We start from the raw sequence: 121,896 nt of genomic DNA on the forward strand, positions 1-121,896 counted from the left end.
GAAAAGAACACTTTGTTTTTCTTCACTCTTATGAAGAGTTTCTTGTAGCAGCACTACTAAAGCTAGTTGTTACGCTGGAAAGGAATCTAAAATGAATTCTACTATGAATCAAAAGCAACCCCCCATAAGAGTTTCTCTAAGAGTCAAACTAATCCCGCCCCCTCTGCCTGCATCAGGTTTAAGACACCCCCTTTTCTCGCAGACTCTCTGGGATCCCGTGCATGGCACAGGGATGGCGCTGGTGACATTCCTTCGAGGTCTTTGAACAGACATGGGAGACCACCAAGGCTGGAGCTGCCAGATCCAGGTTCAAGGCCGGGCTCCACCCTTCCGCGTGGTACACCCTGGGCAGGGCCTCCAAGTTGGCTAGCTTCCGCCTCCGCACAGGGACTGACTGCCCCCCTCAGGGCTCATTACGAGACTAAATGCGACAAGCAATGAGCAGTTACTCACACAGTGTTTGGCACAGAGGAAACAGGTGCATCATTTAATGGTTCCTCAGAAAGAGGCGGCCACTCGTTGCTGACAATTTAAAAGGTAAAACAAAACCGTATCTCAATAAAGGCCTGATTACTGGAAGTTTCACGAGAAACTTGGAGATTCTGGGCCACCAATGCATTTTCGTGCCTTGGACACATACTGCTTTCTTAGAGCATCAGCTTCCTCACTCACTTCCCCATCTGGAAGTGCAGGAGCTGTCCCTGGGTGGCTCCAGAGCTCATACAGGGCTTGGCCTGGGGCCTGGCAGCATTCAGAACGTGCTGGCTATTATCACTGAGCCCACACAGTGCGTGAATGCAGGGGTCTGCAATTAGGGGGTCTGCCTCTCAAAGGCAAGTGGATGTCGGGCTGGGGGGTGGGGGAGGCTGTCAGGAAGACCCCTCGGCACAGGTCTTCTGAAAAGCGGGCCCTACGGGAGGGCCTCTCCTCTGGAAACACTCACTGAGCCTGACAGGAGGAACTGGCCGGAAGCCAGCTCTCTTGAACTTTTGGCAGTTGCAAGGAAGATGCGAGTGACCTCTGTTAGTTTGGGTCACTCTGGGGCACCCCGATGCCAAAAGCTTTTCAAAGGTTTCTATTGCCTTGAAGGCCACGTTGCCTCGTTAGTCCTTTACTAACCTGACTGCGATTTTACTGAGTCAGTCTGCGGAGGCTAGAAGCGAGAGTCCTAAGGTATAAAAGCAGAGCACGAACGACTGCTACCCCACCCAGGCCCGGCGCTCCGTGCCCCAACCCCCGACAGAGCGGAAGCTCCTGGCAGAAGCTGGGCTTCCATCAGAGCCATGCACAGCAAGTCAGTTACGCCCATGTGCGAGGGGCCCCTGGGCTCCCACCGGTAGATGAGGGTTGCTCATCTCTGCTCCTCTAAGATGAGGACAGTTTTGAAATAAATGCAGTAAAACTAGCCAAAAAAGTCAGGATAGAGAGGAAAGAGAAAGACAAATGGAATGGCATCACTAACGACGTCGTTATTGCCCAGAAAGGGAAGAGAGGCATGCCACGTTGTCCGTCTCCGGAGGTGTCTCTGAGAAGGGTTCTTTGGCTAAAGAAAGGAACAGTTTCACCTTCCTTTCCGATTTGGTAAGGACATCTCTGGCCCGCTCACTTTGGAGGCTTCCCCATCTGAAGTCCGAGACACATCAGAAAGACAAGACACGCACAGGAAGAGAAGCGTGCAAAGGTCCTGGGGCAGCAAAATGGTTCCCGCTGGTGTCGGGATGGCCCAGGCGAGGCCCACGGGAGGAAGGAGCCCTCCCCGACTCTGTCCAGTCCTCCTGCTACTCGAGGGCACCTGTTTGTTTTCTTCTCGCGGTTTTCTGTCCTGGCGGCTACAGGCCAGGCCAGCAAGGGGCCCACAACCTACCCTGCTCTCAGCACCAGAGAACCCGGGGTGGAAGTAGTGGGGAGTCTGTGGATGCACCCCGGTTCACCAGCCATGGCCAGTCAGTACCGGTTCCTTAAGCCTCCTCATCTCCTGCCTCCAGTTTCCAAGAAAGTCTGCTCCGCTCACTCACACACACTCACACGACCCAAATCCTGCACCACAAGCTTGTTCAGGAACGAGTGTTTGCAATTCCACAGATCTGGCCAAGGGAAATCAGCCTGCTGGCGGCGGCGCACGTCCCACCTGCCCGTCCTCACACCCAGCCGTCTGGGGTTTGGCTGGTGAGTCTCTCGGGGTGAAGAGGGCACAGCCTGCGGGCCCCTCGGCCGCCAGGGAGGCCAGAGCACAGCCAGGAAGTGATGCCGGCTCACTCCGACCCTTCTTTTCCCTCTGAGTTCCATCAACCACATGCTCCACTTCACAGTAGTAATTGGCGTCCAGCCTCAGACTCTCCCACCCATTGGCCTGCTCACCCCTTCCCTTGGAAACAGCCAACACATCACAAAGAGGCAGTAAGCGCAGAGACAAGGGTGCAAACACCCAGATGGGCCAGCAGGAGCCCACCGAACAGAAGCAAACGGACCTGGGCATCCTGAGGCGCCAATTCCCCAGCTCGCCTTGCCTGCCCCTCAGCGCTGCCCCTCAGCTCTTCCCCTCAGCGCTCGAGGGTGCTTCTTCAGCGACGGATGGAGCCAGAACAGAGACGCGCTGGGGTAGCTGCCGTCTAAACCGGGGCTAGGTTGGCATCGGTCTACTTGAGGGCTTGGCCCTAGAGACGGGCAGCCTTTCCACATCGTCCTGGCCGGGTGCCTCGGAGCTGGAGGGGACGGCGTTTTCGGGCAAGAGCGGGTCAGCGCACGCGGGGCCTGGCCTCTCCCACCGGGGACTTTCTTGCAGGGCTTCTGCTCCCAGCTCTGGGACTGGAAGAGGAAGGCAGTGGGGGTGAAGGGAGGGTGGGCGTTGGCTGGGCGTCTGAGGGGCTGGATGCCGCCCGGCATCTCCCCGCTCCTCCCTGAAGCCCGCCATCTCCACCTTCCCTTCATGGGGCGGGGGGTGGGGTGGGTTCTGGTTTGGGGGGCAGCCTGTGGGCGCCTCAAGCTGATCTAAAAATCCTATTGCATGGGGCGCAGGGCACGGAGGGGGTGGTCAGAGCCTGGGGGGTAGCTTGGGGCCCTGCTCTGCCCTGAGGTGGCCAATGTGTTCAGGGGGACCTTGGCCTCGGCCCACAATGCCCGAGGAGCCGCGAGACTCCGTCAGGCTTTCTCTGGCCTCCTTCCTACCTTCTCTCCCCCTCGTGCGGCTCACTCGTTTGTGCCTGGAAGTTCTCGCCGGGACCTGGCTCGCTGTGATCTACCGGCGCCAAAGCGGGGGACGTTGAAGACGTGAACAATGTGGGTTGTAAGTGGGAGGAGGGTGGTGAGACTGACATTTCCTGGGGGAAGGAACCTCCCCCGGCACCCCGACATCTGCTCAGTCCCACCGGCATCAAGGAGACGACCGTCTCTGCACTGAAGGGTACAGCTGCGCTCCTGGGGCGCAGATGGGAGAGGGGAGGTCATGTGGGGGGCAGCGGCGGGGGCAGCGCTGGGTAGAGGACGCCAGGTAGGGATGAGGTGCCGGGCGGGCCGACCTTCAGCCCACGTGACGCCCCTTCCCACCTCTCCCCAGGCCACTGAGAATCTAGAAAAATACCACACGGAGGGTGACCATGGGGCTGAGAGCCCCGTCTGGCCCGAGGAGAGAGAAGAGCCTGGAGTCTTCTTCAAACTTCTGTTCTCTGGCGGCGCTTTCCTGACAGCTCTTGGCGGAACAGGGGTGACAGAAACAACTTGCCTAATTCCTCAGTCTTTCCTTTTGCCTTGTTGTTTGACAACACTGGACATCTGTGTGCCCCTCCCGTCCACTCAGATACTCACAGCTATAATAAAATAAGTTTAAATATTAAAGAGAAAAACACAAAGATACTTGGAATAAATGTGCACTTAAAACCCCAACTAAAATATCAACACGCTGATAGGATAATAATTACAATGGTAATAATCAAAATAATTAGTACAGTAATATTAACTTTATGAGCAGCATGGAACTTTCATTCCTGATGTGGAAGAAAAGGAAAGACAATATCAGGTCACAGAGTAAGAGACCTCTGACTTAGCAGACGAAAGAATTTTCTTTAAAAGTGGAAGGCTCGGTTGTCTTTTCCCCTACAATGTCAGTTCTAGAAAGGGCTGGAAGCGGACTCCGCAAGGGTGCTGCCCAGTAAGGCAAACGGAGGCTCACCTGCAGCCACGACGTCCGCTGCCCTCTGGCTTCCACAGTCCCTGCTGGGGGGCTGGCGGGCTTTGGGGGCTCCGGCGCGGACATCTTCCAAAAGCTTCCGTCTCCCCACCCCTCTGGGTTGGCTGTTTCCTGCCATCTCGGAATGGGAAGGACGACTCCAGTGGCCTGCTGCCAACTCCTCACCTGCTGCCAATGCCTCACCTGCCAGCTGCGGGGGCCCTGGGGGTTGCTGAGGGTGCCCGGCCTTGAGCAGGCCACGGTGTCCTTCCTTCCTGTCCAAGGCCTGGACTAAGCTGGTCTAGTTTGGGGACCTAGTTCTTTGCAAGATTAGCATCATTGATACTTGGGGAGGGGAAGTTTCCAGAGTGATTTCACATTTCACAGCTAAGAGCTAAGGTAACGGCTCCATTACTCAATTAGGTCGGATGTCAGTTAAAACACCTTTCACAGTAGATGGCTGAGGGAGACCGCAGAATAGGGGGGTGGGGTGGGGGACGGGCTGCCAGGACAGGGAGCCATCGCTGCACTTGGACGCCTGGCTCTGGAGTCAGTGGACTCGGTGTTGAGAATCAAACAGTCAGGACCACCCTTCAGAACCCTAACTTGACCCACAGGGTCTCCCCACATTCACGCATTTAGGAGTAATTTGCATGAATGAAGAGACCCCCCCCCCCCACCATCCACAGCAGTGATCAAAGCCTGAGGAAGCGTCCAGAACCACATCAAAGGTGCAAAGAGGGCAAAGGGCACATTTCTTTGGAAACATAACTGTCTGTGGGAGTGTTTTCCAAAGTGCTGTGTGAGACCTGCTGGCCACCCTCAGCGGCCCTCCCTCCACCTTCTGCCCAGCAGACCTCTCGAAAACCGAAACCAAAGTCCCGTCTGGGGAGGTCAGGTAATGTGAGGGAAGGACCAGCAGCAAACAAAGGTTGGTGGTTGTCTACAGAGGAGGGACTGGGCAAAATCTCGAGAACCTAACACAGCTGGACACCAGAGGAGAGAGGCCGCTTGGGAGTGCCAGGCTGGGGAAGGCCCAGCACGGCTGGGGTGCCTCTGTGATAGGCGCCCGGCCCCTCCACTTTGTCCCTTCCGTCGTGGAAAGGGGGCGGCCATCTCTCCCACGGATGGCACAGCCGGGGGCAGTGGGGTGAGGGTGAAGGGGGAGTCTGTCTTGCGCTCTGTCCCCCCAAGCAAAACCATCACCTGCCCGCTGTCCAGCGCCCACATCTCTCCAGACCCACGGCTCCCCAGGCCCTGCCAGCTCCCTGGCACCTCTGCTAGCCAAGGGCCCAAGAAAGACAACAGGTATTAAAATGTAATAAAATAAAACAAAATAAAACTAGAAAGAGCAGAGTAAAATGTTACAACAGCACAGAAGAAGAGCCGAGGCGTGGGCCTGGCCTCGGTCGGCTTCTCGGAGTACCGTGGAAGTGAACCCTCACCCCGCGTCTGTCGCTCGTAAGGCACTAGGAGGGAATGATGTAAAACCAAGACCGCGAGAGCCGGGCGGGGCGGGGCGGGAGGGAGGGTGCACCGGCACGCACGCCCTCGCTCCGCGCACGCCTGGACCACCACATTGGTTACATGCCTGTGTTCTATCGCTTATTTTTTTTTGTGCAATTACATTGAGGAATATTCTATTGGTATCATTGGGGTCCAACAAAAGTAGAAAAGGAGGGTGCAGAGTGCTACATTCTACGGGGGATCGGCGACGACCACTAGCCCTACCTACGTGACGAGGGGTTGATTCAAAGAGAAAAGAAATCTTCAGGAGAGGAAAAAAACCCAAGTTTGCCACACACACCATTAATGACATTTGAGGAATAACATTGCTTAGGGATTTATCCAGAGCGCTCCCAAAGAGACCAAGTGCCCCCTCCTGGGGCGGGGTGAGGGGTTTCCTCTCCTGGGGGGTGGGGGGGTCTTCCTTCAGCCTGGCCATCCCCCGTCAGTCCTGACACATGAGCCAGAACTGGGCTTTGCCAACCCCAGACCAAGCCGCCAACGTCAGCCTCCCAGAGGGCTGCTGACCTCTTAGAGTTCTGGAGAAATCCCTAATTCTTATGTTCGATAATTAAAAATCTATTGGATTTCCATTTCAGCTATCCCTGACAGCAAATTCTTAAGTGTTACTTGCTGCCATATGAAAATAATCTTTGTAAAGTTCATAGATAAAGTTCTTCGAAAACTGGGGCCCCCACTTCTGGAATCTTCCTGCTGCTCTCCGCGTCTCCTTTCCAGTTTGGTGCAGAATGGGTTCGTGAGCTGTGGTGGTTTTTTTTGTTTTTTTTTTTTTGTTTTTTTTTTTTTGTTACTGACATTTTCTTTTTTTTTCTTTTTCAAAATAAAAAGCATAGATTCCCCTCCTTCTTAATCCCTTCCTTTGGGAAATGTCCTCTTCTCTGCTCTAAGTCCTCTCACTTCCTAGTTCAAGTTTCACTGGTGTCCCGACCCCCCCGGCCCCCTCCCCTGCCCCTGCCCCGTTTGCATTGTTTGTGTGCGGTGTCTTCAGTATAAAAAGCCCAGCTCCCACCTCGTCCCTCCTCCCTCCTGCCCGCGGCCTCCCCCCTCCCCCTCCAGTGTTTATATGTAAGGGTACTGGTTGACCTTGGCGGGGCTCAGTGGGTATCCAGTGTAGACGGTGGAGGCTGGAGAGGCGCTGATGTAGGTCTGGTGGGCAAACTGGGCCGGATACTGACTCGGGTGGATGGTGGGCGAGGGCAGGACGCGGGGCCCCATGCTCACGGGCACCTGGTGGACGATGCTGGCCGGGTAGGCAGTGTGCTGCATGGTGTGGCGCGCTGAGCCTTGGGAGGCCACCAGGTGGGCCACGGTGCCAGTGGAGCCCAGGGCCGCGGGCGCCGTGTAGGTATACAGGTGGGGCTGGGTGGGGAGGTGGGCGGCGGCGGCTGCGGCGGCCAGATGGGGGTGCACGGTGCCGTGGCTGGGGCTGTTGTGCGGGAAGGAGTACGGAGCCTGAGCCATTGTGGGGGTGATGTAGGCCTGCTGCCGGCGGTGGCTCCCGGCGCGGTCGGTGGTGATGTGCTGCTGGGCCTGGAGGAGGCAGAGGACAGGAGGGAGGAGTGAGGAGTGGGGAGGAGGGAGGAGTGGGGAGTGAGGAGGAATAGGGAGGGAGGAGGAGGGAGGGGGAGAAGGGAAGAGTGGGAGAAGGAAGGAGGGAGGAATAGGGAGGAGGGAGCAGTGGGGAAGGAGGAGGAGGGAAGGAGGGAGAAGTGGGGAGGACAGAGGAATGAGGAGGGGAGGAGTGGGGAGGAGTGGGCAAGGAGGAGGGAGGAGTGGGGAGTAGGGAGGAGTGGGGAGGAGTGGGGAATAGGGAGGAGGGAGGAGTGGGGAGGAGTGGGGAATAGGGAGGAGGGAGGAGTGGGGAGGAGTGGGGAATAGGGAGGAGGGAGGAGTGGGGAGGAGTGGGGAGGAGTGGGGAGGAGGGAGGAGTAGGAGGAGGGAGGAGTAGGAGGAGGGAGGAGCGGGGGGGAGGGAGGAGCGGGGGGGAGGGAGGGGTGGGGAGAAGGAAGGAGCGGGGAGGAGGGAGGGGTGGGGAGGAGGGAGGAGTGGGGAGGAGGGAGGAGTGGGGAGGAGGGAGGAGTGGGGGGAGGAGCGGGGAGGAGGGAGGGGTGGGGAGGAGGGAAGGGCGGGGAGGAGGGAGGAGTGGGGAGGAGGGAGGGGTGGGGAAGAGGGAGGAGTGGGGAGGAGGGAGGGGTGGGGAGGAGGGAGGGGTGGGGAGGAGGGAAGAGTGGGGGGAGGGAAGAGTGGGGAGAGGGAAGAGTGGGGAGGAGGGAGGGGTGGGGAGGAGGGAGGGGTGGGGAGGAGGGAGGAGGGTGGAGGAGTGAGGAGCGGGGGGAGGAGGGAAGAGCGGGGGGGAGGGAGGAGCGGGGGGAGGAGTGGGGAAGAGGGAGGGGTGGGGAGGAGGGAGGGGTGGGGAGGAGGGAGGAGTGGGGAGGAGAGAGGAGTGGGGGGAGGGAGGAGTGGGGGGGAGGGAGGAGTGGGGGGGAGGGAGGAGGAGGGAGGAGTGGGGAGGAGGGAGGAGTGGGGGGGAGGGAGGAGTGGGGGGGAGGGAGGAGTGGGGGGGGAGGGAGGAGTGGGAGGTAGAGAGGAGGGGGGAGGAGGGGGAGGGGGGAGTGGGGGGGACGGAGGAGGGGGGAGGAGGGGGAGGAGGGAGGAGCGGGGGGAGGGAGGAGCGGGGGGGAGGGAGGAGCGGGGGGAGGGAGGAGCGGGGGGGACGGAGGAGCGGGGGGGGAGGGAGGAGCGGGGAGGAGGGAGGAGGGGAGAGGAGGGGGAGGAGGGAAGAGCGGGGGGGGGGGAGGGAGGAGCGGGGGGGGGAGGGAGGGGCGGGGAGGAGGGAGGGGCGGGGGGAGGGAAGAGTGGGGGGAGGGAAGAGTGGGGGGAGGGAAGAGTGGGGGGAGGGAAGAGTGGGGAGGAGGGGGGGTGGGGAGGAGGGAGGGGTGGGGAGGAAGGAGGAGTGGGAGGAGGGAAGAGAGAAGCGAGGATGAGGGATGAGGGAGAGGACATGAGGAGACATGGGCAGGGAGGAGAGAGAAGGGCGGAGGAGGGAGGAGGAAGGAGAAGCGGCCCAGGAGCGGGAGTGACAGGAGACGCCCTCCCGGCAGGCTGAGAAGGTGGCCTGGCCTTGGCCTTGGCCTGGCCGGGAAAGGAGACCCCCCCCCCCCCCCCCCCCCAGTGACAGGAGAGACTTGTCCGTCCTTCAGGGCCCAGCAGCTTTCTCCCTCACAGCAACGCAGCTTTCTCTCTCGCTGCGAAGTCGGTTCTGTAACATCACGGGCGCCGGGCGGGCGCTGCAGCGATGGGTCCCATGACCTCCCCCCCTGGAGAGCCCAGCCGACCCGCGCCTCGGGGCTCCCGGACGGGCCTCCCTTCCTCGCCTCAGGAAGGCAGGCCGCACCCCTCCGGCGCGGGCCTGCCTGGGGGACTGTGCTTCGTACGTGTTCTACCCCACGGCCCCCCGCCTCCAGGGCTGCGCCCGCTTCCCTGGCTTGGGGCCTGGGGCGAGGCCGCCTCGCTGTCCGGGCCAGAACTCTGGGTTAAAATACAAGACGTGGCGCCCATTAGCGCTTCCGAGGTCACCTGCCAGGGGCCGGCCCTCCGCCAGCCCGATACCAACCTGCCCAAGCAGGACCCTGGACGAACACCGCGCAGGTCGCTCGGGGCACTTCCCGCCCCCCCAGGGGGCCCGGGCGCGCGGCGGGGGCTCACCTGGCTGAGATTGAGAGGCTGCTGCTGCTGGAAGTGGGGGCCTGGCCGCTGCTGCCGGTAGGCGATGGCTCCCGACGAGCTCCCTGAAGAGTGACCGCTGGTGGAGGTCACGTTGCTGGAGGACTTGGACTTGTAGGAGGACGAGTGGTGGCCGGTGTTGACTGTGCGGGAGGAGGAACAGGCCCCAGGTCAGTCGCTGGCCCCTGCTGCCCAGAAGATGCTCCCCTCCAGGGGACACCGGTGGGCGCGCTGCAGAGACCGGCCTCGCCCGGCCCTGCTAAGTCCCGTCTGGACTCCGCACAGGCCTCGGGCCGGGCCTGTTCCACGGGTTGGGAGCAAACCCGCTGCACGGTGGAGCTGCTGTCTGGTGACCCGAGCAGCACAGCAGAGTCTGCCGCTCCGCAGCTCGCTCTTCTGGGTCCCCTCCAAGGAGACGGGGCCACCCCCCAGACCCAGCACACAGGGGAAACGCAGCAGGATACGTTTAACTGGGGGCAAAAGGCCCCGTGTGTCCCGGGGGGAGCAAAATGCACACCTGGAATGCCGTGGCTCCCACATGGGTTACGCTGAACAAACCGTGCGGGGTGGGGGGCGGGGGGAGTGACGGGTGACGACCAGCTCCCGGCAGGGCGGGACTCGGGTGGCTGTGGGCCGCGGCGGGGCACCACCGAAGCCTCAGCCATCCAGGCGGTTTTCTCTTTTACTTCAGATAGAAAGGAGCACGGCGGGCTAGGTAGGCCCCGGAAGCCACCACAGCCACAAACGGCACGACAGGCTGATGATGCTGCTGGAGGACGTGACAGGAAAGGGGGGTTCCCCCCCCCCTCGAGGGCCCTGACGCTGTCCTCTCCCTGCTCACCTTCATGGTTTCTGCCAGGCATGGCCGGCCCTGAGCTCCTTCATCCGTCTCAGCTAGGAGGGGGGGCTAGGTGGTCCCAGAGTTTCACTACAACTTTGTCACTTTCCACAGAGAGGCCAACAACGCCACCAGCAGCAAGATTCCCAAGCTGTGGCAATCCAGCCCCCCATGCCTCCTCTACTTGGTTTCAAAAAGTCAAGAGAAATAACATCAGTCACTTTTTTTTTTCTTTGTCAACTCCTGGATGACCCACAGGCCGCCCAATACACAAGAACCTTCATCGGGTATTTTTCAGGAGTCACCAGCATTACAGAGTCCCCCCCAGAGGTCCAGAAGCACGGGGATCCTTGATTTACAAAACTCACTGTCGCTTCTACAAAGCGACCTAGGGGGCCTGCAATCCTGGAGCTGAAATCTCTGGGGTCAGACACTTTTGAAATTCAGAAATTTAGATTTTAGAAAGGTAATTTGCATATTTGATACAGTAGGTCACCCTTGGGCCCCACTGTGTCTAATCAAAGACATGAATATTTTTGCTCCAAAAGGGAGGGATGTTCCATTCAGTTCTGGGGGTGGGGTGAGGGAGGGGGTAGAAGTCTTTCTAACCAAGCAGCATGTGAGGGAGAAACACGCTCAACACAACCTCCCCTCTCAACGGGAGCCCACTTCACCTCACATATACAGCTGGCGCCAAGCAGGATCCCACTCTGGCTATTTGCACGAAATCCTTGGTAAGGATCTGCAATGACCTGGAGCTATTAGCTCTCACAGGACACCATTTTTAGCAGCAGAAAACAGAGAAAGCTGTCTCCAGAGAGCACGCCCCACCCGCCCGGCCTGATTACCTGGCACCAGGCTGTCACATTCCACCAACACTTCGCTGGCCTGGGTTTTCAGGGGCGGCACGATAATAGTCCGGGGGTTCCCGGTGCAGGGATTCTCCAGGCTGGCCTTGGTGTCGAAGGTGCTGGCGCTGTGCCCGGCGCGGTGCTGCACGGAGTAGGGGCTGGTGTTGCTGGAGGAGTCGGAGTAGGGAGAGTCGTGGACCGTGACACAGCTGATGACGTTTTTTCTCTGCTTGGAGACAGTGCTGGAAACCAAAGGGGGCGGTCAGAACCTTGACAGCAGAGTAGGGGTCCAGAACCAGTGGAGGGAAAAGCCCCTCTGTGCCCTGGGGCGGGGAAGGGAGGGGGAGAGGGAGACCCCAGTGTAGGAATGTCACCTGTCCACTTGGAGGCAGGGGACGTGGAAACAAGGGAGAAAGGGGCGGCAGCTGGGCCCACAGGCCGCTTCTGGAAATCGGGGCGTGAGAAGCTTCCCGCAGGACCCGCAGAGCTCAGCACCCCGGGGCAGATACATGAGGTCTGGCCACGCCCTCTGGGCCACAGAAGGGGGCCAGCTGCGCAGACAGAGGACCCTGCAAGGCCCAGCAAGCTCAGGCAGGAGGGGGTGGGCATTCAAGAGAAATCAGGGTACAGGGAGGACAGAAGAAAAGTGAGGTTCGGAGGAGGTGACGCCCCACGACATGGTTCAGACAAGCTAAGAGAAATCGGAGCTGGTTTGACACTTGCTGTCTCTGCTCCGAGGGGGTCAGGGGCTGACTGTTGGTGCAGCCCACTGACCCGAGGGCCCCCTTCTCAGGGGACACAGCCCTCCTGCAGCTTTCACTGTCCGGCCAAGGATCAGGGACCGGACCGCAATGCTCCTCGTTCAGAGGGTCTCCCTCCGGGATGATGCCCAGGAGGGAGTTGCTCTACCAGGTCTTCATCCTGTGGCTGAAATGTACCAGGATGTCAGGGCGGGCTCCCACCAGCACATTTTTGCCTGAGTTATTTATGGCTGTGTGGTTACTTTGGGAACTAACTCTGTCCGTCACCAAGCTCAGGGAGGTGGGTGATGGATATGGAATTTGTTGCTTATTGTGATGGTTTTAAAAATGGATTTTCATCTATTTTTGTATATTGATCATCTATTTTTAAGAAATATCGACTGCCTAAGTAAGATGGTCAGATTCCAACTAATTTGCTAAGAGCTGGTATTTAGAGTAGGCCTGATGGAGCCACAACAGTCCCAAGGTCACATGCCAGTCACAGGACCTGGCCCTTTCCAAGATCGATCTCTCTGTCACCCTGAGGGCAAAAAAGAAGTGGCAAACTCCTGAGAGCCCCCAGCTATTGGGCAGAGGGGAAGTGTAAGGACAGCTAGTTGTAAAATCCCCCACAGGCTGGAGGGTCTATAAGCAGGTCACACCTACCCCCCCACCTCCAGGCCTCTGTGGCCATCCCTCTGTTCTCTGCTTCAGAGAAGGTGCCACCATGTCCGTGGGTACAAACAGAGGACCTGCAGTCAGAGGGCCTGCTTCAGTTCCTGCAGGTGGTATGGCTTTGGGCTGCCGCTATTAACCCCTCGGAGATTCAGTTTCCTGATCAGTGCAATGTGGGTGACGTAGTGCCCAAGTCATAGGGTTGTTTGGAGAAAGAAAATACACTGCACATGCTTCGAGTAGCTCCTGACTCACAGCAGGTATTCTCCAGAAGCCAGCTGCGGTCGTGATCATCGTATGTTACTTCAATAACAGGTTTGTAACAAATTTATCTAGGCAAAGTGAATTCTGTGAGGTAAGGACTTGCTGGAAAAGCGACTCGTCTTGTGAAGAAACCAGAAGGATGATAAGAAAGAAAATTAAAACTCATCAGTTAAATATCTGGAGATCCCTGCTAGGTGCTGCAGGGAATTCCTGTCTGAAGAACTAAAACGCACGTCCCTGCCCTGGGGGAGATTAAAACCTCAGTGGCGGACTGTATAACAACATGACAAGTTAGACAGTAAAAGCTTTAAAAATAAGCAGTTAAAGAGAATAATGGATGTCACAGAGCCTTCTGCGAACTGTCAAATGAGCTGCACAGATGATAATTGTTAAGAGCTCAGAAGGGGAGGAGTGAATCGATTACCTGTATTTATAGCTCTGCATGTTAACGTTGGTAAAATAGATAAATTTTCATTAATAAAGACTGACACTTCCGACTTACAACAGCTTAACCGCCACGTCCACACGCTGGAGTACCACCTGACCCGGTCTCCACTCCCAGGCGGGCAAAGCAACTCAGAGCAGGAACTCAAATACTCCTCGGCCAAAGGTCATGGCGGCGCTACTCACAACAGGCAAAAGGTGGCAGCAACCCAGGTGCCCGTCCCGGAGGAACGGACGCACTACGTACACCCACGCAATGGAATATGACTGGTGGGAAAACCAATGACGTTCTGGTACATGCCATGTGCATGAACCTTGGGAGTCTGCTCAGTGAAATAAGCCGGACACGGAAGGGCAGATGGTGTATGATTCCACTTCCATGAGGCACCTGGAATAGGCACATTCTCAGAGAAAGTGGATCAGAGGCTATCAGGATGGGGGAGAGTGGGGAGCAGGGACTTACTGCTTCCTGGGGATGGTTTCAGGGAAGAGATGGAAGTTTTGGAACTAACATAGTGGCGATGGTCTTCAACCATCCATGGGATGTTACTGAACTATACACTCCAAGATGGTTAAGATGGCAAATGTTTTACATGTATGCATAGAACTGTCCTGTCTGCATGACCCAAGCACGGAGCTGTACACTTTGAATGGGTAACTTGTACGGTAAGCAAAGCCTGTCAGCTCTAAAAAATCTTGTTCAGAAACAAAGCAAGTAGGGTGAGCGGGGGTGGGAAGACACTGAGATCTGGCACTAGAACTAGAGAGTGGACCCCAGGAAAAGGTGTCCAGCCTAGAAAGTCCAAGGAGGGATCTAAGAGCAAGCGGGCCGAGGGAGCAGGAGGCAGAGCTGCCTACGGACCCGGAAACCTGCAGCTGCTTTCTGTGTGGGTGGGGTTGGGTAACGTGGAGTCAGTTGCGTAGCAAGAGGTTACTAAAGGGAACCCCGCCCCGCTGCACACCACTGCAAAGTACTTCCAGCGGCAGGGGAGGAGCTGGGAGGCGGTGACCTTGAGCTCCCAGTTCTGGGGGCAGGCGGCACGCCTCAGCTTGTAGGTCACCCCAGGTGGGGACTAACACGAACATGCAGCAGCATACCTGGCCATTGCACAGGACGCAGACGTGGTCCGTGGCAAGTGCAGGTGTGAGTGCTGGGCCCGCACCAAGGGGGGTTGAGCTCGTGTTCTAGCAGTGAGTCTGCTGTCTACTTACTGGTGTGATCCTGGGGGGGCCCTCCAGGTCCCACCTACTATAGAACCCACCAGGGGTGAAGAAGAATTTCCCTATGGCGTTAAAGCATCCACTGCAAGGCTCTCAGAGACTGTTAAGGGCATTGAAAATAGGATTTGGCAACTCCTAATTTGAAGGAGGTAAATCCCTTTAGTAAGTGGACCTGACGTGTGGACTCAGACTTGGCTACTTTCTGAACCCACATCTTCTTTAGTTTTGTGTAGTTTAGAAAATGAGTAAATTACAAATACACAGCACAGGTTTTGGTCATGCTGCAATAGAACGCTAATTGGGTCTACTAGGAATTCTTCATCTCAGTAGGAGTCAGAATTTTCTGATGACTGGTACTACTGAACATCCAGCAGACCACTTCATGAATCAGCAAGCCTCTGCCACTGAGGATGGATTTCTGGAAAGTTCTAACAGCTGCAACTTGACCTGGAGTACCCATGAGAATTTAGGGCCATCTCCTGCATGGAAACTCACCAGGCAGAGAGCTGACCCGCCAGAAGCTGCAGAATCCCAAGAGAGACCTAGAACCTCCACACGTCCTCACGGGTGCTAGGCTTTTTAGAGCTCCGAGGTCCCTGCGCCTACTGAGCACACCACAGTCTAGTGCTGACTTCCTGCCTTTCTGGGTTTACATGTGACAAGTGTGGAAAAGGTGAACTAATTTGATAGCTGTCTTTAATCTATTGTTAGGAATCTCTGTGCTCCATCTGAATATACTCTGCAGGTTAGAGAAGAAATGTGAAGATGTTGAGAGTCATTTTTAAAAATGATGCATTTGTGATTACTACGATAGATGCTTCTGGCTCTTACGTAACAACACCACTGGGACATGTTCCACTCTAGTGTCTAATTATTATTGATAGCTTATCAATCCCATCATGAGGCAGTTGATGGAAGTGAGATGGTGCTACAAGCAGGAGGAGGAATGTTTGCTTAAATGGCCTCGACTATCACTCTGAATAAAGGATAAAGCCACCAGAGTTCACGACTGCCTTGTGTTGTCATGGCAATAGATGATTTTCATCTTTTTAAAATGATGAAAAGAAATAAGGAGCTAAGAAGTAAACACATCAGCCTCGGGGGAGAAAACATGGCTGGATAATCAGATACAACCTTGTGACCCCTTCCTGTGGGGACGCAGCAGAAGACAGAAAATGTGTTTCTGATTTCTATTTGCCAATCTCAGCCCATTCCAGCCTTCAGGACCAAGGTCAAAACTCATCTCCGCCAAGAAGCGTTCCGTGACTTATCTTGCTCCTGATTCCATCGTGAATGCTGTATGTGAAAAACACTGCTCCTCTGTACCGTGACGTGGGTTACTAAATCCAGGCTCCCCGATCGAATGCACGGCCACCCTTGTTCCAAGCAGACATGGAGAGCGCAGGCCACGCGCCTGCTCAAGCTCACTAGTCAGTTGGGGCACAGGCAGGTCTGAACCCGGAGCCAGATTTTTTTTTTTTGGGGGGGATGACTAAGCATGGCTTTAAGTTTACTAATTTAAAAAATTTTTATTTTATTGCAATAATACTGAACATGAGTGTTTTTTAAAGCACATACATTGCAGTGTAGTGACCAGGTGTACGATGCGGTACAGTGGCTCTCTAGACTGTTCCTCTCTTGCTTCACTGAGAAGAATGCCCATGGATTCAGTGACTCCCCAACTGCCCAACCCACACTTCATGGGGCTCTTGATACAGTTCTTGGATTCTATGAATTTGACTGTTTTGGGTACCTCATATAAGAGGTTTCTGCAGATCAGACTTCCCTTCTCTTAGGTATCTGTCCTGTGCACAGGCCACGCTTTCAGCCCATCACCTGATGGACATGTAGGTTACTCTGGACCATGCCGAACATGGGTGCACAGAGCTCTTCAAGGAACTGAGGTCAGTTCTTTTGGACAAGTAGCTGGAAGTGGAATCACTGCATCCCATGGTAGTTCTAATTTTGTTTTGGGGAACCTCAATATCGCTTTCCAGAGACTGTGGTGTTCTGCATTTCCACCACCGATGCGACAGTGCTCCAATTTCCCCACATACTCGTCTGCTTTTGAGAACAGCCACGCTGCCACCTCGAGGGGATGGCTCCTCGAGTTTTCACTTGCATTTCCCTGATGAGTGATGTGAGCCTTCTTCCGCACAGCTGCTGAATGTTCACCTGCCTTCTTTATGAAAAGTCAGCTCGAGTCCTTAGCCTATTTTTAAATAAGAGTTTTTTTTGGTGGGGTGGGGGGTACTGAGATGTTCAGAGTCCGAAGTCACTCTTCACCACTAGGCTGTACTAGTTCTCTCATCAGACCCCCCTGCCCTCCAGTACTGAAGATGTAAACTAGCTGACGCCGCTGGCTCCCCCAAGAACATGCTGGGTGGGGGACAGGCCTTCTCTGAGCACGGGGCAGGGTGCACACCATGAGTGCTGTCCAGTGGATGGGACAAGACCTGCCGGTACTTCAAGGAGGCACTGCTTCCTGCTCCATCCTGCCATCCAGCCAGAATGCACGTCTGGTTGCCTTTTTTTTTTTTTTTTTTGTGGGACCCTCGCCAGTGGCCGGGGAACGAACCGGCGCTGCAGAGGCTGCGGGCAGCCTAGTGCTCAACCGCTGTACCACCAGGGGAGGCCCACGCGTCTGGTTGCTTTTAACCGCCCTCCCCAGGGCGAGATGGAGAAGCCAATGGCTCCAGGCCAAAGCGCTTGTTCCCACATGTTAAGTAGCTCCCTGTTTAAGTCATTAGGGAGAACACACTAAATCCACTTCAAATTCGGTGTACCTGTTCCCTGCAGATGGTAGCTTGCACATTGGCATCTAGGTGAGTGTCTCTGCGTGGCTGTGCACACACATCCATGCATACACACCACCTAAGTCATTTTGTAAGTGACCACCTTCTAGAGAAGTCTGAATCAAGGGGCCGGTGAATGACCCCACCCTGTGACTTAATCCATCTTTTGCAAACGGGGCCCTGCCCCGCCCCGCCCCGCGGTAGCCAATCTTCTGCCATCCCCTTCTCCCTATCGAGGAAGGCACAGCACATTGGCAGTGGGTTTGTGACATGCAGGGGACAGACGGTGGGGCACAGTGTCTCTTCCAAATGCGGCCCTTCAAAATGCAGCCCCTCAACCAGGCGGCTCAACCCGCTGGCTTGTCGTGAACGGAGCTCTCCGAGGATGGGCTCCGCTGGACAAGCCGTCCTGTCACCCGAGATGTGTCAGAGCTCTGCACTCTCACTCACCTGGGGGCCGCCACAAGTCCCTTCCACCGACCCCGTGCTCCCACCCCGCCTTCCCTCCAGCTGGACCCCCACATCCCACGGCAGGGGCCACGCTGGCCACCAGTCACCCAGGAAGCGACACTGTAGGTGATGTGGAGCCCACAGTGCGTGGGGTAGCTCCTGGCCCACCACATACGTGTGCGCGCATGTGTTTCCCCCCAGTGTTAAGGGATGTTAGTTTTTCAGGGCACCATCTTTTGAGCAGTAATTTGGTGAGCAGTAATTTTATAGTTTCCTTACTATGATTTTTCTAGAATAATTTCTTTAGGTTTTCAATGAGGTCAAAAGCAGAACATGTCGAGGCAATTTTCTTTATATGAACTTTCTTGAGGGCGAGTCATATCTGAAATACTGAGTGATATTTAGGAGCCAATTTTCTTAAAGCCTACATCTTGGCAACATTCCCTGTAATGCTGAGCAATTGCTTACACGTGTGAAGTGATGCTGCAGCTGTACCTGGTGATCTAAGTAACACACGAGGCACCTGCCAGAAACATCCAGATAATCCGAAGAAGGAATCAATGAACAAATAGTGGATAATGGACAAAATGATCTCTGGTTGGTCAGTTGAGATGAGCCACTTGGTCACATGCTTCAAAAATGACCCTGGTAACCCAAGCCTGTGTGAGCGGGCCGCGGGCTCTCCAAAGCACAGTTCCAGCGTGAGGTGGAGTTGGCAGAGGGTCTGAATAAGACTCGCACCTGTAAACTCTGCCCCGGGAGATTCCAGGGAGGAGAGAAGGCTGACTCAGCATGTGGAGGCAGTCAATGCTTCTCCAACCCAGTAACACATATTCAAGAGCTCTGGCGCTGTGACAAACAAAAGCGGGGCTCAGGGAGCGACACCCAGGCTCCCATAGCCTGGGCCTGGTACCCTGCGCACAGTGGGTGCAACCAGGACATGGTGGGGCTCAGAGGAGGGGGCAGGACAATTTATATTTGTTGAATTAATGACTTAAGAGAAATTGTTTTTTTTTTTTTTGGGCCAGTAATTAAGATTGCTATTTTTCCAATGGTCTGGGACCCAAGTCCCAATTCTGCTACTGAGAACTTTATCAATGTGGGTCGAGGCACTTACCTGTCCTGGGCCTCAGTTTCCTCATCTAGTGAATGGGACTAGAACTACTGGCCTGGTAAACCCCATCAGTGATGCACCGGATCGAGCAGGTGAAAACATTTGCTGAGTGTTGTTCTGACCCCTCCCCCACAACCCACTGGCTCCTAGGCTGCTCCCGCCCCCACACCCCCTCCCCACCACACCCTGGAGTCCTTACAAGTGGGAGCTGCAGACCATCCATCTGCTCTGGCAACTAACAAAGCCACACACTGGGGGTCAGGATAACCGCGGTGCCTTGGCCTTCCTCTAAATGGTCATCTGATTCCGGGGACGCAGTGACAGTTGTTTAGACAATCGGGCCTACACAGGTGGGGTAGCCATTTTTAGTATCAGGTTGGCGCAATAAGACACTGGCACGGGAGGTGCCGTCACCTGCCCAGTGGCCTATGACGCTCCAGCTGCTGGGCTGAGGCTGACGCACCCGGGGGAAGGAGTCGGCATTTCAAGCAGGTTCAGGGCCAGACTAGGGGGTGAAGAGCGAAGAGGAGGTGAAGGGGGGACATGGGGATCAGAGTTCAGATGCTCTGGGCCCAGTTGAAAGTGGGTTTGGGAGCAACAAGGCCCAGGGTTGGGGAGGCAGGGCCTCCACTGCTGACACTGGAGCCCTGACGGGCTGGAGAAGCTTCCAGCAGGAGAGCAGCTGAGAGGTTCCCTGACTGCTGCACTTGGGGGTTGCCAGACACCCTTGTTTTCTCAGGAGTGATGCTTTCCCTTGAGCCCCCCTGCATCACCCTCGACACCCCTTTTCCATTCTAAACCCCTTTCTTCCTCACTGCCTGCTTCTCTGGGCCTGCTGCTCACTGCTGTCCTGATCCTCCCTGCCTACCTTTGAGGCCCTGCCCCCCACTTATCCCATGTGAATTTGCGACCTCACCTACTCAGGTCACGCCTGCGAGGCCTCTGACCTCCCTCCCTGCTTTTTCCTCGAACTCTTTCCCTGCGGCATCCCCACAGGACCCGGCTGGTTTTTATGGGACTGATACTGTTTTGTGTCGTGATGATTTCTAGTTCTTACCTTGCTCATTACCCTGCACCCCTCCCGAGGACGAGGACAGAATGTCTACCTTATTTATGTAACCCCTGCATTTCCAAGCGTGCTGTCTCACACCGGTGGGGCCCATAAATATGCACTCTGTGGAACTTTGTGATCACTCTGTCCTAAGAAGCTGTAATTCACCCTCACCCGTTTTTCCCTCACTCCACAATGAAGTCACAATTATGTGATCACATGACCCAGTAGTTTCTCCCTCTATAAAACAGTTTGCTGGTTTCTGCTTGCTCCTACTTGGATTCAAATCCACTTTCCAGTCTCTCGGGCCCTAAACAGTTTTTTTCTGGGCAACAGTCACTTACTCGCACCAGAAAACAATACGACCTCATTCTGTGGGCGCCTGTCCCCACGGCGGGGGGCAGCCTGAGGCCCTTACCAACTCCTCTCTGCTCTCTGGCCTTGACCTGAGCTTCCCCACTTGGGGTAATGGCCCCAGTGCATTTCATTGTCCTCATGGGGGGCAGGCGAGCCCCTACATCTCTCTCTGATGAACTCTGGTGCTCGTGGCTCTTACTGCCTGTGGGTGTCCCTCATATGCACCTGCCTACAGGCCCCAAGCCCCAGGTCGTTGCCACCAAGGTCCTGGCAGGCTGCCAGGCATCTCAGCTCTGCCTCTCAGTCCCCGCCACTGTCTGGGGGGAAGAGGACACAGCTCTGTCACCTTTTCCTCAGACACACTATTCCCTTCCCTCCTGGGCCTAAGGGTTGAGATCCAGTGTCAATTCAAAGCTCGTCCTTCCAGAATGAGACTCCACTCAAGCGCGTGGTCAGTGTTTTAAACTGCTTCTACTTCTGTTCAGTGGTGGCCAAGGGCTGTGTGAGGCTGTTGGGTCCTTCTCTGAACGCTACAAACCACCCACACCCTGCCCCAGGCTGGGCGGCACCTTTCTCCCGGTGAAGGACCTGCAGAACCCACAAAATTCCGGGGCTGGGGGGCAGAAGGCACTGGGGAGGATGTGCTATTGACCCAGTTGGGGCTGGTATGAAAGCGCGGCCCTGCCTAGACAGGGAGCCTGGTCTCCCTGGCCCCAGGCCCCCTGGCCTCCGGCATGATGCTAAGACCACAGGCACCGTGACAGTCTTCTCTGCAACGCACTCAAGATCAGGCTGAGCCATTAACTGGGGAAGGAGCACATCGAATGAGACAGACGCTCGCTGCATCATGGAAACCTAAAACAGAACACCGAGCTTCACCGTAAAGACGGGAGGGGTGCCAGGCGGAAGAGCTACAGCGAGGATATTTTAATCAGTCTATCTGTACAGTCTGTAATGATTTCAAAGTATGGGAATTTATTATCTAATCAAAAGGATTTGTGATGGCTAATTAGTGACATTGTATCCAATCAGGAATTAAAAATTTGGGTCTAATTGTGATTGCTGAACTTCGCATCCAGTTATGGGCTGGGAGACTGGGTCTATGAGCCATGGAGATCAAAGGGGTGCAGGAGGCCATGGGACTGCTCCCGAGGGGCAAGATCCAGGGGTTCACCAGGCAGCCCCAGCACAAACCGAGCTCTGAAGTCTGGCGGGAAAGCGCAGGAGAGGGGGCGCTGGCGCCAGGGTTAACAGTCTTGCAAATATAATAAATAATTCCCCTTCTCCCGGGAAGCACACAGAGTAAAATGAGTTCTGTATACTTTGGAATAAACAGTAAAGCTCTCTGGGTAAAGAGCCAACTGGCAGTTTGAAAGATTGGGTTAATCAGACACGGGAAACTTCTGATTAATTGGACAATTACTTCAAAATCTGAGAGAGCCAAGGCGATGTTAGAGAAATATCCTGACCAACTGGGAATAAATTCAATAGCCTGAGGCGGAGAGTTTTAAGCTTACACGGATTGAAACGGCACTGCTGCGTAATTTTTATGATCCCAAGCCCCCCAGTGTACAGGGTCTATAATGATTTTTTTCAAGACCAAAATGATTCAAAATTATTTTGGCTAGAACAATGATGGCCAATGAGTCTGACATTCCCTTGACATCGCTTTAGGCCTCTCAGACATGGCGGAACCTGAACTGCAGGGGCCAGGAAGGGGGACTGTCAGGTCGGAAGGGAAGTGGCCCAGATCCACAGGAACTGTCTCTGTGGGAGGCAGCAGCACCCCCGCCTGCTCCTCCTGGAAGTCTGCAGTGCACAGCCTCACCTGGTGGGGGCGTGCTTTTGCTCCTCCTCCTCATCTGTGTCGCTGCTGATGGTGATGACGCTGACTGTGGGGCTGGGGGTGTCGGGAATGACAATGGTCTGCCGCTGCCGCTCCCTGGTGGTGCTGGAGGCACCGTCACCCCAGCCGCATGTGACCGAGGAGCTGCAGGCCGGGCTGCTGTGCACCAGGGCGCAGCGGGGAGGCGTGTTCTCCTTGACACGCTTGGACCGCTGAGGGGAGCTGATGGCCTGAGAGGAAGACACCTCACAGGTGGAGACGTTTCTGTAACGACAGAGCCACACACACACTCAGTGGAAGGTCGGGCCCAGTAGCTTCTTCCAAGGGCCTGTCTGGAAACACCAGCTTGGTTGAGTCTCCATTAGAAAGGGGGGTCAGGGCACTCAGACTCTATCCGTAGCTACAAAATGTGGTTGCCGCTAGAGCTCTTTCTTTCTACACAGATGGGGCAGCAGCCTGCCTTCTCTGGGCTTGGGCTCCTGTACCTGCTCCTGGCAGGATAGAGGGGGCAGTTGTGCCTCTCGGGAGAAGGTAGAGGGACTGGGCTGGACATGGGGGTGCAGTAGTACAACCCAGAATTCAGGGGTGTCTGTCCCAACACAGCACCATCTTCAGGATCAAGGTCCTACTTCCTGAGTCCATCTGTCATCTCCCAGACACCCTTATGTTGTCTTGGAGGGAGCTAGAAGAAATGGTTATTTGTCATCTGAAGCTTTGATTTTCTTGCTAACGGCTGGTTTTACCATCTATTAAACTAGCACACTCACTTCCTACAAGTACCTGGAGCTAAAGTATCTAACACTGCTGACCTTCAAGTTTACCTTTCGCTCCTTCCTCTGGCAGAGGGACATGACTATGAAAGTTTTGAGTGGATAATTAAAAAAATACCCCCCTTTCTCCATCAACCCTTGTTGACCTTGGCTGTATCTATACAGTGAGACAAATGCGAACGGATGACACTGAAGACCTTGTATGTCCTTAGGGATTCTAGCACCTTCTGTTAAAGAGATGCAGGAAGATGAAAATCATTCCATAAAGATGGATTTCACTCAATTTCTATCTAGCTGGTGTTAGATATACTGCTTGTTCCTTTTTGAGGGCTGGCAGTAAGTTTTAATAAGATTATTCCACTGTTTGCACTTAACATAAACCTATGTACTTGCTCTTGTTAATATGCTATAATTTCGAGATTACATTTTTCACTACTCCAGCAGTTAAAAGAGCTCCACTTGGCACTGCTAAGCCCTAGCGCCAGCGAGGGCCACTCCCTGCCCCTGGCCAGGGACGGGGCACATGCAGACACTCCCTAATGCTGAGAAGATTTTGAAAGCCTCATCTCCTGGGGTTCTCCCTGCAAGGAGACACCCCGTCTTCCCGACCTACCTGGCAGAGGACTGGTGCTGCTTACTCTTCCGGGAGGAGGTGGTGCTGGTCGGCTGCTGCCGCATCACGTGGGCCACACCCACGTTTAAGGGTTGGGCTGCTGGAAGGGTCACATGACCAGTCAGGAGCGCTGGCTGCTGCATGATGGGATTGTAATGGCTGCCGTGGGCATGCGTGTTCCTGAAAAGGGAGAGGGGAGAGCCAGAACTTTTATTGGTTTTAGGAACACAGGACTCCTTGATAGCATAAAGGTTCCCCCCACCACTTAAAAGACAAATTAAAACCAGCCATTGGTTTGCATTGCCCTGTGGGTGCTGAAGAGAGGGGCCCACCTCTGACAAGTCATCAATAAATTTCCAGATGTTCTGAAGGAGTGGCAGGAACACAATTTATTGGTGGGGGAGAAAGAGGACATTTCACATAGGAAGAATGGCAAATACGGGGAGAGGTCGCTTACTCTGGGGACAGGAGATAAATATGCCAAACAGATAGATATCCCAAAGTGTTTAAAGTTCCTAAACAGGTGACTATTGGGTATTTTATTTCAGAACTTACAAAGTGTCTTCAAAGGTTTATTCCACTCTATGAGGCAGCTGGATATCTTAGCCATACCATTTCATAAGTGAAGAAATTGTAGTTTATGTGCAGAACAAGCCTTGAAGACTGGGAGCCATATGTTTCTGGCTTTAGGAAGTGTTAACATTTTTTTGAATTCTCTCGGTGGCTAGCGCCACGCTCAGGCATGTAGCAGCTGATCAATTAATTACACGCTTGCTGAATGAATAATTAGATTAACTGAAGGTTGACTAGACATGCGTAGAATTTGGTATTAAATCAAAATTAATAGCAGTCAGACACATGTTTATAGAAATACTGGCAGTTATCCTGAAGCTGGGTGATGTTTCAAAAGCTCTTAGGTGGGGATTGTATGGAGCTCAAAAGCTTGTTTTCCAAAAAAATAGTAAACGTGGTGATTAATTCAGAGACTGTCCTACAAAGCCCACTTAAAAACAATGAAGAGCAAAAAGAGAATCATTTGAATTTTGAAAGCATAAAATTTATCTTCCAACTTGGGGAAAAGGTTGACTAGGACAAAAATAAGAAGTAGACACTTCTGTAGAGAATTTGATAGACTTTAAAAAAAAACTTTTTTAAAAAAGATTTATTTATGCATACAAGAGCTGGGGTACAGGCCAGATATGTGGGGGTGGGGGGGTGAGAGGATTCACCAAAGACAGAGTGGGGAACAGAACAGACAGACTGACTGACACACTGCTGAGGGGAGCAGCGGGCAAGACAGGAGAGGTCTGCTGCGCCATGTGGGTTGCTCCCTGGCAAGCCAGGGATTGAACTTGTGCAGCAGAGGCTGCGGATTGCTTCATAGTGCTGTGCTTAACCCCTTGCGCCACCAGGGAGGCCCCTTGATAGACTCTTTTGGACATTTATGTGGACTTCAGAAACTGACATTACGGCTTTTTAATTTTGTTGTTGCTATTTCTACAGACATGGCATTCTTTTTCCATGTCAAGCATCGTACTTCTCTTATTTATTAGCCATGATGAGGGAGGGATAGTCTTTGGAGAAGAGACTGGAAAGAAAATGTGTTGAAAATTCATTGGATGCTGTGGTAACAGGGTAGAAGGTGAGGAGGGAGGGAGGAGCAAGTAAATATGCATGAATGACTGTGTGTTATTGCTGGAAGTGAGTGAGGTAAAAATGCTGAAAGAAGGAAAAAAGGAATTCAACATAGGTGTGATGAAAATGAGGTGAGGAAAAAAAAATGGATCTAATAGCTTTTCCTTTGTGGCTGTAACTCAGGAGTGAGAGGGAAGGCCGTCTGGCTGAGCAGGAGCCCATGGCAATGAGGAAAGGAAGATAACGGATTTATTTATTGCCTGTCCATGTACCAGGTGCTTGTTCGGGCCATGTAAATACAGGCCAAGTGCTTTGTGTTTTATCTTAATTTAAACCTTCCCACAATCCAGAACTGTTATTATTCCCACTTTACTGAAGAAAAAACTAAGGCTCATAAAAGGTAAGTAATTTGCCTCAGATAATGCACACCCAGTTTTACTTGGTTTGAGAGCACCTCCCCTGAATAGGGGTTCACATGCGGTGTTGTCAGGGGGAGGTCAGTAGGGCTGAAGGAGAGATCCTATGCATTCAGCAGCAGGAAGAAGGAAGAAACAGGAAGAGAGGAAGCTGAGGCTTGACTGGGGACATATGTCTCCACCCCTCTCCCTTTTATGAGAGCTCTTAATTCTCAATAGTCTTTTCAAGTCAGAAAAGGAACTTTGGGGGAGGATCCATGGTCAGTATGGAGATGGTCAGAGGGCGAGGGGTGTGACCTGCCCCGATGTTTAGACTGAAGGAGAGACATCCCGGAAGGCCTTGGGAAGTAGGGGACTCCCTGCAGTTGCTATTTGGCTCTGCACTGATAGAGGGAGACATGGTAGTGGTGTAGGGGACTTTGATCTAGGAGATACGACTAAGCTGAAGAGACACACTCCCCGGGCACGCCAGGTCAGCTCCCCAGATCAGCCCTGCTCTGTCAAGCCGTCCTCTGGGAGGTCAGATACGGCTTCCGTGTCTGGGCATCCGTGCCCATGTCTCCAAAGCCTTTGGAGCACTTTCTGGAGTTAGGGGCCTTGGAGGCACTCTTCTCATTCTTTCACTGGTTTTCTAGGAGTGGAATTTAATTCTAAGAACCAACCAAAAATCATGGTATCCACGTCCAGTGAATTACACTGGTGATCAAATCACGAAATTGAATTTTGGGTTGAAAGTGACAACTGACCGTCAATTAACGAGGCTGATTTTCTTGTGTCCTTGTCGATTTATTTAAGCACAACCTCTCATTATATCATAGTCATAGTCCACCTTATATTCTTTTTTTTTTTTTTTAAAGATTTATTTATTCATTCATACAAGCACAGGGTACAGTCAGAAATGTGGGAGGATGAGAGAATTCACCAGAGCCAGAGCAGGAGGGAGCAGAACAGGCAGACTGACGAAATACACTGCTGAGGGGAGCAATGGTCGCGACAGGAGAGGTCTGAGCGTGATGTGGGACCCTCGCCGGTGGGCTGGGGATCGAACCGGCGCTGCAGAGGCTACAGGCAGCTTCGCAGCCCAGCACTCAGCCGCTGTGCCACCGGGGAGGCCCTCCACCTTATATTCTTAATTGAAAGTGTCCTCTGCCAACCAGGGGAATCGGTAGAGTTCAGCCCAGCAGCCATCTGGGTCAGCAGTGGACATGGCTCTCATTCAAACACACCCGCTTGCCCACTCACCTCCAGTCGGCCAGCTGCTGGGTGCCCGCCATGGTCTCAGGAATCACAGTTGCGTGCTGCACCGATGTGTGGGTGGCCACTCCCGTCAGCTGCTGCCACGCTGGGGGGAGCAGGATCTGTTGGGTCCCACTTGGCCAGGCCTGCTGTAGCACAGAGGACATTTGCAGTCACCAAGCTTGCTAATCACATTACCAGTTTGTATGAAACGTGCTTATTCTGTGTCTGGAACTTCTCCTGTGCTAGGTCCTATGTGGGTGTGAAGTGGAAACCTGGCCTTTGGCCTCAAAAACTAAATTGAGGGGAGAGAAAATGAACATGTCAGAACTCAACAGAACTGTATTGAAGAAATTAATTGGTGTTGAAGAGATTTATTTATAAATTTTCTTTAATGAGCAAAGCTTAAAGTTTCTGAAAGTTCATTAATGATTCATTGTGTCACACAACTACATGCAAGAGAGTGAGCTGGGTCAAACAAGTGCAACTCTTTGCCTTCAAGAAGTTTTCCATCTAGTATCTTTTATTTAATATTTTATTTATCAATTAGAATCTGGATGTCCAACTTACATTATCTTCTTAATTTAAGTTAACATAATTGCGATCATCAAATATCTGGCACTTGCCTACATTTGAGAGCAAACAAATGTAAAGTTAAATTTTTCTTTTATTTTTTTCATTTTTAAAAGGACAAATTTATGAGGAGAAAGAGAATGGAAAGGAGCAGCACCTGCACAAACACAGGTGGGCAAAGCTGGCGCCGTAAAGTTAAATTTTAATTGGGATTTGGAACTTAATTGAGGATTACTTTGGCCCTTCAAAACAAAAATGAGAGAGTACAGCCCACAGCTTAATTCTTCATAAATATTAAGATTTTTCTTATGAATCTATAATGAGTTTTTATGATTCCTCCTTGAATAGACATTTTGTGTGTGTGTGTGTGTGTGTGTATGTTGTTGTATTGTAAGCTCTCTGTATCCTCAATCTTTTTGATATCACTTGGCAGGGGGGTCTGGGAATGCCATTAACATTAATTCACACAGAAAAAATTTTGTGAGCATTGCCAAACTCAAAAAATAACCTATCAAATCATATCAAATAGAAACTGTATTTTTGGATAGTGGGGGGGGAATCTATATTCTGCTTGCCTTTGATTATTAAATGATCCAGGTTGAACACTGCTGTCTAAAGTTAGACACTTAGTGGGCCTCCCCTGGTGGCGTAGCGATTGAGCACTGGGTTGCGAGGCTGCCCGCAGCCTCTGCAGCGCCAGTTTGATCCCCAGCCACCGGCGAGGGGCCCACAAAAAAAAAAAAAAAAAAAAAAAAGAGGTTCTTAAAGTTAGACACTTAGGTAAAATACCTCTTGGGCAGGTTAAGGATTTAAAGCTTTGGGATCTTAGTTATTGCTCATATTCCATCAAGCTGGACATGACTCACACTGGGTAATCTGTATAATATAGTGCTCCACCAACTGCATGTGTGTTTAGGTTCAAATGTCTAAACAAGCACTTCTGGAAACAGATTACACATTTGAGTCAAGACTTAATAGTGATGTGTATAAAAAGGACATAACCACATTTTAGATCTGAGTGGACAGTTCACTTGGTCCACCTTTCTCATGTAGTAGATGAGGCCCAATGAGCTCTCATACTTTTCTGATAGTGCCTGTTTGCTTATTGATCTGTTTGATATAGGCAGAAAGTTTGGGGACCACAGATTATGCAACAAGTGCTTAATATACATTTGTTGGAAAATGAAGGAAGCAATTCTACCAAAGCTATTAACTGCAGTTAACTATATTTCAGGTTTGCTGAATTCTAACACAGTAAGTAGAACTGACTGGTAAGTTCAACTCCTTTGAGATGACATTTCATCAGACATTTCTATAATTTAGATGGATCACTACCTTATAATAAATAAGAGTATGGCTAATATTTTGATTCATATTGTATGCCCAGCACAGAGTTAAGACCATATGTAGGTTTTCTGACTTCATCTTAAACACCAATCCTGTGAGGTACAGACTATTATTTCCTCCCATTTTTCAGGTGAATAAATGAAAACAGACAGGCTAAATAGCTTGCCCAGAAATACAGTAAGTTAAACATATGCACTTATTGCTCTCTATCTAAACCCAACTTAAATGATAATGAAGGAATAAAAGAATATCTAGACCCAAAAAGACAAAGACAGTAGGGAGAGACAAGAACAGTGAACAAAATTTTAGAAGCTGGAAAACACAAGAGCGATTCTAAAGTGAGTTAGCAGGCTGGGGAATCTCTGGTCAAGTCTGCATGTTAACACACGAGTTTCCTTCACTTGTCAGTTCCCAGACTCCTGGCAGGTAGGTGCATGCTCTGCCCTTACTCTCAAGTCCCTCACCCTCCAAAAACAGGAGGCTGGAAGATTCTTTCTGGGGAAACCAACTAGTCCAAGAGAAGAAACTGAAGATACATTTGAAGATCAGGGTTTCTGCCAATGAGAATGTTCAGCTCACTGACAGAGAAGCTTATATTTAACAGTCCCGCCTTCCTGCCCCCAAAGTCTCCCAATTCATGTTTTAGTGCTTCAGTCTCAAACATAAATGAACAGTCAAGGATTAACAGGGTATTAAAGGCCATTTCTAACAAGAAAGAGAATAAAAAAATTAAAAGAAACAAAAATGGTTTAGGAATTAGAAGAAAATTTCCAAAAATCTGTAATTAATATCATCATAGAGTTAAAATATATATGTATATAAGTGTGTGTATATAGTATATATGTATAGCTAGATAGATATGGACATAGATATCCATATTCAGAAGATAAGAACTCTTAGAAATGAGGATTATGACAATGGACATGAATACTTCCAGAGAAGACTTAAAAAAGAAATAAGGAGGGCCTCCCTGGTGGCACAAGGGGTTAAGATGCAACCTATGAGGCTATCCGCAGCCTCTACAGCACAAGTTCGATCCCCACATGGCGCAGCAGACCTCTCCTGTCTCCCCGCTGGTCCCTTCAGCAGTGTATTTCAGTCAGTCTGTCTGTTCTGTTCCCCACTCTGTCTCTGGTGAATACTCTTACCCCCCTCCCCCACATGTCTGGCCTGTACCCTAGTGCTTGTTGCATAAATAAATCTTTAAAAAAAAAGAAATGAGGAAAATCTCTCAAAAAAGTAGCATACATAGAATATGTGTGTATATAGAGAAGAGGGGGAGAAATGATAGGAAATCAGAGTATCATTTCAGATCAATCCTATTAATAAGAATTTCACAAAGAAGGAACAGAGAAAATGGAGGGAACAAAATTAACAAGGAAAAATAAAAGAAAAAGTAACAGATTAAAAGGAGGTAAATAAGGTGTCCAAGACAATGTGTGAAAAAGACCCACAAGAAAGCATGTGGACATTTCAGACCATGTGGACATTTCAGACCATGTGGGCCAAAAGGATCCTAAAAGTTTTCAGAAAGACGAAAAAGCAAGCAACCAACCAGATGCCAAATTTTTCAGAATGCTCAAACCTGTCAACACATCACACACAAACCTTTTATAGCTCTAGAGGAGTTCAGGGTGGCATAATAATAGATGCAGAAGGAAACCAACCCAACGAAAATCTGAGGCAACCACTAACTCCAGGAAAAAAGTTGCATAGGATAGGAAATAGAATCAATGGATACAATGAGTCTAAGCTGAGAATAATTGATGATAATTGATAATAATTATATGAATACTGCAAAGAGATCGAATGAAAGAATTGTATGAGAGTAAGAGGAGAAAGCAGAGTGAAAATGTATAATCCCACACATGCTCAAGTATGCTTGTATGTACAGGGATGGGGTGGGCTAGAGAACTAAAGCTTCACCTTCCATCAGTCCCTACTCTGATCAGATTTGGTGGTAACTGCATAAAGGTGGCATGAAAAAAGTCTTCCTTATTAAGGAAGTATAGAAACATATTCATTAATAGTATAGAAACTGGTGGCAAGACAATGGACGGAAAGACTGGTTGTTGGAAATGTTACTAGGGAGGTTTTGAGGGAGAAGCATTGAGATTTAGTATTTTGGACAAATTAAAGAGTTCAGGTCAACAATTTGTCCTTAGGGAGACATTTCAAGGGGCTCGTGTGCTATGATATAGAAAACAAAACCTTCTTTCTGGAAGGGTGGACTCTACAAGAAATCTCCAGATCTTGAGGGACTCAATTTCTATTCCTGCCTTGTTATCAGAGAGGATTTGGATCCTGTCATTTGAAAAGTGAGCTAAAGTCAATGTTTCAGTCAAGAATGGTAATGCCCATCTCTTGATCTTTACCTACTCATACCTCTTCATTCACAATTTGATGATGGTCAAGAGGCCAACCCTGGCTTGGAGTTGGGAGAATGGATGTGACAGTTTCCTTCAGGCTGTACCAAATGATGGGGTGTAATCACACCCTGCCTTTCATGCACATGTCTTTGGGGTGCCCCAGAGACTGTTTCCCTTTGAGGGGACCTGTGGTGCAGATGGGAGGATTGGGAAAAGGACAACACAAATAAAACTAGCATGGGAAGTGGATTCAAAGACATCATTTCTAAATTCTCACATTTAAAACCCCTGAAAAGATTTAAACATTTACATGTGAAAATAAGAACCACGTCAACTTTTGAGATATATTTAAAGAAAATAATAGTATTTGGAGTGTTGCTGCCTGAAACCCACAGAAAAATGAAGGCATCAGTTTAGCTGTTTGAATATAGCTTTTTTACAGCTACCGTACTCATTTTATAAGTTCGTTTATTTTTGTCCTTTGCAAGGGCCACTTACAAATATCCATGAGAATGAAACTAGATGGTGATCAGAATGTAATATTTACAGATGTGGGAAGATAAAGGCTGCACACCTGACAGTTATGCAATGTGATAAACCCAAAAAAAGCTACCTAAAAAAAAAAAAATCGAGGCGAGAGCTCTACCTTAACAGTCTAACATACTGACAAGGATTAAGTGACAAGCAGAGAGAGAGAGAGAATAAAAAAAGCAACTACCAATAAAAAAAGAAAGACAATGTGATATTACATGGGGCAGGGTAGGAAGTTTTTTACTTAATGTGTCTTAGAAATCTTCTCACTTCAAGATCCTCTGGCTACCCAGTCCTTCTTAATGGCTACATGGTATTCTATTTTACGCATGCAGTTTAGTTCACATTTAGTACCTCCCACGGTGAACGTTTGATTTAGTTCTAGTAGTTCCCTGTTGTAAACACCACAACGATTAAATACCTTCAACATATATTTTTTGTTCAATTACAGCTTTAGGTTAAATCCATTTGCAGATTTACAGCACTCTAGGGACTCTTTTTCAAGTAAGCAAAAAGTAAAACTCTTCCCTGCTATGTTTAAAGGACTGAAACAAATTCAGAAATGCTAAGCCTACTGGTTTCCACCAAACTGAGCAATGAAAAATGTCTATTTTAGCTAATAAGAGATGCTAATTATTGTTTCTTTCAAGAGATGGTTCCCAGCTACTAGGGTTAAGTGTGCAAACACAAAGAGGGCTCTGTAATTACCCTTTAAAGCACACATAGTTCTGTAGGTTTTGGCTCACAGAGGAGCACCTGGGGGATCGGCCTAGAATTCTGCTCCTCAGATAAAGGAGGAACAAGTGTTTTTGCCCATGGAGTGAGCTGTAGTTTGTTCTCTTGATCTATCTTGGCCTTTTGTGAACTCCCCACTACCAAACTGTGCAAATAAAAGAAAGCAGGAGACCGGTGAGAGGAGGGAGCAGAAAACCTGCTTTAAATACAGAAGGACTTCTGTTTACACACTGTGCGTGCTGCCCGGAGCCGGTGTGGGCGGTCGCCCGCAGCGTTGATTTGGATATAAGAACAAAGAGACCAAGAATGGTTAATATCAATCTTAAGCTGCTCTAGAAAAGAGAAGAGGTAATAATGTCCGACCTATTCAAGGTGTAACCTTGATATTCAAATCAAGTATTGATTTGATAAGAAAGTACATGCCATTTTTCACTTATGAACGGTGATGCACAAATCCCAACTACATTATGTATGAATGATCCAGCATCAAAACTCATAGTCACAGCAGACATGCACAATCAACTGAAACTTATCTCGGAAAGAAGCAGTAAAGCCTGGTGGCTAAAACATGCTCATGTCCGACTGGGGTCTGTGTCCTGGATCTGTCACGTGATTGCTGTGTGACTTTGTGCCAGGGATGGCAGTTCATTCTCCCTGCTTGTCAAGTGGAGACAAATCTCTCACTGTGTTGTCGTGGGGATTAAATCAGTCGACAGCAGTAAAGTGCTTGGCATAATGATGATGTATTTTAACTAAGGTTCAAGCATCCGTAAGGACAGAATCTATTATCATTGCATCACTGTGGCCTTAACACTTTACACACTGCCAAGTGCTTTCACCTCTGTGATCTCTTCCTACTGTCAGAGAGTGAACAGATAAGGAAGGTTCCAGCTCAAGTCTTCTGTGATTCTGGTTTTAAAACTATAAAATAAGGAGGTAACCTCCAAGTTTTCTTTTTAGCTCTTAAAATAAAATCTATTTACAAGGGAAGTTTCAGGCCAAGGGAAGTTTCAGGCCAAGGGAAGTTTCAGGCCAAGATGTGTTAACCGACTTGCCTTAGGTCACAGCCGCTATTAGTAGATTTAGGATTAAAACCTGGGTCTCCCATATTCATTTGCATGACAAAGATATAATAATACTAATAATTTCCCTAGACTCCCCCATCTACACTTCTCGGGAGTGTAAGGAAGACACACAGGATGGTGAATCACCTACTGTCTTTTTGATTGTTAACCGAGATATTCTAATGACTTGAAGCACCTAAGTTGTCACCAGGTGGGAACAAGCAGAGACAGATCTCTTGTGAGCGTTATTACCGAGACAATGGCAATACTGGTAACAACAGAGAAAGAATTACCTGGGCAAGCAGTCCTGGTTGGATCTGAAGAGGCTGAGCTCCGGGGGCTTGAGTGACGATGGGAACTGCATTTTCCATGCGCACGGAGTAGCCCGCGTGCTTAGAGGGAGAGGCCTGCAGTCCTGTTCCAGAGAGTGGGCAAGGGAAGGAGGGGTGAATGACAGGAACAGTGGGAACAGGAGACTCTTCCTAGCCAGCTGTGTCCAGCTCTCCACTCCGCATCCTGTCCTCACAGGCCCTGTCTGGACTCGGCAAGTCTCCCCAGTCGTTTCTAACTCGAGATTTAAAGTAAAACAAAAAAACCATGTGTTCAAAGGCTTGGAGGTCAGCAAAAGCCACAGGTGGAACGGCTATACGGCTATGCTGATAAATTAGCACAGAGAAGCTACTGCTTGAAGATCTATGGGGGGCGTCAAGGCCAGCACCTCAGGGAGACTGTGCCACGCCCATGCTTGTACCTCGCAGCTTGCAAAAACACATTCTCCAGCTTTCTGTGGAAACTGTAGCCAAGGACACAGTCAACTCCAGCTTCTTAGGGCTTTTGGGAGATGAGGGTTGGGGTGCATGGCCAAAGGCTGCTGGGGTGGGGGATGTCCTGGGAGGTACTTCTCACACAGAACTAGGCCTTGTTGGCTGTCAGAGATGGGCAGTTTCTGGATATTTCATAGGAGGCAGTGCAAGAGCTGACATCGGCATGAAAATATGCTTACTGACAGACAGCCTGCCAGGGACAAAATGACTGGCAGGTGGTGAGAGCAGCAAGGTGTCTTGGGCTGAGCATAAGTCCTATTGTTCTAGGCTGGCCGTGAATGAACTAAGGCCCCTCAGTTCATTTGTGCCAATGCTCTCACCCAAAGAAACAAAGAGGACTTGACTTCAGGGGAGTCAGTGGGACAGAAAACTGCAGGGGTCAGCGCCCAGGGGTTGTCCAGTCAGAAGCAGGCGAGAGGCTGTGCCTGCTTGCCCTTACCTTGGAAGCCGGGTGGACACACGATGAGAGCTTGCTGGAAGGGGTCCGGCCGGGCGCAGATCTGGGCTGTCCCCGTCTGCAGGGGCATGCTCCGCTGGGCCACCGCAGCCATGGACGCCGCTGAGGGCTGGTAGAGTGCAGATTGGTAGTTTAGTATGGAGACTTCGGGGTTGGATAAGGAAATAGTGGCACTGGTGGAGGAGGGAGCCTAAAGGAATGACGGGGATTGAACAAAAATAAACAAAAATAAAAAATGAGGGTAGTGGCATGGGGGAGACACGAATCCAAATCAAGTAAATGAACTTAGAGAAGAACCAACAAACAAAAATCAAGAGCAAAAATGCCAGAACAGAGGCGGTGGAAATACAGCTGAAAAGTCTCAGGGAAAAGCACGAGCTATGGCCACGTGACCGTCGCTGCTCAACTCAGGCCCGTTCCTGGCATTTGCAAGGCTCAACCCAGTGGAAGTTGCGTGCCCGGTGCCTAAATATGGCAGAGCTGAAAATGAGGTTGGAAATGGCCTAAGACCTGCTCTTCCACTTCGGCAAGCACACCTTCCTGACAACCTGGAAGGCCAGGCTTCAGGTAAGATTCTTGGATTCTTTGGACTCTGCACTGGATGCACTAACGGGGGAGCACTGCCTGCCCCCACCTTATCCCACAACTTGAGGGCCTTTGATCCACATATGGACCTGCCAGCCATGTGCCCAAGCTCTGCACGCTCCCCTCCGTGTGGAGCTGGTGGTGGCCCATACTCAGGAGGACGACCTGGGAAGAGGCCCTTGCAGGCCTGGGCCCAGCTTCCTGGAGCTTGGCAGGAGGACAGAGGAGGCCTGGGAAGGGCCCCTGCTCAGGTCTGGGTCAGTGCTGCTTATAGATTCTCTGGGATGGCTGCAGGCTTGTCACTGCAAATCAACATATGCTGGAAGAAGGGAGAGGGACAGGCCGAGGCTGGGGTTTCTGGCTTGAGTTTGGTGTATTCTTAGCTGGAGTTCAGCTATCAAGGCTGGAAGGCAGAGAAAAGCGGGCCAAGACGACTTTCCTGGAGATGGGTGAAGCAAATGAAGTTATGTGCTCTCTCTTTCAGAAAGAGACATCAGCTGAGACTGAACTTCCATGGGAAGCAAGGCCATGGGCGGAAAAGAAATTCTAAACCAGGAATTCTCACAGTTGCACCCCATCTCTGCCTTAGCTTCGAGTTCACGGTGTTTATATGAGGTTTTGCCAATCAAGTTTGCAAGGACTACAGAATAAGGAGGACGAAGCGAGCACACACACGCGAAAGAGACTTTCAAGGAGGGTATGGAGGCCTGTCAAAATTGATGAAGATGTTTGAGTTTCAACGCAAAGCAAAGCCATTTGCAAGTAATCACTAAATCATAGGGCATGAGAGAGAACATTTGGATTGTAAGATTCAGTCACAGTGTCTGTTCCTACAGCATCCCATGGTCACCTCTGGTAGCCTGGCTGGGAACGAGGTGGGCAGCATCTGTTACGGGTGACGTGACTCACGTTCCCCTGTTCTGTCGGCACAGACAACAGTTCCCGTGCTCAGACTCTGCAGCCAAGGTGCACACTCTCCCCAGGTCTTAGCACCTCAGGGCTTTCCTCGGTGTGGCACCCACATCCTCTGGCCCCCCCCCCCCCCAGGTGGCTCGGCTATGTCACCTTCCAGTCAGTCCCTGATCCTGCCGCTTCTTCCTCTGAAAGGGCCCGGAAACCAGGGCTCTTTTTAGTGGTGACTTCCTCCATGGAGGTGCTCCATGCCCGGACAGCGGACAGCCCTGACTGGGACCTCTGGCCTGCACTTCTCCCGTACTCCTCGGGCACAGAGGATGGAACATCCTTCCCAAAGGTGGTGCGCGTTGCCAGCCCTGCTCCAAAATCTCACGTTACTGCCTGACAAACACTGTGCACCCGGGTCTGGCTCACCTCCTGCCCCATAGTGAGGCCGGCCCTCCCTTTCTAAGTCAGTCTCCCCCAGCCCGCCATGTCTTGGCACCAGCCACGCCAGGCTGCTCGCTGTCTTCTGGGCGCAGCCCAGCCATCTCGTCCACGGGGTTCTCTGCAGGCGCCCGCGCTCCCAGGCTTAGCCTGGGCCTCCTGTCCACAGCAAAATCCTCCTGACCCCTGTTTAAAAGCACAGCCCCTTGCTTTGCTCTCACACAGTTTAGGCTTCCGGTCCAGCTCTGACTCTGGCCCACAGTGGTCTCCCCCCTCCTCTTGATTCTGTCACACGCCCTGCTCCTCCTGCCTGTCTTCCCATGCTAGTCTGCACTCTGCACGATCTCACAGCACGGGAACTCTGAGCTCCTTCAGAGCCCGAGTCTTCAGTTCTCTGTAGACTTGAGGACAAATGGAATTGTGTCCTGACATGGGTCCCAGGCCCCAGGGTGGCAATTATGCAGATGGTTTCTCCCCAGTTTTTAATCCTGCCTAAGGAGCAGTTGAAAAAGCACCTGTGTGTGTGGGGGGAATTCTCTGCTCCTCTTAGACCTCCTGTGGTGCACAGGTAGCTAGCCCATCACCCGTCAGAGGAGCAGAGAGAATTGGCGAGAGCCACCACAGCTAACAAGTTTATAAGAAAAAGCATCATGTTTATTGGTAACACGGGCTGGCTAAAAAGTATATAAATAAATAAAAGGAAGCAGCGATCCCTGGAAGCAGTTATAGACATTCAGATGACTTGGCATTCAGAAGGAAGGGGTTCAAGCTTGGCGATAAACCCAAATGAAAATTCTTGGCAGAAGCCTAGGCCTGAATAATAGAATACCACGGGAATGCTAAGAGAAGCAGCCAATCGTAGCGTTAAATATGGAGCACCCAAGAGAGGACTCCCCATGCGATGAGTTACCAGTGGGGTAACCCAGAAGTGTTAGGAAGCGGAGGAAGTGACTGCCCATTAGGGAAAAGGGCGCTTGGCCGGTCAAGCAGGCACACACTGAACGCAGCAAGGAAGCGTTCACGTAGCTTAATAGCTTACTTCCACCCACGTGACTGTGGATGTATTTTATTGCTTCCAAATATCTCAACAGGCAAACAGCTCCAAGCAGCTCAGACGAGGCAAGCATTCTCCCAGGAGCACTTGTGAACAAAGGCGGTCTGGCTGAATTAAAGAGCAGACGCCACTAGGAGAGGCACTGAAGAGCTTCTGTGATTTCTGGTGCTGTGTGAGCACGCGCGGAGATTTTTAGGGTGTCGGGTTCAGAGCCCTGGTGAACTTAGAAAATAGCTTTGGCCAAGAGACTCTCCCTCCATGCCTCGGTTTCCTCCTCTAAGATAGAGGGGATGAAGAAGATGATGATGTGCAGGCTAGGAAGAGGATGATACCTGTGGCTCGGAAGCCAGAAGAGGTCTGCGCATGACACATCGGCCCCTAGTAATAACGCTGCTTAGTACCGACACCACCGGAGGGGGGAAGCAAGCCTCGTTGCTTAAGCCTGGGTGTGTCCTGAGTAGCCCCCTCCTAACCCCACCCCGACTGATGAAAAAGAATCCAGTACAAGAGAATGGAGGTCCTGTTCTGGGGGCCCTTGTTTTTTTTTTTTTTTTTTGGTAGGTCACTTCCCCGTCTCCATTCCCCACGGACTGTATTGTTTCCAGTCATGTCAGTAATACTCCCTGGGCATCACCCATATTTCAAGCAGTGTGGTAGGTGCTGGATTCTGCTAATTTTCTGCAAATGGCTGGACATCTGCGGTAAGAAAGCCTTAGCTCCCCGTCCTTTTTAGTTCTACCTGCTCAGACTCTGGTGCCAGACCAGTGAACTGGCTCCCTGCATGACTTGGAAAGAGGGCAGGTTTCATGTCATGTGGACCCACAAGGTGGGGGGGGGGGGGCTGAACTGTCCGATGTTTGGCGTCCCTTCCAGTTTTAGGGTTCTCTACCAGGCAGATGTCAGACAGAAAAGGACTGTGCTCCTTTGTGTCCTCAGGAGGATGGAGAAAACCACCACGGGAGCCATCTGAGAAACGACTCCTTCTAGTCATTTCTGGGCCCCTCAGAGGGGCAGAGTGCCCGGGTGTCCCCGCCACCTTGGGAGGAGTCGCTTCCCCGCACAGCTGACCGCACAACACAGGATGCTGGAGAGTCTGCTCTCCCGACGGGGCTGGGAGGAAAAGCAAATCCCCGCCGCGCGCCCTCGCCCCGCCTGCCCACCCCGGCCCTCGCTCACCTGGTTGTGGACAGTGTTCAGCTGGTTGTTGAAGGTCATGGTCAGGTTGGTGGACGTGCTGGGGGCCACATGTGTGATGAAGGGGGTTTTGCTCTGGTTCACCGTGTCGTACATGTTCACCCGGCGCTTGCAGATCTCCATGTTCTGGAAACATGATTTGACGCTGTTCAGGAAAAGGCAGAGACCGGTGAGAATGAGACCAGGAAGAGGTAGCGCAGGGCCACAGGGGAGGAGGTGGAGGACGGTGAATGCAGCGAACAAGACACAGGAGAAACTGCCCTTGGGGTCCAGACTTCCCCGGGTTCCCACGCCAAGTTTGCATGTGCCAGGGGTGGCGTTGTTTAATGCATGTCCCCCCTGGCCCTGCTCCTCCCATGCTGGGCGGGGAGCCATTCTTCCTGGCACCTGTCTCTGTCACAGTCCATTGCCAACCTGTCTCCATCGTCACCGCTCATCCTCAGCGTGCCGCGTAGTTCTGGTCCACGAGCAAACACCTGAGTTCTCTGACAGGAAACATTAAGCAGCAGCTGCCTACCTGCCTTCACCTTCTCAAAAGACATCTCGTGGGCACCCTTGCCAGCCACTCCGGAGCACCGGCGCCACCTAGGGGACAGCCAGGGAGCTAGCCAGCCTGGCAAGGTGTGGGATTGCGGCTTTCCCCACTGGACTTGAGCACTAATGAACAGTAATCACACTAATAATTAATAGCAGCGGCCAACTGTGATGGAGAGCTGTGGTGGTTGTTTGCCAGCCTCCTTTCACTCGGTCCCACAGCCACTATGAGGGGGAGACACAATGACTGCCCCAATTTTCTGAATAAAGGTGAAGCTTACAGCTACGGGATAGGGAATCTGCCAAGGCCAGGAGCTAATTACTCACAACCTTCACAGATCCTTTTTCTTTCCTAGTTCTTGTCCAGTTACACGAAATTAAAAATTCTCTCCCTCTTTTTCTCCTTCTGTTGCATTTGTCAATCAAAACAAAACCCCAAATATGAAGGGAAGGTGTAACTGATGCTGACTGATGCAACTGATGCAAGGAAAGGTGGAGCCACGGAGGCCCTGAGCGGAGAGCTCTGGAAGAGGGTGGCAGCGCATCCTCAGAACGTGCGGGCGGTGGCTCGTGCACCTCGCTGTCTAATCCCCAAGCTGACCTTTCCTCACCTGCCAGCATTCACGATAATCAGACCTCCTCCTTTAAACTTCAGTTTTAAATATTTTAATTTTAATGAATGTAACAAGTGAATATAAAAAACAATGGTTTTCCGCTACGGTAAGATATAAAAGCATATGATTTTGCATACTCTAGATGAGCTATATTTGGGGCCAAGCTTGTGGGGTGTCCTCAAACATCCTTCCATAAAAGATGTTCTAAATGGACTTAGACATGCACGGAGAATCCTCTTTCTGAGTTAATGGCTAATCACGCTGCTGCAGGACGCCATGCAGTGAACAAGGAAAGGCCAGAGACCGACAGGTACCCAGAGCGGAAAACTGACAATGCTGGTAACGCCCACCTGCTCCGAGCATCGATGAAGCACCAAGCACGCTGCTAAGTGCTCTCACGTGGAGGCTGAGGGACTACAACAATGAAGACTGAAAATGTTTAGACTTAGAATTTTCTAAGTGAGGTGGTCTGGGGTTTCAGGGGTTTCCTGGGGTTTCAGGAAGAGGCAGTGTAGGGGAAATAAAAGGCATCAGGCTTTTCTGCCCTCCCGCCTTTAGGACTGATGATGGATCCCTGCGGTCCTGAATGCATGCCTGATGGCGGCCACCTGGAGTAGGGTGTGGGCATAGGTAGATGGGATTCACCTGGGTTAAGACTGGGCTTATAGGGGCGGCGTCATGGGGACGCCAGCAGAAGCAAATAGAATGAAAGAACGGAACAGCAGAGAAGCAGAGGCCACAAGAGGCTGGAGAGCCCAGATAGAGTGAGGACTTGCTGGGGGCTGGGAGGCCTGCCAGCCTCCCGGCCCCCTGGCACCCCTGCCTGCTGTGTACCTGGTAAATCCAAGTAAAAGCCTTCAAAACCCACCAAGAACTCCAGGACTCCTCTTTCACCCTGTCTGCTCGAATCATGGAGATCCTGCTCTGTGTTCTCCTGCCATTACAGGCAGGCACCTTCCCTACAGGAGTTCTTATGGAATTTGTGTGCGAGGATCCTGGTGAGGAGCAAGGAGTGGGTCTCTTTCACCTATTCATCTAGCTGCTGGGGCAGCGGGGGGTGGTGGTGGTGGATGGGGTGGGGTGCTGGCAGTTTCCACTTGCCACAGACTCCCCAGTTCTAGGGGCCAGCAGGGATTCGGCCTCCTCTCAGGTGTGTGAAGAGACCTGTCTTTCCTTCTGAGACCCATTTTCTGAGTCTCGGTTGTCAGTGCTTCTCTTGGGCCCCACACCGAATTCTGAATTTGAAGCCGATGCTCCAAGCTCGGCCTTCACCAAGCAGAGTGAAGCATGTCACTGCTACTTCCTTCCAGAAGCTGGAGACGGGCAGCACCCAGAAGTCTTCAGCCAGGCCCAGGCTTGTGTGGCGGCTGTCCCCCAACCCTGCGTAGGTGGCTGACCTTCCTCCACCTCTTACCCAGGGCTGTCTCTCAGTCACTCCACTTCATCCCTGAATATAAAAAGACTGCTCTGACGGGAGCCCTATTCAGCAAATCACCAAGCTTGCTTTCCTTTCAGGGTATAGAGACTGACACCCCTTGGCTCACCCCCACCACGCCCAGAAATGAGACAAATCCTGTAAGAGTTTGCAAGGGATTGACCCAACTTCCTCCTTTGTGCCGGAGCCCGGCTGTCTCAAACATGTACTAAATTAAACTGCAATGCGACTTGACCTGCTTAATAGCAACTGGTAAGGAACAGACCTGCGATAGAGGAAGCAAGGCCCGCAGCGGGTGCCACTCACCCACGTCTTGCATGTGCGTTCAGGCCAAGTCCAGCCTCGAGACTCAGCCCAATCTGAGTCTGGCCACAGCAGGGCCAGCGTGCTCCACAAACGCCCCTTCCAGCCTCTGCTCACACATTCCCTCCCTTCCTGGCCTAGCGAGCATCTTTCCCTGCTCCACCCAGGACGTGGCTGTTTATTCTTTCACATCCCAAGTACCTCAGGGTTGAGAAGCTGAAGAGACACCCCCCCGACCTCCTGTTAGGGGATGATTTATGCCCCCCCACTCATATGTTGAAGTGCTAACCCCCAATCCGAAAATCACTGAGTTTGGAGATGGAATCTTTACAGAGGTACAATGAGGCCACTAGGGTGGGCCCTCATCCAACTCCTTAGGGGGAGGAGGAAACAGGACACAGACTTGTACGGGAGGAAGACATGGGGAGAAGGCACCACCCAGAGCCCAGGAACCAACTCTGCCAAACATCTAGATCTTGGGCTTCTGGAATCCTAAGAAAATGAGTTTCTGCTGTTTAAGCCTGCCCACCTAGGGAGACCGCAGAGGTCCCACTGCTTCCCTGCCAGACACCTGGCTTCTCAGCTCCCCCTCACCCCTAGCGGGCTGCTGTCCACCCCGGCCACTCGGGGCTGTCAAACTGGAAACCATTCTACTTCCCCAAACTGCCCACCGAGCACCCCGTCCCTGGCCGTGTTCTCAGCCATCTGGCTCGTACAACTGTCACTGTAATAGCCAGTCCTGGAGTCGATCAGACGGCTCCGTCTCCTCGCACCCTCCCTACCCGCTCAGCCTCCCGGGAACAGCCAGCCTCTTGGATGACGACGGCTCTAATATCAACATCATACATCTGTCCATCGGTTTGCTCCTCTTAGCAGCCTGGCTAGAGGCCAACCTGGATGCACCCCACGATCTGCTTTCTCCAGTCCTTCCCTCGGGGGCAGCCACAATCCACCCTGTTCACACACCACCTCAGTGCTCAGTCCGCCGTCTTCCTCAGCTCACCCCGCGGCCGCCTCCGCCCTGACTATCTGATCCTTTCTGCCCTTCCAAAGCCACCAACCGCCCTGGTCTCAACAAGAGAAGGATGAAGCTCCCCCAACTTTGCTCTGCTCCCTCCTCCAGCCACCTCCCGGTGACACTGGCCTCTTCCTCCCCTGAACACCTCTTATCCATCTCTCACTTGCTACCACACACTCCCCTCGGCTCTTAGACGTGCTCAGGTCTCCACACTGAGAGATGCCCATCTCCCCAGCTGTGCCTCTATTTCTTCCTCCTGTTTTACAGCCTCCCTCTTGAAAGGGAACCATCCATTTCTGCCCTTCTCCCCCAGTCTTTCCAGTAGCTAAAAGGGTTTCTGCTTCTGCCATCCTCTGGAATAGTGCCCGAAGTTACCTACCACCTCCAAGGCGCTGGGGCCGATGGACATTTCTTTCCAGCTTCACTGGATTTGTTAAAAGGCAACTCTGACTGGCTGTACCCTGCTTAGGGATCCTTTCATAACATCCCCTTGCTCTTGGGATAAGGCCAAGATCTTTACCACGAAGTGCTTTCCCGGCTGATCTGGGGCCTCATCTCCCCCATGCACCCCAGCTCAGTCTGCCCATGTGGGCCGCTCTGCGCAGGCGCTGCCCTGGCTGCCCTCGTGGCCTCCTCACCAGCTGCCCCCATGCACCCTTGGAAGGTCTGGTCCTCAGGGCTGCCCCCACGCCCCAGCATAGCTCCCCACGACATGCCCCCTTGCAACCTGCACCTCCCCTGGCAGCAGCCTGGTTATTGGGTGTTATTTGTTACCGTTCTCTCTCCTATAGACACTAAGCTCCTGTAGGCCAGGGCTCCCCCTGCACCCCAGCACCTGGCCTAGCACACAGCATGCCGAGTCCCAACTAGCCCGAGTCCATGCAGACGGCTCCAGAGCCATCTGGCCCTGAACATGCCGTTGCTCCAAGGCCACTGCCATCTGGGCACCTTGTGGCCTCAGGGCCCGTCACTGTCTGGTGCTCGCCTCGTGCCATGGTTCCCCCCTCTTTGGTGGAAAGCAAACTGAGGCCCAGGTCCCCATTTGTTCTGCTAAATCACGTTTTGGGAAGACAGCCTCATTTGGCTAGAGCTGCTCTTGCCTCTAAGGGCAGACCTGAGCAGCTGTGAGAGACACTGGCCACGAGCCTGAAGGACTGATTCTCTGGGGCTTAAAGGGATGTTTGCCGGCGCCTGGCCTGAGTGCGGAGCAGGACACCTACTGCGTGCTGTGGGGGAAGTCGAGCAGGTGCGCCATGGTGACGAAGGGGTGGTTCAGGGTCTCGATCGGGGTGATTCTCTTATCGGCATCTATTGTCAGCATCTTCTTCAACAGGTCAATGAACTCCCGCCGGTCTGCCTTTTCCACCAACATGTCACTCCCTTCCAGATCTGTCGTCATGTTCACCTAGAAGCAAGCGGGGACAGGTTACAAGACCCCATTGCTCCTCCCTCTCCCTGACTTCCCATATCCTCCGCCCTGCCAGTCCAGCCTCATCTCTCTGTCACCCCATCAACCCCTGGAAGGCTGCGTCTGCCCTGTTGAAGGTGCTGCCACAGCCTGTTGCTGTCCGGAGGCTGCGGTCTCTGCAGGCCGGGCTGGGCCATGCACCGGGAGGGGGCGCTGCTGGTGCCTGCTGAGACACAGATGGCTGCGGAGTCTGCTCCTGCTTTGAGGGGCTCATCGACCCCACTGAAAACAAGAACGACGAAAGACAGTTCTGGAGACTGACCGCCTAAGAGCGTGTGCAGGTGCTTCACACTACTGAGTGGCACGCTTCAAAGCGGTTAGGATGTTCAATTATATGCGGTGCCCCCCCAACCCCCACCACAACCAAGCAGGAGGAAATCAGGAGCACTGGTCTGTTTATTGAACCTTCAGGGGAAATGTGGGGGCCTGAGTTTCTTCTTCTTGCACCCACGGCCTGCACCCTCTCATGGCTGCGAGTTGAGAAGGGCTTTTGCCCTGTGCTCACTGGTCGCCTCTGGCCAAGACCAGGCGTGGGTTTTCTTCTGAAGGCACGTCTGTATCGGGCTTGCCTTTAAAAGGCTTGCCTGGTGATGCTTTCTGTATTTTCCAAGACATGCTCTTGGAAAGCAATTTCAGTTTTCTCAGACAATCTAAGCTTCTAATCAACTGACAAGTATACTTTACTCAGAATCATGATTTTTGGTTACACTCATCTGCAGTAAGAGGTGCGCTAAGTGTTTATTGGACTATAGTGTTACTTCTCATTGCTTTTAAGAAAAACTCACTTTGGGTTGCCCTGATTTTAGACTAGTTTTCACGCTAAAAATAGCCAAAGTTCCAGAATTTTCTCTGGAACGCACAAAGGTGAAAGCAAGCTGAGAGAGACAGAGCATGGGCTGAATTCTGTCCCCCCGAAAGAGCTGCTGAAGTCCTAATGCAGGTACCTATCATGTGACCTTATTTACAAATAGGGCCCTTGCAGATGTTAAGATGAGGCAGCACTGGAGTCAGGGTGCACCCTAAATCCAATGACTGGTGTCTTTATAAGAGAAAGAAGAGGTGACCTGGACAAAGGCTGGAGCAAGCGCAGGGGTGAGACTGAGTGAGCCGCAGGCAGAGGCTGGAGGGAGGGAGCCCCCAGCAGGCAGGAGAGAGGCAGGGCCTCAGGGGAGCCTGGAGCTGCTGAACCCCTGATTTCAGGCTTTTGGCCTCCAGGACTGTTTGAAAACAACGTGTCTGCGGTCTGAAGCCCTAGCTCGTGGTGCCGGGTGAGGGCAGCTCTGGGACTTAAAACACCGACTCACGGGCACTAAACTCAAACGCACGGCCCAGCTTCACGTCTCAGGAAAACCCACGGGACTGGCCCGGACTATTTAGAAATGGAAGCCGGTAACTGGCAGCTGTGTTCAAGGAGCCGGGGTGAGGCTGAAAACGTGTCCCCAAGTCAGCTGGTGCTCGAAGGCTGGCATGTCGAGGCGACAGAACCGGTCAGGCCCGTGGGGGGGGAGGGCAGGGGTGTGACTGCCTACCCCCAGCCGGGCACCTTGGCAGAGCCCGGTCGTGCTGGGTTTCAAAGGGCAGCACCTCCTACTCCCCGGCTTACCTGCGCCATGTCATCTAAACAGTTGAAAATGTACTTCCTCGCTTCTTTCGACTTAATCCCCGTTTCTGCTTCATGGTCATCCGGGGTCTGCTCGAGAGAGACAAGGGCGGGTTGGCATGTGGCTCATCTCCTAGTTGCTCTGACTCAAACCCTGGAGCTTCTCCCGGGGCCAGCGGAGAGTTTGGTTCTTCTTACAGTGACCTGCACATTAATTCCTCTTGCTCTTCACCCTCACACGAACTCCCTTCTCATACCTGCTCTGAGTCTGGCCTGGAAGACTCTAAGATGAGTAAGATATGCTGCCTCCTGACACCCCTACATTCTTCCCTAAGTTTAAGGGATAAGGTAAGAGTCCACAATGTTACCTCTGTTGGAAAAATGAAAAGGTAAGACTCCTCTGTAAGGAAACGGAAGCCCTTTTCCATGCGTTTTTTCATTTTAATTTAATTTGGTTGAATCAACTCTTGTTGATTCACATAGCTTTTACTACGTGCTGGGCATTATTCTAAAGAGAGGAGCTCAGTTAACCCCCTCTGCAGCCGTCTGGGGTAGGACGACAGGCACCCAGTTTCCAGGGGGCGAGATGGGCACAGGTCACAAGGCCCAGAGGTGGCTGCAGGCTCGAGTCTGTGCTCCCGGCCACCCTGTCCGCCGAGGGCTGGGCCACAGGCATGTGGTCCCCACAAAGGCCTCAGCCAGGGAGCCGCTGCTCCCCATCACTGCTGTGGGTTTTGGACACATCTGAGGATAGAAAGTTATTCATCCTTGAACATTTCACTTAAGGGCACACACCTGGTGCTGCTGAGAGCAGCTGGGCTTTGATCCCAGGAACAGCTGGACAGACAGGACTGAGGCTCTTAACTAAGACGTGGGAGTGAAGGTGTTCCTACCTGGCCTCACCCTCCTCCAGCCAGGACTCTCCACTGGACTTGACCTCGGGCCAGTCACCCTCACAGGTGCCATGCGCTGGCCCTCCCCTCACAGCCTGGGTGTCCGCTTATCCCCTGAATCTCCTTCCCAAATCCTTTGTGACTATAGACTACACATGATCTTTAAATCGTATCAGAACTTGGCTGTGGTTTCTGTCAGAGACACACACACACAAAACAAAAAACAAAAAAACAAAAACCCAAAACACCCACCTAGCTCTCTTGCCAAAAAAACCCCCCAAAAAAAACACCTACAATGAACATAAAACATACCCAAGATTCTACTACTTTACCTTCCCAGGAAATGCGTCCATTCTAATCACTTAAGCACAGATCAAAGCAAAAGCAAAGTATGTTTCCACTGAAGTAAAACCACCCAAGAGTTTAAGGTGTGAACAGGACTCTGCCCTGCTGTGGGCTGGCGGGACCGGCTAAGCCTGGGGATGCAGGGCCCTTAGGCCACTTTCCTTGCTGGAAACCCTCATGCTGTAGGCCAGCCCTCGCCCCTCCCTGACCTTGCTGTGGGCTCCTCGTGGCTCCCATCCTGTTCCTCCCAGGGCACTTGTCACGGGGCTAGAGCCTGGTTCGATCTCATGCACGGTAAACTCCTCGAGGGCTGGGGCTGTTTCATTTCTCTATTTAGCACAAACCTAGGACACCCAGGTTTACTAAATAAAATCCAGGAGTTGTAGCAATCACAGCTGAGGGCACTTGAACCTGGTGGGCGGCGGCAGCGGAGGCAAGAGGTGCTTATGCACACTCTGCTCCATGCACACCAGGCCGCGCGAGAGGCCTCCCAGACGCTGGCCCGAGTGAGATCCAGCGACATGCCATTTCCAAAGCACCCCCCCATCCCCTGCACCCTCCTTCCGGGGTGTCGGGCGTCAGCAAGGAGTGGGAGGCTCTGCCTACCTTCAGCCTCCACAAAGGATATGGTGAGTCTGTGTCACGGTTGAAAAACCGAGTTGTCTTTGTCCCCGCGCTTAATAAATATTCAGCCGGCAAGCCTTGTGTTTGTGAAATATACCGAATCTGCAAGAAATGAAGAGAATGAGGTCGGGACTTTACTGTCACCGTACATATGGGATATTAATGGCTCTAGTGCCTCTGAGAAAAAGTGAAAACGACAGTTGTAAAGGGGAAGAAAGGAGTGAAAAAGAACAAGGATAGAGAAAAGCCAGGTTCAGGGGTGTGTGGTCTGGGGACCCTTGGCCAGCACCCCGCTCTCTGCACCCACCTGATCGTATTCTGACGCCCCCGGGTAGAGAGGCCAGCCGAGGAACAGCTCTGCGATGACGCAGCCCAGCGACCACATGTCGATCGCCTCGCAGAAAGGTAAACCGAGGATGATCTCAGGGGCCCTGAAACACAAGGAGGAGAGGTAATGAGTCGCAGGCAACGCGGGGGGCTCTTTTGATATGAATGCCTCGTAGAATCCTATCCTGCAACCCCCTGCAAACCATTACTCACCCCCTCATGCTGTGGGGCACTGATCCCCCCAGTGTTTTGGGGTGATCTTCCCCATTAGTGGGGAACTGGCTCAGGTGGGGCTTGGCTGAAATGCAGGGTAGGTTGTGGCAGTAGAACAGACTTACTGGGAATCACAGTTATGGCCCCCCCATCCCACCATACCCCAACCGGACCGAATCATGACTGTGTTAGAGACGTGTGAGCAGAACCTCGCTCAGTCTCTCAGAGCTGAAAGCCGGGGAGACAACCTTTCGGTAGGAGAGCCTGGTTCTTCCAGAGGAAGGCTGGAGTGCAAGTGTTCTGCCGTCAGTGGGGGACGGGACAAGTTGCCTCCACCCAGGATAATGGATTCCGGCCAGCACCCCTTATGCCCACTATCCCTTTCTGAAAAATGTGCATCAAACGTTGGAAACATTGTCTTTACGATTTCCATTTCTCTCCTGTAATGTCACAATTACAGAAACTTTTCCATGAGAGGCAGGCTGGGGCTACCTGGAACTCCATTACGGTCTGTCCCTTCACCGGCCAGCCAAGTGACAGGCTGGGGCGTCTAAGGAAATCGCCTCAACTCACCGAAAAGACAGGTATTTGGTGGTCAAGACCAAGCAGACCACAGAAAGCAGCTTCTTCCCTAACAATTTGTCGCGATGAAGCAAGGGGTGCATTTGAGAGACCCAGGCTTCAAGTATGAGATATAAATACAGTTAATTTTGTTTTTAAATGTAGCTGTGCTGACAATAAAAGCCTTCGCCTGCAGCTCGATGTTTCCCTAGGTTTCTGGTGACTTGATTAAGCTGGGGAGATGCTCCCTCCTGCTGGACCCCTCAGCAGCCAGGAGGGGGCAGCGCAGGGCCCTGGGGGTGTGGGGGCGTGGGAGGAAGCCTGTGCTCAGGACGCCTCTGCTAGTTTCCGAGCTTCCAGCTGAACCATTCCATCCACTTAAAAACCACTGCCCCACCTTCCTCCTTTACGTTTGCTCTAATTGGGAACTTTTTTTTCCTTTGTAATAATCTGAACAACAAACCCCAAGATGTCTTGTTACAAAGTCTTGGTTTTTCAGATATAAGAATCTGCTGGTGCTTTAGGGCAGCCAGATCCCTGTTTCCTTGGTCAAGACTGGTCTTTCCTGGCTCGGGAGGAGGGGGAGCCGCTGTCTGTCTCCCCGCGTGCTGGGCACCTTCCCTGCTCCTGGCCCTTCACCCCACGGGGTCCTGTCTGCTCCCACCTGGTCGCCGGCCCTCGTGTGAGCACAGGAGGCTGCTCCCGCCCCGGCCCGGATGCACTGGGGGCGCCGTGGCTGTCTGGTGACACCTTGATGCTGCACTGTCTGGGGTCACAGGGCCCCATCCCCACAAGCGGCCTCGTCGCCCAGTCCAGTGCACCCACACACGCCAGGGCGACCAGGGCCAGCTGCCCAGTCAGCGTGCACACGTGATGAGAGCACTGCGCTCAGTCTCATTAAAGATGGTTTGGGTTTACTGAGAAAGACGCATCCCTTAGAAATGTGGGGGGCATCTGAAAAGAACACGGCAGAGAAAACAGCCTGGCTCTAACATATAGGGGGGTCAGAACAGGCTTTTCTCTCTGTTCCCCTGTTCTAGAGCCCCTCACACATGGACTTTCTCGGGAGAGGAGTTCTTGACCTGGTTCAAGAGACACCTCTCTCCCTGGCTGGGTTGTCAAGCGCGTCCATGCGGCCGCCCCCTGTTCCCGTCACCTGGGCCCTGCCTCCTGCAGCCTGGACGCTGCTCTTGACATCAGGTCTTAGGAAAGGCTGGTTTGGTGGCATTTTTGGATGTGACCATGTGCCTGCCCTCCCGCCAGTCAGCTCAGTCACTGCCTCTGCTGCCTCAAGAAGACCAAGGGGAGCCTGCGGACACTTTCCCAGTTTCTGTCTCTTGGTGAAGGGCTAACTCAGCTGACAGGCTCCAGCATCTCCCATCAAAAAAAAAAAACAAAGCAGGGCCTCCCTGGTGCGTAAGGGGTTGAGTGCAGCACTCTGAAGCTGTCCGCAGCCTCTACAGTGCAGGTTCGATCCTGGCTGGCCAGGGAGCTACCCACATGGCGCAGCAGACCTCTTCTGTCTCGCCCGCTGCAGTGTATTTCAGTCAATCTGCCTGTTCTGTTCCCCACTCTGTCTCTGGTGAATCCTCTCACCCCCGCACCTCTGGCCTGTACCCCAGTTTTTATATGTATAAATGGATAAATCTTAAAAAAAAAAAAGTAGAACCCAAGCACCAGACAAGCTAAACCATTCCTCAATCCTTTCATCTCCCTGTAGCCGCTGCCCTATTTTTCTGCTCTCCCTTCAATGTCAACTCTCTCTAAAGAAAACACTAATTCGAAGAGGTCTATGCACCCCATGTTCACTGTAGCACTATTTTACAGCAGCCAAGAGCTGGAAGTAACCTAAGTGCCCACTGACTGACGAATGGATAAAAAAGATGCAGTACAGATACACAAAGGAATACTACGCAGCTGTTAAAAAGATGAGCTCCTGCCATTTGCAACAACATGAACCGACCCGGAGGGAATTATGCTTAGTGAAATAAGCCAGAGAGAGACAAACACTGATTTCACTCATCTGTGGTATATTGAGAAAACAAACAGATGAAAGAGATAAAAGAGAAACAAACTTTTGGACTATATGACCAGCGGTTACCAGGAGGGAAGGGGCAGGAGGTAAACCAGGACGATGGTCTGGTGCAGGGTTGGACTTTGCGCAGTGAACGTCAAGTAGCAGATGGGCCATGAGGCTCACGTCCTGTGGTAACGCAATGCTACTTCAGTTTAAATAAAAGGAGGTGATCTCCCCACCCCCTCTGGCTGGGCTTCCGCCCTCCGCTCCAGCTAACGCTGCCAGAGCCGGTCAGGGTCAGCCGTGACCATGGTGCACACCCACTGGTCAACTCGCAGTTCCAGGGCCGGGGAGCCCCGGTCTCCCCACACCGTCGACCATTCCTCCTTCCCGTCTTGAAACACCTGCTGCCCAGTCCCGCCCGCCCGCGCTTGCCCTGCCTCCCGGGCTGTGGCTGTCTGCTTCCTTGGCTGGCTGCCTTCCTCTTTCCAAGGGCGATGGCCAAGTCTGGCGCCTCTTTCCTTCTCTTTTTTATCCTTGTTATAGGTCATTAAGGGTTGATGTCCCCGCCCCACCCCCACCACCCAGAAAGAGACATGCCGAAGTCCTGCTCTCCACCACCGCATAATGGGAGCTGATTTGGGGGTGTTAGATGGACCCAGTCCCGGTGCGGTCAGGCGGGAGCAGGCGGCCCTTCGTCCAGTGCTGGTGTTCTTAAGGGGGGGAGGTCTGCATGCAGACAGAGGGAAGCTGGCCATGTGGCGATGCAGGAGGGGTGAGGGTGATGGGGGTGGGGGTGATGGGGCAGGGTAGGGGGGCGGGGAGTGATGCTGCCACAGGCAAGGGCCTCAGAAGCTGGAGGCGGCCGGCAGGGTCCTCCGTCGTCGGAGGCTGCAGGAGGAGGGCCCTGCCCCTGCTCACACCTCGGGCCTGCGCTTCTGGCCTCAGGGACATCCTGTGGCACTTGCTTCAGCACCAGCAGTGGCATCCACACCCACAGGTTTAAATTCCATGCGTTTCCGTCTTGGACTTCTCCGGCTCCAGATGGCTGTCCCGGTGGCCTGACACAGACACCTCCGCTGCAGTGTCGCGATGGGGCTCTTCTCTTCTGCCGCCCTGCCCCCAGAGTTCCTCTTTGGTCTTCCTTGTTTCACTGAACGGAATCACCCTCCAGCCCCAGCTCCTCATGCTACGCGCTGAGCACGACCTCTGGTCCTTCTCTCTCCCTCATCCTCACCGTCCCACGCACCACACGCCGCCAAAACATCTCTCAGATCAGCTGGATTCTCCGCCTCCCCTGCCACCACTCAGCACCCAGACGGGGCAGCCGGAGGAGCCAGCCACACCACCCTCCTAATCCCCTGCCCTCCAGGATCCCAATTCCACACACGAGTCCCCTGGGCCGCCGCTCTCCTCCATCTCTGCCGGCTCCATCGGCTCCAGCCCATCAGTTTTCCTTCACCTCTAGGAGTCCTCTGGCCCCTCGGGGCCTGGCGCCTTTGCAGTGTCACCACTGATGCCGCGAATGCCCCTGTCCCTGATGCCTCGGCTTCCCGTCGCCCTCAGCGGCAGACAGGCTCCCTGGGCACTGCTCTCCGCTGCCACCGACGTCCCCTGGCAGCACACCCCCAAGAACCTGCCCACTGCGGTCTCCCCGGCGCCGTCCACGAGGGCAGCACTGCGCTGGCAGCCCGGAGCCACTCAGCCAGCAAGGACTGTGGAGCGGGGAGCCTTTATTAAACAGAGGAGGTGCCCAGCTGAGGTGACTCAGATGGAAAGTTTTAAGGAGGCAAACAAAGCACAGTGGAAGGGGCAAATCTCCATGGAGGAGGGAGGCTTCGGCCGGGAGGGCAGGCCTAGGGCAGGGGCACCCCGGGGGAGGAGCGTCGGGCCGGTCACCTGAGGGTTGGGGGACACCCACCTGCAGGTGTTTCACAAAGGAGTTACAACAAAAAAGCCAGAGAGAGTGGGAGGAGGGGTGCCTGGGGGTGGCACCAGGACAATGCAGGGCCAGGACTTCCAGGCCTTAGAGGCCTCAGACTTCACGTTCTCGAGTGTGTCTCTTCTGCCTTCTCTTGGAGTCATTACCCTGCGCAGCGTCCACGGCCACCAGCTTCATGAAGCCTGCAAGCCAGGCCTCTCCTGGAGCCCCGCCGTCTCTTGTCTGCGGTTTCAACCTTTTCCAGTCCATCCCGAAACTCTCCCTCACCCCAAAGGATGTGCCTGTTTCCGATCCAGCCTGTCCTCAACCCCGTCTCCTCACTCACGTGTGATGCCCATGCTCTCTGCCACTGAATACGGGTGATGAAGAGGAAACACGAATGAATAATAAGAGGCTGGCCTGAGAGACATTAACTGGGCAAAAGCTGCTCTCAGGGGGTCCGCTCTCTGCCCTACTAACCCTCCTAAGGGCAGCGTCTGTGGACCCTGACCTCCAGCCCCTCTTCTGGCACAGGACATGTCCAGGAGCTTCTCTGCCTGGCCCCTGGGAAGCCCTGGGGGCCATACATCATTCTGCTGTGACATTGTGTGTGCCTCGCCCCTGCTGTGCCAGTCTGTGTGAATGCAAAAAATCAAGTCCAAGATGGGTTCTTTGGGTTTGGCTCATGTTCAAACCTCAAAGCATCTTCAGTGGTTTACACTTGGTGGAGAAGAAGCTATTCTGACTGATGGTGATTCTCCTCCAGAGTTTGTTCAAGCTCCACTCACCACTCACTGACTTGAATTAAATCCACCGTGTACTGTCTACTGTGTCCTGGGCACTGAAGATTGAACAATAAACCAGGTCTAAGGCTCCTCCGGGCATTTACCATGGGTTAGGGCAGCCACACGCCCACAGCTAACAGCAGGCGGTGGGAGGGTGGGCTCAGCACATGAAGGGAGGAGGGGAGAGACAGACGAAGCAGGGAGGCTTCCAAGGGGACAGGGAAGTGCACGTCACTGCTACACCCTCAGCCCAGGCTCAGTGCACAGGCAGGCTGTGCCCTGTACATGTCTGTGGAATGTGCCATGGGCCACGACCCCACCCCAGTGGGCGCCCACTGTCCCTGTACCATCTCCTTCGCTGCCCCTCCTGTGGCAGAGGCAGACCACTGGCCTTTCTGCTTCAAAGTTTGCAGGTTTCTGAAAAATCCCACCCTGGTTTCTTCCTCGGGGGTCGTTTCTGTTTTCAGTCCAGTTCCAGAGCGGGTGGGACAGCTAGCCTGGAAAATGGTCTTCCCCATCGGGCCCAGGACTGCTCAGGTTCTGTTGACGACATCCTCAGCCGCCCCATAGAATCATCTTACAGAGTCTGAGAGTCTCCTCGTTGCTATTTTAGGACATCAAAAATGCTTTCAACGTACCCAAAGTGGCAGACAAAATTTGCACCTAAGAAAGTGGGGGATCGTTTCTTTCCATTCCCATAGCAAGACACCGAGAATTCTATCTCCCCTCCAAAGAGCATGAACCATGGTCATTTCTGACACATGGTCATTTCTGACACATGGTCATTTCTCCGTTATGGAGGCCCTGCTATTTTGCGCCACCAGCTCTGGGCAGGTGTTGGGGCTGACAGGACACTCCAGACATAGGGCCCCGGGGACATGGCCTCCCCGGTGGTGTCGGGACCACACAAGATGAGTGGAAAGGACACACAGCTGAGGCCCCAACTCTCAGGGAAGCTCCTGCTTCCTGGCGCTGGCCTGAGGGCGACACTAACAGAGCCTGGCACGGAGCACAGAGGCTGCACGGAACAGGCAATGACCTGGAATCACTCTTTGATGATAGGTACGAGTCCACGGGACAGCAATAAAATACACAGAGCACCCCTGTCCTGCACTCTCAAAGCTCATTTCCCTCCTTTCAAGTTGAAACTTCAGGAAAACCGCGTAACTCTATTACAGCACACATTGCACATTTTGACTCCACATATTTGTATAGAAAAGGTAGAGCGGTCAACACAACCAACAGCCAAGAACCTGCCAACCAGTCTTAGGAGAAAGCTGTCCTACCTACTGGGTACGCCTCACTTCTCCCGGGGCCAGGGAAGCACCGCCCTAGCTGGGGGCTCCCCTTCATGGCCACAGTCAAGGTCTCGGTCGGTCACCCACACAGTGCGATCACCCACACAGCGCGCTAATAAAGTCAGATCAAGGTTCACCGCCACTCCCAGCTTGGGCAATCCATGTGCAGCTCTAATCAGAGGCTGCGCGGAGAACTGTACACTTCTGGAAAAGCGTTACTCAATTTCTCCCAATTTTTATTTCACCATCTATAAACTGTGATTATTAATCTCGTTTCCCCCCCCCTTGTCTCTGCAGCAGCTTATGAAGATAAATTATAGCTGGGGTAGAATTATAAAGCAGTTTGAACTCCTTGGGAGCCAGACACTCTATTAGTCCCTGGTATTTTATAATCACTGATATTATAAGGTGTACTTGAATTGAGCTGCAGTGCAAAAGCCCGTTCCCACAAATATATGTAGATTGAAAGTAACCTCGGTATGGCTGGGGCAGAAGCAATCAAAATGTAAAATTGTATTTCAGATGGGTTGTTAAATCTTATGTTTCTACTGCAGAAATACGGAGGCTTGGAAATGCTGACATAAGTGCAGATCGCTGTTTGAGCTGAGGACCCCGGGTGCGGGGTGAGGGATAACATCAACATGGCACCGGCCTGAGGAATAGCAGGAAGCTGAGGCCAGGGGGAGGCTATGCTGAGAAACTGGCCCCCAAGACTGAGGGGTCTGCGCAGAAGACAGCCTGAAGGGTGTGGCCGGGGAGCTCCTCGGTGGGCAGAACAGAGAAGTTCCTTCCGAGGAAGACAGGGAGTGGTGTCCCTAGAAGGGGGTTAGGCCACCTCTGGGGGACCCACAAAGGTCCTAGAGGAGACCTGAGACAATAGAGGCCTGGTTACTCCAAGGCCACGCTGGGATTTGATTTTTTTTTTTTTTAAGATTTATCCATTTATAAAAGAACTGGGGTACAGGCCAGATGCGTGGGAGGATGAGAGGATTCACCAGAGACAGAGCGGGGAACAGAGCAGGCAGACTGACAAAATACACTGCTGAGGGGAGCAGCGGGCGAGACAGGAGAGGTCTGCTGTGCCATGTGGGACCCTCGCCGGCTGGCCGGCTGGGATCGAACCGGTGCTGCGGAGGTTGTGGACAGCTTCACAGTGCGGCGCTCAACCACTTGCGCCACCAGAGCGGCCCCCTGGGATTCAATTTTGAAAAAGACACAGCTCCCTCAGAGAACAGGAGACACGAGAGAAATTACTTTGTCTTGGGGTCCTGACGGTGGGAGGGACAAAGGAGGCCCAGGATGATTCTCAGAGCAAACTCAGGGTGGGCTGCCCAGGAGCCCACTCACCTCTTAGCTTGTGCTGAGCTGACGGGATAAGGAGTCTGTCCTTGCAATGGCCTAACCAAACTCAGGCCCCTAACTTCTCAGGGCCCCCTCCGCGGCAGAGGATGTCTGCTCTGCACTGAGAAGAAGAAGGCCATGTGGTGGAGGAGCTGCCGCGAAGGAGCAAGGCTTGGCCTCCAGAAGGGGTGCTTGGAGGGACCCCACTCATGCTTTAGGGTGGTTTCAGCTTGATGTTATGCCTGCCACAAAACCGCTGCAGAGATGTTCCAGAAATTCTACCCAAGGGGCCAGTGCTCAGGCCCATATAATGAGTGGGTGCCAATGAGAAGCATTTCCAGATCTTCACCAGTGACTGTCGGAATTTAGTTTCTCCACCATCATCAACAGAGAGGCTCCAGACGCTACAAGGAAGGAACTGTTGTCACCCTGTGGAAGGGTGACTTACTCATGCCCACGTAGAAGTCATTCTCCTGCCACACTCCAGCAGTCTCCCCAGGCCAGCTGGCGTCCTCGAGTCAGCCGGCCATTTCCAGTATGTTTGTTAGACTCAGTGGCAGTTTTTTTGATTTGTGTTGGCAAGGACTGTCCTGGCTCTGAACATGAGTCTCTTGGTGTCCACTAAACACACACACACACCTGCTCCCACACCCAGCACCGCCTCAAATCTGCCAAGAGTGCTCCCAAATTCCAGCCTTCCTGCCCCTATACCAGGAACTTAAGTGAATATAATCTCCCAAGGCTCCTGAGGGTGTTGGTGAAACCAGAAAGGAGCATATTCTGATTCTGGCCTCTAATGGCACGGCTGTGTTCTCGTGTATGTACAACAAAGTGGAAAAAAAAAAAAGCAGAGCAGGAGAAGGGAGCCTCAGAGAGGTGATGCTGATCTGACTTGCTGACAGAAGAACAGGGAAGTGAAGGAAAGGGGAAGAGCCCACTGAGTCTCACATGCCAGCGAGAAGTGTTTTCAGTGAGAACCAACTACGACCCACGGTGGGCCATACTCATACTGTCCTGTCATTCTTCTACTCCCATCCCTCTACTTTGCCTGCCCCCGGCCGAGGGCCCTGGAGCTCCCAGTTCCGTGTCTGGAGTCTTCACGTGAAGCCCAGGACCGCTGGAGCCATCCTGGCCCTGCCCACCAGCATCCCGCGGGCGGGATCCTTACAGGCCATCCTAGGAGGTTTTCTGCTTGTACTTGGACCCAAGTAGGTGCTCGAGAAATGTCTGCAGAAGCACCTGCCAGCCCGGGAAACAGTCACAGGTGTCTATGTGCAGCTACATAGAGTGGTTGCTTTAAAACTCTTTTCTTTAGGGCCTCCCTGGTGGCGCAAAGGGTTAAGCATCGCACTATGAAGCAATCCACAGCCTCTGCAGCACGAGTTCACTCCCTGGCCGGCCAGGGAGCTACCTACATGGCAAGGCAGACCTCTCCTGTCTCTCCCGCTGCTCCCCTCAGCAGTATGTTTCAGTCAGTTTGCCTGTTCTGTTCCCCACTCTGTCTCTGGTGAATCCTCTCACCCCCCCCCCACATCTCTGGCCTGTACCCCAGCTCTTGTATGCATAAATAAATCTTAAAAAAAAACCCAAAAACTCTTTTCTTTAAACTGTGCAGGATGACATAGCTACAGAGAAGTGCACGGAACAGGCTCGGACCCAGGACTTCTCAGAAGGCAGTGACCAGGGGTCACTGGGCCAGGGGCGGGCACAGGGCATGGTGGCATCCAAGCCCCTCTAGTGGGCCCCCCAGACACTGTCCCCTCTGCTGCGTGGCAACCCGCAGCTCTGTGCTCTGCTGGGTGCAGGCCCAGAGCGGGAGTCCTAGCTCACACTGGGAGGCGGGGGTCTTAGCACAAAGGCCTGGGCTGGAGAAGCCACACAGCCAGGCTGGGAGAGAAAGGAGACAAAACCTTGAGCATTCCTTTTAGTTCCTTTTGTTGATTGTTTTCCTCTTGCTTTGTTGCTAGTCTGTGACTGACAAAAAGGGAGCATTGACAGTTTCCCCAGGAAGTAGCCCATACTGGGAAGGCCTCATCCAACCCTCTATCTCACCCTCCAGCCTTCTGGGGCCATCCTTGCTTCTCTGCTCTGGGAGAGAACTGGGAATTTCAATTCCTGCGGATCAACTGTCCACACAGCCCCTCGGCTTTATTCAGACTAGTGATGTTCCCCACCAACAGAGTGAAAACGAGATGTGAGGCTAGTCGGGAAAGAAAGGCTGGCTTCTTTCACATAAATCTACACATTCAAGCCTCAAAGCCCAGATAAAAGCACCCCAAGAAGGCAGTATCACGACCTGGGGCCAGTTTGCTGACTTCCATGCAAAACTTCTCATTGGCTTACCATTTAGCTTCGACTGGTTCATGGTGAGGCTCATATTGTTTGCTGGAGGAATGAATGAATGAATGAATGAATGAGCCAGCGGAGGCTGAAGGGCCCAATGCTTTCCTTCCATTGGTATCTGCACCTGCCCGGAGAGGCTGGAGCTGCCAGTTCCCAGCCAGGGCAACAGAGACTCAGCCCTGGGCTCTTGGGGTAGTCCCCCCCCATCTCTTCCAGCCCCATTTGATCATGCAGCTCCTGGGACTAAACCCTGAGGCTTTCCTTACTGCCTGTGATGAGAGGGGCAGGGGCTGCAGATGGAAATCTGCTCCTTCTTTGAAAGGGAGATGCACTCGGTGTCACCGACTGGAGACACATCAACTAACAGAGCAGAAGCTGGAAACCCAAGGTATGAAGGAGCGTTTGCACCTGCCGGGGAGGCCCCGGGGACAGGTGGCCTCAGAGGCCTCCCTGCCGGGCTCTGTGCTTTAGGGAGAGCCTAACTAGGGTAGAAGCGCTGAACACACTCCCTAAGCAAAGACTCCGAGACCCATTCTGGCCATCGGGGCAGGCTCGGACCCAGGACCAGGGCGGCAGGTATGAGTGGGGCGAGAGGAGCGGCCTTGTGCCCTGGCTTCGAGCAGCCCCTCTGGCGACGACCAGAGCTGCAGGGGCGGCGGGAGGGCACAGCCTCCACCCCGCCCCACAGCAGGGCACTTGGCTGAGTGCGGGACTGACCAGCCAGGGCCTGCGGTCCAGCCAGGAGGCAGCTCCCACAGCGGCTGCTCTTTGTCGTAGAAGGATTTAGGAGCAGGAGAGTTTTGAAAAACACAACAGGCATAAATTCCAGGGCAGCTTATGAAGGGAAGACCGTGCAACATTGAACTCTGTCTGAAGGAGCTCGAAAATCAACCCCCCCATACCCAACCCCCCCAACCCCCTTGGCTGTCCCGCGCGCTCGCGCCCGGCGAGGGGCGCCCCGGCTCCGCGGGCCTCGCCAGGGGGCGCTGGCGGGCAGCAGACGCGTCTCGCCAAAGAACCCCGCGGCCCCCGGGCGACAGAGGAGGGACAGAGCAGGTTCCGTCAGTGGCAAGGGTGGGGGCTGCGCCCCCGGCCCCCTCCCAGGCGAAGATCCCGCCGCCCCGTCTGCCCATAAATGTGCTGTTCTCAAGCCAGCAACGGGGCCTTGGTCACCCGGCGCAGGGGCGCCCCGCGCGCCCGTGGAATGGCGCAGCCCTCGGCTGGAGAGACTAGAAACGTCCCTTCGTCCTCCTGGCTCTGCTCACCGCCCAGGCCCGGGAAGCCACCAGGGAGGGGAGGCAGGGAGCTGCCACCCCGCAGGGGAACTCAAGAGAGAGCACAGGAGGGAGGTGGGCGAGAGGGAACCTCAGGGGAAACAAGGGTGAATGAAGGGCTGAGGCTGAACCCCAAGACTGCTCAGCCCGCAGGCCCCCACCCTTCCCTTCAGAAACCACCTCCCTCTTGCAGGTCCAAAGCCCTCCAGGCTTTCACCTGGCATCCTGCCTCCTCCACGCTGCCCTTGTAACAGGGGGGTCCCCAGGAAAGGGGGAGGTTCAGGTTTCCTGCCCCACCCAAGGGAGGGTGGAGCTGAGCAGGGAGAGAAGAGGCTGCAGAGGAGACTGAGGAAGGAAGGAAGCAGGGGATGGAGCCAGAAGGAGACCTGGAGGAGGCGCATGGAGCAGAGAGACACGTGAAGAAACTGCACTTGTCTTTTGGTCGTGGATGGGGTGACACAGATGTGGGTGAGACCCGTGGGGAGGTGACAATGGCAGCTTTTATCTTGATGTTGATTTTGCTCTTTTCCTTCCGGGCTTGTCCGGTTGTTTGTGACCCTTTTCTGTGGGTCCCCACTGGAAGGTGCTTTCGACTTGTGGCAGGCCTTGGGGCCTTGCTCTGGGCCAATCCCATTTGGATGGACTTTTACCCACAAGGGGACAAGGAACTTTGGGTGCTTCATTTAGAAACTAGATTCTTTGCCTTTCCTGTATTGTTTCCTAATTGTATTAAAGTTCCTTCCTATTAAAGTCTCATATGTTTTGTGTTGATGCGGCGGATGGCAGAACCCATTTAAAATAGGCAGGTCAACAGGCATATAAAAAAATGTTCAACATCACTTGTCATCAGGGAAATGCAAATCAAAACTACCATGAGAGGGCCTCCCCGGTGGCGCAGCGGTTGAACGCTGGGTTGCGATGCTGCCCGCTGCCTCTGCAGCGCCGGTTCGATCCCTGGCTGCTCCCCGGCCACCGGAGGAGGGTCCCACATGGCGCGCAGACCTCTCCTGCCGCCCGCTGCTCCCCTCAGCAGTGTCCTTCAGTCCTACTGCCTGCTCTGCTCCCCGCTCTGGCTCTGGTGAATTCTCTCACCCTCCCACGCTTCTGACTGTACCCAGTGCTTGTATAAATAAATAAAATAAATCTTTTTAAAAAACAAAAAACGTTTAAAAAAAAAAAACTACCATGAGATACCATCTTACACCAGTGAGAATGGCACATAGTAAAAAAACTAGCAACAACAAATGTTGGCGAGGGTGTGGAGAAAAAGGAACTCTTCTGCACTGCTGGTGAGAGTGCAAACTGGTCCAACCACTACGGAGAGCTGTGTGGAGATTTCTGGACCTACTAAACATAGAGCTTCCATAGGATCCAGCAATTCCACTCCTAGGTATTTACCCAAAGGACACAGAAACATCCATTCCAAAGAGCACCTGCACCCCTATGTTTATAGCAGCACTATTTACAATAGCTAAGCTTTGGAAACAACCCAAATGCCCAAAAATAGATGACTGGATCAAGAAGATGTGGTCCATATACACCATGGAATATTACTCAGCATTCAAAAAAGATAAACACATGCAATTTGCAGCAACATGGATGGCGCTGGAAGGGATCATGCTCAGCGGAATAAGCCAGAAAGAAAAAGAAAAATACCGGATGGTCTCACTCATAGCAGGAATCTAGAAAACTTAAATAAGGGACCAGGAAAATGAATAACTATAAGAAAGTGAAAATCAAAATAACAAAAAACTATGAACCAGAGACACTTTTAGGGGGGCGGGGACGGGAGGGGAGGGATTGGGGTCAGAATGGGGGGGCTGCAATTGTATGGGGAATATAAAAATAAAATTTATTATTTAAAAAAAAAAAGAAAAAAAAAGAAAATAGGCAGGTTTGCGGGGTTTGGGCTGCCCCTCTCCCTGCCCTGTAACACCCTGACCGAGTCAGTGTCCCACAGCACCAACTGCGTCCACCGTCCATCTGGCTCTCACACTCATCCTCGCTCCAGAGCTCAGTTTTGTTCTCTCTGAAAAGAGTCATCAGCTTCTCCACGGGCCTGGAAGCGCCTCGAGGTGGCGGGCTGTGCACGCTGTATCTGTTCACCTGGAGGCTCCCAGCCAGCTCAGGTGTGTGCCGCAGGTGCGTGTGTGGCTGGGGTGCTGCCGCCTCTCCCCACCAACGTGCAAAGAACCCAGCGGACGCCCGGATGTTGGCTAAGCTGGATCATCGAAGCGAGCAGAAAACACGTTCTCACTTCTGTTCATGCATTTGTGTTTGCACACGCACTTATCTGTAAGGCGAGGGAAGGGGCGGAGCGAGCAAGCACTTTCTAGTTCTTCTCTGATAACAGGAAAGTCCAGGGAGTGACTGGAACAGAAAGCTGATGATGCACTATTTATTTTTAATGGGAGACAACTGGCAACAGGTAGTTTGTATCTTTAAAAAAATGCATCAGCCAAGGAGTGGTAGGTGAAAAAGGAGAAACTATTTATATATCTGGAGATGAAGAAAGAAATAAGAAGAGGAGGTGAGAAGAGAGGGCAGCTGGAGGTTGCTTTTTTTTTTTTAATTCATCTAAATAACCCACAAGCAGTAGAATGGCTGTACGAAAAAAATGGCAGTGACCCTGTGTGTGAGCTCAGTTTCTTTATTGCCAAATATAAAGAGTTTTGAGGTGTCACTTTAAGTAACTGAGGTGCTGCTTGCCAGGCTAGCTGGGGGGGATTTTGTTGTGTGCATTAAGACTCACCCCATCCTCCAGGAGGCGGAGGGGGGAGTTCAGGCAGAGGGGAGAGGAGGGACCTGTCTGCATCCTCAAGGAGGGCTCTGCTCCAGGGTACCCTGCGCCCAGCAGGTGTGCTGTCAGCCTCAGCCCACTGACCGCAGCTCACAGCACCCCCTCGCTTTTTGGAAAGGTTCTGTCAGAGCTGCCTAGTTCCTTTTTATTCGGCCTCAAAGAGCATTTGTTTTTCTCAAGAAACATAAGAACCCCAAGTACCCCAAAGAGTCAACTCTGGATTCCACTTCGAGGCAAAGTGAAACAATTCCTCCCGACTCCTCGGTGATGCCTACTTGGGTGAAATCAAGCCAAAGTCTTCCTGCTTCCTTCTTCTGGGGATCCCTGGTTTTTCAGAGGCCAACAGATTCCAGATGATCATAGAGCCCAAACTCCTGGGCCCTGCTCCCAGGGATTCCCATTCAGACCCGGAAACCAGCACGGGTGGGGGTGTGGCGCGGCGCACACCGCATGGGTATTTGTGGGGGGAGAGAGGAAAGGCTGATGAAAGAAACAAGGCACCCAGCCCCGGCCTCGTTACTCCCTCTGGGATTGCATCAGCGGCTTCACCGTGAGGAAGCGTCATCCCTGGGTGCAGCTTCACATTTGGTTAAAATGATGTTATTCCTGTTCTGAAAGCTGGGATGGGTGTCTCCCAGGGTCTGGTCTCCCTTCTTCCCCAGCAGCCCCATCCCACACACTTCTCACTGGCCCTGGCCCACCTGCACCATCAACTGGCCTGCCTGGACCGCCACCTGGCCTGCCTGCACCATCTCGGAGGACCATTCCCGGGACTGTCCTCCTTGGCTGCGGGTGGGACGGGATGCTGCAGCGGTCTTTTCGTCTGCTGTGTGCACTATGTTCAATAGGGACAGATAGCTGTGTAGCCTCTATTTACCGTGAATGCTGAGATCAGTTATTAGCGACCAGATTTTTCTATGGGAAGTGGCAACGCAGGGTGGGGAGCGAAGCCCCAGCCGGAAGACCAGAAATGCTAAAAGCTGGCATCTGAAGGTATTATTCAAAAACAATATGGGAAGAGGCAGAACTGCATTTCCTCTGTTCTTCGAAGGGGAAGTTCAGAGAAAGGTCAAGAGAAAAAACGGCCATCGCTCAGAGCGGCCTCTAACCTAGAGAGGTCACATACACTGCAGGCTGGTTCCTCTGTGAGCCCCACCCCCTGCCACCGTTCGCACACCACTGCGGCCTTATGGATTCCATGTCTCATTTCCATTCACTGACACCCCGACTGGGCAGCCACTGCCAAGGTGGGGGGAGGCGTCCCTCGCCCAGGTGCACACGCCAGTGTCCCAGGGCAGTGTGCACGTGTGGATGCTGCTTACACTGACCTTCAATTCCCAGCCCGAGGTTTCGCTTATTGAACAAATAAGCACTCACTACCTGGGGAATTTTTGCTGGGGGAAATCATGTTGGGGCACCTTTCCACCCCCTTAACATTTTTATTCAGGCAAAATCCAGCTCAAATGAGTATTAAGGGTGGTCTTGCAGGAAGCAAAGACAACTTGCAGCCCAAGGACATGTGTGGTGTGTGTGTGGTGTACAAGTGTGGTGTGTGCGTGTGTGTGTGTAAGCACCAGCAATACCCACTCAAGACCTGCTGTTTGAGCTGGGGAGGGGAGGCTGGAAAGAGGGTACCAGAAGTGGATATCCTGGCAGGAACTGGGGTACCATCTCTTCCCTGTCTGACCCTCTGATAAAGTGACACCCCTCTTCCACCAGCCAGAAGTGCCCAGGGAGCCTCTGGGGGTTATCTGTCCTCAAAAGGTAATTAATATATGTAAGGGGTGCCGCTTTTTGTTCAGGACGCTACTTCTTGGGAATTTTCCTTTTAAATATTAAAAAACATTAGGTTTCGTAGGAAGTGTCATCTCAGACACTGAGGGAACATGACAACAGGGAATGCCCCCGAAGCAGACAGGGGTGAGCAAGAGCTGAAAGCATTTCCTTGAAAAGTAGATGGTAGACCTGACTCTATCACTCTAAGAGGTGGTATAGGCAGGTTTAAAGAATTTTTTTAAAAAATGATTTTGGATACATTCAAAGAAGACAGTTAGTTCTAAGATGGGCTACAAAAATAGCATATTTAATTTCTGAGGTGAATTTCAAGGACACAGTCGTAAATGGGATGAGTAGTAGATACAAATCACTAAGACACAAATGCTATTGATTTATTTTTTTCGGAAAAACTATGTTCAGGCGTGGATCATTTGTTGAGATGGCGGGGACAGCCAGCCTCTGAGATGTCCCAACTCACACTGCATAGGACAAACCCGTGCAGCCAACAGGACACTGTAGAATGACGACGTGAGCCTTCTGGGACTCGGTCAGCAGGGCCACTGCAGCCCCCGCCTGGCTCTCTGGGATCCCTCACTCTGGGACAAGCCGGTGGCCATGTTGAGAGGATACTCAAGCAGCCCCGTGGACAGGCCCACTGGGCAACAACTGCAGCCTCCTGCCAACCCCCAGCTCAAGCCACTGTGCGAGACCCTCCAGCAGGGCCTAGTCCTCAGATGACAGCCCCACCTGGGACACAGATGCAAGCTCTCCAGGAAGGAAGCAGAACTGTCCAGTCACGGCAGCCTTGAATCCCTGGCCCATAGAAACTGACAGCGCAAATTCATTGTGTGAAGTCGCTGAATTCTGAGGTCGGCTGCTACTCGGCGACAGGTGACTAACACTCGCGTGTGGGCGTATCTCTAAGAGAGGTGGGATTGTGCAGGAGGCCCCTTCTTCCCACAAGCTTTAGTTGAGCATCTGGTGCCTTCCTGCAGGGACAGACGCCACCTTCAAAAGGCAGGCCGCACAACGAAGATGAGGGTGCACTTTCCAACCCGCGGGCAGGTGGTCCTGAGGTGAGGAGCAGCGGCCACCCGCAGGAAGCCTCCAACTGTTTGCGAAGGATTTAAGTTTTCTTTTGAATTAACATTTAGAAAACAAGTGATATTTCCTAACAGTGTGGACTTCGGGATTCTCTTGAAAACCCAACTCTGGGCGACACATTTGCTCTTGGCAACAAAGAACTCGGGGGGAGCCCCGAGTGACCCCACTCTGTTCTCACCTGCCAGGCCTCACCTCACTCCGCCGGAGGAGAGAACTAGAGGCAGGAAGACCAGGGGAGCAGCCAAGCAAAGTGACTGCTTCTAGCTGTATCCTGGGGGCCTTTTGAGGGGTGTAAAACGAGCTTTGTTTTATTAAATTAAAAAAAAATTAGCCAATAGCTACCCCAGAGGCAAGGGGCCACCCTAGAACTTATAAGGAACAGAAAATGATGATTTGACTTTATGGGAAACAGCCTGAGCTGTGCTGGGGTGGGGGAGAGCCCATGTTAGTTCCTGCGATCTTTGTTTAGGGGGGCTTTCCTCTGAGACTCGGCGGCAAGGCGGTGCAGAGCTGGGGCCCACTGGGGCCTCGACTACCACAATGACGGTCACACAGTCAGGGAGAAGGGCTGCTCCATGCCCCCTCCTCCAGGAGGAGGGCCTTTGCTGGCCTCCCAACTCTCCATTTGAAAGTGGATTATCATCCGTTTTCCAGGGTGACTAAGTCAGGAATCGGCTGGCCGGCCACCGGATAACCAACTCTTGAACAGGCCTCTGCTGACACTTTGCAGATTTGTGGATGAGGGATGGAGGATTAACAGCCTTGTGGTCCCAGGATCACCCTGCCCGGATGGCCAAGGGGGCCCTTTGCTGCTCAGAACGCTCTGGAGGTGGCTTCTGAGGCTGCCAGCGGCCACCCCCGCCCCAGCTCGGGAGGCTTGGTCGTAACTAGGCGGTAAACTCAGTCACCAGCACTAACGAGCTCCTGGTGTGTCCGAGCCTCTGCTGAAGGTGGCACAAGTTTCTGTTCTCAGGAAGCGCGGCGTCGGGCAGACGAGCACGGGAGATGGCAGACCCACGCCAAGTATGTCGGGTGCCAGGGGGGTTGACAGCCAGCGGCCGCAGCAGGCGTCTGTGGAGCACCTTCTGGCCATGAACCAAAGGTGGTCTCTGGCCTCCCAGAGAGTCAACTCCAGTGGCCTCCAGATGGGGCAGGATGGGGGGGTTTTTGAAATCAGACTGTGAGGGCAGGACAGACTTGAGTCCAGGGAAGGGAGGCCGCGCTGTGAGGCAGGAGACAGGATAAGCGCCGGCTAGAGGAAAGAGCCCACAGGGACTGTTCCAGAGAACAGGGAGGGCCCTGCCAGCGAGGGCAGCATGAGGAAGGCGCAAACAGTTCCAGGCGCAGCCTGCCTGCTCCTCCCCACTGGGCGGGGGGGAGGACAATGGCTATTGTTTGACGCTTCCCGTGAGTGCGGACACAGGGGCCTTGTCTCGGGACAGGGGGCTGGAGGATGCGGAGCTGAGGACTGGCTCAGGGTAAGGGGAACAGCAGGCTCAGAGATCTTAAGGGATAAACTGTACCCGCCATCCGGCCACCACATGCTGTCAAGGTCCCACAGGTCCCTCTGCCACGCGTGGTGGCAGGTGACAGGTGAGCGAAGGAAGTAAGGCCCACTCTCCCAGCAGCACAGCCGGGCACCCCGACCTGGTGTGATGAGGTGCAGGTTTCACGCCACAGTGCCAGCGCCTGCCCATGAGGATGAGGTTTTTTCCTTTCCAAAGGCAGAGGGAAAGCAAATTATGATGTCTCCACAAGGCAGACAGCTTTGTGACCACCAGCCCGGCGTGCTGAAGGACACGGAGCTAAGCGGGGCCCAGCGGCCCCGAGCCTGGTGGGCCGCGGTCACATCGGCTTCCCAGCACAGCATATATTAACACATAAAGGCTCAAGTTCAGTCTCAAACACATCTTTGGAAACGCTTCCTGGTTCTAGGGAGGCGTGGGGTCCTGGCAGAGGCTCTGTGACGGGCTCAGGCCTCCCTACGAAGCACCCAGTGTCATCTCCAGCAGGAGGGGGCAGTGCTTGGCAGGGGACAGGAGGGTGCCAGGGGCAGGGTCTCACGGGTTCAGTTGAAATCTGATTTTTCCCAGCAGCCTGCTTGTCGTGACACTCCCGGTTACACAGATCTCAGCCACCCCTAGGCTGGGCTGTCCAACATTTATTTTGGGGAACAGTTTAAATCAAGAGAAAAGCTATTAATAAATGAGACAAAAGCTGCTGACGGGATTCCCTGTGAGTGGGAGGTTGACTAGGGTGGTTTCTAAAGTCCTTGCCAACACCAGGATTCTGTTCCTGCTTTCCTCCCAGCCACCTGCAATTCCACACTGGCCTGTCGCTCCACACGGGCCTGCAATTCCACATTCATGGGCAACAGGAGACTGTTCATTTGCACAAAGAGGGGCTGTCAGGCCCTGGGAGGAATTCTCTTGAGTAAGAAAGCGTCTCTAGCATTGAGGTCCCAGGCCTGGAGCTGAGAAACTACTAATCAGTGAGGTTACTGAATGCCAAGTGGCCCCGAGGTGCAGAGGTAAAGGCCACAGCCACGCAGTTAAGGGAGCACGGTCACCTCACATGCAAACCTGGGAGCAGTGGTGGGAAGTGCCGAGAAGGCAAACAAATCAAGAGCAAATGAAGCAATTTATGATAAATAAGCAAATATCAGCCTTCCCAGTGGAACAATGGAAAGATTTATCATAAATGCTTCTTAAACATAAATGAAGCTGTCAGCTGCACAACGCGCAAAGGCGGGGAGTAGGGAGTTGAGGGGAGATCCTGGGAGAGGCCTTGGGCTGGAGCAGGAGGGACAGCCTGGGTCCTCTGCCCCTAGGGCCCTACAGACAAGGGGATGAACCTGCAGAGTCTGCTTTCCCTGAAGAAGCTTCTCGGCCTCCATGGCAAGCTACTTCACTCCCTTTTTCTTCCCTCTTCCCTTTCCCTCTCTCCTGCCTTTTATTTTATTTTATTTTTTTGTGGGACCCTTGCCGGCGACCAGGGAATGAACCGGTGCTGCAGAGGCTGTGGGCAGCCTCGCGGCCCAGCGCTCAACCGCTGCGCCACCAGGGGAGGCCCCTCTCCTGCCTTTTTAAACAGCACTGCTAGGTCCTGCCCTTCTCTCCCATTTTCCACTGACAGATGGCGTATATGGGCATCTACACCGCCTTCCTCCATTGCCCAAGCAACCTACAAATCCAGTTCAAAATATACGATCAGACTGGTATTGCAGAAATGTAGCTATTAATTGAGTATGATTTCGAAGAAAGAGCACTCTCCTTGACAGGCTGGAGAAACCATTCCAGCCGGGGACACTTGGGGGCAGGGAGCCACCCAGGAGGCCGGTGTGGTAATTTAGCACCCTAAGGAAGCTGGAGAAATGGCTCTCCCGTACCAGGGCTGGAGACCCACTGGCCTTCCCTCAGTGCCCAGCCCCAGCTTCCTCTTCTTTCCTCTTGCTCCTTTGCTCTGGACACCCCCCAACTCCACCTGGTCCTCCTGTGGGGTCTGCTGTTCACTGTCCAGCATCAATGGCCAAGCAGATTTGCTCCCCTCCCCCACCTCTTCTTGGGCGCTAGGTCCCTCATCTCAAGGACTAAAGTGTCTCTATCTAGATGCCTCCAATTGAACTCCTGCCCTCCCATGTCCCAACCAGCCCTGCCACTCCCACAGAACCACCTCTCGCTTCTGCTGTCTTCGTGGCCGCACCTCTGGACACTCACGCCACCTCTCGCTCGGCCTCACCCACTGCTGGACAGTCCCTGGCGGTTCCTCTGCCTCTGCCTGCTCCCCCTGCCAAACCCAGCTCCAGGCTGTGGCCAGACATGTTTTCCTAAAAGAACTGACCACATGAAATCCAAATCCTAATCACTTCCCAGCCCCCCGGGGGCTATCCCCACCCCCTCTCAGCGCTGCTCTCCATGCCCAGCTCATAGCTCCTTCCTTGCTCCTTCTTCCAGACCCCTGTGCCGCGTGGCTTTCGCCACTGAAATGCTTCTCCTCCCTGAATTCAAACTGCAGCATCCCCTGAGTGCCCATCTGCTCCCACCTCTATTAGCACTGCCCCGGGCTGTGCCCAGGCTCTTGTTCTAACACAGCCCTTGCTGCCAGCCTCCCTGCCGCTGCCCCTCCCGGGAGCCCCTGCCAGCGCAGATTCCGTGTAGACAGCGTTGGCTGCAGCGTGGCAGGTCGTGATCGTGCTGTTTGGGCAGCTTGGGTTGGCCCTGCCAACTGTGTCCATTCAATTTTTCACCTCAGGGCCACATCCTCAGGCCTCACCTTCAGCTTCCTCATCTCCGGATGCAGAAACTCATCCTGCGCATTCGGCACCAACCAGTGCTCCCTGGCCACAGTCCCTGGCTTGCTGGACCCTCACTCTCGGTGGCCTCCACTTATCCGCTCCTCTCTCCACCTAAGATTCATGTCATTTCCCTCCCAGATGCTTTCTGGTGCATTCCAGAACTCTCTTCTTGCCCTTTACTCATCTTCCATTAAAATTAGTTGCTTCTAGGAGCAGCTGTGAGCCTCCGGGTGAGATACTACGGCACACTCTTTTCTCGGGACCCCCGCCTCCCTGAACGCTTACTCCCGGGTGCCCACCAAACAGAATGGGTCACATAGCTGGTCTCACTCCAAGCGAATGGCCGGCATCCTTCCAGATGCCTCTAAGAGTTCTGGGCCAGGGGTCAGACCTGGGCTCTGCACCTGCCTTTGCTACTCACCAGGTCTGTGTCCTGGCTGAGTCAGTAAGGGCTGAGCACCTGAGCTTGCTAAGATGGTGAGAATGGCGCCTCCCTTGTCGCCTTATATGTCAGGCTAAAGATCATCGGAGTGGCTGCTGACCACATGCAGAGCTACCCACCCTCCAGCTATCCAGTGCATATGCAGCAGATGAGCAGATATACAGAGATGATGAATCGAGAGTTTTCAATTCCACTGAGTTACCTTCATGCAATCATTTCCCTGAGAAATGGAAAAGCAAAACCAAATTTTTTTCATGGAAACCAGCTTAATGCCAACACTACTAGAACAGATCTATGTTCTACACAACTACTACAGGATCTGCCAGAGGAGTCTGCAAGTGGGGGTTTGGCTTATCAAAAAAGGGTTAAATAAATCCTGGAGTCAGAGATCTGAGAGGGTGAGTGGAGTCAGGAGGTGCCTCCGAGGTGGGGATGAGGTCTTTTTCTGTATATTCCTAATTTTGAGGGCTGCTTTCTAGGACCTTCCTCAGGAAGAACCCCAGCAGGCTGCTCAAATGCTTGCTGCTTTTACACTGGAGGCTCATGGCATGGCCCGTCTTTCTCAGGGAGGTTCTCCGTCTGAACACGGAACAAACACATTACCCGACAGGGCCTCCCTGTAGCCCCTGCGTGCCCAGGAGCCAGGCTGATTCTCCACACACAGTGGCCAGCTCGGGGCAGGAGGGCTTCATCCTCCCCGGCACCCTGGCTGGGGGAGGTCGGTGCTGGCCACGGAACAGATTTCTCACCAAGGTCAACAGCTTGTGGCCACCCCAAGTTAGCGGGCCCCTGTTTCTTGCTGCCACCAAGGGCAGGGCAGGCTTCCTTCACTGCAGAGCACTACCTTAACCACGCAGCCGCTTTCCAGTGGCCCTCAGTCCACAGTCCCCTTGCTGGGCTACTTCTTTCCGGGGAGAATCCCTTCCCTTGCCTTTTCCCAATCACGCATCGCAGTCGAGCCATCTGAAGCAAACCCTACTCTGAGCTCGCGCAGGGGCACTTCAAACAGCTGAGAAGGTAGTGGGCACCGTGTGCGCTGGCCTCGGCCCTTCCAGTCACAAGGGAGCTTCCTGAAGCCCATGGGTTTCCGGGGTTCTCTCCATCCGGAAGCCCGAGCTCCTGCCAAAGCCACCACCTCCCAGCTGGGGCCGCAGCTGCGCTTTGGTAAGCTTGTCGTGAGATGGCCCCCTGGGTGCCCGGGCCCCAGGGCAGCCTCTGGTTTAAGCGACCATCCTGACACGGATGCCACCTGTAGCTCCTGCAGCAGGAAGTCCGTTTGTCTTTATTCCCTGTCCTTGGCCTGTAGCACAGACCTTTCTTCACAGGGTGTGTCTCCAGCCCGGGAACTGGGCAGGGTGGAGGTGCGTCTGGCCTCCCTTGCCACCCCTTTCTTGCTGCCTGGCCTTGATTCTGCTGCCCAGTCCTCCCTGGCCCCTCAGGGCTGCTGCTCATCCTACTTGGTGGAGTCTTTTCCGAGCTGGACCTATTTACAGCTCGATAATGCATTATCCATGTTAAAGGTGCTCCTATGCCCCGACCCTTATTTATAACTTCAATATTGAGGTTCAGGGTGGCTTGTCCACAGTTCAAAAGTCGCCTTTGGGTGGGTCATGTTGCCAAGGAGATGCTTTATCAAATTCAAGTGGCTCACTGGCTGGCGACAGGCACCTTGCGGAGGGGCCTCCCAGTTACAGAAGTTCCTCTCTGGCCGCAGCCTGGCCACCCATGGGTGCTGCTGTGTCTCCTGAGAAACAAATAAAGGGAGGAGAGGGGGAAAGGCGTTGCTGGGGAAAACAGAAAAGCCCTGGAGGGTGGGGGGTGGAGGAGACATCGATGGACGTAGTAGACATATAAGAAAAGTAAAAATCAATTTTTTGATTTAGAGTCTCAGCAGAAAACGCAAATAGAATTTGCATGGCCACACCTGAATTTATCTAGCACGTCTACCACAGGACACTTACTTTTCCCTGATACATAATGATTCAGATTTTATTCAAATTCTCTCGTTGAAAGGAAATGAGAGATACAAACAGCAGAATTAAAATCATTGTTTGCTCTCTGCCCAAGAGGCCAGGGAACAGAGGCTCAACTCCACGGCCCGTGTCTGGGCTGTTATGCCATATGGCCTGCGGGCTTTGTTACTTTCTGAGCTGGACCTCACACCTGTCATCAGCAGCTCTCAGCTGCCCAGGTGTTCCCAAATCCTATTTCAATGGCTGCGTTCATTTGCTGTTCACGGCCCTTTAGGCTGGTGCTGAGAATGGGGTGGGAGCCCCCTCTTGAAGACAACCAGCTTGCCTAGATACACAGCAAAGGAAGAATTACTCCCCAAAACAGAGATATCTGAGTTTCCCTGGCAGACCCGGTGGCCGAGACACTCATAAAGGCCCTAGACCTTGGCAGGAGACAGGAAGTGGTGTGGACACCAGTGGGGCAGCTGCGTACCAAGAAAGGATACAGAATTTGGAAAGTGCAGGGAACACAGACACAGACGTTCCTTTCCCCACCTGCTCTTTCCTGTCCCCATGGATTGCGGCCTCTGACAGCCTTTATTCTGGGTCCTGGTGGTATGGCATGGGGTGGGGTGGGGTGCAGGCTGGGCTTTTGTGGTATAAAAACTGTCCCTAGGGCCCATTTCAATCCAGCAACAGTTTAACTACAGCCCGAAAGTTCTCCACCACCTAACGATCACCCGCTGCAAGCGGGTACAAGAGGGGGTCAGCACATCATTGGATAACACACCCCAGAAAGCATGGAGTACACTCCGAGATCGACACGAGGGTCTCTACTCTGGAATCCTTGACCACTGTTCAGCAAATCTCCAAATAAGCCTCCTCAAGGAGTCAAAATCTGGGGTTCCCTAGTGCGCCCCCTGCAGGAGGAGGGAAAAGTCTCCCTGTGTGTCTCCCAGCTCAACCTCTACATCTCTGAAGAGTTGTCCCGGAGCCTCCAGGTGTCGCTTCTCCATGCTAAACAGACGTCCTCAGATTGCCCTCACCTGCCCCCCTTCACACCGAAAGGAAAGGTGCTCCCTCGTGATAAAATATCCCCTGGGATAAAATATCCGATGCGATCATGACCTCCCTTGCTCTAAATATTTTCCTCTGTCCTTTTGAAAGTCACCTGACACCAGCTAGTCACCCTCACACATACCTGCTCCCCCCAAAACTTTCTCCCCTACCTGGCTCCACAGTCTGATTCAGGTTGCCCCATGAAATGACTTTTAAAAACCTGCTAAGACTCTCACTGAAGGATCAGCTTGGCCCGTTCTGTTCTCTGGAAGCCCTTTTCACTTCTGATCCTGCGATCCAGGAACATTTTTTCCAAAGTCTGGGTGACCCACTAACTTGTGCGCCTTTGCTCATCCTCTGGAGGGAACAATCCTTTCATCCGTGTCTCCCATCAGCTGAAACCCACCCAGCCCCACCCCTGTCCACTCTGTATTTCTCCACTTGCTTACAGAACTTTCAAACACTTGTCAAAAGCCCAGCTGACATTCAGGATGTACTTTCAGCAGAAAAGCGCTACATAAAGGTAAGAATAGGCCTGCAGCTGAAAGTCAAAAGGCTCTCAGGAATATGCCCAAGCTCGGTCGGTCAGCTCCTGAGGGACGGAGCTGTCGTGGAGACCCAGCTCTGGGACCCCCCTCACCCCCGCTGCCCTGGGCTGCCGCCTCTGTGGGTGCAGGCTTCTTCCCGGCTGAAATGCAAGCTGGACGTGGTGCTCTTCGTAGGTCCTCCAGGCTGTGAAGGGCCATCGCCTAGAACTGTGCAAAGTAGGCAGAGGCCAGCAGGGACCAGAATCGAGGGAAAACTTCCAAAGTCTGTGTGGCCCACAAACTTGCAGGGGCATGTTGGAATGGTGGAGAGAGCAGCAGCAGCAGATGCAGAGAAAAAGAGGAAGGCAGGAGTAGGGGGAGAGTCAGGTGAGGGTGGCTCTCTGCAGGAGCATGCTGGGTGTTCAGGCATGAGGCCCCCTCTCCCCACCCTCCCCCTCTCCCTGCAGATCTATCCCTCCAAGAAAGCCATGAAGAAAAGCAAAGGGACCCGCTTGGCACTCCTGTCGCTCACTGGAGTCACGCGGGCACCCTGTGATCTTTCCGTGGTTGCTTAGAAACCGCTTGCTAAATAAATCTCCATTGGAACCTTCCTGGGAATCAGTGACAAGTTCACCACTCAGGTCCTACCTGGGTTCCTGAAAGAATTTCTCTAGCTCTCTCTCCTGCAGAGCAGCCGAGTCTCCTGCCTACCTGGACCCCGAGTGCCCATGTAGCTCCCTGGTCACCACGCCCTTCCCCTCTGTCTCTGGCCACCACTAGCTACACTAATTCCTGTTTACTCTTCCTGCAGCCTATAAACTGGCTCCTTAAAGCTCTCTGTCTTCTGATTCCTTCCTAATTTTCAAGGTGCATCTCGCGCCCACTCCTCCATGAAGTCTGCCCTCCATTCTGGTCCCTGCTGGCCTCTGCCTGCTCTGCACGGCTCTAGGCGATGGCCCGTCACAGCCTGGAGGACCTACGCAGAGCACCTACGTCCAGCTGGGGACAAGTCTGCACCCACAGAGGCGGCAGCCCAGGGCAGCAGGGGCGAGGGGAGTCACAGAGCTGGGTCTCCATGACAGCTCCGTCACTCAGGGGCTGGCTGACCTCATGGGCCCTCAAAGACCCAAGGTCAGATATGACTCAACACTGAAAGTTCTTCAGAAACTGCAGAGAGCCACGCAGCTGCCCGCTGGGGTTGTGCTGGGAGCAGCCCCTGGTGTTATTACTAAGCAGTATCTCCTGGTGAAAGGGTGTAAACCAGAAGTAACTGGCGGGTGGGAGGAGCTTTAGGCAGGGCTGCTCTTAACACTATGTCCATGCATCAGGGACAAAGAAACTTGGAATAATAGCTTCAGATAGTCCCAGGTTCTTGAGACATTAGAAACCAACAAAACCCCAAAAATTAAATTCAAAAACTTAAACTTGGGGGCCCTTTCTACTTTCCACATTCCCGAGCTTTGAGACAAAGTTAACTGATGAGCAACCAGCCCAGACACCGACATTCTACCTCCAGGCTTCTTTCAAGCCGCGTGAGCTTATTCGTTTTATCAGAGCTTTTTCTGGTCCTTGGTCCAGCAAATGTCAATCTCACGGGCAAAAGCGGCTACTCCCCACGGCCGTGGTGGCCTCCGAGTGGCCTGCTTCCGGGATCTGCCTGCTCACGCTCGGGGGCTGCCCCCTTCATGCCTGAACACCCAGCCTGATCCTGCATGAAGCTGCCTGCCCCTTCCCCCTGCTCCGCCTTCTTCTTTTTCTCTGCATCTGCTGCCTCCTCTCTCCACCATTCCAGTGAGCATGGCCCTCGCCACCCCTTATCCCCACAACTCGGCTTCCATCCTTATTGCTGTCAGGACGCTCCTGTGGGGGGTCACGGGGTGTCACTTGTGCTGACCCAGCTCTGGCACCGAGGGGGGGCTGAGGCCACCCTCTGGCCTGCACCTCTCTGCCCCGCTTTCTTCCTCTTCACCAAGAAGTAAGTCCCCCCCTTGACGTTCAACCATTCACGCATTAAGTCACCCAAGCACAGCCCACAAGCCTAATCTCTGGCCCTAACCGCTCCCGAATTCCAAACCTTAACCTCAGGAGCATCTGCTGATACTGGACATTTACAGCACAGCACTGCCAGCCAGCAGCTCGGAAACCTCCAGCTCCCCCCAGCTCCCCGATCTTCTCATAGGAGCCCATCGCCTGCAAAGGCTTAACATTCCTGCCACCTTTCCCGTAGTGACCCTCTTCCTTCTTATCTCACAGTCAAAGCTTCACGAAACCCAAGTGATTCCTTTGCCATAAAAGACCCGACTTGGCCATGTGTCCCCGTTTTCTCAGCAGGTGCCCAACCTCCGCCGGGTCTCCTGGCTGTGCTAATCATCGATCCATCGTTTGCTCACGATTTCTATCCCATTACCCGTTTACCAAAAATCTCATCACCACCCCAAACGCACCCCCTTGAAACCAGCACGTGCACCGACTTTCTGTCACACACACGGTCCCCGAGGCGGGCAGCCGGTGCCGCCGACCCCAACGCCTGTTTGCTCAAGATCAACCAGCTCTCAGCTCAGCGCAAATGCTTGTGGCGTGGCTGCTCATCTTGAGCGTTGAGAACAAGCTCCGTTTTCTGTTTCCCAATGTAAGCCCTTTAAAATCAGAAAGCAGATCTCATTTTTTTAAAAAACACTGAGATGCCCAGATGGTGCTTTCAATACAGCAATTACTCAGCCGGCCCTGCTGATGGGCAGTGACTGGTAGTAGCCAGAAGCCATTTCTAGAAGGGCCAGCGATACCACACAATCAAAAAATACACCAAGGGCGGGGGAGAGATGACGTGGCAAGCATATTTCTGGATTTGGCTGTTATAAGAATTATTGGCACACGCAAAGAGCAAACATTACGGCTGCTGGGGCTCTCTCTCCTTTAAAAAGAAGGTCAAGGAATGGACCAGTTAAATAAACCATTTGAGTTTTCGACGGGGTGGAGATGCCCAGCTGTTCTTTATTCTGCGGCAGTGACACTGATTTGGGCCCGATGAGACCAGAGAAGGGACAGGGCATGGGGTGCCCTCCTGCAGAGGGGCTGTCGCCACGGTAACACAGCAGCCCCCAAGGCTCACTGGAACCACTGAGGATCCTCAGGCACTTCTTAAAAGTCAAAGGTCAGTTGGCCAGGTGTCAGTTTCTGCACTGGCAAATATCTTCTTCCTGGAGCTTTTAGCTGGCTAGATAAGATATCACAGCATGAATGATCCCAAGTGATCCCGGGGAGGAAATGACCTTCTAGGAGTTAAGGGGCTCTCAGAAAATGCAGTCTGTTAAAAAATATATTAAACCACTTTGTAACAAGATGAAAAAAACTAAAGCTCACAAAAGTCTGCAGCCCTCCTCGAACACAATGGTTTCTCATTTAAACTTTAATTTATAGTTGCAATCACAATAATGCACGTGTGATTTTGTCACTTGATGGCTCCTGCACAGTTTGGTCCTCATACTTGCAATCTAGAACCCACCAATTAATATTCCACTCTGCAAACTTCTATCCTTTGCTCATGGGCTGATGTTGGTCATCCCTAATAATCGATTTCCAGAAACAAGAATTGGGTGATCCTATATATGTATGAGTACAGTAGTTCACATCTTCATCCATGTAGGGGAGAAGCTGTCGTTGCTAGCACGGTCCAGGTTGAATGTGGACCGCTTGTTGGGCTGGCTCAGGCGAAGGCTGCTGACACCACCAAGTGCCCGTCCCTAAAGAAGCCAAAGGTGCCCAGATGGACCTTATGCTCACATTGTCCTTGAGCCCCAGGTGGTATATACTCATCTCCAACTTAAAAAAATTAATTCCTTTTAAATGTTAATTAATTTTAAGGAATGAGATTATCAGGTAAAAGAATATAAAAATACTTATGGCTGCTGGTATAATTTGCCCTTAAATTGGTTTTTAGAAGGACTGCATGAATTTAGAGTTTTCAATTCCATTTTATAGTTTTTGATCTACCGCTTCTGCTGAGTCACTGTTGCGAGATCAATCCTAAAATAGTGACTGTCATTTCAGAAGTGGCGTTGGCTTATTGGCTTTTATAATAAGAAAACACCAACGGAAAATAAACTTTAAAAGAAATTGCCATACTAGCAGGAAAAAAATGTGTACCTTTTTATAAAAGACAAACTAAAGTGGTTAATTTTCTTTACCAATCAGGACAATCTAGTTTCATATGTAATAAGTAGTGGATACATTCTATTTATCCTTGGGTAAGAGTAAAGAGAGCATTTATTTGCATTTGATACACATCAATTAAATTCAACAATATGTTATGCAACAATAGTCAGAAAACCTTAACATTAACAAATAAGTCTCGCTGATGTTAAGTGTTGTGGGAAACAGGATTTACTTTTTGTTGAACTGGTGTCTGGACGAACAGCTCTCATTTGAAGCTCTGGTAAATGTGCTTTCTCACATTTATTCTGGATTGACGAGAGGGCATGAACAAATGAAATCAATTCTGTTGCAGTCTAATGCCATTAATTTTGTGTTTCAGAGTCATGAATGTAATTCAGATTTTCTGGGATCATCTGGCTAATGCTAGCTTTGAACCCAAGTGGTTAAATTTGATGAAGTAAAATAGGGCGGATAGCTGTCTTATCCCTCTAGAAGTTAACTTTTTATATGGATTGGCTTTCATCCATATGCCTCCTTTCTAAACTCAAGATATTTTGAAAATAATCAAATAATGGTGGAAGAATTCCAGGGGCGGGATCACTTTAACCCGTGCCTTCTTATGTAATATGGTGAATTTACAGAGGGGCCAATTCAATTTTCTTATCAAAAACAACAAAACTACGGACCTGGCCTTAAATCCCTTCCTTTGGGTTAATCCCTTTAGCTGACAACTACACTCAAAAGTGGAAATCTTATCATCTGAGTAGGGAGTGACCTTTCCACAAGAGGCACAGAGCCCGCCTCCCACCAGGGAGGCCAGTGCTGTCCCCAAAGCCAGGTCACCGTGTGCTCAGCCGGCTTTTGAGTCATTTAAGGGGATGAGCTGTAAAGAGAAGCCAGGATCTCTCATGCTGAGGAGCTGGTGATCTGGCTGGGGAGATAAACCCAAGAAGGCTGGTAACTATGCTGTGATTTCACATTATTAAAGACAGAGGTAAATTAATAAGCCCATTTTTCTTTTGTGGACCAAGAGAGAAAGGATCTCAAAAACTGTTTTCTTTTAAGGTCAGTCTTTTCAGATTCATTTGTGGATGAGAAAACAAGATAACAAGAGATGATAGGTTCTCCAAAAAGGATCTGTTGCGTACGGTTTCCTCTCGTGGATGAAGAGATGATCCTGGAGCCTCCCTGGTGGTGCAAGAGGTTAAGCTATCCACGGCGCAAGGGGTTAAGCTATCCGCAGCCTCTGTTGCACAAGTTCGATCCCCAGCAGCCAGGGAGCAGCCCACGTGGCGCAGCAGACCTCTCCTGTCTCCCCGCTGCTCCCCTCAGCAGTATGTTACAGTAAGTCTGCCTGTTCTGTTCCCCACTCTGCCTCTGGTGGATCCTCTTAACCCCCACACCCCTGGCCTGTACCCCAGATCTTGTATACATAAATAAATAAACCTTTTTTAATTAAAAAAGAGAGATGATCCAGAGGCCCCCATAAATGCAACGGGAAACCCCTAGGTATCCCCGAATAGTTCACCAGCAATAATTCAACCACAGTCACAGAAAGCTAAGTGATGAAGTAAAGAGTGCTAAAGCCTAGGCGGACCAAACAGATCATCTCACACAAAACTTCAAAAATGCAAAACTGCAACAATTGTGAGGGGGAAAAAAAAGGGCTACAAGTAAAAATGTGTTAGTATGACTTTCAGAGCAAAGAGATGAAATAGAGAGGGCTATTGAGGGCAGGCAGATGGCAATGAGGTCAATCCTGAAGCCAGGCACAGGCGTACCCACCACTGAATTTAAACAGGGATAATTCAGCTTGATTGATTGCTTGTAATCCCATCATTTTAAGCTTTTTATTTATGGAGGTGCCAGGACAAAAGTCCCATAGTTCATGGGTTAAGTTTGTTTTATCACCAGATCTTCTAAATGATTTGGTTGAAATCACTCTCAAATTGCTTCAGATATTTGGCAAGTGAGAACTGATACAATGAGAGCTACAAATTTTCAACTCCTGTTTTTGATTTGCACGGCTGACCAGAGAAGATTTGGGAGTCCTACAAGAATAAAGGCTGTTCTTCCGCAATTGGATATTCTTCCACAAGGGGATGCCTTTCCGGGTACAGCCAGGGTTGGGGCACAGGAGTCAAAGGGTGCCCTGGGTCTCTACCCCAAATTAGTACTGATGCTCCTCCCTGGCTCTTTTAAGTGATTGGAGCAACATGGTGTAGTTCTGGATCATTTCTGATGAGATTGCAGGGAAGAGGGTCTGTCTGACCACACCTCTGATTCCCAATACTAAGGATGGGCTTGTCCAGAAAATTTAAAAATCTCCGAATTTTTTTTTTTCACCGTTTTCCTTCTGGTTTATTTTGCTTAGCATATTTTGCTCCAGTTTCATCCATGTTGATACAAATGGCAAGAGTTTATTATCTTTTTTATAGTTGAGTAGTATCCCATGGAGTACATATGCCAAATCTTCCAAATCATTCATCTGTCTTTGGACACTTAGATTGTTTCCATAACTTCGCCATTGTAAATAGAGCTGCAGTTTACACAGGAGAGCATATTTCCCTTCAAATTAGTGTTTTTGTATTCTTTGATGCCTAGGATTGGAATTGATGGATCACATGGTGGGTCCATATTTAATATTTTGAGAACTCTCCACTCTGTCTTCCACAGAGATTGGACCGTCTACTTCTGACCATCAGTGGATAAGGGGTCCTTTCTCTCTACATTCTCTCTAACACTTGTTGTTTCTGGGGTTTTGACATGGGCCTTTCTCAAAGGTGTGAGGTCATTAGATCTACGAATTTTGACGACAATTTCTAAAACCCATAATGTGAAACAATGAACCCAAAGAGCAATCTGCGACAGTGAGAACACTGAGATACTCTTTTAATACTTGAAAAAAAAAAAGTATTACAATTGGAATTCGGTGAAGTGAAGTTGGCACGTCAAACAATAATAGAAGATTATAAGAATAAAAAGTAGAACAACTAAAAGAAATAATAATTATACCAGAGACAGGTTTATAGAAAACAACATTGGTGAACTTGGTATTTCTAGCCTGATTTGAAAAGAACTGCTAACATGACATTTTTTCGAATATTGTGATAGCCCTGCACCTATCTTTATGCCAGTTTCTATAAACACTGCTGAAAGCAGATTCAAAAATTAGAGCCGATTAAGAACTATTTATATGATGTGTGTGCCAAAATGGATTAGACTCTTACAGCACTTTCAGTTGAGAGTAAAGTTTTAATGAAGTGACTTCAGGGCATTTATGAGGAATGGGCAGTAGGAAGGGCTCAGCCTTGAAGGTCATGGTCGAGGTGGGCAGCACCAAGAATGTGTAATTGCTATCATGTGTCCACTACATATAGTTCTAGCTTGAAATGACACATTGCAACACTCTATTGTTAAGGATTTTTATAAAAAGATTTTTAATCAATGCCTATAGTTTGTATCTTATTCATTCATTCACTTAGTATTTTTCTAGTGACCATAAGGTAGGGCCATTGTTTTAGATGCTAGAGATAATTCCTCACCCCCCTCCAACTATCCCTGCCCTCATGCAGTTTAAATTCTAACTCAGAACAAACACCAGGATACCAATAGCATTGATTAGTCAACTGATTTTTGAAAATGCAAAGTTACATTTATTTAAGTGGGCATAAAATAATCAAATTCCTTTGACATGTAAGATCAGTCAAGTTGGGAGAGTACTGAATGTCTTATCCACAAACCACTGACAACTATAAAATGATCAATTCAAGTCCTGATTTCAGACAATGAGGGCTTAAAAAAAATAGTCACAAGTGATCTTTTTAATAATTCTGGTGATTTAGATCATTAAACCAGAACCACATTTTATTTAATCACTGTGGGCTGTCTTCTGTGCTCCTACCTCACCTTTCACTCTTATTTATATATGTTCATAAAGAATTCACGTGTTTACTATGCTCAGGTATGGTACAATTTAGTATTTTATAATATATTCAGGATCCTCCTGGAAAAAAAAATGCATATTGCGAGGAAGCCCATAAGGTAAAATTTACCACCTGTTACAATTAAGACAAATATTTTATAGCAATAAATCTGCTGAGAACAGAAAGTCCCAGTGGTTAAAACAGTGGTGATTTCAAAGCAGCGGTTAGAATATATTTTACGGGGAAAAATGGGGGGGGGAGTGGCAGAGTAAGGCCACTCAATTTTATTAGAAACCTGCAGTTCCCCCAACCTGCTCTGGGGCCCATGAGCAGTGAGGAGCAGCATAAGATGCAGCCGGAAGAAGAAGCCAGAAAACTGTCTGTGGGAAGCTGAAGGAGCCGCGGGCCTGCCTGCAGTGAGGACAGCAGTGGCGGGTTCCAGACCCGGCAGCCAGTGGTCTTCTCACTCCCAGTCTCCGAAGAATCCTTCAGCCACCCCCTGAGGACCTGGCCACACGCCCCCTGCCCTCCTGACACCTTGGGCTCCTTTTGTAAGAGCCCAGGCTGGGGAAGTCCCGATTGAGGTCAGTTTGCCCTCGGGCCTGAGGAGGGTGGGAGACACAGGCGGGGCTGGCACCGGGTGCTTCCTGAGCTCCCCAACTCTTTCCAGAGGGTCTCTCTTGTTTTACCTACAACAGCGTTAGTTAACTTGAAAAAATCTGCTCATAAAAAAACAAACAAACAAAATCCCATAATAACTGCCATTTGTAAAGGGTGTTTGAAACTTGCTGACTTTAGGCTTGGAGAGCTCAAGCATACACGTAGAGGAGAGGCTAAGACGCAGCCGACCATGAGGGAGACGCCTGCCACTGAAATGGGCGAGGCACTTCCAGGGGCCTGTCTACCTCATTCAACTTGCAGAACCTCTTACCAGTCCAGGGAGGTCAGATTCCACACTAAGCAAAGCTGGGCGAGATGTTTACATCTTTTCATCCTCTTCCATTATCTCACACATAAGGCAATAAAGAAAAAATTAAATGCTAAAATGTATGGTATTGTTGAGGTAAAACAATGGCGACTTAAAGCGAGACCCAGACCCATCTAGAAGGTGAGAGGTGAGCTGAGGCTGAATAAGCAGGGTTTTTGAGAGAAAGCACCTGCGCAAGGGGCAGAGCCTGGACAAGAGCAGAGAGGTGGGCATCAGACGCGCGCCCGTGGGGAAGAGTAAAAAGTGCTTCCAAGCTGAACCATCTAGTCTAGGCTCAAAGATCGAATCTGGCATGGACCAAATACTGGCTCCTTTCCACCATGGAAGGAAGAAAACGAACACCGCAGTCATACGAATCAATTAGTCTTCTGTTTTCATCGTCAATTCCCAGAGCTAATTAATTACTTCGTTAAGTAGAAGATTCTCCCTTGATTTAGGTCATTCATGAATATTACTAAGTAAAACCTGATTTGCATTTCCTGCCCTTGTAAGGGCCAAGGGTCAAAATGAGGAAGAGGTGCTCCACATGAACTTGGGGCGCCTGCTCAGTCCTCCACTCCCTCCACCCACCCAGCTCCTCTCTGGAAGAGCCACCTAACACCACTGCCCTCCAAGTCCAGCTGCTTCAGCATCTGCCTCTCCCAGTCTTAAAAGAACACTGCCATAAACATTCCCGTCTTGACTGTGTTTATGCTGTGTCTAATTTTAGTTTTATTGTCCCAAAATGACTGATGTGACTTAACTGCTTTATCTGATGGATGTTGGTGCATCAGACAGACAGATGCTTGCTTTTACAGTTATTAGCCTGATGTATTCTGACTAATTTATGGGACGAGATGGGGTATGTTTCCTCCTACAATGCATCCTGCGCAGTGACTGTATCATCACACACATTTAGACAGGACCAAGGGTGTTCAAAATATTCCACTGGCCGCTGAGGTGTGGTCGACAACAGGAAATAAACAGGAACACAAACAGCATGAGACAAGGGTGTACCCCACTGGGTGTGGTTGGTTTAACTTTCTGGAAGTAGCTTTGAGGTGACTCGACTCCTGCGAGGCTTCCAATCCAGAGGACAGAGAGCCAGGGAGCTCTCAGACTGCAAGGGATGCCCTTTCTTCATGCAGTCCAAGCAGATGGGCATAACGCGGGTTTCCGTGTACCTAGGACAATTGCACTTTATCTCTCTAGAACACAGGTCAGAATCCTCTTTCTGTAAAGGGGCAGATAATATTTTTTGCTTATCAGACCATATGTTACAGCTACAAGAAGTCCTCATTTCAAGTTGTCCGTGGGTTCCTGGAAATTTTCACTTTAAACAAACCACATGTAATAAAACTGGGTCCTTGAATACATGTTTTGTTCAGTGTGGATCAGAGTTGTTTTTTTTTTCCTTCTTTGTTACAATGAAGTGACATAGAGGGAAACGACATTACCCAAGGACCTACTGTTCTCATCTCTGGTGGCACAACATCAAAGTGGCCCCGAGCAGCTGGTAAGGGGTGGAGGTGGCTGGGGCCAGGGGCCACAGTCTGCTAACCCCGCACGGGGATCCCGAGGCTCAACCATGCGACCCTTGGCTGCCCCCTCCAGGCTTTCTGGTCTCCCAGGATGTCCTCAGAATTCATTACTGTCAGTCCTACCTTTCTTCTGCCACCTCACAGTGCCTCCACCATTACACCTTTCCTGCTTTCCCCACGCACATCTGTCCAGACACTTGGCTGCCCTCGCTGAGCCCCGCCCCTGACCTCCCTAAGCCACGCCCAGGCTGCACCCAAACTCGCCGAGCCACGCCCCGGCTGTGCCACGCCCCAGCTGTGCCACGCGCCCTTAAAGTGCGGGAGCACAGTTCTTTAGTGGGGACTCTAGTGGGGACGAGGGGCAGTGGGAGGGAATTTCAATGGACAGATGGAGCCAGGTGGAACTCCCTTCCTCTCACCCACCACCTTGGTCCCACCATCCCTCATGCTCTGCGTGCACACCACCCTTCCCACAATTCAGAGTTGAGCACAGAAGTGTCAAGTGTGGCTAGGGGGTCAGCCAGGAACACCAGCTACTGGGGGTTGGGGGGCAGTGGTCTTTAAGCCACCATCAAACCAACCTCACGGGGCATGCTGGTTGTAAATGGGTCATACCTGGCTGGGAGAAAGTTCCAGGCGAGCTCACAAACCCTGCTAGGAGCATTAAACATTCCCAGCCATTTCATTATTTGTCATTCAGCAAATGTTAATATTTCTTTTTTGTATTCCCACTCAAGCTTGAAATTAACATGGCTTTTTGTTTATTTCTTCATTTCTGCACCCTTGTCAGCTCATCTAGGGAATGCAGTTGCTTAGCGGGCTGCTGCAGAGTCAAATGAAGAACCCGAAAGACGCTCATATACGGACTAGCAAGAGGCTCGGCGTGAAAATGCATTTGTTTTTTTAACCTCTCTGAAGTAGAACATTTAGCTGAAAATAAATACTGAACACCTAGGACGCCTTTATCAGGAATCAAGAATCATTTTGACATGGACATTAGTCTTTCTCCATCCCCAAAGCCAGACACCCTGGGGAGCAAAGCTTTCTGCAGATTATGCCGAGCAAGAGCTAGAGCTTGTATGTGCTACGAGGAGGCAGGGAAGCCAGGAAGAACTCAGAATTTTCTATGAGGGTAAAACAATCTCTGAAGATTGACCCCTCCCCCTCCCCAAAGACTCCTGAAACAGAATTCAGCCTAAATTCAGCATTTTCAAGTCACTCTGGGAGGATGGTCTGTTTGTGTCGGATTCCCTTCCCCTCCAACCGCCAGTTGGGCCCCCCCCAGGGCCTTCTTTCCACTGGGAAATCCTATTTACACCCCAGTTCAGCTGGTGCCCAAACAGCCCCAGCAGACGTGGAGCCCTCTGAAGGGAAGACCTGCCCTGGGCCAAGGCACCAAGGGAGAACTCTTAGCAAACTTAGATTCCTTCCCTGAAATGTGCCTCTGGTGTGGAGGGGACACTGTTCTATGAGAGCTTTGGTGGGGGGTAGGGGGGGAAGTTCTGGAAAGTACAGACTGTGACAGACATGGCGCTGAAAGTCCCCAGGAACAGACTCCTCGGGGACTGGATCCAGACTTGGCTTGAAGAAATGCCTCGAATGTGGCAGATCATCCCCACTTCATATGGAGACTGGCCAAGAGTCTTCAGGAGCAGGAGCTTCCCCCATTATGGGCAAGTGCATGCTTAAATGTGCTTCCCTAACCTCCCAGCCAGGAGGAGGGGGGCGCTGTCCTCCTGTCTCACAGCTTGGCCACTGATGCAGCCCTGGAGGACAGTGGTCCGCATGTCTGAGAGTGGAGCGGAGCCTGATGGCTGGGTCTGTGGACCCTCACAGCATCACACAGCACCCCTGTGCTGTGAGCCTGCCTGTGAACTTGCAGGGGGTGGGAGGTGAGGATCTGGTGCTGTTCCTCCTTCCTCTGACTGACGGTGGCTGCTATATGATAAAGCCGCACTGAGTCACTGTATGATCAAGCCACCCCTCCATCTCTATTTCGGGCAGACTTTACACTTTGGGGGAGTTGGTAACACACCTTTCCTAATATAAATGTACAGGAGACGCCATTAAATGTGGCTCTCCGATGGAGCCTACACGTTTTAATTGGGTCAGTGTCTTCCTCATCACTTCACATAACCAGCTTGAAAACTAAACTTGCAAAGTTTTCTGTCTTTAGCTTCTTCTCTTTTTTGCTCCCCCCTGGGCTTGTTTTGATCATGGAAGGCTGCTGCCACCCCACATGAAGGCTGGGGATGGGATGGGGGTGGAAGCGGGCAGCAAGGAAGCCATACTGGTTTGAGACCCTTCTTGGGTGTCCTTATTAAAAGCTGATTTCAAAATTTGGTGGTGAATTTTCAGGAGGCCAGGCGCCTCTACATATAAACAGCAGCACAACTCTACTTCCACAGCCAAAAGACTTCTGGATTACCTGCTGTTTTACATACCGGCCCCAGGGCTCCAACCCTCTCATTGTCTTCCCATCATGGTGGGCAAAGGAGGAAAATGATCTCCCAGGGATGCTAAATACCATGTGAGAAAAGAGCCTCATTTTCTGTGATCCAAATTCAGCTTATTTGCTTTATGTGAAAATTCAGGATGTGGTGGCTGCCACATTACAGGCCCTTGAGTGACAAGTCCTGGAGCCAGAGGGAGAAGAATCTAAGTTTGCTTCCCCTTTAGGAAGTCAAGGAATCCAGGGGTCTGTCCCATCTCCAAGCAACCAGTGCTCCCGAGAGAGGGTGGGCTGAGGTTCTCCAGGCCAGGGCCTCCCCAGAGTTCTCTGAGTAGTGACCCGGGGCCCTGTGTCCAGGAGACTCTCTCCTCCCTGGACTCGGAGTTGCCCCAGTGGGGCCTGCTCCTCGCCCAGGAGTCACAGCGCAGGCCCACTGGTCTAGTTCCTTCAATTTGCCATCTCTGTTACTGGCAATGTTTGTGCCACTGTGGGTGCAGATCCTTGGCAATGCTGGGGCCCGCGGGAAGGCACCCCTGGGGCTAATGGACCTGCTTCTACCCTGGGAAGAAAATGCCCTTTATGCCAACTAGCTCCACGTGTACAGTATTCAGGTCCTTGTACTTCAGCCCCAGGCCTCCTGTCTCATCCGTCTCCGCAGACATCCCCTCCCACCTTGGTGATTCCACTGAGCAGCTACACCGAGTCAAATTTGTGCCTGGTACCAGAGACTCAGCTAACGCCCATGTCTAGCCTCGATAAAGTCGAACGCAGGCACAGGGTGCGAGCACTAGGAACACAACGCAGCGAGGCCAGAAAAGAGGCTTCTCAGAGCGCCCAGGAGAGAGCAGTTGATGCCACCTCCTGAGGGCCCGCCGGGGACACGGCCCTAATCACCTGAGCTGTACCTGCATCCACCTCTGGGCCCCTGGGCTGGCAGGACAGGAGAGAATGTGCTGGACCAAGAGCTAATATTCCTTGTGAGCAGAAACAAATGTTTGCCCCGTCTCTGCTCTCCTTCGCAGTGGACTCCAGGCTCAGTCAAGCAAGCGCTCTGTGCTTTTGGAGGGTTTGAACGCCCCTCGTGGTAAATCTTAGCGTCCAAGTCAGCAGCAGCCTTCCAAGGTGCTGCGGGATGGAGGGGACTATTCTGGAAGACTCCAGTCAGGGTATCTGTCAGAGCCAGTCCGACCCCTGGTGCACTGTGTGTTTTGCAGACTCTCCTCACCCTCTGCTCCTGGTTCCCTCGCCGTTGGAGAGCAGAGGGCCCCCTTGGCAGAGGGGCGACAGCATTGGAGGGCCACAGACAGGGAAGGGGTTGGGAAGAGGAGGTCCACTCAGGTAAGAGATACAGCAGGAGAGACCAGACTTGCTGTGGTAGAGCAAGGAGGACATTCATTCAATCTCAGCGACACGGCATTTTGCCACAAACACACCTTCCTTTACTAAGGTTGTGCACTAATGAGTGGAAAACCTTACTGTTTGTGCGATACTGGCATCACCCAGGAGGGCCTGGGTTTCAAACCCAGGGTCTGGACTTCGGCCATACCACGTACATCTGCTTCTTGGATGCACATAAGCTAAACATATCACGATAAAAATACTACAAGACATTGCCTTAGTTAGCTGTCTGCTGTAGTGGGAGAAACAACCACAAAATACAGTGGCCTAAAATAACAAACAGCTATTATCTCAGTTGCTGGAGGCCGGGGACTTAGTGTTGGCTCAGCCGGGTGGGCTGGGCCAGGGTCTGTTATGAGGTTGTAATCATGGCGATCGCTTCTGAGCTTGCTGAACACAGCAATTGGCAGGGAGCTTCAGTAGCTCTCCATGTGCACCTCCGTACGGCTGCTGGTGGCAGCCAGAGTAAGAGAGAGATGGACAGGTGGAAGACACGACAGATAAAGGACAGCCACACCGAGACAGAAACTACAGCATCCTTTACAATCTAGTCTTGGAAATGACAGACCATCATTTCTGCAGACTCTGCTGGCCACAGAGACCAACCCTGGTGAAGCCAGCAGGAGAGGGTCGTCGTGTGACGGAAGTGGCTCTCACCACTGTGACTGGCGATGGCGCTCATGCCATCTGCCTGACGCCCAGTCGTTTCCTTTCCAGAATAAAGTAGATAGAGAGCCTTATCCTATCCCACAGAGACACCAACTGATAAGTTTTTTCCCTCCTGTGTTTTTGAAGGCTGCAGATATTTTAGAAAATATAAATGTGGGAATATTTAATAGGGAGGGGACAATCCATCCACTTGTAGAGGATTATTTTTGCTGTGCAAAATATTACATAACATGAAATTTAGCATTTTAACCATTTTTAGCGTACAGGTCATGGCATTAAGGACACTCACATTATTGTGCAGCCACCATCACCGTCCATTTAAGGACATTTTGATCTTGCAGAGATGAAACTCTGTACCCACTGAAAAGTAACTCCCCAGTCTCCCTGCCACACCCACCAACTATCATTCTTTCTATGAATTTGACTAAGTAGCCCATGAAAAGGAAGCACACGATAACTGTCCTTTTGGGACTGGGTTATTACACTGACTGCCCGAGGTCCTTCATATTGAAGCATGGGTCAACATTCTTCCCTTTTTAAGGCTGAATAATATTCCACTGCATCCATATCCCACATTTACTTTTTGTTCAGTCATTTGTCAATGGACACTGGGTTGCTTCCACTTTGTGGTGGTTGTGACTGATGCTACCACAAATGTGGGCGTGCAAGTATGATTTTTAAACACATTATATATATATACATTTTAAACATGTTTGAAACATTTTCAAAAATTCATGTCAGTGATAGAGCATCATTTCAAGACCCAAGTGGGCAATATTCTTGCTTTTGAATTAATGCCAAGATTGGGAGAGTTTAAGGAACGAGGGTCTACCTTCTCTAGGCCCCACCCCCTCTGGGGCTGGACTGTCCTCCACCTGGTTCAGGTTGGTGGTTTGGTGAGTATCAAGAATGACCATGAAGACACTCAGGTTTAACGCAACTCAAATCATTTTTGCTTACTTTTTAAAAAGTAATGTCCTAGCAAAAGATCTACCTGTTCTTTCAAAATCCAAATGAACAGCTCTATTAAGACATGTTTATACCAGCTCTGAGTTAGAACTGCTGCAGAGGAAGTAATTATAGCCAGAAACTGGCTCTTATAGAACCTAGCTAATAATTCTAAACAGCTGGTGGTGGGAACTTTAAAAAAACAAACAAACCAGTAAGTATATGAAGATACGGGTTCATCCCTTCTCCAGTTGGGCCGAGTCGGGCCATCTTGCCTATGAAGCAATCCTGCCGTGGCGGCTGTTACACGGCACTGGGGTGCGTGAGGCTGAGTGTAAGTGAGCAGTGAGGCCCCTGCCGTCTGCTTGAGCATTTGAAGCCCAACCACTCCAAGCCTCAGAGTCCTTCCACAGAATACGGAGGACGAGTATAAAGAAGTATTCTACTCATCTAGGGTTTAACCAAGCTGTCAATAATAATGATTAAGGTTAAGCAATTAGTGATGAAAAATTTCCTATGTTTTTCAAAATTCTAGATGCCTACCACTTTCAGAAAATTAATTTGCAACATTCGACCACATTTCTATTGAATATTTATGAGAGGCCAGGTATTAATAGGTGCCGGGGATATGGGTCACACTGGTGAAGACAACAGACGCATACACTAAACACAGAACGTTTAATGTTACTTAAGAGTTTCGGTTTTAATTTTGACAAAAGGTATGGGTGGCGAGTCACCTCCAATCTCTGTGGCAATCGGCCCATCCAGGTGTCAAGTGTCCCATCAGCCTCCCTCTCACAAGGAAACATCTCCTAGACCCCTAAGCCCACAAAGCTCAAGCAGTGCAAGGAGGGTCTCTTAGTTAGCTGAGGAGAAGCTGACCCAGCCAGGCTCTGAAAAGTTGTGAGCTTGAGCACATTCTGGGGCTAAGTCTGCTCTTGTTCTTAAGCAGAAATGTAGATTCCCATCACCCACTGTAAGGTGCTGTACCCCCACCCCTCACCCCCACGTGTCCTGTTCCTCTTACTGCTCCAAAAACCTGGCCAGATCCAGCCTGGATGAGTTTTGTCCTTCCTCACCAGGTGGATCTGGAGTTAATGATGTTCTCATTCTCAAGATGTGCCCCTCGAATTCTCCAGCTCTCTATATTACTCTGTACTCGGAGCACCTCTGCTTCCAGCTACCACACACCAAGCAGGAACTGGGAGGCGTGGTCCTTAGTGACACTGACACTGGCCTCTCAATGTCAGAAGCGGCGGGGTGGGGGGTGGGGGGCGGGGACAGTCAGAGACTTGAAGACATGGAAGGTCTGGAAGAACCGGTTTCTCACTCTCCCGCCCCTGGACTCCCGGGTCACTGTCAGGGCCAGAAGGCTACCTCCGGTTCTCTCCCAGGGCAGCGCTGAGTGGTGTGATCTCAGCTATAGGCAACCATCTCAGAGGGCTGGTCTCCTATTTATTTTCAACTGCAGCCTATAATTTTAGCATCAAATGCTTCTGGATAATGTGGCATGGGATGGGATAATAGTTGTGTATCAGTCGTGTCTCCATTTATTACTATTTTTAACACCAGAGATGAATTTCCATGTAAAGTCACTTTTCCTCTTCCCACCTCCCACCCAACTGGTGTCCAGAGAGAAAGCTTAATAAACACTAGTGTTCATTACAGGGAAAACTCTGCTGATGTGAGCATTTAACATCACCAGTGCAGAACCTGAAGGAAAAAAAGTCACTCAAAGAGACCATGGACTCCTAAGACTCTTGGGTTACCACCTTCAGGAGTGAAAGTATCTCAAAATATCCACAATTTTATTCCCAGGACACCTATGGTATCCATGCAAGCCAAACCCCATTATTTATAAGGCAAACGAACTTCTCAAAATGAAAACATCCCTAATTGCCAGGGGGTGACCTAGAACAAGAGCTAAAGATTAATCTTTTTACAGCCAGGAGATGCCCTTTGAGTGCTAAATTTGGCTGGAGTGAAATGCCACCTTCTCCTCCACCCCAAGAGCTGGGGAGGTAACGGGCTGCTGTCAGGGGCACTACGGGCAAAACTGGCCAAGCTGGGCACACACAGTCAGAGCAAAGTGGGTCTTCTGTTGGTGTCGATGGGGCTGCCTGACTCAATGACCACAACTAAGTTCACGCACAAGACAGACCCTTGAGGGCCTCAGGAGGAAGATTTAGAGGGTACAAGTGTGTCATCTTGAAAGATGAGAAAGGTGTGTCATCTTGTCTCTCACGAAAGAATAAGCTCTCTATCCGATTTGGAATGAAATAAAACATTTCCCGTGAAATAGCCCAGAATTCTCACACGGTACCATTTATACATATTAGCTCAATTGCAAGTTCCTTGGAGGTAGCAATTTCTGTCTTAATTATCTTGTGGAAGGGGCCTAGTTCTCTGCCTGACAAAAGCAAGCCGTTCAGAAATGTCCTCCTGTAAGGCTGGGACTGGACTTTGCCCCCCCACAACCCTGCCTGCCCCCAGCTTCCCCCTGGCTCGAGGGTGAGGTCAGACCTCCAGTGTAATCACGTGGCTCAGAACCTAAAAGCTACGGCTTGAACACTGTTAGAGATGTGTCAGGGCTAACTGGGCTCTAGAGACTGCCAAGTCTGAAATTAGAAAAACAGGAGGAGAGGAGAGAGTCAGGAGAAATGAGTAAATAACCCCAGAGACACAGGGCTGCCATGCTGGGGGCAGGGACAGAGGCCTGAAGGTAGCACAGGGCCTGGGGCACAAGTGGGATCAGCAGCCAGGTGCCCAAGTAACAGGGAGCAGCAGAGGCGATGGATTTTAAAGGAGCAGCATGTCAAGAGCTTTGGGAAGAGTCGTGCCCAGGGGACCCCCAGACCACTCCAACCCAAGGCCCACCTGCTAGATAAAGATGCACTCAGGGGTGCCGAGCCAAGGTCCTCATCCAGGACGGCTCTGGGCAGGGGCGGGTGAAGGGGCCAAAGCAGGGTGGCAGAAAATCCCAAGAGAGCACCAGGCCGCCAGCCGACCAGGTGTCTGAACCAAGCCACCTCCCCCTGCTCCCCTTTGGCACAGCGTGGCTGATCTGGGGACATAAATGCGGAGCAGGAGGCTTGCACCCACGCCGGGTTCCTGGGAAAGGTCTCTAGATAGGAGAATCCCCTCCTGTGACCACAGGCCGGTCCTGGGTGCACGTGTGGGAGCTGCAGAGTCGGTTTGTGCTCCCCGAGGCCACGCAGTTTTCACTGTGCCAAGGCCTGGCACTGTCGCCGACAGAACGAAGTGTCCAGCGCATGGCCGCCACGGCAGGAGGGCACCAGACGCGCCCTTTACGGTCCCTGAACAAAGTGCAGCCTCGGCTCTGCGGGGGCAGGGGGTGCCCACGAACCCACTGTCTCTTTTGAGACGACCAGACGATGATCCTATGTATCCCATGTAATCAAGGCTGGCGCTTTTCAGGGTTGAAGGCTTTTTCCCTCTCCCTTAGTAGTGGCATGTTGCCAGAAATCCCTCAAACTCTGACCTGGCAGGCCCCCCAGGGGAACAGCATTTGTGGTGTTCTGGCCTAAAACGCAAGCTCCACGCTTATCCTCATGAATCTTCACAAACCACGCGGGGAATCGTGGCACCTGGGGGTCCCCACAGCAGCCGGGCCGAGCCACGTGAGGACACGCTCGGGCGTGGGGAGAGCTGGCCGGCCGGACGCTGGCCCGACGCCCCCCTGGCGCCCTCTCTGCCCAGGCAGGACAGCTTCTCAGTTTCCACATGTGTAATGGGGGTGAAGCGTAGCCGCTCTGACGACTGAAAGAAATAGTAGATGGGGTCACGCTCCGTAAAGTACAAAATAATGTTTATATATTAGAAACAAATAATGAGCTCACGAGTGTGCCAGAGGAAACAAACGTGGATAACCCCTGGCATCGAAACACACTCCGTCGTCCATTTGGTGCTCCTTTCGGGGCCGGCACTCAATGCCCCATAACCAGGTTGGATCACAGGCAAGGTAAAAAAAAGCCTTAACCAAAAAATCCTGCTTAAAAAAAGAGGAAAGATTTTTCAATGTGCTGACATACCTACGTCGAGACAGCTCATTTTATTTTATTAATTTTTAATTTCATTTGATTTTTTTCCACTGGAGCAACATCACATGATAACATTTTACGTGTTTCAGGTGTGAGGTTTCTTATTTTCATTTTAAATAAGAAGCCAGTGTTGGGAGACGTGACCAAGCTGGTGTAGCCTCTAATTACTAAGCATCTGACACAGTATTTTCTCCTTAGAAGAGATACATAAAGTCAGGAACATTTGGGGCTCATTTGTTTGGCACCGACAAGCAGTAGAACGTGATCCAGGTCCTAAGTCAGCCCCCCAATGGCTTCGTGTACCCTATATCCTCACGCCAGCACACAAGACCCAGGTGTGCTGGCCACGGAGGTGGCGGCACCCTCTAGGGGCACCCGCTTTCTCTGAATGAGCCCAGCGAGGGCAGAGCCGGGGGCTGGCACTGGGCCCCGCACCCATGGGGATGCCCCAGCCGACAGCACGGCAAGCCCACTGCCCCGCGGGGGTTGTGGCCTGGTGTGACGGGCAGCCCTGTCCATGAAACGGGGGGATGTTGGGCCACAGTCACATGAAAGTAACTGCTTTCATTGTTATCTTCTGGCCGAGAACATAACAAAATGTCAACAAGTCTACGGCTGAGTAATACTTTTCTGCATCTTCATCACAAAAGCGTTTATATGGGGCCTCCCCAGTGGCGCAGCGGTTGCGTGCTGGGTTGTGAAGCTACCTGCAGCCTCTGCAGCACCAGTTCGATCCCCGGCTGCTCCCCGGCCACCGGAGGAGGGTCCCGCATGGTACGCAGACCTCTCCTGCCGCCCGCTGCTCCCCTCAGCAGTGTACTTCGGTCCTTCTGCCTGCTCTGCTCCCTGCTCTGGCTCTGGTGAATTCTCTCACCCTCTCACGCTGCTGACTGTACCCAGTTCTTGTATAAATAAATAAATAAATCTTACAAAAAAAAAAAAAAAGCGTTTATATGGATGTATGGATATAAAAAACCAGCCGCGTGCATCCGTACCTGACACAATTCAGTCTGCACGCTGAGGATGCAGCATGCGGGGCTTTGGGGTACCTGCCCAGCCCTGGCGGGCAGCAGGAGGGGCTGGGGATGGACAGTTCTAACATTCCAGGAGTTAGTGCCTCGCTCAAGGTCGCAAGCCGAGCCCGAGGCCGGAGTCCAGCTCTGTGGCTCTGGCGCCAGTATTTTGTCATTACCTCTAACAAGTTGGGTGACTTGACTGCAGTCATGAACAGACGAGGGCAGCATCTCAGAAGGGAGGAGGGACTGGCACGCTGACCCGGGTGAGCAGCGAGCAGAGCCGCCCCGGGCAGAGACCACGTGAGCAGGCACCAACACTCCGGAGGCAGAAGGGCCTGGCTCTGCCACTTAGAGGTTATTCGATCGGGCCGTTTGCTCCCTCGCCCGCACGAGGGGCATGGCGCCCGCTGCAGCGGCTGCAGGAGCAGGCATAACGTGTGTGAAGTTCCTGGCACGTCATGGGCGCTTAATGAATGGCAGCTCTAGTTATTATTTTCAGAACGGAATGAGCGCAGATAACAGGAGCCTTTTAACTTTGGAGCAAAGACAATTAAACATCTAAGTGGAAGCACGAGGGCACCTCTGTGCTCACCATCCTCTCCTCCCGACCACCAGGCTGAGGGACGGAGAACGGGCTCGGGAGGTGGGAGAGCACCCCAGGGGGCATGGGTGTGTGTGTGGGAGCCACATCTGCTCAATCCCAGCAGCGCCATTAACTAGCTTTGTGCCTCTCAGCAGATGGTTCTTGGAGACTCGATTTTCTCACCCACGAAATGGGGGTAACCCTGGTTGTGATGAGGATGAGGCGTGGCTCTGGCCCTGAGCAGCGGCCCTGTCAAGCCCCTAGGGACCGTGATGGGGACCATGGCTGGTGCAGGGGTGGGTTGAGGGGGGAGCTGCCACAGCTACCTGAGAAATGCCCTGCAGAGCTGCTGAGCAGCGGCATTTACCTGCCTCAGAGGACAGCTGCGACATAAAAATTCACAGGTTTGCCCCATTTTACACGGCCTGCAACATACCCAAGCAGCTTCCGCTGCTCTCTGCCCCTCAGCCTGCCCTGCTCTGCCTGCCGCACTCGCCATTTTGTCAAGAAAACAAAACGCCTGTCGATAGCCTGGTGCACGGACTTCACTCACCACCACCATCTCCATGAAAACCAAATGAAAAAGTAATAAAAGTGAAGTATAGTTTATTAATATTCATGCTGTGTCCCACTGCCAGCAGCCTGTGTTATACAGTTGGGGGGTTGTGCGGGCAGCGAGGCTCTGAGGGAGCAGTGGGCCGGTCACAGGACACCCCGGCAGCCCCAGCACAAGGGTGAGGCCCAAAGATAACGGTGCAGTCCTGTTGAGGTCGGGGCGCCCTTCAGCACGGTGAGCCTTGGGGGGCTTGCCGGTTCACCATGTCACCGCCTGGGCTGATAATGCCAACCCGATTCGCTGATGTCAGTGCACGGGAGTAGGGTGTGGGGGCGGCATCCGTGTTCATGGTGCACCCACAGCACATCTGAGCTTGAGGACAGCGAAATTTTTCGCAAGGCCAGAGGGAGGCAAAGAACCAGAGCAAACAGGAGTTGTCTGTAGAAGGTTGCACAGGACCAGTGGGGCAGCACTCCCTTTAGGGGGAGAGAGAACAATCCCTCGAGAGGAAAACTTAGGGAGGGCAGACTGACAACGAGCCACACACGTACCCTGCAGAAGACTGTATGGACACACAGGACTTACTATATGTAGGCGATATCAATACCACACATCGGGGCAGCGTGACTGAGGAATAAAATGGCTACAGAAACAGTTTAATGAGGTCTTAATCCACTTAACACAGCTTCACTGTGATCACAGTGATGTGTAATTTTCCTGACTGGATTCTCCTACCTTGGCACCCTGCTCACCTGTAGCAGGTGCACTGAATGGAGGGAAAGAGGAGTAATGACTAATCCAGGTCTGGCGAGGTGCAGCTACGGATGTTAGAGATGTGGGAGGACTGGCCAGAAGGGGAAAGTGTATCACAGGCCGACAGACACCATGGTGAGGAGTGGGCACCTGGGATGCCACGGGGAAAGGTAACGTTTGCTGAACTCTGGTTGGTTTTGTTGGGTGGGGGGCAGTAAAGGAAGCAAATATGTAAATACATGTGCTAATATGCAAATATCCTTCTCATCTATAGACCTGCAGGAACAAAATTGAATAGTCTATGTGGCAATCCAGACGTGGGAAAAGCGGAAGGGCAGAGTCTTTATTGATTAGGGAAGACAGTTTATGAAAACACAAAATCACACGAAAACCGAATCCCCTGCACTTCCGTACACGGTGGAGGAAAGACAGGGCGTGACGTACACGGTGGAGGAAAGACAGGGCGTGACACGGGAGGGTGCAGGCAAAGCAGGGTGGGGGCCGGAAGGAGCCAAACTCCTGCCTGTTTCCATGCACTTCCCAGCTGGCAGGGCCTGTGTGGATTCACTGGCCCTCACGTTTGATCAGGGGGTGTGATCATCCCCAGGACGGGGATCACGGGGATCACAGGGCCCCGGTGCAGGACGAGTTCGTGACCTGCCCAAGGACACAGTCAGTAAATGCAGAACTTGGGCTTGATTTTAGGTTGGCCAAGGCTCAAGTACACCATATATTTAGGAAGAATAAAATACTGTACACAAAGTGCCTTCCTTCCCCAGAAGGATTATCCCTCCTTATGAGACAGAGAGGGAGGGAGGGAGGCAGGAAGGGGGAGAGGAGAGTGTGTGTGTTGGGGAGGGGGTAGAGAGGGAGGGAGAGAGAACACACCATGCCACGGAGCCAGCTGGTGGGGCTCAGGGAGTCCTGCCTGCCTGTCCACACGCATCTGTTCTTCAGGTACATCATGTTCATCTGAGCAATACCAACGTCCACTTTACACACCCAGTGGCGGGGGTGGGGGGTGGTAAGGGCCTCAAAGAGAACTAGGATAAACTGTTCTTTTTTTTTTCCCCATGGGAAAAAAACCCCAAAATTTACTTTAGAGTTTCAATCTGGCACCAGGAAAGAAGAAATCATCCTAAAAGATCTGCTTGTGTAAGGGTTTCTTAGCCAGGCCCTATGGCTGCAGCAGATCCACTCGCAAAGCTACTCATTGACTAACTGGCATTTTAAACCGCTCTTGGTCCCGCGTCCCATGAACAAATAAACCAAAAGGGCCTAAATCTCAGTTCCAAGGAAAATCTCATCCCATTCTAACTTTTCAGGCTGCAAGGCTGTTTCTCTTTTTAAGAATTAATTAATTAATTAATTATCATTACTATTATTTTTTTTTTTAAGATTTACTTATTTATGCATACAAGAGCTGGGATCCAGGCCAGAGATATGGGGGATGAGAGGATTCATCAGAGACAGAGTGGAGAGCAGAACAGGTGATTCACTGAAATGCACTGCTGAGGGGAGCAGCGGGCAAGTCAGGAGAGGTCTGCTGCACCATGTGGTTGCCCCCTGGCTGGCCGGGGATGGAACTCGTGCTGCAGAGGCTGCGGACAGTTTCGCAGTGCGGTGCCTAACCCCTTGTGCCACCATAAAATGAGCTATTTTAAAGCAAACAATTCTGTATTTAGTACATTCACAATGTTACGCAACCATCCCCTCTGTCTAGTTCCAAATGTTTCCACCATTTATAGTAAAACCCCCTCCCCATTTAGCAGTTTCTCCACCTTCCTCCCTCCTCCCAGGCCCTATCAATTGACAGTCTGCATCTTTATAGATTTAGTTATTCTGGATATTTCATACAAAGGGAATCACACAACATGTGAGCTTTTGTGTCTGGTGTCTGCTCAGCATGTTCTGGATATGCATGCATGTTGGGGCATTGTGTAAGTACTTCATTCATGTATAAGTAATTTTCAAGGCTGACTAATATTCCATTGTACGGACAGACAATCTGTTTATGCATCATCCACTGATGAGCAACAATTGGGCTGTTGACCCCTCTGGGTTACTGTCATAATGCTGCAATGAACATACATATGCAAGTAGGGGAGTCCCTGTTTTCAGTTCTTTTGGGTAAAGATCTAGGAGCTGAATTGCTGGATCATATATGGTAATTCCATGTTTAACTTTTTAAGGAAATGCAAGCTGTTTTCACAGTGACTGCACCATGTTACATTCTCATCAGCCATGCATGAAGGTTTCTAAAAAGCTCTTTAAACATATCTAATTTGAAAAAAATTCCTCAAATTCATTAACGCTGACCTTTGCAGCTCATAAAAGACTCAGGAGATTTATATAACAGCTCTCCTTTAACAGGCATTGTGAAATCCCTAATCCTTAAACCCCTATCAAGTATGGAGAATATGTTAATCACCAGCGTGGACACCTAGGACACTTACAATCTAATGGTGCAGGTCTTAACACCCAAGACACAATTATAGACAAAGTCCAAACATTCCATCAAATGCAAAGAGGCATAAACTAGATTGTAAAGGCAACCAGAATCTCCAGCACCACTGCCAGCCACCATCCTATCTCACCGTCATGGGCCCCAGCTCCCCAAATGCTGGACGGCAAGAGCAGCAAGCACCCTGACATGGAGGCTGAAGAGCTGAGGTCCTCCACCCGCCTCCCTGGTCAGCACAGGGCACTATGTCATTTCCCAAGGCCGCAGGAGACAATTCCCTGCAGAACTCCCCTCCTACTGGCTATGAGAGCCGATGTGGACAGGTTTCCTTAGAAATATTCAATATCTGTGGCAAAACAAGCCCAGAAATTCTCATGCTGTGCAGGCAAAATTGAAGGTATTTAAGTGTGCTGAGTCTCGCTTGCTAGATCGGAGGGGTAGCATGAATATGTACAAGCCCCCCGCCTCCTCCAACTACCTGGAGACCGCATCAGTGTGAGTTGTGCGCCTTCCTCTGGGGCAGCAAGAACCCGCAAGCCAGCAGAGGCAGTTGTACCAAACAGTGGGGACAGGGAGAGGGTTGTGGGGCCCCTGGGCACCGGGTGGCCCTTCCCACCGCAGAAGCCTGCAGCACTTGAACTTCAGCAAGTGTAGAATCGATTGCTCTCTACCTGGTATCGCAGTTACCTGTATCTGTCCCACTGACATTTGCAAGGGCGGTACAGGACCGTCGAGGGGCCAAGGCTGACCCTTCACTCCACCTTGACCCACCGTGGCTCCCTCCTGGCCATGGTGTACGCGTGTGCAGACACGGCGCCACCGCCTCTCCCACCCCTCACATGTTTCAGCGGTGGTACAGGTGTTGACATTTCACTACCACCGAGCCAGGGAGGAAGCAGGAAACAAAACCTAGCTGTACGGAAATCAGATGTCCACGCACAAGACGCCCCAGGTGACAAAGGAGTCATCGGTCAGTCTAGAGGACAGGACCTGTGAGCCAGGAGCCTGCTGTGCTCTGCCGTCCCTCTGTCCCTTGGATGTCTCAGATGCCTCCGGCTGGTCGAAGCCCCCAGCCAGGCAGGAATCACTAGTCAATGATCAGATAAAGCCATGTCCATGGAGCCCTCAGAAACCCAGTCACCTTCATAACCCAGACCTGGGCGGAGACAACCCTTGGCTTTAATTCAGAGCTTTGCACCAGCTCTGTAGGTGGCTGTTTCCCACGGGCTAGTGGGTACTCCCGTTGAAATCTGCACCTTCAACAGGTAAACCTTCCCCCCATGTTGGACTCTAAGTGATCTTTCTTCTCCTCAATTAGATTCTCATGGGGAGTGTGCTGGCCCGCTCTGCCCATAGTTGGTCAGAATTCCCTCGGGGCCCTCGGGGCCATGCACACAGTAGGAGTTCAAATGCACTTGCTGACTGAAGCATATAAAGCAGTGAGACGCAGATACTGGGTTTTCTATACAGACCATGATGGAGAAGCACAGAAAGTGGGGAAAAGATTTTAAATGGCACATTTCTTAGGGAAAAACTGTCTTCAATCATACTGATTCTGACAGTGCCAGGAGAAAATGCATTTGGATGTGCATGGTCTCAAATGGACAGTTACATGCGGACACCTGCCTGCAGGGGCAGCTCTGACACATGATGCAGAGCAACTAAGTGGCAACACTGGAAAGCTGAGGCCTCCCTTAACTGTGTCCCCACCCCTGCTAATATGTCCACCTGGGTCAGCCTGGGGGAACCTGAAACAGGTAGAGGGAAGAGAAGGAAAAGCTGGGGATCCAGAGAAAGCGGGGAGGGCCAGCAAGTTACTAAAGGCAGGCTCCTGCCACGTGTAAGGACAGGCTGGATGAACCTCAGTTCAATCCTTCAACCTTACCTTGACCTCAGGGTTCCCAATGCCCCCAGGGAACAGCACCCGACCTGAGGGAAGGGCCTGAGGGAAGGGCCTGCCGGGGAGGTCAGGTGTCTACTCCCAGTCACAGTCTGGCAGGACGCGCCCCAGGTGTGTCTCCATGTCACGCCCATAACTGCAGCGCCCTGTGAACCTGGTGATGGCACCGGTCTTGGTTCTCCCGCCGGTCTGAGAGCCAAACCCTGGCCCCGGGAAGGGGGCCATTTCCTCGGAGATCAGGCGGGCCGAAGACCAATGTTTCAAGGAGCGAGAAATCACTTGTGGTTGTGGCACCCGGGGAGTGGGGCGAGGCTGGGTGGACGCCTAGGTGGGGCAGAGGGCAGGGGAGGCGTCCTAAGCCGTGTGGGGGCTCAAGGCAGGCTGGGGGGCGCCAGGGCCGTGTGAGGTGAGGGGAAGGACTTTGAATTCCAAGGAAGGAACCTGGACGTGGGAGCCAGCGCGGGAACAGAGAATGGAGGAAGGGGCTTTAGGGGAGCAATGAAGGGGATCCCCATGCTCCTTGGAACTATCACGGAGTAGCTGAGTAGCTCCGAGGCGGGCGGAGTACAAGGCAGCGGGGGTGGCGTGGCTGTGAACTCAGATCTGTGAGCAGATCCCTCACCTCCAAGAGAGTTTCTGTTTCTCTATGAGAAACAGTCAGACTGTCCTGGGCTGCAGAGGACACCACGGGACCTTCCCATGCTGGTGACCCCCTAGTTTCTTCCATGGAAGCAAGTGAGAAGCTCCTGTCAGTGGGGAGGGAGAGGAGGGGTTGTGGCTCTGAGACCATGGCTCTGAGGCCTTGGGCCAGGGTCCAGGAGTGGGGGCACGGCCGGGGTCATGCTGCTGGGGGCTGGCTTCATATGCCTGGATGGCTGCCCCGGACAGGGCCCTCCCGAGGCCCACAACTTGAATGCAGACAAGACGGCCCATTGCCTCCGAGATGGCACACAGGGGCCTGCTCTCCAGGGGTGACAGGAGGCTTTCTCTGCAGAACCAGCTGTTCCTCTGCAATGGGGGAATCCCTCTATGGGGCGTTTGTTGGGGGAGATGTTGGCTTCAGGGAAGCTGTGTGGTTTCACACCTGGCAGTTCCTGCCATGGCCACAGGAAGTTCAGAGCCAAGGGCAGGACTCTGTGAGCACAGCGTGGCTGGAGGACAGCAAACACCGGTGAGACTTGGCCTTCTCTCTGTATGCCAGAGGCTGGCGTTTTAGGGGGGGACAGTGTCTCTTCTAGCATCACTGCCCTTAGCTTTAGAGAAGGAGTCCATGGCTGGCACATGAGACAGCTCGAGAAATACAAACTGCATGACGGTAACACCTCTGTCACCCGCAACTGCTGATCCCCCAGCCTGGCTGTTTCCAGAAATGATGCTGCTCTGCAGGCCGCCCCGTTACAGGATGAGCAAAGTTATCTCTTTCACCCAAACACAATACAATAAGACGAGAACAGGAGGGACAGCCAGATGAGATAAGGCTTACGGGCTTAATATTTATCATCAGCTTCCTCGGAGGTCTTTATGGGTAAATAGATTCTGACATTCTATTAAAACTTTTTAAAGTTGATCTTGTGCTGTAAGTTCTAGGAGTTTCTGTCATGTAGGACCTGTGGCACCACCAGGGTCAGGACAGAGCTGCTCCATCTCCCAAAGGGCCCCTGGCTGCTGCTCCCTGTGAATGTTTGACTTTCACAAGTGAAAGCATCTGCCTCCGGGTGCCAAGTCTATTTATATTCTGGGGGTTCACACTTAGTGCATTTATGTTTGCCAATATCAGTTCTAATTTACAAAAAGAGGAGGACCAGAAATGCTTCACTGGATGTCAGTGGGTGACAAAGAAGTGGAACCCACAGTTTGTCCCTCCAATTCTGGCTCCCAAATTTCTGTTTGATGGTCAATGTTGACATAAATAGGTTGTGACGGGTGAACACATGTTCCAGGTACACCAATTGGAACCTGAGGCTTCTAATATGGGCCTTCGCATGGACCAGTCAACCGATGCCACTGAACATTTTCACCTAACACACACTTACACACCCAACACCCAACCACACGCCCGACACATGCACACCAACACATTACACACCCAACATATACGCTTCAACACACAACACACCAACATGCTCGCACACCCAACATGCCAATACACACGAATACACCCAACACACACTTGCCAAGACATACATAACACACACCCAACACACACATCACATATATACACACCCTCACACCAACACACCCATAGCGGGGATGTCTAACTAGTAACGCTACCAAGACAAATAAAATAAACACTGAAGCAGAGGCACACAGCCCCAGGGGGCCTGGGGAGAGCCAGCGGCAGCAGCATTTGGGGTCCAGCCAGGTGAGGTGCCGCATGCCCCAGCACAGCTCCCTCCTGTGCTCCCTCTGTCCACCTCGGAACCGCTGCTACTTCTCCCTCATGGGAAAGGAACAACGTGCCTCAGAGTTTGGGGAGCGGCCTGAAGCCTCACAACAGCCTGAAGCCTCACAAGCAGCACAAACAGCTGTAAGTGTGGCCCTGGAGCTGCAGATCTGGACTCAAAGGCACAGGTGGCAATAACAGTGAGAACGAGGCCGCGGCCTAACTGACGCCACAGTGACGGTAACGGCAGCAGCTGATGCCGCCGTGTGGTCACCGCGGCCCAGCACGGGCGGGCAGTGCGGCTGGTTACCCTTACTCGCAGCGGGAAATCTTCATTCGTCCAGTTTGCACGAGTGAGCGCGACGCTACAGGAGCAGGTCTAGGATGCGGGCAAAGCGTCAGAGACAGAAAGGCAGACAGGAGGCTGGGCACTGTCCTCACACCCCAGCGTCCCGCCGGGTGCGGCCTCTGCTGTGCCAGGGAAGTTGCTTCTGACTTCCTGCAAAGGGGGCCTCCTGGTGGCGCAGGCGGGTGAGGGCCGCACTGTGAAGCTGTCCGCAGCCTCTGCAGCGCAGGTTCGATCCTGGCCGGCCGGCAAGGGTCCCACATGGTGTGGCAGACCTCTCCTGTCTCGCCCGCTGCTCCCCTCAGCAGTGTATTTCAGTCCATCTGCCTGTTCTGTTCCCCGCTCTGTCTCTGGTGAATCCTCTAACCCTCCCACGCATCTGGCCTGTACCCCGGTTCTTGTATAAAAATAATAAATCTTTGGGAAAAAAAAAATTTCCTGCAAAGGTCTAATGGGACCTAATCTGCTAAACGCCGAGTCAGCTCAGTGTCCGTGCTTGGGTTTAAATTGAAACCTCACAAGTGGAGAGGCAAGATGGGAACGGGCATGTCTGGGGAGGTGTATGCCTCCCTCGCAAAGGGCACACAAGGCCCTGATGACCCAGGCTTTGGAGGTGCCCTCTGCCCTGGGCTGGGGTTCGGGAAAAACTGCGAGGACTTGGCAAGACCACGAGAAACTGGGAATGTGGGGTTCTGGGATGGACAGGTGAGCCGAGCTACACACACACACACACACGAGGCTGCCTGTACCACCCACTCACCCACCCACTCTTGAGCAAGGAGCCCTGGGGAATGGCTCTGCAACACCTGAGCATAGGTGGAGAAAACACGGAAGAAGAATCTTCCTCTCCACCTTCCTCCACGATTTCTCCGATAATCTCATATTTCAGGTGCTGGGCACCCCCTCCCTGGGTTCTCCTTCAGACCCTGCCTAGGTCTGGAGGGTTCTCAGGTCACACTTTCAAAATGACTGGTCTCCACCTTGAGCCTGAGGTGCCAGCCCTGCGGTCCGTGGCTGGGGGACATGCCGGCAGCTCTGCAGCGGTGCAGGTCACTGGCCAAGTTCCAGGCATGAATCCGGCCTCCACACCTGGGTTCTGGGCCACCCGGGAGCTCAGCTGGTGGTTGTGATCTGTGAAGGCGCCTGGCGTCTCAGTGTCTTTGGAGGGGGTGTGTGTGTATGTGTCCTTGCCTGCACAAGCATGTGTGCCCATCAGCATCTCTGCCAGGAGAGCTGTCACCTTCTGTCACCAAGCACCCCTAGGCCAATAGGTCACACACAGGCTCATGCTGTGTTTGTTATGAGTGTGTGTGTGTGTGTGTGTGTGTGTGTGAAGGGAATACAGAAGCACCTGAGCAGAGATCCACCCAAGTGCACACAGAGCTTCCACTTCAATTATGTCACACTAAAGAAAATTTTAATTTCAAATGATTTCACGGTACAGCTCAAGGTCCCAGACACGAGTAAGGGAAATGGAAGATAACCTAACAGCCAGATAACTTACTGATTAGTTCTCATCAGGAGAGAAGCTTCAGCCCTAAAAGCTCTCCCATATTTATAACCCTTACCCTGGGTGAAAGAGACCATCAGGGGGTTGAATATTTTGCTTAATAGCCTTAAAGTGTAAACTAGCACCTTTTCCTGGGGTACCCACTAGGAATAAAAGACTAATTTATAAAGCTAATGCCTGGCATGAGATTGTTTCTAGAGCTCTTCTTTTAGATCAAGCCTATACAGCTCTGAACCCACTTATAAGTTTATGGCTTTACAGAGCTATGTCCCTTGTTCAAAGTGACTCACAGTGTGGCCTTTTGGAATGTTCTGGGTCCCCGGTGATGGGAGGAGATCACAGAGGGCTCCCAGTTTGGGCTCATGAGACCAAGGTCAACCCAGAGGAAACTGCTCCCTGGCACAGACGAGCCACAAACTCTGACCAAAGGTCTTGCAAACAAAGGCCCTGCTCATAATGGGATCCAGATGCAGGCGTGGGGCTGGCTCTTGGTGGGTGCATGGCCAAGGAAAGCTCGGTGGAGCACAGTTGGCCGGGGCTGGACAGGCCAGGGCTGGGGCTAGCCTCTCCCTGCAGGGCCAATTGCTCAATAGATGCAGGGTGTGTGTGAAACCAGGTTGAGATAAGGTGGCGCTTCAGCACTGAGCCTCAGAGAAATCAGCCCGTGAACAAGAGAGCAATGCAAACAAGCAAAAAGATCTCCTTTTGGTCAGTCCTGCAGTGAACGTTCAGCAAAGCTACAAGCTCTAAAATGCTCCCATTTAAGGGGGGATCCCCATTACGATCTGCAGCCTCTTCCCTTTAGTTCTGAATAATTGCGAATGTCTCCTTCCCCTTGGGCACCCCCAACATTTTTTTCCTGCCGTTCCAGTGGATTAACTTCATTAACGTTCTTAACTTCATTAAATTACTTCATTGTTAAATCCAAGTCCCTTAAGCCTATGTCAAAATTTTCCGTTGTCAGATCTCATTCACCTGATCCTTATTTTCCGACCCAGGCCTTCCACCACCCTCTTCCCCAGTGCGGCTATCTATCGTGTCCCCCATCTTCCTGGATTTATTCCAATCTCCATGGTTTCTGGGTACCCCCAGTCCCCACTCCCCTCCCCCCGCCCCCACACCTCTCCTTTAAGAGCTACTTCAAGATCCCTTCAATGTATTCAATAGCTCTTGCTCTGGAAGCCTCCCTGAGCGGCCCATCTGGCGAAGTCTTGGGTTGACTCTGGATTTCCTGAGCTGGTTTTGCTCATCAGGGATTCCTCAGAGTCTCAACGAGGGTCTGCTGGGTGATCTAACATTTGCCATCACAAAGCATCAGAATCGCACGAGATGCAGTTGGTTAGCGCCTTTTAATCTGAGAGACAGGACCTGCCTCATGATTAGAGATGGTGCCTTCCCTGGGCCCCCTCAGCACATCCGCATGTAGGCGCACAGTAGGACCAGAGAATGTGTGACGAACTGCACTGAATTAAAATACACCCTCACCCCCCAAACCACTAGGGAGCAACTTGAAGTGGTCTCCACCAGTTGAAGAATCAGACGGAGGTGGTCAGGTTATTCCGAAAAAGTAGATTACTGGTCATTTTTTACACCCTAAATTTTTATGCCCCCGCCTCCCCAGATTTTTGGTCCCAGTAATAGTCTTAAGTGTTTCAAATTAAGTCTACACAGGAATAATCTGAACAGCCTGGAGCAGATACAAAAAATCTACACATTTTAACCACCAACTATCCTTTGCCCAAACGGCCCGTCTGTTTGTTTTCCCTGAGAGCAGAGCTTAATATTTGGTCTTGCTTTCGGTTTGCTGGTCATGTTGTTAGTGGAAATACCCCAGCAACAATTTGCTGCTTGCTCCAAAAACTAGCTGGCGCCAGTGCAGAATAGAAGAAGGAAATGCAGGGACTTCCAGGGCGAGGCAAAGAGGATTACCCTTCAGAGGGGACGCTGCCAAGGAAACCCTTCTCCCCCGGCAGTGTTTCTCAGAGTGGGCCCCTGGCACCTGCACGAGTCGCCTCCAGTCCCAAAGTGAACCTCAGGGTGTGCGTGTGTCTCTGTGTGTGCATGTGTGTATATATGTGTGCATGCTTGTGTGTGTGCACGCTTGCGTGCATGTGTAGGGTGGCAAGCTTCTCTGGGGGTGCTCCTCTGGGGATTCTGGAGCAGTGGGTGTGGGGCAGGACTTTGGGGAGACCTGTGTTCTTAAGCTCTCCAGGTGGTTCTCAGGCACAGAAAGCTTGCACGCCAGTGCCGCTGATAGTTAACCACACAACCGACCTTCTGGTTGGACGGGGATACTCATGCAGAGCTGAGAATTAAACTAAAAGCACAGGCTTTGTTTTCTAAAAACACATACAATCAGGCCTGCCTCACAGAACACTGAAAAGCAAGCCGCCCCCACCCTGGGCCACACCACCAACCAGGAGACAGTCCCCTCCTGAGACACCAGCTACTTTTCCAGAACGCAGCTCTCCAGCACACTGTCCCCGCGCCCCTAGGCAGAGACAGGGCTGGAACGAGCCATCTGTCCTGTTTAAAACAGAGAGGGGTGTGTGAGTGTTCTCCCCTTTGAGAGCGAGCAGCCCCAGGGTAGACCAGGGTCCCAGGTGATATGGGGGAGGCCGGGGAGCAGCTCCTGATTCTCTACCTGGGGTCGCTCAGACACAGACATTCTCTCAAGTTGCAGCGGAAAACACCCTTCTCAGATGTGCGATGGATGATCTAAAAGCCTCCGCCCACTGCCTCTCCCCTGAGGTGAAAACAAGTGGGAAAACCTGCTTGATCGGTGTGGCCTGGAGGTGGTGCCCCCACCGCCCTGCTCATGACCACTGCGGACTGTCCTCATGCGGGTGCCCGCACCCTGTGCAGAGACACCTGGGTGCAGCCGAGGCCAAGGTGGGAACAGGCCTCGCAACCCGTTTAGCGATGAAGCGTCATGTCAGACAGAGACGTTGGCTTTCATGCAGACTGTGCCCTTGAAGCCCCAGGGGCCTGATCAGGTGAGGGGACACACACCACGAGGATCCGAAGGGCACTCACCAGCAGGAAGAAGGGGTTCCCCTGCTCAGGTGTGGGGCAACAGCCACTTCAGGGTAAAGAGAGGGGGTACTGTCCCACCCAGAGGGAGGGCCTCTGAAGGAAATGGGGGTGCGGAGGCCAAGGGGGACCCCCTCTCATGAGGTGGGAGACGCCAGTCCTGGGATTCTGGGCAAACAAGCCTCTGGAACACATGCGCAGAGGGCTTCTCCTGCCTGTCCCAAGCGGGGATCCCCGCACAGGTCCTGTCTGTTGGGAGATGGCGGGACAGGACAACATGGGATGCTTCAGAACCCAAATCTGCCTCCGTGGTTCTTCACGTTTTGCTCTGTGTATGCAGTGCCTCTTAGAGTCGTAAAGTCTCATACACGCCACCATGCTCAATTTTTAATAAACTTGCAACCCTGAATCTGGGAGGGAAAACGCCAACAACTGGGCCCAACCTGTCCTTCCTCCCACATACACAGACTCGGTTCTGACCAGGCGAGGGGCCTCCCTGCCTGCTCCGGGAGCCTTGCGAGCTCCAGCCAGGCCGATGCAGCAAAGCAAATTCCTCCTGCTCTCCACCTGCCCTCGATCCTCTGCCTGTCTGGACCCTGCGCCCCCACGAGCACCTAAGCCCCCTGCTACCTCTGCTCTTCACCCCGAGCCTGGGAACCCCTCCCAGCGCCTCTGGCCAAGAACCTTACTGGGTTCTAGTCTCACTTGGCTTCTAAGTGCCATTCAGGCCTCACGTGTCCTGATTTCCAACTCAGCCACGAAGGTGCGAGAACAGCCACCACGCCAACCCCCCCACATCCCCACAGTGACGAGGGCTGCACAGTCGGCGCGTCCCAGCCGCCCGCTGACGGTCCTACCTGTAATATCTGGACTGCAAGTAGGTGGAACACACGGCCTTGGACACGTGGCTGGCGGACCCGAAGTCGATGACCTTGACGCGGTAGGGCTGCCGAGAGGGGTCCACCAGCATGATGTTTTCCGGCTTGAGGTCAGCGTGGATGAGCCCCAGGCTCTTGAGTTTCATCAGGGCCGTGGCGACCTGCTGGAGGACGGGGCGAATGTACTTGAGGGGCAAGGGGCTGAACTTGTTCTGCTTCAGGAAGTCGTAGAGGTTCTGCTCCAGCATCTCGAACACCAAGCACGTGTGGTTCTTGTGCTGGAAGCACTCGTAGGCCCGCACGAAGTTGTAGTCGTCGGCGCTCTCCGTGCTCAGCCGGGCCAGGATGCTCACCTCGATCTGACCTTGGCGGGCGTAGGACGGGTGGTTCTTCAGGATCTTGATGGCCACGATTTCGTTGGTGCCCCGCTTCCAGCACTTGACCACCTGCCCAAACGTCCCTCGGCCCAGGAACTCGAGGACCTCGTACGTGTTGGTCATGGAGCACAGCACCTCGTGCTGCACCAGCTGGTAGTCGCCCTCGCTGTTGGAGCCGCTGTTTTTGGAGGTGGCAGTGGAGGTGGTGGCAGTGGCGACCGTGGCCCCGCTGGCATTGTTCTGGATCATGGGTGGGTGCTCTTCGATGATCTGCACGCTGCTCGTGTTCTCGATCTCCTCACTCTTGCGCTTGAGTCCGCATTTTTGGTAGGTGTCCAGGAGGCTCACAGTGCTGCGACGCATCAGGTTGTGTGGTCCGCCCAGGGCCTGCCCGGCGACGGAGGTGCTGCTGGCTGACGTGACGACGACGTGCCCGGTGCTGCCTGGGAAGATGATGGTCTGCTCGTAAGGTAGGCTCGGGTTCGGAAGCGGCAAGGAGGTGCTGACGGTTGTGGTGGCTGGCTGAGGTGGCGGGACGTTCTTGCTCTGGCTGTAGGCTTTGCCGTGGGAGCCGTACCCAGTCATGTCCCAGTTGGAACTCGGCTCTACTTTCAGTTTCTTCACACTACAGAAGGCACTTGATTGAAGGGTGTGAGGGGAGAAAACTTGCACATGCGAGGCCATACCTAGGAGCAAAGGGAAGGGAAAAGGAAATATTTTAGTTGCCGTGGCCTGCACAAACCCAACAGGACCCGCAGCACTGCTGGTCAGTGGTGTGGGTGGCTCAGAGTGTTTTCCTCCTGCTCCCGGGCAAGTCGGGAACATGAGTCCAGCCCACCCAGGGGTGCCCTCTGGTCACTAGGGGTGGGCGCGGTGACCCATCAGCCTCCAGGAAAGGGTGGGATGCTTGCTGAGGTAAGCTGGGGTACCGTTAAGATTTTTTTTTTTAAGATTTATTTATTTATTTATACAAGCACTGGGTACAGTCAGAAGCGCGGGAGGGTGAGAGAATTCACCAGAGCCAGAGCGGGGAGCAGAACAGGCAGACTGATGAAGTACACTGCTGAGGGGAGCAGTGTATTCATTTATTTTTGTCTGCTAAATTCACACATCAATCAATTTACGTTGGAAGAACTGTTACTTCATACCACCATTTAGATAACCCCAGAAATCTGTAAGACCCCAGCTCTGGATTAATTGTATCACCTATAGCCATGCGGATTCTGGAAACAAAGAAAAAATCATAGAAAATGTAGTAAGGAAACATGGAAGACCAGGATGAGTCCTTAAGGGTGACCCCCCACTCCCATCTTCTCAACAGCAGCTAGGAAACATTTCTTTCAGAACCTCAAGCCAAGTGGAGTTCTGGGGGCACCTCTGGTGCGCAGCCAGCCTAAGGATCATGCCTCTGGCTCCAGGATCAGATTCCTGAGAGGGCTTGTTTATCATTTTCCCTTTCATCCCATCAGACATCACGCTGGTCCACCCTCTCGCTCAGCAGATGATCCACCTTCCTGGCCACACGTCTGAGGTCAGCAGCCTAGCTCCCCACCCCAGTCTCTTTCTTGCAAAGCATTCCAGAGCTGACACCGACCTGAATCCTCTGGTCTCTGCAGTCTCAGAGGAAGAGGCAGCTCTCCTTTCGACTAAAGGCTCCTCCATTCTCTTGAGCCCTCCTCTTCCATCTCCTCCTCCTCCTCTCTTACAATTTCCAATTTCTCCCTGATAATTGGATCCAAGTCTTTAGTAGATACTTAATGTATTTTTACCAAGTGAATCAATGACAATCTTTCCCTTCCGCCTCTATGCATGTTCGCATACCAACTCCCAATTTCAAAGGCAAGGGAGCAACAGCCATATTCTTCCCTTTTAATCTCTCCTTTTTCTCACCTCCATGGCCCTCTCGAACCTATAATCAGTGGCTTAAACTCTTACTCCTTTTCTTCAAGGTCACTCCTTAATCCCCCCTCCTCCCCCCACACACTGTAGGACTGTGTTCTTTAAAGGCAATTGCCTAATCCAATGGCCTCTTTGCAGCTCCTATTCTCCTTCACGGCTCTGCAACATCTGATCCTGCTGACCACAGCTTCCTTCTTGGAGCTCTTATCTGTGCTACTGTCAATCTGCAACCTCCTCCGCTAGTGTTTGACTGCACATTCTGTGCTTGGGAGGTTCCTCTTCCTCTTCCTCCTTTAAAATGTTGGAATTTCCAGCATTCTGTCTCCATTCTTTCTGGAAGATATCATCCATTCCAACAGCGTAAGTTGTTGTGTCTATGCAGGTGACTCAATGCCCACGTGTTCACCACAGGTCAGGTTCTCCCTGTACCTTCCGGTAATACACTTCTGCCTCTGGCTACATCAGGGACTGGCTTCCAAAGCTGAACTGAAAATCGAGCCATCTCACCCTCCATCCTTAACATCCTCATTTCATAAAATATTCTCCTAGTCACTTGGCTGCAAAACTGTGGATTTATATGTTGATAATTCTTCTTTGCTTCCATGGACAAGAAGGTGCTAAGTTTTATTAATTTCTCTTTCCTTTAAAATGTCTCTTGCATCCATCGCTTTCTGTTCTTGCTGCCATTTCCAGAGCTAAAGCATCTATCATTATTTCCAGTAGGATGAAATCAAATGCAAGTAGACATCTGGACTACCTGAGCTCTCTTCCTCTAATGTGCCCATATTTGGCCACCAGATTAATCTTCCCAGAGCATTTCCAAGGATGTCACCCCTTTGTCCAAAAGCTTCCAATGACTGCTCAGTGTCTAGAAGAGAACGTTAAGACTCTAACTTAACACCTTCACATTTTAATTTCAATTACCTTGTTGGCTTTATCGCCATCACCCTGCTTGAAACTTTATCTCGAATTAAGCTGTTCTAGTCACTGTCTCTAGACTATCTTCCATACCTCCTAGCTCTGCACTCTTACACCATTCCACCTTTCTTTCAACTTATCCAAAGGAGAGGCCATCGAGGTCCCTCCTCTTTTCAGACCATTCCAACCCACAGAGATCATTCCCAACTCTGTTCCTATGGCATTTATCACATATACCACCCATGTGGCCACAAACTGCATTTCTGCCTTGCAAAATCTCATCTCGTTGAACTGAATTGTTATTTTCGAGCTGTTTAACTTCTTACACGTTTCTGTAATCAGGCTACATTCTGGGGGCAAGGGCTACAGTTTATACCACATACTAAATTTTAGGTTGAGTTTCCTATATGCCAGGTAGGCACTCAGTGGAATAAAGCACCCTGGCCATGCCTCCAGGAGAGTTCAGTCCTCTGGATTGAGAACAATGGAACTGGGCCTCACTTTGGAGAAGAAAGAAAAACCTGCCGACACTTTTCCACCCAAACCAAGACCTTTGAAAAACCAAGGTAGGAGCCAGGCAGCTCCTGTCCTAGGGGTCAGCAGCCTTATTCTGGCTGTCCTTCAGGCTGGATGTGCTGATTTCCCAGGGTAACCCCAACCGAAGATACCACACCTGCTCTGAACCCCACCCTCATCCTGGTCCCGATCCTGCATCTGACAGAAGTTTCCTTTTTGTTTGAATCCTGAACTCCAGTCTCTACCTGGGTATTATAACAACACATCTGTATATATTCTTCTACCTGCAAGAGTGTTTTGCTTATTCAGAACCCACACTTTACTTGTTTCTTCCGATGGCTCTTTTTGTTCAAGTCAACCTCCCCCTAATTTTCTAACAGCACAGAAAATAGTTACTCTATAATTTATTAGTATTAAATATTCACATTTTTCTAGATGTTGTAACACTACAGAATTGACCAACGCCTTGGCTTTCAGTAACTTATCCACTGCAAAGGCAAACCACGTAAGCATTGCCTTTATTCTTTGGTATCTAGCTTGTGCTTTGCCCCTTGACCCTCAAGCATTTGGAGTTGGGGTGGGTGGGTGGGTGAGGGGTGGGTGAGCAGAAATATGCTGTTACATAAAGGAGGTCAGGCTCTATTTTCTATTGTAACTATTTCAAAAAGGTCTTGGTGGAAAGACCAGAGTGCAGAAGTGGAATTTTACAGAAGGGAAGAGGATTGCTTGTGACTTATTTGTTATTGGGATGCCAGCCAAGGATCATAAAATGTGGAAATCATCACTGGCTACCTCTGGTGACAGATGTTCTGACTCAGAGAGGAGACCTGCATGGCTGGGGTGTCCTGCACCATGGCCGGCTCCTCAGACGCTGGCCTGGCCCCACTGTTCCCAGGTTACATGCGGCTCCTGATACAGCCTCTCTCCCCACCCCCAGGTTTATTGAGATATCATTGACATTTAACATGTATAAGTTTAAGGTGTAAAAGTCATGATTTGATACATTTATATGCTGCTAAATTATTACTATGATAAGGCTAGTTAAATCTCCACTCTCAAATAAATATGTAAATACATAAAACACACAAGTTACTAAGACAGCCCTAATTCTCTAAAAGCAGAAAATGGGGACTCCCTGGTGGTGCAGGGGTTAAAGACAGCGCTATCAAGCTCTCGCCAGCCACTGAGGTTTGATCCCCAGCCAGGGAGCAACCCACATGGTGCAGCAGACCTCTCCTGCCTCACCTGCTGCTCCCCTCAGCAGTGTATTTCAGTGGATCTGCCTGTTCTGCTCCCCACTCTGTCTCTGGTGAATCCTCTCACCCTGCCCCCGCACCTCTGGTTTATATCCCAGTTCTTGTATGCATAAATGAATAAATCTTAAAAAAGAGCAGAAAATGGTTTTATATGTGCATGTGTATATACAAATGTACGTTAAATATGTATACAAATATATATATAAAACAATGTTGTTATTTATCTTATAATTGGAAGGTTGAAGCTATAGCCCACTACCTTTATTCTACAGCAAAAGCCATTTTGCTTTGGGAAGTAAAACATTCGAAGATATAGCTAAAGGAAGTCTTTAATCATCATGATGACAACTTATACTTTTCAAAATCTCTAAAATACAAGGACTAAAACACTGCTGGTGGTTGTGTAGCATAATCTGAAAATAATTAAGGCAACAACAAAACTTATTTCCAAGTGCTACTTCAGAGGAGTTTTCTGGAATTAGTTTTGCTGTCTCTCGGTGGTTCTGTCCTATATATTCAGGTCCTCGAGGGGGGAGGCATGCAAGGGGAGGTGCTGGTGTTTTCTACTCTAACCTAAATGTTTCCTCTTGTTTTTTTTCTGTGTTCACCTTCCTGCTCTTCAAGATTTGCTTCTGTCCTTATTTGCAAAAGGCAGGGGTTCAGTGGACATTTTCAGTTTTATCCCATGGCCAAATCGCAACTGCTTATTAAGTCATCTCTGCCCTTTGTATTTGGCTCTTGGAAGTGAAAGTGGATTTTGCTCCTTTTTTTGTGGAGAGTCTTCGATCCTATTACAGTGTCACCGGGTGGGTTGTAAGTCTTTGGGGAGCAGTCTGAAGGGCTTGGGAAATGTCTGCAGGATAAATCTGCAATAATCACAGTTGGTCCTTATGGGGGCCACCCCAGATCATTCCACCCACACAAGCCTGAGGAGCCTCCCAAGAAGACACCTGACAAGATGGTCCTTTCATATGATGGACAGCAAAGCAAGTCACCCTAAGGAAGAACTCAAGTTTCTAGAAGGCAGCATCCTTAGCACCGACCACTCCTGTCTCCTACAGGTCAAATCATAAACACCAACTAGAGTATATATGTTGGTTTTAAATATTGCTGATATAAATTTATGTACATGTGATAGAAGTGATCAGTAAAAAGTCACTTAAAAACAAATTAAAAAATTAGGCATCATATCATACAACCATATGTAATAGATTCTTCCCTGCATGTAGCAAATTAAAAAAAAAATAGCCCCCATAAAATTGACATGCAAATATATCCTACAGTTAGCAGAATTAAAGTTCATCGTTTGTAAAAAAGTCATTTCTAATTACTACAAAGATGAAAGCTGGTCTCTTTCCTGACCCAAACATCCAGGCTCCCCATCATCTGGTACATTTTGACAACCTGTATGCTAAAGGCAATAAGACACTTAAACTCTTTTGCAAAATGAAAATTTTCATTTTGCATTAAAAAAAACCACACACATGCATTTCACAACACTGCTTTAAAAACACTTGCTTCTTAGCCTTATTATAGATGCCATTTATATTCGCAAATGCTATCACACTTGACTTCGAACCTCATTCCTCTGGAACAGCTGGAATCACCCTCATGACTGAGATTCCATTCATGAGAGGACCCTCACTGTTATTTTCATAGAGCTCTGGTTTTAAGACCAGGAAGTTGAGTGACAGGTTTAAGCTCCTATGATAAAAATTGAACCCGGGCCCCAGAAGTTCTAACCCATGTCATTCTGTGACTGTATTAATGGTTTAACGCGAAATCCATTTCTTCAGTGTTAGTAATTTTTTCCACCGAAAACAAAAAGAATAGCTGAAAAAAAATCCTCATGATCTTCCTAAGATTTTTTTAAAAGTCATTTGTTAGACTTTTAAAAGTCTAGTCATTTTGTTTATTTCTTTCCACTTATTAGCTTAAGTTTCTTCATAATTTTATATTTCACAATTAGATGAACTGAAAGTTACTTCATATCTGAATACATTTCCTTTCATTTCACCACTCAAACATTATCTACTGGAAGATCAGACTCTGGTGAAACTACAGCAATGAGCGAAGGTTCAACTATGATTAAAAAATTAAAATGAATTCAGTTTTACTGAATTCTACCAGTGCAAGAGAGAAAATTGTAAATAAAATAGTGGCACCATTTTTACTGGTACAAAAAGTTCCATTTTGGTTTGGCAGATGTGACATAGATTATATAATTAAGAGAACAAATCAGACACCTTAGTTAAAAAGGGATCACTAACCCTCTGGCTAAAATCCTTAGGACATAGGTGTCTACTATATAAATGAGTGTTGTACTGAAGCTACAGATCTTTATTTTTTTTATATAATCAAGAAATCAAAGGACTAATTCTTATACCTAGAGTATTAGAAATACACATCTGAGTGGACACTTTAAACACGTAGAAAAGGGTTAATCTGAATAATCGTTGCTTACCCTGTATGATATCTTAATCTGATGCCTTTGGGAGGGAGGGAGGCTGAAAAGTACTAAAAAAAGCCTTCATTGACAAATGAAACAACATTCCTAACATTTTAAAGATAATCATCCTGCTTATCAAGTTCATATTTCACAAGTAGTGTAAAGATAATTTCAGATAGCCCATCTCTAAAAGCCACACTTCCAAAAATAGTGTGAGTTAAGAGTCCACGGGGCTTTTACATCGTTTTTAATAGGTCTGTTTATCTGAGTTGTGTAATGTTAAATGCCTAGTATGTTCCACCTGAGCACATGTTGGGATCAACACCGGCCCTGCAGCATTCTTTTGTCAACTATGACAGTAAAGATAGTACTGTTTGCAGCCCTGGGCATTTGAAAGGAAGAGAGAAAAACTCAAAATACAGTCTATCATCCAATCTGCCTTAAGGGTCCTCTCTAGAAGAAAGACAGAATAGGGAGGCAAAGATGTCCCAGACAGTGGCAGGCCCTAAAGCAGCTTAACATCTCCAGGGGTCTCCAAGTTCAATGGAAACTGAAAAGGACCAGTGGCAACTGGTGCCAATAGAAGCCTGGTGCCAAGGTCAACCCCACAGAGTTCAGAGGCAGGAATCACATGGGTGGTGGTAGCAAGGGCTTGTAGGTGAGTTAAAGATTTGAGCTGGGATGAGAAAGATGAGGTGTGCTTTGAAAGACTGAGGGAGTGTTTTGGATCATGCTACCTGGGGGTGGGAGGGTGTGGAGAGTGGCTGGCACTGTGGCCTCTGTCCTCATAAAGCTCAGGCTTTGCTTGGAGACAACAGGTAGGCACATTTACATAGTAGTGGTACACTAACAAGGACAGGCCAGTAAATAACCACCTGCCTTGTCTTAAGTTCAGTCTTCTACAAGTAATTCTTATTTTTATTTTATTATTTTTTAAAGATTTATTTATTTATGCATATAAGATCTGGGGTGCAGGCCAGAGGTGCAGGGGGGAGGGGTTGAGAGGATTCACCAGAAACAGAGTGGGGAACAGAACAGGCAGACTGACTGAAATACACTGCTGAGGGGAGCAGCAGGGAGACAGGAGAGGTCTGCTGCACCGTGTGGGTAGCTCTCTGGTTGGGGATCGAACTCGTGCCGCAGAGGCTGCGGGGAGCTTCTCAGTGCTGAGACTTAACTCCTTGAGCCACCAGGGGGGGACCCCAAGTAATTTTTAAAGCCCCAAAGCTGCTTTGAAGCTCTGTTACTAGAGCCACTCACCTCCCTCCAGCCTTCGCCAGGTCTTAGTGATTGGCACCTAACTCACAAAGGCCATACACTGTGGAGGGGCTGAGTTCGCTCCCGGTGTCAAGCCAGGAGCTCCCACCCCACAACCGTCAGGGAGACGTAATCTTCTCTCCTTGGCTCGCAGGTGAGTAAATGGAGCACAGGGAGACCACGGGTTGTCTGAGGTCACTTTGCTCCCACCAATGGGCTAAGCTTGAACTAAGGCGCCCCAGTCTGGGCTGGTAACTGTTCTGTGTCACTCCTTGGGTTCCCGGACTTAGAGGCACCAAACGAGGAGGTGGGTACACAAACGAGGGAAAGATGAAAACTAACCTGGGGGAGGAGACGGACATAAAGCAGGGAGCATGCTCGAATCCCCACCACCTGGGGCACTAACGGACACCCCAAGCATGGGCCCAGTCACCCATCGTCCCTGTGTTCTGAGATGACATCCGAGAAGCACCACCCTCCAACGGTCTCACAGAGAACAAGCCGACCTGCTTAACCAGGTGAGCTCGCGCTGCAGAGGCCCCGAGGCCAGGGGACAGTCTTGGCTTCAGGTAAGATGCTCTGGGGGTCGCACAGCCCAGGGGCAGGAAAGGAGGCTCTGCACCAAGAAACTGCCGGAGAAAACTGAAAGGAAGGAGCAGAAACAAAGAACGTTCTTCTTTCCAGAGGAGAAAAGGCGAGGCACGCTGACAGATGGGACGTAAGGGCAGAGAGAGGGGGATCACGTTTGTCTGGGGGACCAAGAGGAACAGGGTTCCACAGAGGACGGCAGGAAAATGGGTATTTGATTATTGCTTATTTGGTGATGGTGGTGGGCCGGGGAGTGGGGTGTCCTGGGATCACGACTAGCTGAATGACGGGGGCTGATGGGATATCTAAGTTGAAATAGTCAATGTTGAACCATTAATACTGCAACTCTGAGGCCAGGAATTGCTTAATTTGTAAAGTTAAAGTGTCTGGAGCTGCTGGTCACAGGCCATCAGCATCTAGTTCCCAGTTTCTGAGTTGAGTCTTGGATGAAGAAAAACCATTTTGAAGAGAAAATGGAAATCAATAGGATGGCCGAGCTTGAGGGGGCAGAGGTGACCCTGAACAAGTTCACGCGTGAGGCCAAAGACAAAGGGATGAAGCCAAAAATACTGTTAAACAAAGAGCAGCAGGACAGTGAAAATATATCAGAAGGGAGAGAGTTTGAACTTAAAGACACATATCCCCAAGGGGCTGAGAGGGCGGGTGCTGGCGGCTGCGGGAACAGAGAGGATGCGGAGCGCTGAGGTTTGGACAGATTCCATTCTAGGCATCTGTGACCACGTGGAGGAGGGGGTGGTGGTGGTGGTGGTGATGTTGGTGGGGGATTGTTCTCTATGCCCCAAGAGGAAAAACAGGACAGGAGAACAGGCAAAAGGTCCCAGCCAGAGATGCTGACCCGAGGGCTGTTATCAACACCGAGATAAAGATGGAATCCGTGTGGATAAAGCTGTTTCCGGGGAGAAATGGTGTCAAAGTAGAGCAGATGGCAAATAAGGTAATCCTGGGGGCACAGGCACTGTCAAATAGCCCAAGGATGGCAGTGCAGAGTCACAGGGAAGAGTGAGGATCACTGATGATAAACACAATTAAGGGCTGATCCAGGAGAATCACAAGAGAAAGAGTTACTGGGCCTGGCCGGGAAGAGTCAGGAGGGAGAAAGGGGCGTTCCCCTGGGGCGAGCACCCAACGTGCCATGTTACGCCCTTTGCTTTTCCAAGAAACATGATTCTCTTAAGGACTTTCAGAACCTTCCACATCATCGTCCTTGAATCTGCAGATTCTACCATAAGCTGAATTTGGTCAGCTGGGAAAACATCCTTTTCCTACTATTTGCCAACTCCCCACATATCTTTCTACCTCCAGGCTCAGCTGTCAAAAACAGCCCCTCTCCGTGTTCAGACGTCCACACTGTGCTTTCTGAGACAGGCTGACCTCACCCATAACAGCTTTAAGCTAATTAGACTTTCTTGAATCTGCCCTCTTGCCTTGGACTGTACCGTCAGTCGCTGTGGATGCCCAGACTCTCGCTGCAGTGGACAAGCACACGTGGTTCATAAATTCGTGCTCCACAGGCCACATCACCATGTGTTCACAAGCACCTGACATTACCAGCTCAGTCGAGTTCTGGTGAAGTAAAGAATGAGGGACCTCCCTGCTGGCGCAGGGAGCACTGTGAAGCTGTCCGCAGCCACTGCAGCACGAGTTCAAGCCCAAGCCAGGGAGCTACCCACATGGCACAGCAGACCTCTCCTGTCTCGTCCACTGCTCCCCTCAGCAGTGTGTTTCAGTCAGTCTGCCTGTTCTGTTCCCCACTCTGTCTCTGGTGAATCCTCTCACCCCCCGCACATCTGGCCTACACCCCAGCTCTTGTATGCATAAATATATTTTAAAAAATCTTAAAAAAAAAAAAAAAGAATGACATAGATACGGACACATTTCAGTTTCTTTCTCAAGAAAATGGGTTGGGGGCCTCTCCGGTGGCGCAGTGGTTGAGCGCTGGGCTGCAAAGCTGCCCGGTGCCTCTGCAGCGTCTGTTCGATCCCCGGCTGCCAGTGAGGGTCCCACATGGTGCGCAGACCTCTCCTGCCGTGCCCGCTGCTCCCCTCAGCAATGTACTTCGTCAGTCTGCCTGTTCTGCTCCCTGCTCTGGCTCTGGTGATTTCTCTCACCCTCCCACGGTTCTGGCCATACCCAATGCTTATATAAATAAATAAATAAATAAATATATCTTTAAAAGAAAAGAAAAGAAAATGGGTGGAATCAGTGAAAAGATTTGTACAAGGAGTTGTACAGAAACAAGCTCAAGACTCCTATTAAAAATAACAGGTACATTAATTAAGTACCCCGATTAAAGAAAAACCTTTGATCACAGGCATATTCCTTTGCTAGGGCAGCAGGGGCATAGTACACAAAGTGGGGGGCTAAAATCAGAGAATTGTGTGGTCCCCAGTTTTGGGGAGGCTGAAGTCCAAGATCAAGCTATTGGAGGGCTCCTTCTAAGGACTGTGAGGTGTTCTGGGACCCCCTGGTTTATGGAGGGCTGTCTCATGTGTCTCCCGGCCATCCCCCCTCTCTGGGTGTCTGTGACCAAATTTCCTCTTTTGATACAGACACCAGTCATGTTGGTTAAGGACCCCCTCGAATGACCTCACTGCACCTGATGACCTCTAGGGAAAATGCCTCCAAATAAGACCACACCTGCAGGTATGGGGGCGAGGAAATCACGTAAAGTTTTAGAAGAAGTGTGAACCTACCCCCTGAATCACACACAGCGCTGTGAGCCAGTGTTTCCTCAATTAAAGGAAAAACAAAAGCCAAAGTATAAGTTTCGGGGGAGGGGCACAATTCACCCATAATAATAGGCTTTAAAGAAATCTAAAGCATTTTACTAAAGGATAATTTTCTCAGGATAATTTAGTCATGATATTCCAAAGGAACTCTATTCATTTTTCTTTCCATGGAGAGAAGATATTTCGCTTTGTGATTTCCCTATATCTTGCTTCAAAGGACTTATGAGGGCAGTTCGATGAGTAAATATTATATATAGAAACAGGCAAAAGCAACGTGATTCTTTTGAAATTAATTTCTGCCTAAGTTTATGTTACGGTGCATCCAGGTGAGCCTGTGCAGGTAAGCTGTGCAGGTGAGCCCAGGACGGCACCTGTGGCATCTGCAGAGGGTGCCGGTGGTCACTTGGTATAGAAGAGAATGGCGCCAACATATCAGTAAGACCAAAATGGGAAAGAGTCAGGGAAGTGTCTAGATCTGATTCTGAGTGTAACATGCTTGCTGCAGTAGAACCCGGGTGTTTAAACGCTGGGCGCGGGGTGGTGAGGGCTGGCAAAGCTCATTCTCTGTTCAGGTCCACACGGGTGTGGAAAGAGCCTCACGTCAGTCTTTTCCACGTAGGCTCAGACTATCTCCTGACCCCCAAACGGTCCTTTTAGTCCAACGTCCGCAGAGGCTGCTC

At 51.6% G+C, this 121,896-nt stretch overlaps 1 protein-coding gene across 2 annotated transcripts; it reads right to left on the reverse strand.

Annotated features, from left to right (window-relative positions):
• Window positions 1-6,621: 6,621 nt before the first annotated feature.
• On the reverse strand, window positions 6,622-110,269 carry HIPK2 (homeodomain interacting protein kinase 2; the record flags this gene model as incomplete). Of its 2 annotated transcripts, none has more annotated exons than XM_084229337.1 (14): window positions 6,622-7,219; window positions 9,395-9,555; window positions 11,099-11,343; window positions 22,041-22,322; window positions 23,442-23,621; window positions 26,735-26,877; window positions 33,641-33,762; window positions 34,611-34,818; window positions 38,785-38,947; window positions 43,927-44,111; window positions 45,778-45,864; window positions 47,619-47,738; window positions 47,944-48,067; window positions 109,186-110,269. In XM_084229337.1, the coding sequence occupies 14 exons, from the start codon at window positions 110,265-110,267 to the stop codon at window positions 6,749-6,751; spliced, it is 3,573 nt and encodes a 1,190-aa protein (XP_084085463.1). In that variant the 3' UTR covers window positions 6,622-6,748. The 2 variants fall into 2 exon arrangements, with proteins under 2 accessions (XP_084085463.1, XP_084085462.1); XM_084229336.1 differs by having other exon boundaries at window positions 26,735-26,874; window positions 34,611-34,737; window positions 109,186-110,267.
• Between the last annotated feature and the right edge of the window lie 11,627 nt (window positions 110,270-121,896).

This window comes from Talpa europaea (assembly GCF_964194135.1).
Source record: "Talpa europaea genome assembly, chromosome: 3".
In the NCBI taxonomy this organism is placed as follows: domain Eukaryota; kingdom Metazoa; phylum Chordata; class Mammalia; order Eulipotyphla; family Talpidae; genus Talpa; species Talpa europaea.